Raw genomic sequence first — 144179 nt, forward strand, 5'->3', positions numbered from 1 at the left:
GTATGGCAATTACATCTCAATAAAAAAACAATGGCATTCAGTAATTGGGATTCTTAATCATTTTTATCTGAAAGGGGGAATTAAATGCTGATAGAATTATCATTGGTAAAGAAATAGCAACCCTTAAAGAAAGGAAATATTAATCAGATGAGGGGAAACAGCTATTTTGTGGTCAAGTAGCTTAGCCTATGCCTTGCACTCAACATGGTGATAGACTGACATGAGAGTTTTTCATTTCTGTTGTGAACATTGCAGTCTGTTTCTAATTGTGTTAATATCCATTTATTTCCCTTCTTTGCCTCACTTTCATCCCCAACTGAACATAGTCCCTCATGTCTGGACAACAAGAGTGGTCATCTCACTTTTTACTCTGCATTTCTTACTCTACATACTCCATTCTGTCCTTCACACCATTGCTGAATCAGTGAACAATGCTTTGACCTCCTTGTTCCACTGCTCAAATTAAGTTTCCCATGTTTACAAAAAGAAGTCCATGCTCTTTTTCCAATCAACCCTTTCAAGCCACTTCCCCAGGCCTCCTTGACTTTTTTCTATATTAGTCTTTAATTTGAGTATATTATTTGCATTTTATTCTTGTTGTTAGTGATTGCTTGACATGCTATATAAAAATGTATAGGGAAGGTGTGGGGGGTGGATAGGTGAAATAAGTGATGGGGATTAAGTGGTGCACTTGTGATGCATCCTGGGTTATGTATGGAATTGTAAATCACTATGTTGTGCAGCTAAAAAAATATAACACTGTATGTTAACCAAAGTGGAATTAAAATAAAATAGTATATTCTTCAACTTTAAAATGACTTAATCCAGAAGGGATATGACTACTAGTTTCTTAAAGGGGTTGTGATGTAGGTTGTTAATGGACCCATTTTGAAGAACATCGTTTTGTGAATTTGTTCATATCATTCCCTTTCTCTGGAAGACACTTCAGTTATCTAAGTTGATCACTCTATAAAGTCTATTTAAAAAACCTGTCTCTAACTGCCTAACTTCAGAGCTACTCAGAGTCAGAAGTGTTAAAGTATTCATTGCATGTATCACATTATTTCTTTGGTATTCACCCATTAAAACGTGTAAGTACTTTGAAGGTAAAGGCCTTGCTTAGGCATCTTTCTATCTCCTATAACATCAAGGACAGAGTGTTATAAATAGTAGGTATTCATTGAACATTTTGTTAATGAAGAGTAATATGATCCATTGATATTACTAAATCTGGACTTAAAAAATAATTTTGAAAGTTTTTTTTTACATGTATATTTACTTACTTTGATAAAGAGATGGAGAAGTTGAGTGGGGAGGGGCAGAGAGAGGAGGAGAGAGAGTCTCAAGCAATCTTTGCTCTGTCAACACAGAGCCCAATGCAGGGCTCCCACCCATGAACTGTGAGATCATGACCTGAGCCAAAATCAAGAGTTGGGCGCTAAACTGCCTGAGCCATTCAGGTCCTCCTAAAAAATTATTTTATTTTTTATTTTTTTTAAGTTTATTTTTGAGAGAGTGCACATGAACAGGGGAGGAGCAGAGAAAGGGAAACAGAATCTGAAACAGGCTCCAGGTGCCCCATAAAAAATAATTTTAAATCAATGGAGTAGACATTCCTCAATACTGATCCCCATTGCAAATTAATAATACCTGTATAAAAACTTAGTCAACTGCAATTATAAGTTTATAATTACAAATTTAAAAACCTACTGGACAATATTGGAGTTTTTTTAAATTTATTTATTTTGAGAGAGGGCACTCAACAGAGTACAAGCAGGGAGAGGAGAAGGAGAGAGAGAATCTCAAGTAGGTTCCAAGCTCAGTGTGGAGCCCACTGCAGGGGCTTTATCTCATGACTGCGAGATCTTGACCTGAGCCAAAATCAACAGTTGGTCCAACTGACTGAGCCACCCAGGCACGCCAAAATACTTAAGTTTTTTATGTTTGCTTTGGAATACATATATTTTGAGAGACAATGAGAGAAAGGGAGAAAGAGAATTTTCCCTTATTTAATATATGTTCTTAGATTCACGAATTAAATATACCCATCTAACCATTACCTAATTGAGAAACCGAACATTCCTATCTATTGTGCATTTTTGTGATAAATTTCAAAACATTTTGGAGAGATTTTCATTTTATTGGTTGAAGGGGTTGTTAGAATGAGAGTGTTGTTAACAAAAGTGTATGCAAAGTTTACATAATTTTTAGACAATTTCTCCAGGAAACCATATGTTTTGGGACTTGAACATAGTTGATTTAAAAAATGTGTTTTTTTTAAGGTTTTTATCACACCTCTTACTGCTTTGAGTTCAACCTTAGCAGCTTGAGTATATAAACATGGTATTCCTTTCCTCTTGAGGAGCATGGGACTCTAAACAGACTCTAAACATTCTAGTTGCCTTTAAGGCAATCCCCTTTTCTTTAAAGTGTAAATGCCACCTCTGCTACCAAAGTGTAAAATGTAATCAGCCACAAGCCTCATTTCTTATTTCCATGCCTTTGAATTCACAAGAAAATTACCTTAAATTTGCGATTAGTGTGCCACAATAGATATACTTTTATTAATATTCTTTTTTTCTGAGAAAAATCCCTAAAACTTTCATTGTGGTCATGACATGTTCATGTTGTCCTGGGTTTTTGGATCTCAGTGAGGCTATAGAACCCCTTTGAGACAGCAATGTAGCTGAGTACCCTGCAGTTCTGAGTGCTATCCAGCAAGTGGAGGCTTTGTGTTTATGATCCTATTCATGCAAATCTCTTGGATTCTGTTTTCTAAGGAGCAAAAGGCTGAAAGGGTCTGATGCCAGCAGTGCAGCCATTACCTGACTTGCACGTTTAGACTGGGTGCTCAGAGCTATAGAACATGCAAGCAGCACTATTGATCTTTATTGATAAATTCATCCCTAAGTTCTCCTAGGTGTTTTGTTGGTTTTTAGAATAGATTTCTCCAACATGTTCTTCATCAGCAGAGAGCAAGTGGACTGCCTGTTATCTGTTTCTATGAGTTGCTGAGGAGACAGGCAATCTCCAGGGTAACTGGACAAAATGAAGCACACTTACTCTGCTGTCCTCAGGACAGTGTTTGCATAAGCCTGGTGCATGTAGCGGTACCAGGTTATTGCACCAAGACCTTCTTCCTTCTCTTTATTGATTATCTGTGGAATGTATAATGAACAAATGAGTAACTAAACACTTTGATATAAAGAGATAATTGTTTCTGTGATCAAACAGTTTGTGCATGATTGAATCACTGACCTTTTAACTATCATATTAAAAAACTTACAGAACCAGCACATGGAGGGACCTGTTTGTAGTGAAGGTGAACATGTGAGAATTGAGTGAAAAGAAACAAGTACCAGTGAAACATGAGGCGCATTATTACTGTTAATCTTAAAAGAGATAAAGATCTGAGAATAGTGTAAGAAAAATGCTCAGTGTTGTAAGGAACATTGTAGATGTCTAGTCTTGTAATTCTCAACCTTGGGCTGCATGTTAAAATTATGCAGGTATTTTTAATATTAACTTATCATTGAAATATAACATGTACAAACCATGAGTGTTTAGCTCTATTAAGTTTCATAAAATGAATATATACCCATGTAACCATTACCAAATTCAGAAACACAACATTCCTATTTATTAGAAGCCCTCTTACTCCTCCTAGTCATTACTGCCCTATAAAAGTAACTCCTGTCCTGATGTTGAATCCTGTAAAATATTTTTGCATATTTTTGAAATTTATATCCATGAAATAAATAATACTGTTTTAGGTTCTTTTGTGTCTTTTTTTTCTTTTTCCTGCTCAACACTAGGTTTGTGAGAGTCTGCAAGTAGCAGTAATGCCTTCATTCTCATTATTGTCGTATGCTTCATAGATGAATATGCCACCATTTATTTACATTTTTTATTGATGGACATTTGGGTTGATTGCAGTTTTTAGATATTGCAAATAGTGCTCCCATAAATATTGCTGTAAATATTTTGTTGGGCATATATCCAAAGTGGAATTCCTGAACCATGGTATATGTGTGTGTTCAGTGTATACAACGACTCATTTTCAAGTAGTTATACCAAAATATACTCAGCTTCTAGTTGCTCCACATTATTAACCCATCTAGGATCTTTAAAAAATGCCAATACCCAAAGTTTACTCAGACTTTACCTCAGAACAATGAAATTACAGACTTTCTGAGGGTAAGATGCAAGAACTGGTTTGTGTGTGTGTGTGTGTGTGTGTGTGTACAATTTTTTTTAAATCTTCCCAGATGGCACTATGCCACTAACGTCACCAGAGAAGAGAAACAAAAAAAAATCATCATTCAGGTGAACTCTTGAGGGTATGAAGAGATAGATGCTTTGTGCAAGCCACCAAGACAGTGACAAGTCCAGGGCTGGATGCCAAGTTTCCAGGCTTTTTTTTTCCCACTGCTAGTTTCATTTGGAGGTACTTCTTCATTATTTCATTCGCATACTGTGAAAGTGAACTTTGACTTATCCTATACAGTTAGAGCTCTTTAGTTTACCAAGCAGTTTTTCAGGCTTTGTGAAGCAGGTATAACAGGTATGAAGGACTGGCTACAGAACTTGTGGGATCCAGTGCAAAATGAAACGGTGAGCTTCCTTGTTCAAAAGAATGATGATGAATTTCAAAAACAATGTCAGCAGAGCATTAAACCAAACATGAGGCCCTTTTAAGACTGGGTCCCTATGTTATTGCACACCCATGAAATTGGCCCTGGAGGCGCTATTACTTGCAAGTTTCAGATGAAAAAACAAGGCTCAATGACTTGGTTAGTGGTTAAGAGTAGAAACAGGTCTGATGATGCCTACTTTGTCTTTCTGGTCTAGAAGGTGGCTCTGTCCCTTTTCTCAAGGATTTTCAAGATAAAATGAATAAAAATGATACAGACTAAATGTAAAATGCTCACAGAAAGGGAACATTTGTTTTTAAACTAGGTGGATAGGGGGTCATTTTGGACAAGTAGTAAAGAATGAATTTTGAGAAAATGCGATCCAGCTCACTGCTGTTAAACCTGCCATACCTCAACACTCCGTGCCTTAATACTCTTTGGACATTTCTTTTGCATTTTCTGAAACATTTGGTTGATAAACTTTATCCAGATGTTTGGACCCTCTCAGTAGGTGCCTCCTTACGTCTTGTGTTGAGGTGGTGGAAGAAACAGATGGAAATAACTACTCTTTTGGGGGGAATAAAATCTTATATATGGAAATATGATGGAACTATCAAATGGGCATAGAGTTGGAAAAGTATTTTAAGGAGTAACTGCAAATTCTACGTGTCGTATGATTAAGTAGGAATAATGATAACCTGCCCCTGCCATCTCCAAGAAATCCCTCCCTGCCATCCTCCCAAGTTATTTTTATAAGCCTATGACTAGCCTATTTAGGAATACTTTTGAATGACAAGAAATAATATTTGACTATGCTTGTTTCCCTTTAAAATGGTATAGATATATTTTTTTAATTAATGGCTTCAGCTGAATTAGTTTGTCTCCTGAAGGCATGCAAAGCCATTTCTGACTTCTGAGAATGGCTTCTCTCCCACACAAAGACCCTTATAGCCCTGCCATCCCACAAGAGTGAGGACTCAGGAGTCAGAATTCAAGACTCAAGACTGGAGCCATCAGATAATTGATTTAAGGGGTCTAAAGCTCTTAAAGAAATCACTTATCCTCTTTATGTTAATTTCTCTATTGTAAAATGGGATGTTATGGGCTGAATTGTGTTCTCCTCAACCCTAAATTTATATATTGAGGTCCTAACTCCTGATACCTAAGACTGACTGTATTTGAAGATACAGCCTTTAAAGAGTTGTCAGATGAAATAAAGATATTAAGGTAGCCCTAATATCTTGATATCTGACTTCTGGCCTCTAGAATTGTTGAGAAAATAAGTTTGTTTTTTAAGCCACTCAGTCTGTGGTTAGTCCTAGCAAACTGATGCAGAGGTTAATATAATAACAGGGACTTCAAAGATGGTATTATGGAATGAATGAATTTAATATGTTAGTTAACTGTGAAGTATAAAGCGAATGTTATTCCTATAGCTGCCAACTTGTATTTGTCTCTCCCTAGCACATGGTCTACTGGTCTTCGTTTATCTCCTTCTTCATTACACTCTCCAGTTTTTGTCATCAACATGGAACATGACTCCTAAAGAAAATATTATTTAATTCAAAAATGAAAGAGCTATACCATCAGGTATTTCTCCAATTGTGTTTGCTTACTTAGCAACTTCTATTTTAAATCTAAATAAGAAGCGTCAAGTGTCTCTTTCCTTGCTGAGAGGTCAAATCTAAAGTAGGCACCCAGTGTTAGATGTGCTCCGGGGTCTAGTGAGTCTTAACTGAGTTGGACCTATTCCTACCTACTCCCCACTTGTCATTCATACTAAAACAGGAATTTGAGAAAGAGGATAAATTAATGTTTTTAAGGGTAATCCCCCCGATAGCTTTTGCTGAAGAACCATTTTTCTTGTTTGCTATCCTTAATAAAAGTCCTCATTTTACTCAGTAGATTATGCTAATAGTACCTTGAGAATAGCTAGTATTTATATAGCAGAGTTTCCCTAGAAGCTCAAAGCACTATATAAATATTGTCTCATTAAAAACTCATACATCCCCATGAATTAGGTTGGTGGCTGCTGCAGTTTCCCTGATGTGCAGATGGAGAAACAGAGGGTGAGAGAGTTTTGCAAAATAAGCAAAGCTGGGAGGGAAATACAGAAAAGCATTGCCTTCTCACATTTGGTGAAAAAACATCAAGCCAATTCCCCAGATTTTCACAAACTGAGAGGCATTAAGCATAAAGTCACAAGCCTGTGTTTTGATGAGTAACTAAAACATTATAAAGGGTCATTGCTTTTCTTTGGGGACTGGAGCCATGTTTTAGTGGGTGGAGGGAGGCACTGAGAAGTACTTATAAAGTCTTACAAGTAGAACGTGACTTGTCTGGCTTTTTCTTGGTTGCTCATATTGCTACAGAGCACTGCTGGTTTATTCAGGTCACTTTTGATACTCTCATTTCTGAATTAATGTCTTCAGTAATCCTTTCACAGCATTGCTTATGACAAGGTCTCATCACAACCATTCTATTTTCTGGGGCTCTGTTCTGATGTAGTCAGCAATCTCCTGATTGAAGGGTGTAATCCTGCATCTATTTCCCATTCTTGTAGTGCATTGGTCTTCCTTTGTCTTTATCTCCCCCTCTGCAAATCTTGCATGGGTTAGTTACAGGCCTACAAAAACTAACAAACAAGCTTTTCAAATTAATAGCTAATAAAAATTGGTTAATAAAGTCTACAAATTAACAGCACAGAATACCATTATAGCTGTACCATCGAGCAATTGAAAACAGATTAAGCACGAAAGAGTTGCTGGTTTAAGGTTTCTTCTGCCCCAGGAAATAATTGGTTAATGGAAATAACAGTGGAGATGGTAATGCAAAAGCAGTCCAAAGCTGAGAAAGAAGCCAGAGGGGAACCAGGACCCTGCAAGTGGATTTCCCGCTTGCTAGTCAAAGCTGAGTAGAAATTGTGACTGCAGGACTGACTGGTTTTTATTGTAATATTTAGCTCCTAAAATCTGGTGAACAGCTTCTCTACTGGCTCAGATAATGCCTACTGCCACACATCTGCAGTTAGAGAAAGGACTCTTACTTTTGGCTGAAAGCTTTCTGATGGAAGATACTTCATTAGAAAAGCAGCAGCAGCCCTCACCTGCAGTGAAGTGGGGATACACCACAGATTTTTCATTCAGCATTTTCACAACACAGCACATTCAGATGTGCTTCACTTAATTGTTTCTTGAAAGGTTTTGAGATTTGTGCCATGGATGGAATGTTTCTGAGGTTTTGTTCTCGACAACATAAAAATACATCTCTCTCTGTCTTTTCTTATAAATTACGAAAGACTAATTTTTTTTTGTTCTGTCTTCAGACTCATTTTAAAAGTATCATTTCCTTTTAAGTTTTTTTTCAAAAAACAAGATTATTAACTCCCTATATTGATTTTTTAAAAAAGAATAAAATAAGAAGTTTTATTTCCTAACACCTACTACTGAATTTTCTTGAGAAATTAATAAAGGAATTTGTTAGAGATCGCAAAGAATATACTCTCTTTAATTGAGCAAATGCTAACCTTTTGCATGAGAGCAAAATCTTATCTGCAACTAGCTTTTAAAAGACAAAATCAGAAACTGTATATTGTTAGAATTCCAAGAAAATTTTCACAGGAAAAATAGTATGCATAAATCTCAAAATTTATTCAACAGATTACATGTTAAAAATAAAATTACAGCTAATTCTTGTTAACATATATTAAAGTACTTAAAAATCCCTAATTACTTCATTCTAAGGTTCTTACCCAATTTGTTCAGAGACATTATCTCTTTTCACACAATGGCATTTCTATCAATGATCTTTTTCTTTTTGCATAAAAAATAATTTTGCACTGTTGAAAAAAGTAGGACAATGACAGATTTGAGAAAAATGTAGAGAAGAAATCCAGTGTGGTCAGTATTACTGGCCATTTGAAGGACCCCAAAATAGGAAAGTGAGATGCTTTGACCTAACTTGTTCATATGTCCACCCTGTGTTCCAGAAGAGTAAGCCCATCCATTGAGTTTCTGCTAGGTAGATATGCCCAGAGAGAGGGGCAGGAGAATTAAGGCTTGGGAGTATGATGCAGCTCAGTCATCACTTGCTTTCACCAGTGCACTGGACTTTGTCAGCATCAGAAGGTTCCCATAACCTAATAGCTCATCCTTTGGTGGTCCATACTATATGCCAGGAATTGTTCAAAGCACTTCATATAAATGAAATATTTTAATCTAATGATGAGAATGGGTCCTCATGTCTTTTCATTCTCACTCACCTTGTATACATACACCTATAAACATACATGTGCATATTTATTACACACATACATGTATGTATTAGCTCTGGATTTTTAATAAAATGCATATTATATGTATGTATAATAATATATGTATATATTATGGTGTATGTATATATTAGCTTTTGATTTTCAAAAAAATCAAGGACACTTAGATCCCGTCTCCTTTGGCAGCCCTTTTCTGTGTAACCGCACAGTGGCTGCTCCTGTGATGCCACTGATACAGGGACTCAGCAAGCCATGGCCTTTTATAGACCTGCTGGGGTTTTGTGCCTGTCACACTCCTGCATTTTAAAATGCTTGAAGGTGAGGATAATTTTTGACACATTTTGGTGTGCCAGGGAGCTCTCCCAGACCTGGCACAGAGCACATGCTCATCTGTTTGCTGTGGAGTTAGAACCTGACTGGCGCTTTGAAAAAAGAGTGGAATTGTGGTTGGCAGTGTTCAATGGAATTATTTATTTCCAAGATCACATGTTATATTTGCTCTGTCAAATCAAGATCTCTCCTCAAGACTCAAATTCCAATCAACCGAACGTATAAATATGGCTAGAAACTGGAAAATGAGATTATACAGATAACTGGACATTTATTCAAAGACTAAATGGCTGTACTCTTTTCCTCATGCAACTGGCTTTACTCATCTTTATTTATAATTTAAAACTAACTTCTATGGCTTTTATAAAAATATTACTTCCTTTAACTTTAAAAAGTGAATTTCACTGAGTTCAGTATAATCATTGATGCCTCAGATCAATTGAACAAAAAGGACTTTGAGTATTCCAGATTTGAAACCCAGATATGTTAAATGGTTGGGTTAGAGTCACACATTAAGTTGCCAGCAGAGCCAGACATATTCAGGCCTAGTGACCATCATGCTCAAATTAAAAATTCAGTAAATATTTGTTGGGTGAATGGATTATTCTGATGGGGCACTGACTGATGACAACAGAAACTGGTTTAAATACCTGGTGTGTCCACAGTTGTGCCTATTGACTAAATATCAGCTCTTAGAGCCATGAAGCTAACCACTGTGATGGCATCAAGTAGGGCAGATACCCAGGGCCTAGGGTTCATTTAGTTCAATGCTCTTTTTTTCTAGATGGGTCCCAAGCCATACATTGAAATTAAGAAATGGAAATTAGGTTGTTGGTTCCTGGTGGTCCGTGCTTTCCAGTATATCATGTCTCAATGCAGATAGAAATGAAGTGAGATTATAGTAGAAAGTCAGACTAACTTGGTTTATTATCACTAAATGGCTGAAAAATGAGACTGAGGAAAGTGAGTCCTATAGGTAGAATAATTAAAGTGTAACCTAAAACATGGCAGACACATGAATGAGGCTGAAACTCAAATGAGAAAGAAGTCAGGAAGTTCTAGAAATCATGGATGTCTATAAATAAAGTTATCATTTAATAGATAAGGGAATCCCTAAAACATTTCCTAGAATGATTTGCTTAGCGTTCAAACTAAGAAGGGACTAAGGAAGAAGTTAATAGTTGTAGTTGATTTGCTAGGGAATATCTTTAATGACATTTTTTGGTTTCAGCATTCAACTGCCTCTGTAGAATCCCAATTCACTGATGGCTAGAATAGCAGAGTCCTTAGCAATGAGATGAAAGACATTCTCTAAAGTAAAGCATGATACATGAACATTTTTCCTCTTAGTTTTGAAATGTTATCATGCAAAGTAGAGTGGATTGATCACTCTACTCAATTATGAGCCAGCGTAATCCTGCTAGGACATCAGTTTTTTCCTCCTTTATCACTGCAAAAAGTCAATAAATGATGTATAAAGGTTAATACACCTAGAAGTAATGATACAAGATTTTCTAAGATTACCAGTATTACAACAGAAACAGAAACAATTAGCAAAATTAAAATGGTTTTCCCTTTGCCAGCAGGAATAGGAGATGTAAAAAGCATGACAATTACTTACTGTCCTTTAAAATAAGGCTTTTCTACTAGTTTTTGTTTGAGCCTTATGCACACATTACTTTAATAAATATTTTTAATATCAAGAAATATATTTTTCCCCAGAGTGAATGCTGTGCTAGGAGTCAGAAATTTGAATGAAATGGGGGTGGGGTGGGTTAAAAAGACATGCCAATAGACCCCAGTCTCATTTTTAATGAATGGAAGTTGTTCAGTCAAATGAAGATATGTTTCACTTTCCCAATGCCTCCCATTTCTCTCTAGAGCTATTTAGTGATTCATCCTTACAATAACGGGTTTAGTAGAGGTAAATGCAAGGAGTGAAAAACTATAATGTACCAAAAGCCAAATCCAAATGCTTTTTTAGTCACTGTTTTATACTGACGATATTACTGTTCCCTCAGTTGGTGTAAATAATGACTCAAAGGCATTTCAAACTTCTTAATATTCTACTAAATAAACACAGCTATATAATGCACATCTAAACATTGATTGAATTTCCCTGAAAAGGAAAAGCAGCTGATACATTTCTTACCTTGTTTAATCTTCCACCTGAGGCATTCTAGACATGTCTCTTGGTCAGTTTGCCTGAATTGTAAATAATATGAACGTGTATACCTATTGACTACCCAGGACACAATAATGTTATTGATCATCCACACATTGACACCTAGATAATTATCACTGAAATTATCAGACCTTCTGAAATCTGAGCCATATGCTACCAACTCATAAATCAAAGCTGGAGCTCAGTGAAAGGTAGAGGGTCTCTGTGCACAGAGATGGGATGCTGGGTTGCTTTTGCCCCACTACTCCTTGTGAACTCTAGGGAGGAATACCTTTACTGTGAATCCCTTAATTGGCTGGATTCCAAGAAGCTGCAGCTATGGTTTGACATTCACTCACTGTTAGTGGAAGGCAGTGTGATTTAGACAAAGGATAAAGCTGACAGCCTCACTCTGAAGTGTATGGATATTGAAAACAATGTTAGTGTTTGCACATGACTGGTAAATAGTGATTTGTCATTCTTAGACTGAATGAATTTTGTATATACTTTGCTTTTGTCTTTTGAATCACTAAATAAAGGGTAGAAAGAGTCCTTTAATCTCATAAGCATATCATTTCCACTATAAAACTAGCTGTACCTTGTTTTAGTCAATTGACACAAATTAATAATTTATACTTAAAAAGGATTGCATGTGAATCTTTAATCTCTAATTTCATATTGTACTTTCCAGGTGCATGAGCTGAGGTTATAATAACCAAATCTTCTGTTTCCTAGTTACAGGGCCTTTTACAGATAATCTACCCATATTGGCTCTTGATTTCCTCAGCTCTAGAGGAAGGCTTGGGTCAAAATAGAGTGAATGTTTTATTCTAACAGCACCTTGTAATGGAGGCAGGCCTTAAAAACTTAAAATAATTAGTTATTCAATGTTTAGAGTTCAGATGGGGGGGTTCCTAATAATAATTTATGGTTTTGGTGTATTTTGAAAAAATTCTCAATATCTAGCAACACTGGGACCAATAAGCACTTGTGGGCAAGCAGCTACTGAGCCATTTAGATGCATCATGTGCTCTCCAGTGTGCCACATTCCTGCTGCCCCTTGCTTGATTCCAAACACTGAGGCATAATGATAGTTGCCATTTATGCAGCCCTTGCACCGCTAGGTTTTCCTACAGCTGACTTGGTTTGCTCATTTATATTCCTTGTCTTGTCCTGTGAGCATGTATTTGCAACCTTTGGAGACTAAGCTCTAAAAACTCTATGATTCATGACTTTATTTCTCAGAAAGGGTCAGGAATAATTTAACAACACAACAAGAAATTTTGTTAAGTCATAAGGTTTTTTTCTTAAATTCTAAAAAGATTGGTTTGGGTGGTTTCCCATTAACCGTACATGAAAGAGGCTGGTATTTTGCTGGCATCGGCTGGAGTCTGCCTAAGTCCTAGAGACTGCCTATAGTTTATTGCTACATGGATTTTTCTGATATAAGGACTCACCTCAACAATCCAGCAGGAAGAGTATATTTCTCCAGTTGCTAAAATTGGTGTCTTATAAAATTTAACCTAATCATGGGAGTGACCAGCTATCACCTTTGCATATTCTATTGATTCGAAGCAAGTCACAGGTTCCACTTGCACTAAGGAGATTGCACAAAGGTATAAACATCAGTAGGTGGAAATCACTCACTGGAGTTCCCTCTAAGTTATCTGCCACAAAAATATTTTCTACTTCAGTAAACATGTATTCAGCACTTAACACATGCAGACTTCATTCAATTAATGAAAAAAGAAAGAACATTAAAGTGATTAAGTGTTTTTATAAGTGGAAAGTTGAATAAGATACGGTCCTTTCTTTCTAGAAACTTACAGTCTAACATGAAAGCTAACAAGTTTATAATCCCATTTGTGCTCTAAAAAGTATTTAAAATATCTTTAGAATGTGTTTTTGAATCTTTTGAATCAAAATTTGTGTATTAGACCATATTTTCTTAAGACAGTGGACTAAAAATTTCAACAAATTATTTAAAATGCATTAGGTTCTTTTGCTTACCTCTCACCAGCAAAATGAATTTGATGATTATTGTAGATTGTGGCTTCATTCTTCACCTCATCTTTTATATCATAAGTATGATAAAAATTGATAAGGTAAAACAGTCCATGCCAGGCAAGGAAGAGGTGTTCAATACATGTTTTAAAAAAATATGTGCTTATCTTCTTTCTCATGGAATAGGAAGCTATCAATGAAGAAATGATGTTAGAAATCCTGAGAAAATTATTTGTAAATACTTAAACATCACACTGAGTTCCTCAAGGTAGATTGTCTATGGAAAAGATACTAAACCATGTATCAAAATAGGACCTGTATTTCTGTTTTACTTAAGCTCTCTAGTGCCTAACACATCTTAATCTGTCTGCACCTACTCTATAGTTCTCAGGGAAAAAAAGAAAAAACAGATTTCATATTTCAACTACTGACACAAATTTCTACAAATTATACCTCAGTCAAGGAATTTAATTGCAGCAACTCCTATAAGATGCAAATATGTGGAATACATAGACATATATATATATATATATATATATATATATATACACACCCACACACACACATATATATATACATATATATGTATGTATATATGTGTGTGTGTGTGTATATATATATATATATATATATATATGTATATGTATATATATGTATGTAGTCTCTACCTAATGTGATCATACCAAAATTTCCCTGGGACTAATGAGACCTTTGATTACTACAGAGTCAGCATGTGGCCCTTAATTAAGAGAAGACAAAAGTGCTTTTCACATTTTTACCAAGGAGAAAAGTAGATTATTGTTCACACTGTGCTTAAAATTTATACACTAGAATTTGCCCTGTATGTTTTTCTCTCAGAGACAAACATATATATATTCTAGGTTCTTGTCAATAGCAAAATTAAGAATGTTAATGGATGAGCCACTGTTCCCTATTGAAAATAAGGCTGTATAGTATGTGCCCAGGTGTTTGCTATTTCTTAGAGGAAAATGTGACTGCGTTGGTCTTATTTTTTTTTTATACTTATCTTGTGGATCAGACATTCCAATCTAAATTATTTGGTTAAATCAGCTTTCAACATGCATTCTTGCCAGCCTGTTCTCTTTGGTTTGAAGGTTCTATTCATTTTTACTGAGTTTAAAGGAAAAAAAATGCTCAATTTAGCATATTTTTTTCTTTATTGCTGAGCTGCAGGATATTTAGATTAGATGACTAAATAAGCTTTATCCCCATTTTATGGAGGAAAACAAGACTTGGGATGTTAAAAGTCCTGCCTAGTGCCTCCTGATGGCTCTGGTGTTTGGGATGAATAAATAGGAGAGACATGAATATAAATGTGTTGATTATGACAGTGAAGGAATCAGAATCTCTTTTATTACATCAGATATGCTATTTGCACGCACATGTGAATATAGTAGATGAATATTATAGATTCACATTTTACATTTGCAGCTGGAGAAAATGCTGTATGTAAATAAGGCCATGCATATGCACTCCATTCCGAATCACCTAGTAGCTGATTGAATTTTCTGAGTTCAGGCTTCTCTTCCAGTCATTTCATCAGATACAGAATTCCATCAGTCAGTTGCTTCATTTGCAAATATCTCCTTATTTAAAATTCCCCACTGGGGTGCCTGGGTGGCTTAGTTGGTTAAGTGTCCCACTCTTCATTTTGGCTCAGGTCAAGATCTCATCCTTTGTGAGTTCAAGCCTCTTGTAGGCAGAGCCTACTAGGGATTCTCTATTTCCGTCTCTCTCTGTCTCTCTTGAAAAAAAATCCCCATTAATCTTTGTTGGGCCTATGTTGTGAAATAATGAGGTGTCAGTTGCCTATTTCAAAATTATCCTCTGAATATTTTTCTCTCTGTTGGGCAGTAGTGCCAAATGAATTGTGTTGAGTGTCAGGATATTGTAGATAATACTATTTTTAAGGTAAATTTCAAGGATACAGTGACATTCTTGGGAGTGTTTTTCATTCTGGGAGTATTTTCATAATGTCAAAGGATTTTTAATGGTTAGTTTCTTGCCTGATTTGTTTCTCAGCATGCTATGACATCAAGGATCTTAGAGTCTGTTATAAAGATGTATAAGAATGAGGCAGAAAATCCTGAAAGGCAGCATTAGTGAAGTTGGTGTGTAAGCAAACAGATCAGCCAGCAACGTGGAATAGAAAAAGTGTCATTTGGGCTAGGCTGGGTTAATCTCCAAAGTGAAAGTGCTCTCGTGTTGTTTATTTGCGTGGGAGATTCACTTCTGACAATAATGTAATGATGTGCATGTTGCACAACCTCATGCTTTTATAATCAAGTAGATCAAGTTAATTGCCTAGTTCTTATTAATGTGAGACCTTGTGCTGTGTCTTGTGGACTAAAAGCTGGATAATGTACAACTTTTGCTCTTCTGAAGTTCACAGGCTAGGGCAGTTTATTGTTAAAGACGTAAGCCGATAAATGTACAATAATAGAAACCTGTAAAAGGCATTAACTGGGCACTAAGTGTGAAACTGTTAGATAACAAAGACCTATTTTTTTTTTTTTTTTGGAAGTGAGCTGAACTGAGCTCTTAGTTTGCAAAAATGAATGTGAAGTCTCAAAGAGTAGCAGAAAAGAGAAGCAGAGCCGGAGAGGGGTGATATACTGAGAGTGTTCTCTGAAGAAAGCTGAAAGACAGGTGAGGGAAGCAGGATAAGGCAGGGGAAGTAGTCAGGTAAAGATAAAGTCTCAGCCTGATCCTGCAGGGAGTTCTGGGGCATAACTAACACCACAGAGTTGTCACACTTTGGGGTGGGGCAGGACTTTATACCTCCTCTCAGTCAAAATTAGCTGAAGGATGTAGCATTTTTGTGCAAGCTGGCTCCTGTCCCCTGAAGGCACTTTTCAGGAGAGGCACAGCCGTGAGCTATTTGCCAGTCACCGTGACAGCACCAGGGGGATGGATGGCTGCATGGGCCTGCTGTAGCAATGATCGGTGTTTATTGCATGTTTAAGGGTCCAACAATCTTAGAAGAATTTTCCGTATCTGACATGTATTCTATGGGGCATATAATAACATTTCTCCATTTGAAATTTAAGAAACCTAAAGCACAAATGAGGTGAACTAATCGAGATCATGCAGCAGCGAAGTGGTAGAAGGACAATTTGGAAACAGTCTGATTTTGAAGTAGAGAGAAACTACCCTAGTTTTCTGCTACATGGCTGTAGTGAGAAATGTTTTTTCAAACATAAACAAGTAGCAACAAAATTGGTTGTAATTTCTTTCTCATTTCTTCATAGAAATAATTGCCTATGTTGTGATTAAATTGGCAGCTATTCTACAGGAATTGAAGTTGTTTTTTTTTTTTTTTTTTTTTTTTTTCAACGTTTATTTATTTTTGGGACAGAGAGAGACAGAGCATGAACGGGGGAGGGGCAGAGAGAGAGGGAGACACAGAATTGGAAACAGGCTCCAGGCTCTGAGCCATCAGCCCAGAGCCTGATGCGGGGCTCGAACTCACGGGCCGCGAGATCGTGACCTGGCTGAAGTCGGACGCTTAACCGACTGCGCCACCCAGGCGCCCCCAGGAATTGAAGTTTTACTGAGCCTTCCAGGAAAACACCTTCCCATATCCCAGTAGCAATAGCAGCTCCTGAATGTTGACTCTTTGCATTTTCTGGGAAAGATCATGTTCACATCTTCTGACAGTTTCTTTTTTTAGGCTGGCCATAGTTCCTCTCATTTTCTGTATTCTAGTTTCATGTTTGTTTTGTGAGTGCATAATGCTGCCTCCTGTCATGGGATCTTTGCACATGCTGTTCCCTGGAACTGGGATGTGATTTCTGACAATCCCTTCCTGCCCCCAGCTGTGTGCTTAGTTATCTCCTCATGATCCTCCAGATCTGATGGATTAGGCTTTGTTTACTTCCTGCCTTCTTGTCTGGGCCAGCTTCTATCTCATTTCATGTTTATACATATATTGGTGGGATTATTTAATATCTATCTCCTCTCTGTACTGCACCATAGATTCCATGAGGGCAGGAACTGTGTTTGCTTCCCTTGGTGTTAGACCCAGCACAGTGCCTGGCACACTGTGGATCCTCAATAGACGTAAGTTAGTAAATGAATAAGTGAGGGTAAGAATGTATATTTCTCCCTACTGACCAGTGACAGGCTTGTCTCTCTGCCCAGAGCTTTCTGTGCTCTAAATTTGGGTTTACCTCAAGGACCTTTATCCAAAAAGCAGGCATATTTTTCTCCATGTCTGGAAACTCTGGGTGTGATACAGCTAGCTAGTAGCACCCAAGCTCTGAGTAGCTGTAGGGACACTCCCTCCCCACCTTTTATCAATGGTGCAATTAAATTTTGAACTAGACCTATTGGGGGAATAAGGACCCAGTGAAGGATACTAACATATTCTCTGACTGTAAGAGTCTAATGTGAAAGCATTTGGGTTTTCTCAAGCCTTCTCTGTTTCAAGGTCCTTCTTTGACAGTAGTCAGATCCACTAAAAACATGTCCATTTAGGAGTATATTACACTGATATTTTAGTAAAATACCTTAAAATAAAGAAGATAGGTGTTTTGTCACTTTTTAATAATGTATCCTATTATTGATAAATAATTTTTTTCTGTTTCATTAGCAACAACTTAAAAAAAAGCTAAGACAGTATTTGCAATGAGTAACTCTCACTAGCATTTGAAAAAGGAAGCAAGAATGTATTCACACCCATGTTTTTCTTCTTTTCCTGTTTTTCAATTGTATTCTCAAATTGACTTTTCTGTTGTACACACTAATTTAAATGTAGAAAAGTTAAGATGATTAATACTTAAATCCTCTACATTTTCCATGTTATTTTACTGACATAAAGAAATAAGGTGCATTTATGATTTGAAATGATAATTTGGAGGCGGGTTTATTATAAAAAGGGACTATGCATTTATTAGTTTATTCATTTTCTGAAAATTTACCATACATAAAATAAAATTTGTTACTATCTTATCTATTATTTGAACAACTGAGTATTCTTTTGGAATTGTATCCAGGTTTTGCCAAAGAAAACACAAAGGTGTTCGTTATTATTAGAATACTCTTTTGTGGTTTGGACTTTATGGCCCAGCAGGTCATTTACATCTCTTCCCTGAGCGACTTAACTGAATATTGAATTGGGGCCAGCTCTGGTAGAGAACAACTTCTAAAGTATAAAGAAGAACTGAATATAATAGTGGGGTAAAAAAATAAAGCTTGGCCTGTCAGATTGCAATTGGTAAACTTCACATAATGAAATAGCCTACATTGGAATTTATTTAACACGGAATGCCCCACATTTGGTATTTATCTGATAATTCTCTAAGCTCAACAATATCCAAAATATTTTTATATTTTAATAGACTATCATTATACTTACACTTTACATATATATCTAGAGAGAAAGCAAATATCTAAAATTGGAACCTTGGAGGGGCGCCCAGGTGGCTCAGTCGGTTGAGCATCTGACTTCCGCTCAGGTCATGATCTCATGGTTCATGAGTTCGAGCCCCGCGTCGGGCTCTGTGCTGACAGCTCGGAGCCTGGAGCCTGCTTCATATTCTGGGTCTCCCTCTGTCTCTCTGCCCTCTCCCGCTCATGCTGTCTCTCTCTGTCTCTCAAAAATAAATAAACATTAAAAAAATTTTTTTTAAATAAAAAAATAATAAAATTGGAACCTTGGAATATATCTCTCTTATGGTAAAGCACATATTTCACAAAGAGTTCCAAGAATTGCCTTTATGACAAGTAAGATGACCATTTAATTCGCTGGTCAAATTGAAACAATTTTGAAAGCAGAGGATGGTGTTCAGCAAAATTATGCCGGTACAAAAATTAGAACCATTTCATATAAATTTGGATGTAATACCACCTTGAGAGTGAATAAATTCAGATCTTTAGCCACTTCTGTTTCCATGCTTGTGAAAGCACGTCCATCAGACACTATTATTTTTTATTTAAGTTTGTATTAAAGTAATAATTTAAAATAAGTTTGTTAATATGAATCTTTGGATATATTTATGAACAAAAACTATATAAACCCATAAACATAGACTAATTTATTCATTCAATGATTCATTTATCCATGTAATATTAATTGAGTATCTTCTATGTGCTAGGTTTGGGGATACTGTGAGGGGAAAACATGAGGCAATGTCCTTGCCTTTGTGCATGTTGTTTTCTAGTGTATGCAGTGGACACTAAGCACAATTACACAACTTACTGTAAGTTTAAATTGTGTTACAAAGGAGATATACATGGGACTACAGGGAAATATGAAATAGGGACACCTGGATGGTTCAGTCGATTAAGTGTTGGACTTGATTTCAGCTCAGGTTGTGATCTCATGGTTCATGAGATTGAGCCCCAAGTTGGGCTCTGTGCTGACATCACAGAGCCTGCTTGAGATTCTCTCTTCTTCTCTCTCTGACCCTTCCCTGATTGTGCTCTCTCGCTTTCTGTCAAAATAAATAAACTTTTAAAAAATACATGAAACAGGGATTTGACCATGTCAAAGAATCCAAATAACCATTTCTAAGCAAGTGACAGTTATGCTGAGATTTAAAGAGTGAGAAAAGCTAAATAGTTATAATGATTGTATAGACCAGAAGGGGCAGTATACTTAAGACTGGATTAATGCTAGCTCTCATCTAGTGTAGATATGTCCAAGCAATATGGTGGATACATCTTTGTGACGGAGTGGGCTTTTAATTTTTTTAGTTGATAGCTTTAGCTTTGTGAGTATAGAGGGTAATATTTTGGCTTTTGACTGAATGGTGGAATGGAGATGGTTGGAGAGGCTGAAAAACTAAATTTGAAATGGAGAGGGAAGAGATAGGAAGCTTTCATAGGGACACTGGATGGATCAAGCATAAATGCTTAGGCAATGTGTGGCAGATATGGAAATGCTAGGTAACTCTCTCTCCAGAAATCTGGCAGCAAATGACCTGGTTTTTGAAGGTGGATGTGCAGTTGAGGGGCTAATCCACTTCAATTGGTACGTGTATGTTAAAGGCCATTTATCATTCTCCTGATGCTTTTGTATTCCTGATCTCTTCTAATTCTTAGAATAATTTTTTTTTCAGTTTCCAGAAAAAAAGCCACAGCAATGATAAAGTGAGTCAGTTATTTGCCTTACTAGAGTTGTCCAAATATGCTTCCCAGTTTTAAGCACTTGTATTTTATATACCAGATGATGTATTCCCTCCCCAATCAGAGTTTTTGAACCAGTTTTGGAATAGTTCGAGATACAGACAACTACCATGTGATCTGTTCTTATCTAGAAGTAAATATTTTTGAGGATGTGGATTCAAGTGTTACCAATGTAGATGATGTGTGTATTGATGTCTGTGTATGAGACCTGTGTGTGTGTGCACAAGAAAGACAGGCTAGTTTGATGTCGTCCCAGCTCTTAAGCTTGTTAAAATTTACATAGGACACTACCACTAACATGGAAAAGGTAACATTTGAACAATACAGAATTTACCTAAATGTTGAAGTAAAGATTGGTGAGAGGATTTTATTAAGGATGTATGCTTATAATTAAGCATAAAATCAAGAAAGATGTCATCTTAAATTTAGACCTGAAAATTTCTTTGAGTTCATAGTTGTATTTTAGTTTTTGTTCAGTTGATCTACGTCTCTTTAAAGTTTTATTTGCTTTCTGTTTCAGTGGCTTCCATGACTTCAAAATGTCCTGTATAGAATTCAGCTCAGTGCTGAATGATACAACAGAAAAAAGCTGTAGTGACTTCCATCAGATTAAGCCTTGGACAATAGTTCCTAAACAGAAAGCATAACCCCGTATCTGCAAGGGTAAAGCAAATGGCTGTGAATAATGCAGCTGAATGCAAGAAGAGAATAGAGAAGTAAAAGAAGTTTCCAGGCTTATTTCTGGTTCACTTCCATGACTCTCTTTTTATGTATCTGTAGTGAATACAGGATTTTCTCAGGCTACCCTAAAGTGCTACAAAGTTCAGATTTTCATGCTCTTCCTTTTCATGGAGCATTTTATTGCATTCTTCTATTTTCTAGGATAATAAAACTCTTTATATCCTAATTGCTCAGTGGAGGATCCACATGGTTAGGATAATAATGAGCTGGCACAAAGCCTCGATTTCTGGAAGGCTCTGTGGATTCAGAGAAGTCACAAGGTTTGCTAAAATGAATTCCTTTTTGCTTGCAATTGGTCCCCCAGGTAATGGAGACCAAAGAAGAAAGATGCAGCTTCAGACATTAGTGAAAAAGCCCCATGATCTGGAAAGAAACTTTGTTCAAGCGAGGGCATGTCAACCACAGAGCTTTTAAAAAATGAATCACAAAGTCCGTATGTTTTAGCGAAGTGCCACTGAAATAACTTGACATGAGCTTGTTGTATAACATAAAATCACCTTTCATTGACTCTGTGCCAAACCATTCACATTAGAGATTCATCTGGAAGCCTGCTAATGTTTGAGGGATTATTTCTACATAACCAAGATAGATGGTGTGAATACTAATTGACTAATGAAAGGAAAAGATGTACAATAATGAAGGTCACTGTTGATATCCAAAAATTAGCACTCACCATGATGTGGGGCTAGTGACTCCAGTCCTCATAATGCAGGGTCAGCATTTTGAAAAGCACCATTTCCTCAGGTGTGGATGATGGACTCCCTTCTCCTGATTCTTCCCCATGATGTGGACCATGAAATACTCTTAAGGGTATTGCTGCAATGTTTATCCTCAGTCATATTATTATTATTTTTTAAATTCATTGAGCTCTCAGTTGAAAAGTTCCAGGCTCATTAAGTGCAGAGGAGTTAAGAGATCAAGACTGATGATCAAGTTAGTATTCTGTTGTACATTTTAGGGATGATCATGATGTCACACTGAAATGCTAAGTATGTGTATACATATAGTGACTTTGCTGGTGTTATTTTTATCTCTAGAAAACAGTCTATGGTCTGTGGAGGGTTTTTTTTTGTTTGTTTTTGTTTTTTATTATTGAGTAATCTCTATGCCCAATGTGAGACTCAGACTCATGATACCCAGATCAAAAATTGCTCTACTGACTGAGCCAGTGAGGTGCCCTTGGTCTTTGGAAGTTGAATGTTGATAATTTTTTTTTCAGCTTGGTGGTTTCCTCTTTATTGATGTGACTCTTAACTTCCTCCACAATTTCAGTCCCTTCCATCTACTTCCAAAAAATAACATAGTGAAAGGATGACAATGTTGGGGTTCTGAGCCCCTTGGGCGGTTAGGGAACAGAAACCAAAAGAATCACTGGATATGACAGAGATTGACCATCAAGAAGTCTAAAACAGAGTGGGAAAGGTGGTAAGAGAAAGGAGAGAAAGGGGGCCACCTCCCCTCTTAACCCTCCTGCTAAAAGGGGCTGGAAGAGAGCTTCAAGCATTAGAAAGTACAGGTCCTGAAGAAGGGAGGCAGGGGCTGGCCTTAAAGAAGGAGTAGGTCAAGGAAGGGGAGGCCACCTCTTTCTTTGTAGAATCGGACTCACACCTCAAGGGCAATGATAATAATTTTTTTTTTAAAGTTTAGAAAAGCAAAATAGGGGGCATCTGAGTGGCTTTGTTTGATAAGCATCCAACTCTTGACTTCTGGTCAGGTCATGATCTCATAATCATGAGATTGAGTTCCTCATCAGTCTCTGTGCTGGGTGTGGAGCCCACTTGAAATTCTCTATTTCCCTTTGTCTCTCTACTCCCCCCTCTCAACATAAATAAACATTAAAACAAAACAATAGTAAAATAGTATTTGTAGGTAAAAGATTGTGTCACATGGTATAGTATATATATCTTTCCTCGAATGCACTTTTCAGTAAACTGTGACTTTTTACTGTAATTTACCATACTAGATAGATATTAGATTATTTTATACTTAGGATGCTATTGCAAAACAGGCTCAGTTATTTATCTATTTGTTTTGAATGAGTGCCTATATTGCAAAGAAGCCTGGGCTTAGAACAAGAGAGGAAATAGTTCTTCCTACTACCATAACCTGGCTGTTTCCTAGTATCCTTCTGGTTGTGTTGGCTAGAAGAATACATGTCACAGAAGAATGATAAAAAAAAAAAGATAATGAGAATATTTACTTGGGTGAAGAGAAGATTGAGAGGAAATGTGCAAATTGTCCTTAAATATTTTCAGTCTTCATTGATTTATTGAATGGATGGATAGAGGGATGAGTGAATGAATGAAAAAAGAATGAATGAATGAAGCATTAACTGGAAGGCATAGGAGAGCAGCATACAGTGGTTGCAATGATACACTTTTTCTTCATCCTTAGCTTAATTTCTAATGGGGATAAACACAGATGAAAAGGCAATTACTCTGTAGTGCATTAAGTAAAACAGTTAAAGAAACTGGCTTTGAGTAGCTCTACAGGGAAGAACCCAACAAGTGTCAGTATTTGTTAAAGGTTTCTGTTGTTTTTTGTTTTGTTTTTCGATAGAGAGCATGCATGTGGGGGAAAGGGGCATGGGGGGGGGGCGGAGAGAGAGAGAGAGAGAGAGAGAGAGAGAGAGAGAGAGAATCTTAAGCAGGTTCCACTCTCAGCACAGAGCCTGATGCAGGGCTTAATCCCATGAGCCTGGGATCATGACCTGAGCCGAAATCAAGAGTTGGACACTTTACTGATTGAGCCACCCAGCTGTCCCATGTTGCTGTTTTTAAGGAATTGTATATCAAATGATTTTTCACTTCTAATACTAAATCCAATTCAATATAACACATATTAATTGAAAACCAACTGTGTTTATTCTACCCAGAGAGATATGGAGTATGTATCTGGAATATAATGTTGAAAGGGGCAGTATCTGCAATCTGTATCTGCAATGCATTTTAAGTGTCTCCAGTGTGTCATAGTCTAGGTGTTTAGCCAGTATGTTGAATTTATCCAACTGGAATAGGTTAAATATTTTTTATCTAGTTTGTAATAAATCTGATTTATATACATACTTTTCACTATATATCAACTTTTTCTGACAGTAAATGGTTTTGTGAGATGTAAACTGGTGTTTATTTCTGACCAGAGAGGAAACGTGTCTTTTCCATATTCATATTTAGTAAAGTCATTGATTCACGTATTTCTATACAGAAATTTAAGATAGCATTGAGGACCAACCAGCTCCAAGCAAGGTCTGAGGTGTTGGCTGTGTTATAACTATCCTTAAAGTAATAACATAGCATGAAGGACCCTACTCTTGGCAGGATTATTCTAGGGCTATTTTTAGAAATTGGACTTAGCACTGGGTATTTTTATATTGTGGGATTCTGGGTTAATTTTTACAGAGGCTAAATTACTTCATGAAGATTAACAATTTTATATGTTGAGCTAGTTAGAAATCTCATAGAGGCTTTCAGGAGAGTTAAAAGTTCTGAGGGTGTCAAAGAGAACAAAATTAAAGCAATTAAGGAACTATTAAATAGTATCATTGTTGTTCTTTCCAAAGTTACTCTCCCCTAATCCAAACATTATTACTCTTTTTAATTTATTTAAAACAAGGACGTCTATTATTTACTCTATATTACAGAATTAAGCTACGTTCCTGGAAGGTAACATTTTGTGTTAGTTTCCTTTAAAAATATTTTTATAATTGCTATTGTTTATGTTTATGGTAGAAAAATTGGAAACTATGAAAATATAAAGACAATAAGAAATATGAAAACCAGTATTATCAGCCTATTTCCATCTGTTTTCATTGCCTATTACTAGTTTACTATCCATCCCATTTGGACGTTTCTGTTGAAAAACAGGAAGAGAGAGAGGAGGAGAAAGAAGAAAGAGAAAGAAAAATGGGGATGGAGAGGAAGAGAGAGAAATCCATGTGGATTTGCTCTTCTGCTCCAGCCCTCAAGGTGGCGATGGTGGCCCCAGCTAGATGCCATTCAGTACATACTGGCTGTACTGCCTACCACTCTTAAAGACTGTAAACTAATAGACAGCAGTTTAAACACGTATTTGACAATTTACATTTATCTTAGGAGGACATAGTCTTGAGGATTTCTCCTCAACTCAATGGTAAGCTTTTGAAATTTTATGAACAGTGTTTTAATCCTTTGAATCCACATTGTTTAGAACTTCATTCCAGAAGAGGGTATTTACTCTGTATTTGTAAAACTAACAGCACTGGGATGTTCTTCACGCCGAAAGGAAAAATCTTCCTCTAATGTAAATTTCCTTTAATTACTCTTGAAGATAGCAGAAAAACTACTTGGAAATTAAATTTAAAAATTTAATGTTTATTTATTTTTGAGAAAGAGTGAGACAAAGAGTGTGAACAGGGGAGGGGCAGAGAGAGATGGAGACACAGAATCCAAAGCAGGCTTCAGGTCCCGAGCTGTCAGCACAGAGCCCGGCACAGGGTTCCAACCCATGAACCATGAGATCATGACCTGAGCTGAAGTCAGACACGTAACTGACTGACCCACCCAGGTTCCCTACTACTTGGAAGTTTTAAATAGCTACTATTATTCTTTGTCTCTAAAAGAGAGTTAAAAATGACTTAAAGTCCAGATTCTTTGAGGTAGTTTCATATATTTCTGATAGAACTATAAGTATCTAGTTTCTGATGAGAACATTCCAAACATTCCCATTTCTCCTCTAAGTTAAAAATGTTGACAGCAGGCATATTCCCATGATGACTCCAGAATAGTTAAATCTTATTCTTACCTTGGTTATATGCACATAGGAAAAATGTAAAGGGATAGATGATTAACTTTGTAGTGGCCCCTTTAGATCACCCAGCTCAGTCCCCATTTTGCAGATGAAAGAACTGAGATCTTTAAAGCTTAGGTGACTGTCTTCATGACGAAAAGTAAATTAATTGGAGAATCAGATCTTACCTGCTTTTTTTCCTACAAAACTGTCTCTACAGAATATTAGATCTATGGCCCAGAAGAAAACTTAGGTACTTAGGTCTTAGTTCTAATTCCTCTTATATGTAGTTTGTACATCATATATATATATATATATATATATATATATATATATACACACACACACAATATATATATACATACAATATCATACAATATACATATAATATCATAATATATGATATATATGTATATACATGTATATATATATGTATATATCATATATATGTGTGTGTGTATAATTACTTTTAAAATTAGGATATCTAAACAGATCATGTGTAAGCCTTCTCCACACTTCTAACTTCTATGATATATAATTTTTAAAATAATATGCTGGATTTATAATTAAAATTCCAATAAATGCTATGAGTAAATATTCTCATTCATATTGCATTTATTTTTCACTTTTGAATTTATTTAATGAAAACAGAATTGTTAAGATGGGACTTTGAAATTACTAAAAAAGGCACAAAGAACTAGGAAATGTGAATCATTCTTGCCCTGTATTTGTTTTTCACCAAAATTCTACACTGAATTCTTCTGTCCTGTTTAAATGAAAATTAACACTCTGAAGTGTCACACGTGACCTACTTGAGTTTGCCTAACTTGACATGGAACCCATGGTTATCAAGGATTTTAGAAAATCTTCAAATGGTTTCTTGTCAAAGAGAAAGAGTGAATGAGAGAAGGGGGGGTCGAGCAAAGGTATTTTGTCCATGCAATTCTTTTTTTCTAATTGAAGTTTAGTTGTCAAACAATATTACATTACTTTCAGATGTACAACATAGTGTTTTGATGTTTATATACATTATACAATGCCTATCACCATAAGTGTAGTTACTTATATGTATGTCACTATGCAAAGGCATTAAAGTACTATTGACTACATTCCCTATGTTGTACTTTCATCCCCATGACTTACTATATTACTGACAGTTTGTACCTCTTAATCCCTTCACCTATTTTGCCTGTCCCCCCACTCAACTCCCCTCTAGCAACCACTAGTTTGTTCTATTTGTGAGTCTGTTTCTATTTTGTTTGTTCTTTTTTTTTTTTTACACTTACATATAAGTGAAATGATATGGTATTTGTCTTTTTTTGTTTGACTTATTTCATTTAACATGATACCCTCTAAGTCTGCCCATGATGTCATAAATGGCAAGATCTCATTCTTTTTTATGACTAATATTCCATTATATATATGTGTACACACACACACACACACACACACACACACACACACACCCCACATCTTTACCTATTCATGTATTGATGGACACTGGTTATTTCAATATCTCGCCTATTGTTAGTAGTGCTGCAATAAACATAAGGGTTCATATATCTTTTTGAATTAATGTTTTTGTTTTCTTTGGATAAATATGTAGTAGTGGAATTAAGGGATCACAAAGTATTTGTATTTTTAATTATTTGAGGAACCTCCGTAGTGTTTTCCACAGTGCCTATTATCAGTGTACATCTCCACCAATAGTGCATGAGGTTTCTTTTTTCTCCCTATCTTTGCCAACACTTGTTATTTCTTGTCTTTTTTATTTTAGCCATTCTGACAGATGTAAGATGAGATCTCATTGTTGTTTTGATTGCGTTTACCTGAAGATGAGTGACATCGAGCATCTTTCCTGTGTCTATTGGCCGTCTGTATGTCTTCTTTGAAAACAAATGTCTATTAGGATCCTCTATTTTTAACTGGATTATTTGTGTGGTTTTTTGATGTTGAGTTGTATAAGTTCTTTGAATATTTTGGATAAGAACCACTTATCAGATATATTACTTGCAAATATCTTCTACTTCTTCCAAATATCTTGTATTCATTAGGTTGCCTGTTTATTTCGTTGATGGTTTCCTTCACTGTGCAAAAGACAAAAAAAATTGTATACATACAATGTTGGTGTAGTCCCAATATTTTTTTTTTTTTTTGCTTTTGTCTCCCTTGCCTTAGGAGACTTATCTAGAAAAATGTTGATACTGCCAGTGTCAAAGAAATTACTGTCTCTATTTTCTTCTAAGAGTATTATGGTTTTAGGTTTCACATTTAGGTCTTTAATCCATTTGGAGTTAATTTTTGTATATAGTGTAAAAAAGTGGTCCAGTTTCATTTTTTTGCATGTAGCTTTCCAGTTTTCCCATCACCATTTATTGAAGAGACTATCTTTCTCATGCCCCCATTTATTCTTGCCTACTTTGTCATAGATCAATTGATGAGATAAGTGAGAGTTTATTTATGGGCTTTCTATTCTGTTCCATTGATCTAAGTGTCTATTTTTGTGCCAGTACCTACTGTTTTGATTACTATAGCTTTGTAGCATATCTTGAAATCTGGAATTGTAATAGCTCAGGCTTTGTAATTTTTTCTCAAGATTACTTTGGATATTCAGGGTCTTTTGTAGTTACAGGAAATTTTAATATTATTTGTTCTAGTTGTTTGAAGAATGCTGTTGGTATTTTGATAAGGATTGCATTAAATCTGTAGATTGCATTGGGTAGTAAGGACATTTTGACAATATTCTTTGTCTAGTGAGATTCTTGATTGAATTAGTAAAGAGCAAAAATTCTTATTCTAAAAGTAGATGTACAAATACTAAAAATATAGAGCATATCTTTTCGTATCTCTTAAAACAAGCATGTTATAAAACAAATAGAACATTATTAGATTTCTTACTGCTTTGGATTTTGAGGCATATAATTTTTTTCTTTTCTATATTTCTTCATACTATTATACATTTTTGATATTTCTACTTTTATAACAATGCTAATATGTGCTGATACCTCTTTTTTTCCAAAACCTATACCTTGATTTCTTCATTACAGCCACTCATGTCCCATCTCCTTACCTTCACTTCCTTAGTCCTAGGCTTATATGCCACTGCCAAAATTTTGTCAAGATTTCTTTATATGTAGAGGATTCAAATCTCACATTCCTCCCCTATCATTGCTAAGTTTAGACCATTCTGTGATTTCCTGTTGCTTGCCAAATTATATTTTAAGATTTTAAAATATAAAATTTAGATTGGATTTTATTGGATTATTATATCCTTGCTGTGCTTTATCCTTTATTTCAGCCTAACATCAGTATTTTTGAAATTATGAAGCACAACTGGACGAGGTGGCCCAGGGATCTGTGTTATAAATAAGTGAATCTGATATTACCAGTCCACAGACAAATGTTGGAAAATAGTGATGGAGAATACCTGCTTAGGCAAAGCTTATTCTTGACCTTATTGAAACCTACTTAATTTTGATCCCTAAAGGCCATCACTCATTAAAATTGAGAACGAAGAAAAATTCCTCTAGAAAAGTCAAATGCTCCTATATCCTTTTTCTGTCCTCCAAAGTCCTTTAGGTGCCTTATGATATAACACTGTTTCCTGGTCATACAAGATTCCCTAAATCACATCCCTTCTGGGGTTACCCCATTTTATCTGTTCTGTTCCTTTTAGTATTCTTATGTCTTTTATCCAGTTCAAAGTTCTGTGTCCTTTGCTTCAAAAGCAACCAAATTTGAGGACATTACATACTCTCATGTACTTTGTATGGTAGACGCTGAACATGTATCGGTCTCTCTTGTCTGAGTGTTTGTTCCATGAGTGTTGCTAGTCAGAAAGCCTACTGGCCAGAAACTACATAATTCACATTATGTCAGTACAATTTGGGTGCTCCACGAGTAGTTTTGAAATACCAAATTAAGAGTACTAGTAGTGAGTGAACCAAGGACTTGTTTCCAAAAGAAAGTATCCGTCAATCTCAGCTATTTATTTTATTCACTTTTTTAAAAGTTTATTTATTTTGAGAGAGACTGAGAATGAGTAGGGGAAGGTCAGAGAGAGGAGACAGAGAATCCCAAGGAGGCTCTGTGCTGCCAGCCCAGAGACCCACCGAGGCCCCTACTCATGAAACTATGAGATCATGCCCTGAGCTGAAACCAAGATTCGGATGTTTAACAGACTGAGCCATCTAGGTGCCTTATTTTACTCATTTCTTGAAGAACCTCTTTGTTTTTTGGTTTTTTTTTCTTAAAAAGATCAAATATGATTTTAAGGTTTGTTTTGTTTTTAACTGAATGGAATATTTTACCTATTATTTTAAGTAAAGAAATCTATAGTTCAGGATTTAGATATGAGATCAACATTTGTAATGATTTTTTTTTAATTTTTTTTTCAACGTTCATTTATTTTTGGGACAGAGAGAGACAGAGCATGAACAGGGGAGGGGCAGAGAGAGAGGGAGACACAGAATCGGAAACAGGCTCCAGGCTCTGAGCCATCAGCCCAGAGCCCGACGCGGGGTTCGAACTCACGGACCGCAAGATCATGACCTGGCTGAAGTCGGACGCTTAACCGACTGCGCCACCCAGGCGCCCCTGTAATGATTTTTTTTTAACAAGCCTGTGAAGCCCAAACTGTCTATATCCTGATTCCCCAGGTACCCTCACATCCTTTATGCAATATTCTAATAAGAATTGGCTGTGAAACATTAATTGGAGCCACCCTTGAGGTTGATTTTTCATGGAGATTCTGAAAAAAAAAAATATGGTAATACAGCAATGCTGCCTAATGACCTGCCCTTGAATTTTGATTCTTTCAAGACGTTGCAGATAAAATAGATGTCCAAAGAAAAATTCCAGAATTAGAATGACTATTAAAATTATTGGCTAAATACTATCAGTACTGAAGAGTGGATACTTTAACCTTTAGCAGGAAGGCAAATATTCATCCTATGCACATGTAGAAAGTGGTTTTTTGACTCTGTCTGCCTTTTAATGGAGGATGCTTCGAGTAATTTTCAAGGATGCTACTTTGTTCTTCTGACTGCACATGCAGTTCATTAGTATGTAAATTGTTCATTCTTCGATTTGGAACTGAGTAGAGGTCAACATGTAACATATCTATCTTGCTTTGCATTTAATGGGCTTTTCTATTAAAGGCTTAAGGAAATATGCTTAATAGAATAACCCATGGGGAAGATAAGTATGTTTTTTAATGTTGAACATTTTTATTACAATAAAACAAAAATACTGGTGGGTGAACATTCTGGTTCATTAATACATGGATAATGTCTAAATCCCTCAAAATATAAAAACGTTCAATTGAACTTGATATAGAAAAACAGGGCAGAAGAGAGGAATGATTAAAAGTGTAAGCCAAAATTAGGTAAAGAGACCAAATGTCCATCAACTGATGAATGGATTAAGAAGATGTGATATAAATGCACAATGGAATACTACTCAGCAATGAAAAAGAATGAAATTTTGCCATTTGCAACAACATGCATGGAACTGGAAGGAATAAGTCAGTCAGAGAAATTAGAGAAGGGCATATCATATGATTTCACGCATATGTGGGATTTGAGAAACTCAACAGATGCACATAGGGGAAGGGATGGGAAGATAAGATAAAAACAGAGAGGAAGGCAAACCATAAGGACTCTTAAATACACAGAACAAACTGAGGGTTGATGGAGATGAGGTGGGATAGAGAAAATGGGTGATGGGCATTAAGGAGAGCACTTGTTGGGATGAGCACTGGGTGTTATATGTAAGTGATGAATCACTGGATTCTACTCCTGAAGCCAAGATTACACTGTATGTTAACAAATGAAAAAAATAATAAAAGTGATATAAGCAAACAAATAAACAAAAGAGTTCAGGCCAGAGGTGCTTGGGTGACTCAGTTGATTAATCATCCAACTCTTGATTTCGGTTCAGGTCATGATCTCACGATTAATGAGATTGAGCCCCACATCGGGGCTGTACACTGATAGCACAACAGCCTGTTTGGGATTCTTTCTCTGCCCTTCCCCTGTGTGTGCACATGTATGTGCACACATGATCTCTGTCTCTGTCTCAAAATAAACAAAGGAACATTAAAAAAATGCAGGCCAAATCAGGTAACAGCCATTTGGATCATGACTGTTATTTATAGGTTGTTTGAAGTTGGGAAAACCCCTTGATCTCTCTGTGCATTGTTTTGTCATTAAATAAAGGATAATTAATATTACCTGTTTCATAAGACTCTTTGAGGGTTAAACTGCTTAGAACAGCTTCTGGTATGTAGTAGACAGTGGTGTGCTGGTAAATGGTTAACAAGTGGCTCTCCAAACAGAAGTTCTGATTTACAATGTTTGACAATTTCTGCGGAGTAAATACTCCCACCCTGGAGCAAATACCCTCAATATAATATCACTGGAGGCTCATTTGGAAAGCGATATGCACAACTGGCACTCATTACCCTATGTAAGCCATCTCCAGCACATCACTGATAGTAAACTTTAAATGAATCTTACTTATTGTGTTCATATTAAAATAATAGAAGACACTTAAGGACTTTTAACCCAATCAGATGTGCCCTATATTATGACTTTTTATTTTGATGGCATATTTAGCTTGTGATTTACTACATAAAAGTGCAATATGCAATACACATTTGCTCTAGTTTCTCTGGTAGGATTATTATCCTAAATTTAAATTCTGTATTTTGATTTATTAGTTTGCAAGCCACCTCTTAATTTACATTACTGTGTTTACCTAACATTTGCATCTTCCAAGTTCAGTGTATTTACATTTTTCATGGTGATGTCTCCCCACTGGAGTTTTACTTTTTATTTATGTTCTCATTGTCAGTCATCATCAACTTTGAAATGAAAGAGATAAAGGAACAGCTTGTTAAGTTAATGCCTTCCAAATGAGGCAGCAACTACCCATTTATTGGACTGTGAGTTCTCAGTAGGCTTCCCAGGGTAAGCCTCTATGCAAGCATCTCTACCAGTTTCAAGCAATATATAGCTCACTCCTCCTCCTTTCTAGGACAACCCTTTTTTTTTCCAATGGTTAAATATGCTTATAATTAATTTGTTTTCTTTTTTTAAATATGAAATTATTGTCAAATTGGTTTCCATACAACACCCTGTGCTCCTCCCAACAGGTGCCCTCCTCAATGCCCATCACCCACCCTCCCCTCCCTCCCACTCCTCATAGGACAGCTTTTTGAGAGTGAAGAATCCGCATCTCTGAGAGCCTCATCTTGCAGAGTGGCAGTAATGTTTTTTTTTTGGTCTAAAAATGCAGGCTAATTAACATACCAGGTCAGAACAGGTAACTACAAAAAGAGGGTTCAAAATGTGCACATCAAAACTTAGCTTAGGTATTAACAAAAGAAATTCCCTTTATGCTGAGATTAGACAAAATACTATACAAATTAATAGCAAAACTCTCATGCTAGAACTGTACCAAGTTTTCTTCAGAACAGTGAGAACAAATAATTTATTTGGAGACTGATATTGTAAATATGAAAGTATATAACTGACACTTCTTTGGAGTTTAGATATACACAGCTGTCTATGACACTGCTATCTTGGCCTGATTCCCAGCTGGAACCAGGAGGTGTGTATCATTCAAGCTGGATTTTCATGATTTTAAAAAGAAATTTATAGTTCCCTTAAGTAAAGAGAGTCTCACTGTAGATTTTGGAGAACGGTTCAGAGGAGTTTGGGAGAGGCAGGCCATTTTGCTTTCCGAGTCACTCGCACTTTATCTTCAGAAACTTACAGGGTTGCTTTAGAGATATCTCTACCCAGCTAAGGTGACAAGGGCCAAGGCAGAGCTATCTTAAGTTTTATTTTTCAGCTGTTGCTAATAGTATTAGTGGCAATTATGGAGCCTCTATTATGTGTCAGGCATTTGTCAAAACTACTTATCTCCACAGCAACTCTGTCAGGTAGATTGCTATTATTATATCAAATTTACCAGCGGGTAAAATGAGGTTAAAAAAAAACAAAACAAAACATTTGTTAATTTGCCAAAGGTTATGGTTACTAGTGAGGAAACCTACTTTTCCAATTTCAATCTATGTTTCCACAGACATCTTTCTTCTCGATGTCACAATGTCTCCAGTAAGACTTTGAAAAACAAGACTTATTTTAGAATTTATCTTCAAATACTTGTGAGTTGTAATTTTTTTTCTTAAAAACATCTCAACAATTTTAGGAAGCAATGTCTATTTTTCAAATTCTGTCATTCTTTTCTGTTACACTGTACCAAATAAATACATACATACATACATACATACATACATACCAAGAGTGAAGATGGCAGATTTGAAGTGTAAGAACAGAAAAGATGAACTTAGAAATGTACAATATGAGGAAATGCCTATGTTATCACAGAAACAACAAAGCATAGGTCTGCAGCTGTGATTCTGCATGGAAAAATAACTATTCATAAACACTTGCATTCTAGAAACACAACTTATAAAGCCAAGATGTTGCTTATTCTTTAAATTAGTTACAATTTCAAGGGTATTTGAAAGAAAAACTGTATTTGGTGAGTATTGGAGTTATTTGGGGGATTATTTCAATATTATTTGGAAAAACAAATGATTTTGAAAGCAAATAGTCACCAGTCAGAATCAACTTTTCTATTTCAGAGGAAAGTAACTTTAGAAAGTTCATATTGCTAAAACACACAATGATCCCTATTGTGTCAAAATTGTGTCACTTGGAGTCAATCAGTTCAAACAGCCAACCCAAGGTAGCTACCCTATTTCATAGAATCTAAGTAAGTACAACACAGCAATAGAATACTTGGCACACTTTGATGAGAAACTCATTAATTTAACTCTCCTTTTGTCTGTTAAGAACTGATGGCTTCCTATCTTTGCCCGAACGATTTAAAATATAAATGGAAAAGCTAAATCTGTTGTGGCATGTGTTGCATAACAGAACCAGGGACAATTGCTTCTCTGGGGCCACTGTATCCGGAGGATGAAAAGAAAATCCTGGTAAAGCATCTGAAAGAAGTAAGTCAACAAGTATCTTGGCAAGACCATTCAGAGGCTATTGTGAGCCAATGGGTGAGTGAATGGTGGCATACAAGTTAGCATTGGGCAAATGGCAAAGGTCACTTCGACATGAAGACCACTTTTACAAGTTATCCTCAGATGATTATTTAAATTATTCAAAGCTCTGCTGCTTTAAAAATACTTTTTTTTAAACCTATGAATGGTCTAGCTTTAATTCCAATTCTCATTTTAGGAAAGCAAATTCAAAAGCATTTTTTGCAGGAGATAGGATAGATTATGCGTAATAAGCACTATGTAACAATTAAGTTTCAAAGCTGAAAATGTAGAACAGAATACTATAGGCTTTTTTCCCCCTGTTTTCAGATATCATACCTTGTCCTTCAGAGCAAGGGTTTGACAGGTCTTAGTCAAAAATCTCTGGCAGCAATACTTCTCCTGAGATGTGGATTTAAACGTTCTTCATAATTAGGGAATTTTATATCAAAGACAATAGTTTAAAAACCCCAAAACTTTGGACACATTATTGGAGAGGCTTAAAAACCCCAAAGTATCTAAAATTTTCCTTGCTAATTAACAATAAAACTGGTGGGAGGCTAAATGAATATATCCTCAGATTTCTTTTTCTTCTTTATTTATTTAATTTTTCTCTCTCTCTCTCTGTCTCTTTTTTTCTTTTTCTTTTTCTTTTTCTTTTTCTTTTCTTCCCTCCTGGGCTTAGGTCTCTGAACTCTAGCTAATTTGCAAGGATAAATTACACGTTTCAGAGAAGTTGATAGGAATTTCTGAAGTGTGAATATTAAAAAGGTGAAAAATCTTTTTCGGACAGTTTCAAAATACAATTTTAAAGTCAGTTTCATGTGGGTTGGATCCATAGAATACATATCAATGAAAAAAATTTCTGTGGTAATATGTCAAGAATGTAGATACATAGAATAATAGGTAATTCTGGATATTAAATTAACTGATAAAGTGTCAACTTTTTTAGGAATAATAGCATTATTTACTCTTAATTTGTTTAATTGAAATGTATTAAATGTATACCCCAAGTAGAGTCCTGAAAGACCTGAGCTTAATTTAAGCCTATCTATTTAATCCTTGATTACATAATGTCTAGTATTGCTGCCAATTTATTCTGTTCCACTCTTGGCTCCCTGGGAAAATCATGCGCTTCCTGAGGGTAAGAATTTGTTCTTAGGTTACTGTTGTACTTTCATGGCATCTCACACTGAATCTTGGATATGGAATGATGGGGTTTTGGGGTGATGGTGGGGTGGCCTGGAGCCAACGGTCAGGAAAGAATGCTTGAAGACACCTTTGGTGCAAAATGGTGATTTTATTAAAGCATGGAGACAGGACCCATGGCCAGAAGAGCTGCACTTGGGTTGTGATGGGTAACTGATTATATACCCTTAGGTTTGGAGGGTATTAGGGATAGAGTTAAGTCTCTAAGGTATTTTGGAAACAATGTTTCCAGGACCTTGAGGGGCTAACTGCTGTTAGGAAAACACCATTTATTACCATTTAGTAAAAACTCAGTCAAGAGACCCTTCAGATGTATATCAGGGGGCCATAAACTTGGAGTATGATTGCCAGCATATATCTTGAGGGAGTTGAGATAAAGTTTCCAAAGGAAATTTTATATGTTAAAAATGACTTCTAGGTCTTGGGGGATCACAATAATGTTAATCCAGGATTCCTTTTTGTGCCTAGCAAAGTGTGATCAGTGAGGCAGCTGAGCCTCTAGAGGGAGGTCACTGCCTCTTTCAAGGACTTGTCAATGGGTTGTAGGCAGTAGGGAATTTAATTTTTCATTTGCCTTTGTTTCCCATATCACCATAACAAGCACCTAAACCCCTTTCCTTTGTTCTTGGGTAGCCAGGAGTGTCAGAGGAATATCCCACATATTCCACCTAGTTGGGGAGTGCTATTAGCCTGTACTTTGCCCTCAGATTGCCCCATGCACCCTCATCATGGAATATGCTTAGTAGTAACTGATTGCCTATTTTGATTAAATCTTCAATTCCACACAGTGTGTATTCTGTACAGTGAATTTTTTTATATATATATTTTAATTATGATACATTTTCTACATCACAGCCCAAGCCTAGGTCACCCATTTTTTGTAAATAAAATTTGACTGGAGCACCGTCCTACCCATTCATTTGTGTATTGTCTATAGCTTCTTTCACATTGCTATGGCAGAGTTCAGTAGATGGGACAGAAAACTTACAGCCCACCAAGCCAAAGTATTTGCTATCTGGCATTTGTAGGATTAGAGAATTGCCAACCTCTATTTTAGATTCTTATCTTTAGTGGAAAATACAAATACAATCTAAATCATTAATTTTTTTTACCTTCCCCAGAAGTAAATTAGATAATAATACTTCCTGATGCTAAATATTTTAACCAAGATTTTCCAGTAAGCATAAGTACCAAAAAGAAAAAAAAATATGGAATGGAATATGTATCCTTTTACTTGCCACAACTATGATATTTCTGATTGACAACAGAGAATACACACATTAAAACACACCCTAAAAATGCAGTTTGGTTTCCTGCCAGGATAATCCTTCATTAAAGCCAAGACTGGGTTTTAATTAAAAGGTTGAAACAGTCGCATTGTATTAGAGAAAATATATAGCTCCCTTTAAAAAGGATTGAATTGGCTGGTTGTGCTAAGCTGCTCTTGGAGGCTGCCAGTCTACCTAAAGTATGTTCATAAAACACATTTAGCATTGGTTGAAATGATGATTTACTTAGAGATCTTAGGAACACAATTATTTCATTGTTATAATGGTTTTGCATGATAATGTTCATCTTGAAAAGGTGAAAAGCAACCCATTATATTACTTCCTACATTAGGATGATCTCATCATGCTGTAGAAAGTTGCCAATCTTCTTTATTATTGTTACAGATGGAAATGATGCACAGCACTGTATTAAATGCTGTCTTAACCACCCCCCCCCCAAATACTATCAAGCACTTAACATAAAACATTATTTATTTGAATATTTTTAAAAGCACTCCAGGGGCGCCTGGGTGGCGCAGTCGGTTAAGCGTCCGACTTCAGCCAGGTCACGATCTTGCAGTCCATGAGTTTGAGCCCCGCGTCGGGCTCTGGGCTGATGGCTCAGAGCCTGGAGCCTGCTTCCAATTCTGTGTCTCCCTCTTTCTCTGCCCCTCCCCCGTTCATGCTCTGTCTCTCTCTGTCCCAAAAATAAATAAAACGTTGAAAAAAAATTAAAAAAAAAAAAAGCACTCCAGGTGATCTTCAGTGAGGATTAACTTATATCAATTATTTAGTGTCTCATATTTTGTTGGTTTTTAGACTTTTTGTTAATACTTTTTGGTAGGTATTTAGATGAGAAATGTATTTCCTTTGCATAATTGAGAAAACACAAAAGGATGTTTCTTTAATAGATAGATAATTTAGAAAGAAAAATGCTATTGTCTGAGAATTAGAAGAGAGCAAGGTTTCATATTGCTCACCAAGAAATAACTGTCACATGTAATACATTTTCTATATGTTTGTACTGTACTAAGCATTATTTTCGATTAATTCTAGTATAACAACCTTTGAATACAGGGGTTAATAATCACATTTTGCTTATAAATTTCAAAGATGTGGAATAATTTGCTCAAATTCATACCCCTGGCCAGTTACAGAGCTGAACCATGTCTGTCTGACCAGGCAGTACTAATTACTTATTTCAGGGGTTTCCTGCAGAGATAGAGTACAAAAGGACCTTTGCTATTATTTAGAAAAGATCACATCCTGGTAACAGGTAGCAGAATAATAATAGAATAAAGTTGGTAGGATCAGATGGTTGTAGTACTTTGAGTTCTCATGCTAGTAGCTGACTTTTATGGGAAATCTATTATCTGCTTAGTGTTTTACGTTTACTTTATGCACCAATTTTCATAATCATTTGGATAATGCACTAGTATTTACTTTTTTTCATAGATGAGGATCCTGACTTAAAAGATAACTACCTTGCGCAAAGACACACAACTATTATAATCATTAGATAGCATTAATACCTACATCTGTCACCATTTTTTTTTTTTTTGGTCTGTAATCCTTGTGTTCTGTGACATCCAGAATTCAATAATATGAATTGGAGATTGATAAAGACCCTGTGGATGAGGTTTTAGTTGAGGGAGATTCCAAATAATCTCAGTAGCTTCCAGAATCTGGGTATTGATTTTTAGATGGATGTAGGAGAAGAGTGGGCTAAATTGTTCTTTGGTACACAGGAAGTAGATAGAAAAAGAATGTTATTTTTGAGAGGTATTTACATCAGTACTTGAACTGGTGGCATCACACAGCTTGACATCCTGGCTTCATAAAAGAGTTCTGAATATTACTTAACAACCAGCTTCTCATCCTTAACACCCAGGCTCTCTGCTTATCTGAAAGAGAAAATTTTATGAAGGATCAATCTATAAAAAATTATAACAAATTAAATGTACTCAATACATAAATTTAGGCTATAGAAAGAAACCTAAGAAATGAAAAAGTCGGGGCGCCTGGGTGGCTCAGTCGGTTAAGCGGCCGACTTTGGCTCAGGTCATGATCTCGCGGTCCGTGAGTTCGAGTCCCGCGTCGGGCTCTGTGCTGACAGCTCAGAGCCTGGAGCCTGTTTCGGGTTCTGTGTCTCCCTCTCTCTGACCCTCCCCCATTCATGCTCTGTCTCTCTCTGTCTCAAAAATAAATAAACGTTTAAAAAACAAAAAGAAATGAAAAAGTCAACTAAATTCCCAACCCCCCAGTGATACCAAGAATAGCATTTTGTATTCCTTATGGACATTGTCTCATGTATATATACACGAGGGTGTATATATGTGAGAGAGAGACAGAGGAAAAACCAGTTGGATGGCTTTTGTAAGACAAGATGCTTTTTCATTTACAAAATGTGGAATTTGTGAGAGGAAAAGATTTTTCACTGTAGAAGTTAGATATTGAATGTAAAGAAATAAGCCTACCAATTGAGAAAAGAATCTGATAATCTTGTAGGAGATAAAAGCATCAGCTATAGGAATAAGCAGATTTAAGTTGATGGTAGTTCCCTGAGCAGAGACCCAACAACCTATCCACTCACAGCTGAGTACTGTGAGGAAGATGTTGAAGATGACAGGAGTGAAGGGAGACCCCACAACAAAGAAACTAGTGCTAGCTTCCCTTCATGAAACTAGTGGAACCTGTAGTTTTTTGAAAAATCTCTGCATTCAACCTGATAACTACTAGCAATGACTAAACGAGGTATCTTGTCAGTGGGCTTAAGAAGTACCTTGAGAGCCCTCTACTCTTCCCTGTTAATATAGAAGGGATTCCAAGAACATCATTTGTCCCCAAGAGGGCTGTGGAAATGATGGGTATCCCACAAACAGTCCTGAAGAGGTTTCTTGGTAAGAATGAGGAGGGAGCAGAGTGAACTATATGGGCAAGGTGCCTAGAAGGCAGAGGGTGATGAAGCAGGAGTATTTGTGGAATGGGGGACTGGTGTGGTCAGTACACAACAGCCTGGACAGAAGCCTGTCAACGTGGCCCAGTCAACTCCCTCTAATGTCAGGTTGATAGAAGTTCTCTAAGGGCTTATATCACCTAAGGACAGAAGGGAAGGTAAAGATGAAGTAGTGGGTGGGAAAGGGGAAGGAGGAATGTTTGCATTTTAGAATACTGATGTAATTGAATATGTACCAAACAAAATAATTTTAAATTGAAAGTATCCAAGTTTAACATGAATTGGCAAATTTAAATTTTCTACTATTAAAAGGAAATGAGGGGGCGCCTGGGTGGTGCAGTGGGTTAAGCGTCCGACTTCAGCCAGGTCACGATCTCGCGGTCCGTGAGTTCGAGCCCCACGTCGGGCTCTGGGCTGATGGCTCGGAGCCTGGAGCCTGCTTCCGATTCTGTGTCTCCCTCTCTCTCTGCCCCTCGCCCGTTCATGCTCTGTCTCTCTCTGTCCCAAAAATAAATAAACGTTGAAAAAAAAATTTTTTTTTAAAAATTATAATAAAAAAATAAAAGGAAATGAGGCTTCAAAAACTAAGTTAGAAACAAAAAAAAAGTGTCATGTGTGTATAATTTGACTTTTTGACTGTGAAATTTGAACCTACTACATGATTAATTTCACATCCATGCTATGTAAGTTGTTTTTTAATTGGTTTTTGTTGTTGTTGTTTTAGGGGTGTGTTTTGTTGTTGTTTACTCAACATTATATAGTAGGTGTTTCTCCATGTCAGGACACACAGATACTTAACATCCTTTTTAATGAGTATGTATTGTCCATTGTATATTTTCTAACCAGTCTCCAATGTTGGACATTTAACCTGTTTTTATGCATTATTTACTTTAATTTTTAAAATGTTTATTTACTTTTGAGAGAGCTAAAGTGTGTGTGTGAGTGGGGTAGGAGCTAATCGAGAGGGAGACACAGGATCCAAAGCGATCTCCACAGTGACGTCAGTGAGCCCCATGCCGAGCTGGAACCCACAAACTGCGGGGTCATAACCCAGGCTGCTTAACCAACTGAGCCGCCCAGGCCCTCCTATGTATTATTTACTTTATTTTTTTTTCACTCTATGAAATTTATTGTCAAATTGGTTTCCATGCAACACCCAGTGCTCATCCCAAAAGGTGCCCTCCTCAATACCCATCACTCACCCTCCCCTCCCTCCCACCCCCCATCAACCCTCAGTTTGTTCTCAGTTTTTAAGAGTCTCTTATGCTTTGGCTCTCTCTCCCACTCTAACCTCTTTTTTTTTTCTTTTTTTTCCCTTCCCTTCCCCCATGGGTTTCTGTTAAGTTTCTCAGGATCCACCTAAGAGTGAAAACATATGGTATCTGTCTTTCTCTGTATGGCTTATTTCACTTAGCATCATACTCTCCAGTTCCATCCACGTTGCTACAAAGGGCCATATTTCATTCTTTCTCATTGCCACATAGTCCTGCATTGTGTATATAAACCACAATTTCTTTATCCATTCATCGGTTGATGGGCATTTAGGCTCTTTCCATAATTTGGCTATTGTTGAGAGTGCTGCTATAAACATTAGGGTACAAGTGACCCTATGCATCAGTACTCCTGTATCCCTTGGGTAAATTCCTAGCAGTGTTATTGCTGGGTCATAGGGTAGGTCTATTTTTAATTTTCTGAGGAACCTCCACACTGTTTTCCAGAGTGGCTGCATCACTTTGCATTCTCACCAACGGTGCGAGAGGGTTCCCATTTCTCCACATCCTCTCCAGCATCTATAGTCTCCTGATTTGTTCATTTTGGGCACTCTGACTGGCGTGAGGTGATATCTGAGTGTGGTTGTGATTTGTATTTCCCTGATAAGGAGCGACGTTGACCATCTTTTCATGTGCCTATTGGCCATCCGGATGTCTTCTTTAGAGAAATGTCTATTCATGTTTTCTGCCCATTTCTTCACTGGGTTATTTGTTTTTCGGGTGTGGAGTTTGGTGAGCTCTTTATAGATTTTGGATATTAGCCCTTTGTCCGATATGTCATTTGCGAATATCTTTTCCCATTCCTTTGGTTGCCTTTTAGTTTTGTTGGTTGTTTCCTTTGCTGTGCAGAAGCTTTTTATCTTCATAAGGTCCCAGTAGTTCATTTTTGCTTTTAATTCTTTTGCCTTTGGGGATGTGTCGAGTAAGAAATTGCTGTGGCTGAGGTCAGAGAGGTCTTTTCCTGCTTTCTCCTCTAGGGTTTTGATGGTTTCCTGTCTCACATTCAGGTCCTTTATCCATTTTGAGTTTATTTTTGTGAATGGTGTGAGAAAGTGGTCTAGTTTCCACCTTCTGCATGTTGCTGTCCAGTTCTCCCAGCACCATTTGTTAAAGAGACTGTCTTTTTTCCATTGGATGTTCTTTCCTGCTTTGTCAAAGATGAGTTGGCCATACGTTTGTGGGTCTAGTTCTAGGGTTTCTATTCTATTCCATTGGTCTATGTGTCTGTTTTTGTGCCAATACCATGCTGTCTTGATGATTACAGCTTTGTAGTAGAGGCTAAAGTCTGGGATTGTGATGCCTCCTGCTTTGGTCTTCTTCTTCAAAATTCCTTTGGCTATTCGGGGCCTTTTGTGGTTCCACATGAATTTTAGGATTGCTTGTTCTAGCTTCAAGAAGAATGCTGGTGCAATTTTGATTGGGATTGCATTGAATGTGTAGATAGCTTTGGGTAGTATTGACATTTTGACAATATTTATTCTTCCAATCCATGAGCAGGGAATGTCTTTCCATTTCTTTATATCTTTTTCAATTTCCTTCATAAGCTTTCTATAGTTTTCAGCATACATATCTTTTACATCTTTGGTTAGATTTATTCCTAGGTATTTTATGCTTCTTGGTGCAATTGTGAATGGGATCAGTTTCTTTGTCTTTCTGTTGCTTCATTGTTAGTGTATAAGAATGCAACTGATTTCTGTACATTGATTTTGTATCCTGCAACTTTGCTGAATTCATGTATCAGTTCTAGCAGACTTTTGGTGGAGTCTATCGGATTTTCCATGTATAATATCATGTCATCTGCAAAAAGTGAAAGCTTGACTTCATCTTTGGCAGTTTTGGTTTCCTTTGATTTCCTTTTGTTGTCTGATTGCTGATGCTAGAACTTCCAACACTATGTTAAACAACAGCGGTGAGAGAGGACATCCCTGTTGTATTCCTGATCTCAGGGAAAAACCTCTCAGTTTTTCCCCGTTGAGGATGATGTTAGCTGTGGGCTTTTCATAAATGGCTTTTATGATCTTTAAGTATGTTCCTTCTATCCCGACTTACTCGAGGGTTTTTATTTTTTTTTTTCAACTTTTTATTTATTTATTTATTTTTATTTATTTTTGGGACAGAGAGAGACAGAGCATGAACGGGGGAGGGGCAGAGAGAGAGAGGGAGACAACAGAATCGGAAACAGGCTCCAGGCTCCGAGCCATCAGCCCAGAGCCTGACGCGGGGCTCGAACTCACGGACCGCGAGATCGTGACCTGGCTGAAGTCGGATGCTCAACCGACTGCGCCACCCAGGCGCCCCTCGAGGGTTTTTATTAAGAAAGGTTGCTGAATTTTGTCAAATGCCTTTTCTGCATCGATTGACAGGATCATATGGTTCTTATCTTTTCTTTTATTAATGTGATGTATCACGTTGATTGATTTGCGAATGTTGAACCAGCCCTGCATCCCAGGAATGAATCCCACTTGATCATGGTGAATAATTCTTTTTATATGCTGTTGAATTCGATTTGCTAGTATCTTGTTGAGAATTTTTGCATCCCTATTCATCAGGGATATTGGCCTGTAGTTCTCTTTTTTTGCTGGGTCTCTGTCTGGTTTTGGAATCAAAGTCATGTTGGCTTCATAGAATGAGTCTGGAAGTTTTCCTTCCCTTTCTATTTCTTGGAATAGCTTGAGAAGGATAGGTATTATCTCTGCTTTAAACGTCTGGTAGAACTCCCCTGGGAAGCCATCTGGTCCTGGACTCTTATTTGTTGGGAGATTTTTGATAACCGATTCAATTTCTTCGCTGGTTATGGGTCTGTTCAAGCTTTCTATTTCCTCCTGATTGAGTTTTGGAAGAGTGTGGGTGTTCAGGAATTTGTCCATTTCTTCCAGGTTGTCCAGTTTGTTGGCATATAATTTTTCATAGTATTCCCTGATAATTGCTTGTATCTCTGAGGGATTGGTTGTAATAATTCCATTTTCATTCATGATTTTATCTATTTGGGTCATCTCCCTTTTCTTTTTAAGAAGCCTAGCTAGAGGTTTGTCAATTTTGTTCATTTTTTCAAAAAACCAACTTTTGGTTTCGTTGATCTGCTCTACAGTTTTTTTAGATTCTATATTGTTTATTTCTGCTCTGATCTTTATTATTTCTCTTCTTCTGCTGGGTTTAGGCTGTCTTTTCTGTTCTGCTTCTAGTTCCTTTAGGTGTGCTGTTAGATTTTGTATTTGGGATTTTTCTTGTTTCTTGAGATAGGCCTGGATTGCAATGTATTTTCCTCTCAGGACTGCCTTTGCTGCATCCCAAAGCATTTGGATTGTTGTATTTTCATTTTCGTTTGTTTCCATATATGTTTTAATTTCTTCTCTAATTGCCTGGCTGACCCACTCATTCTTTAGTAGGGTGTTCTTTAACCTCCATGCTTTTGGAGGTTTTCCAGACTTTTTCCTGTGGTTGATTCAAGCTTCATAATATTGTGGTCTGAAAGTATGCATGGTGTGATCTCAATTCTTGTATACTTATGAAGTGCTGTTTTGTGACCCAGTATGTGATCTATCTTGGAGAATGTTCCATGTGCCCTCGTATTAGCTGGGGTAGATAGCCAAGGTGCACGGGGGTGAGAGGGGCAGGCTCAGCTTGCTTCTCCTTCAGTGATCTGCTTCGGGAGGGGCCCTGTGGCAGAGGGAGGGAGTCAGACCCGCTGCCGGAGGTGTGGCTCCGCAGAAGCACAGCATTGGGTGTTTGTGCGGTAAAAGCAAGTTCCCTGAGGAACTGGTTCCCCTTGGGATTTTAGCTGGGGGATGGGCAAAGGAGATGGTGCTGGTGAGCACCTTTGTTCCCCGCCAAACTGAGCTCTGTCGTCTGGGGCTCAGCAACTCTCCCTCCCATTGTCCTCCAGCCTTCCCGCTCTCTGAGCAGAGCTGTTAACTTACAACCTTCCAGATGTTAAGTCCTGCTCTCTGTCCGAACACGCTCTGTCCAGCCCCTCTGCTTTGCAAGCCAGACTCGGGGGCTCTGCTTGGCCTGTGGGCCACCCCTGCGCCCTGGCTCCCTCCCACCAGTCTGTGTAGTGCGCACTGCCTCTCCGCTCTTCCTACCCTATTCCGTGGGCCTCTCGTCTGCGCTTGGCTCCAGAGACTCCCTTCTGCTAGTCTTCTGGAGGTTTTCTGGGTCATTTAGGCAGGTGTAGGTGGAATCTAAGTGACCAGCAGGATGTGGTGAGCCCAGCGTCCTCCTAAGCCACCATCTTCCCCCTCTCTCTCCAAGTATTATTTATTTTAAATACAATCCCAGGCAGGACTCTTCTTGCAATCATTGCAAAAAAAGTTTTTATTTTTATCTAGTTTGCTTCTAATTCCCTACGTTTGTTTTACCTTAAATTATGTTTTTATACTTGGAGAAGTCTTTCACAGTTTGGAAAGTGTGACTAGCAGTTTCCTTATTTTAACATAATCCTAGTCTTTGCATATATTTAATTTTAATGGATCTTCATTTGATTTCTGGTATGTGATCATCTATGTTATATTCCTCATAGTTTGATACTTTCTAAGAGAAAACATAATGAGAAATGAAATTTTGTTATATAACTATGTTACAAACTGTAAAAGAAAATATTTCTATTTGGTTTCTATTGTTTTATTTTGGTATTGCATTCCATTAGTGTACACAGATAAAACTTAACTAGAATTAAAGCCTGTAAGGAAAATGGACAATATTTTATACTGTTGTATAGACAGAGTATGTGCTACTTTATGGGGAAAAGGCTTTAGGGTATATATCAACAAGTCACATTGATTTTATAAAAGAGGATGTGACTATTTAATATGAAACACATTTGTCATAAGATGCCTATTTTCTGCATTTTTGTTTCTTCAAGCAGAGTTATGGTTCAACTGTTAAAAAAAATAATCAGGCATGCTCTTTTAGTCTTTAGAAAAAAACCCCTTTTTGTTTTTTTAATTTCACTTAACATACAGTGGTATATTAGTTTCAGGTACAATATAGTAATTCAACAGTTCTATACATCACCTTGTGCTCATCCTGACAAGGTAGTTTTTAATCTCAATCACCTATTTAACCCATCACCCACCCACCTCCACTCTAGTAACCATCAGAAATATACTTGACACCCAATATTATATTAGTTTCACTTGTACAACAGAGTGATTCAATGTTTATAAAGATTATATGCAATGTTCACCATGATAGGTGTAGTTACCATCTGTTACCAGGCTAAGTTATTATAGTATCACTGACTATATACCCTATGCTGTACTTTTCATCCCTGTGACTTATTTTATGAGTGTAAGTTTGTATCACTTAATCCCCTCACCTATTTTGCCCATCCCTCCACCCACCTCTCCTCTAGCAACTGCCAGTTTGTTCTATTTATGAGTCAGTTCTGTCTTGTTTATTCATTTGTAGATGTTTATTCATATGTAGATTCCACATATAAGTGACATCATATGGTATTTCTCTTTCTCAGTCTGACTTGCTTCATTTAGCATATCCTCTAAATTGATTCATGTTACCATAAATGACAAGATCCCATTCTTTTTTATGAATGAGTAATATTCCATTGTATGTATGTATGTGTGTACACATATTTTCTATCCATTCATGTATCAATGGACACTTAGATTGTTTCCATATCTTGTCTATTGTAAGCAATGCCGCAGTAAACATACGGGTGCATGTATCTTTTCAAATTAGCGGTTTCACTTCAGGTAAATAATAAGACATGAAACTACTGAATTGTATGGTATTTTTATTTTTAATATCTTGAGGAACCTCCCTACTGCTTTTCACAATGGCTGCACCAATTTACCTTCCCACCAGCAATGCATGACAGTTCCCTTTTACTCTACATATTGCTCACATTTGTTATTTCTTTTGTCTTTCTTCTTCTTCTTCTTCTTCTTCTTCTTCTTCTTCTTCTTCTTCTTTTTTTTTTTTTGATAATAGACATTCTGACAGTTGTAAGATGATATCTCATTGCAGTTTAGGTTTGCCCTTCCCTCAGGATTAGTGAGGAGCATCTTTTCATGTGTCTATTGTCCTCTGTATGTCTTCTTTGGAGAAATGTCTCTTCAGGCCCATTTTTAAATTGGATTATTATTATTATTTATTATTATTGTTATTTTTGGTGTTCAGTTGTAGGAGTTCTTTATATAGTTTGGATACTACCCCCTTATCAGATAGATCATTTGCTCATATCTTTTACAGTTCAGTAGGTTGTCTTTTTGTTTTATTGATGGTTTCTTTTTGCTGTGCAAAGCTTTTTAGTCTGATGTATCCTAATTTTTTTTTTTTTTAGTTTTGTTTTTTGTTTAGTTTTGTTTTTGCTTTTGTTGCCCTTTGAGGAGACAGATGCAAAGAAATACTAAGATCAATGTTGGACCATAGCTTTAATTAACAACTTTCTAGGATAAGTCATGTACCTGATACCTTAAAATAGAATGTTACTTTAGATGAGGAACTGATTTTTCAGTATTGACTGATGCTGGTTAGAAATACATGAGCTAAGTATGTCTTGTTGCTTTAAGAAACCATGATTCCACATTAAATCAACCAGTAAATTGAATATTTGAAGTCACAGAATATTTATCTATGGATACGTGTTATTCATGAAAGTCAAAATATAAATACACAAAATATCTACATGAAAGTTTTAGTCTTGTTTTCTGTGTTTATTATTTAAACCTTATAATGCTCCAGAGGTTTACTGATTATTAGTCCACAACTGTGTTGTGGATTATAACAAACATAATAAATTTCCTATCACTGATACCTATATTGTGTGATTTTATTCACTATTACCCAATGTGATGGGATGCTATTATGGAATATTAACTAATATGCACCCCCATTTTTCTGCATTGACACATTTGTAGTAGTCTCTGAGACTTATCCCTATTTGACTCCTAGATACAAAGCCTTGGTAGTACAAGGAACTGCTATCACAGTCAGAAGACATCAATTTCAGACATAAATTAGAAGATTTTAGAAGAATTCTTGAGGACTCATTGCCATGTTATTGCTGCTGTAACAAATTACCACAAACTTGGTGGCTTAAAACAAAACAAACTGGGGCACCTGAGTGGCTCAGTCGGTTAAGCGTCCGACTTCGGCTCAGGTCACAACCTCAGGGTTTGTGGGTTTGAGCCCTGCACCGGGCTCTGTGCTGACAGCTCAGAGCCTGGAGCCTGCTTCAGATTGTATCTTTCTCGCTGCCTCTCCCCACTCGTGCTGTCTCTCTCTCTCTTAAAAATAAATAAACATTAAAAAATTAAAAACAAAAACAAAACAAACTTATTATTTTATAGTCCTGGGGGTCAGAAGTCCAAAAATGGGTCTTCAGGGCTGCATTTCATCTTGAGTCTGTATGGGAAAATCTGTTTCCTTGACATTTAAATTATCTAGAAGCTGGTTCCTTGTCTCATGACCCCTTTTTCTGTCTTCAAAGTCAGTAACATAGCATCTTTAGATGGATAATCTCTTCCTCTCATAATCCTTAATCACAATTTAAAATACCCTGTCCATGTAAGGTAGCATATTAGTAGGTTCCAGGGACTAGGATATGAACATCTTTGGGAAGCCATCATCCTATCTACTCATCTACCATTGATAAAACCTTTCAGCTGGTAAAGGAGAGTCAGTAGGAACTCAAGAGAGTTTGGTATTGGAGTGTCGTCAAGAAAACTCTACTCTTTGCCCCTTTCAAGTTAATATACCTGGGCAAATGAGGATAGAGGATATTTGTTCTCAGATCTTGAGAAGAACCCAAGAAAGCAAACAAGATTTTCTGCATTAGCTTATTGCAATAGTAAAGAATGAATTGGTATTTTAGGCTTAGATGTATAAACTGCACTATCACTCTTGATTCTCCAGTGTCCTTAGGGTGGAGAGGAGAGCACCTGTGAGTTCTCTCTGATACACAGAGGTACTTAGATGTGGCTGAGAGAATGTGAACTAATTCATATGGGTCTCATGAGTAGAGCATACAGAGTAACTGAAACAATGATCTGACACCAGTGTGCCAATTGAGAGGTATGACCACTGTGAGGACAGATAGGATGGTGTTCATGCAATGGTTGTCAACCTGGAAAAGTGATGACCAGGAATCCAATGCCCTCCATCAATACCATGTAAGCTTTCCAGGAATTCGGTGCCTCTTTAAAAGGAATAGGAAGGAAAAACTTGAATTGACTTGAATAGGTATTTGAAATGGCTAACTTTAGCTGGGATTAAGTTTTCTGACATTGGGCAGAATGGAGGCTCAAAATAGAGATTAAACTGTATTACTTTATAATCTTTGGTGTTCATACAGTTATGGTCTAACCATATTGTACATCTTTAATTGTGAGAAATCATTGAAGTTTTAAGTATAGCATCATGGAGGTCCTAGGAAAAATTAGTTTATCAGGAAAGCTTCTTTAGCTCTTAATTTATTCTTCACATGTAAGTAAATAATATTTTGGGGGCGCCTGGGTGGGTTGGTCAATTAAGCATCTGACCTCAGCTAAGGTCATGATCTCATGGTTTGTGAGTTTGAGCCTGGCATCTGGCTCTGGACTGACAGGTCAGATTCTGGAGCCGGCTTGGAATTCTGCCTGTCTTCCTCTCTCTCTCTCTCTCTCTATCTCTCTCTCTCTCTCTGCCCCTCCCCCACTCGTGCTCTGTCTCTCTCTCCCTCTCAAAAATAAACATTAAAAACAAAGCCAATATTTTGTATACTTTTTGTTCCATTTCTTAAGCCCCTGTCTAGATATCCCATTGACTGGTGCTTATTAAAAATTTAGTACTTTAAAACTTGGCTCAATATATAAGGTATTAGTCACTTATATAACTCGAAAATCTTGTGAGAATGCGAGTTTTAGGGTTGATTGGATCCAAATATTTATGACTTGGATCATGTCATTGAGGTGGCAGGTCCTTGTCTCTATGGTCTCTAAGTGCTGCCCTCTACATTTTCAACTTGTTCTGGCTTACCTCATTGTTGCCACAGGATTGTCAGCTATAGCATCCATGACTACCAGTGTTTGCATAGATCTAGGGGAGGAAAGGGGATTTTCCTCTTCTAAGCCTAAAATAAACATCCTGAGCCTTTCTTTGACAGGAGTGATTTGGTTCCATGCCCACTTGTGAACCATTAAGTATTACCAGTGGAATCCTTTGTTCTGATTTGCTTAGGCCTTAGTTATATTATCATACCTAATTCTAAAAATGACCCTAATGGTTCAGATATTTCAGAGTCCATCCCTGAAGCTGTGGTGGGTCAGTCTTTGTCATACCACATATTGATGAGGGATGGATAAAAAAGATAAATTTTCCTACAGTTGGCTTTATCAGTAAAAACCCTCTCTTTCATTATCATATTCTTCTATACAATCTTCTCAAGATTTCTAAGGCATCAATTTTGTTTAGTTGATAAACTAAGTTGTCTCATTGAGGGTAGTACCGAGAAAATACATAACTCTTTTGAGCCAACTGGCTGCTTTTATTGTACTAGAAACTTGGAGCAATTTGAGGCATAGTAGATAAAGCCAGAGAACATCTTTAGGGTGCCACAAATAAAATAGTTCTTGACAAATGACTGAACATAAAATTTTGCATTTTTAAAGGCTGGAGGGACAGTGGCTGTATAAATCAACGATGGACTGTTCCTGGTGCTGATTAAGGTACTTTTGGACAAGATGAGTCATTGATAAACTATAATAAAATGACTCATCTTTGTGTATTGAGAGACTCTTAACATACATACTATGGATCCTAGAGTTGATTTCACTCTACATTTGAAAGTCAAATTGAGGACCTCTTCTCTTGCAAGTCTGTTTGACACAATAGGCTGTAATGGCCTTTTAGACTTCTTTGGGTCCAACCTACTCCTAAAATTATTCATTATAATGGCTCCTTTGGAGCAGTGACAGGACTTGATATAAATGTTTGTTAAGAACAGTCATTTCTGCTGATTACATCTTCAATTATGGCAAATAGAAGCTTAAGGGATGGCAAGGATTTTGGAGACAAAGCACTGTTTTTATCAGATTGCAAGACTACAAGTCAGGAAAGAAACAGAGTTACTGATTCAGGGTACATAATATTCTTAGAGCCTGAGGGATTTAATACATATGGATTTTTTTTTTCTTGGCACAATGTGTTTTGCACAGATTAGACTATACATATAAAAGAACATTGAGAATAGAGTGCACAAAGTTATGAATATTTTTATTTTATGTACATGGTATAAAAATATTGCACAGGGGTGCCTGGGTGGCGCAGTTGGTTAAGCGTCCGACTTCAGCCAGGTCAGGATCTCGCGGTCCGTGAGTTCGAGCCCCGCGTCAGGCTCTGGGCTGATGGCTCGGAGCCTGGAGCCTGTTTCCGATTCTGTGTCTCCCTCTCTCTCTGCCCCTCCCCCGTTCATGCTCTGTCTCTCTGTGTCTCAAAAATAAATAAAAATGTTGAAAAAAAATATTGCACAAATATTTATTGGATGGATAAATAATATGGATATTCTCTTATTTTCAATTTTTCATAAATTTTTAGAGCTAATTAGTGGTTCTGAAATATGTTCTAATTTCTTCATAGAAGAAATGGAGGCACAGAAGAAATGGAGGCACAGTTTACCAACTTTAGTCCTATGATAATTAAGCCAGTTTGTATTTGTTTTCTGAATAGTAATGAGAAATAAACGTTATCAAGAAAATTTAGTTTGCATTTCAGAACTTAAAATTTTATTAATTTGTTTGGTACCTTGTATCCTTGGAATGAACATAGTTAAGAGTTTCTGAACATAAGAAGATGCAATGTTACATTTGGGAGTGAGATACACCAACAACGCTATGTATGTTTCGAGAGCTAACCTATCATCTGCCCTCCCTGATGAAAAGCTTTATGAAACAGGGTTGCCTACAGGTGCAACTCTAAAAAAAAAAAAAAATTGATATCCTATTGTGACTAATCTTTACCTTCTAAAGGAACAGACATATGCACAACTAAAAGTACAAGAAATGTATTAATAGCAACCCAGACTGCTTTTGCTCTTCAAAGGATGTTAGAGCTGTTAATGTTAATCAAGTTAACTTTTTAATCATACATAAGGTAGCTCAGACAAGTTAGAGAATTCATTCTTGGACTCATAGTTGCTAAATAGGAAAATTGATCTCTTTGGCAAATTTTATACTACTATTCTATATACTATTATATTTATATGCATTTGCATTTATTCTAAGTGCAATTGGAAGCCTCTGGAGAAATTTCATTATTATTACTATTTTAAATGTAATTTATTTTGAGGGGGAGGAGGGGCAGAGAGAGAGAAGGGAGAGAATCCCAAGCAAGCTCTGCGCTGTCAGTGCAGAGCCTAAATGTGGGGCTAAGCCCCATAAACCATGAAATGATGACCTGAGCCGAAATCAGTAGTTGAATGATTAACATACCGAGCCACCCAGGCACCCATCTGGAGAAATTTTAAATAACAAAGTGACATGATTTGGTTTATATTTTTAAAAGAGACCATTATTACTACCGTGTGAGCAGAGGATGGATTGGTCAGGAGCAAGAGTGGAAGTAGCAGGCAAATTAGGATGCTCCTATTAAAAGTTGAGAGTTGTGGGATGACTCTGGAATAGAGAAATTGTCAAATTGATAATATCTAAAAGTAGAATAATAAAGTGGCTTTTAGGAGAGTGACAGGGGCAGTTAACAATGATTCCTAGATTTCTGACTTTGTTAATGGAAGGGATGGTGGGATTGCAGGGCTATTGACAGGTATGAGGATCTCTAGATAAAGTAGTAAGTTTTTTGGGTATTTTTGATGAGGAGTTAAGGTCCACACCTATTAACATACTATCACATGATGGTTTAGGTGCCCTTCGTTAATACTTCCATGGTAAGCATAATTTTTCTTCTGTTGTGAAATAAATTTGTAATTGCCTGTCCTGTTATTTTTTTCCCCTTTACAACAGAATCCTAATTTTGTTGATGGCAGCAGTGTGTTCAGATAAAACTTGGTTTCCTTGCCTCCCATGAGTAGAGGTGACCATAGAAGAGGTGACAAATCTGGTCAATGAGATAAGAGCACTCTTGGATGGGGTTTCTAGGAAAACTTAAAAAGGACACAGATTCAGATGACTTTTTTTTTTTTTTTTTTTGGCCTACTTACTGCCTGAAATGAAAAGCAATCACTAGAACTATAGCCACCATATTACCACCAACCATGAAAGATCAAAAACAATCACATAGATTTGACCTTGATCTTGTTGTGGTGTTACTCCACTAGCCCTGAGTTGATTTCCTCTATATTCTTTGTTATGTAAAAATACGAAGCTCATTCTGTTAAGCCACTGTTATCTGAGTTTCCTGTTTTCACAGTCAAATCACTGATAGCATTCACCACACTCTGTGTTGTAAATTGTAGTGGTTTCCTGTCTTCCCCACTAGATGAATTCCTTGAGTTTAGAGTCCTTGCCTTATCTATTTTTGTATTTGTGGCACTCAGCACAGGATTAACACATGATAGGCATCATAAAAGTTAGTCAAAGTAACTTAATAATTACATCTTCAACATAGGTAAGATAAATAAAACAAGGAATAGAGATAAGCCTGGAATGCTTAGATTTATCTGTCATGTGTAGCCTAGTCTTGTGAGGAGAAACTTCTTCATATGTTGTTTCTTTCTTTCTTTTTTTTTTAATCCACAGTTAATGTCAAAAGAAATCTCAGTGTACCACAGCATTTTTCCCCATAAATATGATTCCACAAAATATTTGTAGTCATCGCAAAGGTCTAAAGCTTCTATATATTTATAATATGCAAAGTGCTTTCATGTTGGTATCATATTTGACACTAATTTGTAAACATTTCCATTTTACTGATAAGGAAAATAAGATCTAAACACCTAAGTTACATAATCACAATGATAATAAATGTTGGCAGAATTGCAACAAACAATCCAGAAGTTCTTGAAACTGTATCAGTATCAGTGTCACTTTCAAAACATCAAGTACTTTTTTTTTTTAATTTTTTTTAACGTTTATTTATTTTTGAGACACAGAGAGACAGAGCATGAACGGGGGAAGGGCAGAGAGAGAGGGAGACACAGAATCAGAAGCAGGCTCCAGGCTCTGAGCCATCAGCCCAGAGCCTGACGCGGGGCTCGAACTCACGGGCTGTGAGATCATGACCTGAGCCGAAGTCGGATGCTTAGCCAACTGAGCCACCCAGGCGCCCCATAAACATCAAGTACTTTTTAAATAAAGATTAAATTTAGATGTATTTAATAAGAGACACAAAATGTAAAGGTTATACAAAATACAATTAATATGATATAATAAAAATGTGTAAAATATTGAGATATGAAAATTACAAGTATCTTTTCTTATTTGATATATTAATAACTGAATAATGCTCAGTTAAACAGTTTTCAATTATAATCAGACACTGAAAAATTGGAGGCTTAAGTATAATTTTATGGGTTGTTTACAGGTAACTCTTATCTAGTTTGAATTCTTACAAAATTGGCATGTGTTATGTCTTAAAAATACTGTGAATTGTGGCGCCTGGGTGGCTCAGTCACTTGAGTGTCTGACTTCGGCTCAGGTCATGCTCTCACAGTTGAGGAGTTTGAGCCCCAGTTCAGGCTCTGTGCTGAGAGGTCAGAGCCTGGAGCCTGCTTCAAATCCGGTGTCCCCCTCTCTCTCTGCCCCTTCCCTGCTGATGCTCTGTCTCTCTCTATCTCAAAAATAAACATTAAAAAAAATTAAAAATAATACTGTGAATTAAATATATTTTATTTGTAGTAAAGACTACATAAATCTTCTCTGATAACAGTTAACTATTGCAACTGTACACAATGCCAGACTAATGAATACCCTCTTGGCCAAATATAAGACACCTTAAGCATCAAAATAAATAATAATACTATTGGATTATATCTCATTATATTAAAATACAATTTGACTTTATACTAATAAAGGTGAATTAATAAAATAACAAGAAAAGGAATGACCTTTACAGTGGAATGCCAATTAATATATATAAAAAAAAAAGCAAGTAGAAAATCACATTTTAATCCTTCATAGTTTTGAGGATAGACTGAGGCAGAAATCCTTGATGGACACTAAAATGATTTGGTGAAAGTTTGTGGGGGGAGCAGACAGTTTAAATAATGCCAAAGCCTCCTCCCATATTATTACTTGTTAATTATAAAGGGGAATAAGGTACCTTTACAATGGAGCAATACTGTAGGCAAATAGTGATCAAAGTTAACATTACCACTAAATGGATGCAGTGGATACTGGAGTGTGCCACTCCAATCTCCCTTCAGGACTGAAGGATGCATTCCCACAGCTAGAGTATTTCTGTCAGATAGCTGTCAGCTCTCTTTGGAGTTGCTTGGGTGAGGAGGTCATTTCACCCACAGGCACATCCTCTTCCCAATGTGGCCCTCATCCAATGAATGGTTGAGGCAGGTACCTACAGGCCTGGTCCCCTTGCTCTATCAGTTTGACATCTCCCCATAGGGTTGGCTGAGACTTTTGTTCAGATTGCAACACAGCCTAACCTCTCTGTGCTGAATCCATCTTTCTTTCCTTCGTTTCCCCAGTGGTGATCCCAAGAGGACTTCTTGATAAAATTTCTTCATATAGCCTCCCTATCAGAGCCTGCTTCTTAGGGAATCAAACCTGTTACATCAAACAAATTGAACTCATGTACCTCTAGATCTGCTGTACTTAGAAGGACACATATCAGTCATGTAATATTCTTGGGAAGAATGCAAAAATTGAATCTAATTATGAGGGAGTATTTTAAAAATTTCAAAGTGATGTATTCTACAGAACAACTTGTCTGTACTCTTCAAATATTATTTCATTTATATTTTCACTTTTCCTATACTGATTATTAAATTACTATGCCAACAAAATGGAGAAAATGCCAGTCCTGTTAGTAGTGTGAATAGTAGATAAAGTGAAGATAGGTAAATTACATGTTGATGGCAAATTGCAAATTGCATATGTATGTTGTGTACTACGGGATTCTCTGTCCTAAAGAATAGGTTCTTTTAGAAAATAAATATACAGGTAGTTTACATAAATGGTAAATTTTAAAGTATTACTTGGGCACCTAAGTAAACAGAAATTTTCTCTCCCAGAAACTTTAGATTTAAAAGAAAAATTACATATTTTTCCATAATTTAAGAATAAAGTGGGGGCACTTTGGTAAGTTACTCTCTAAGCATTTGACTGCAGCTCAGGTCATGATCCCATAATTAGTGAGTTGGAGTTCCACATCAGGTAAGCTTGAGCCCTGTTTCTGGTGAGCCCTGTTTATCTCTCTATCTCTCCCTCCACTCTCTCTTCCCCTCCTCGGATTCTCTTTCTTTCTCTGTCCCTTGCTCACTTGTGATCTCTCTCTTTCTCTCTCAAAAACAAATCAATTAAATCAATCAATAAATAAATAAAGTAGGGAATTACATTCTTTTTTTTACTGAATGGGGAGAAGTAACAGGTACAAAATAAATGTTGGAATAGAAAAGTATGCTAATAAAGTAGAAAGGCATAATGGTAATAAAGACCTGAAAAAATGAAGAATAAATGGTAAAATTAGAAAGTAGTGTTGTTCTTTCTGTAATAAAATGATAGCTCAAAGCATGGTGAATTTTCAGATACTGCCTTGATTATGGATTAAGACAGTGCTTGATGTTGGCCCCAGAAAGTCTCATTATGTTCATGTTTCTATCTGATAAGGGGGAAATTTCTCTGAACTCAGATTCTATTCAGGGTTTAAAAACACACCCTTTTCTTTGCTGTAAGCGGAAAAGAATGTACTGTATGGAAAGTGACAAGAGACCAGGTGTTCAAACTAGAGAGGTGTGTGTGTGTGTGCGTGCGTGTGTATCTGAGATGGGGAGAGAGGGTATTCTTGTTAATAAGTAGAATAGTCAGCTGACCAATATTCCAGAATCTGGAGGGGGAAAAAAAACCTTAACAATTTTGTGACACAGAGTAGTTGCTTAAAGCATAATATGATTAAAGAAATAAAAGTAGCAGTTTGAGAGTAAGAGTCCTTAAACATGAAAGTGACATAGCAACAGACTCATGTGTCAGGAGAACAAGGTGAAACATTAGGGAAGAATCAGCACTTTGGTGATAATGGAGGAGAATTACAATAAAGAATAGAAAATAAATTTCTCCTAGCTCCTTAGAGTCCCACTTTCCCATGACATTATCTACCGTTTGGTGGTCCCACTTAGACTACAAAATGTAATATAGATATTTCTTTAATTTTTCTTTTCCAAAATTACAAATGAATAATGATTATTTGAACAAATCAGAACTGTTTAGAAATGATTTTTGAGAAAGTGAATCCCATAAAACATGGAGATAAGTAAAGGTCAGAGGCTAAGAGACAAAGCAGAAGCCATGAGGCACTAAAAAGAGATATATGAGGAAACTGGGCCATGAAAACAGAGGTGTATCAGTGTTTCCACTGGTTCTCTAGAGTTTCAAAAGCATTCACAGTGCTGCTCCATGAGGTCTGATGGTCCCCCTGTTCAGGCTATTTGCTGAGACTTATTACCTTCTCAGTTGCATGTAATTAAAATCCATCACTTGAGGAAACGAGAGCATGATTTTGTACAGGTAACTGAAAAAAACAAAACAAAACAAAACCCAACAAACCTATAGATTTCACTCATCTTTGAAATTCCCTCAGTTTTTGGCAGACAGCATGAAGATGATGTGAGTCATTAATCATTTTCTTTTACAAAAGTAGAGCTAAACATTTTGACTATTCACTAAATCTTACTGTTTCTTCCAAGCTAAACACACGTACAAACAAGAGTCTGTGTGTAGGAAGGGAAGAGGATGGTGGTGCTAGATTTACCTTTGTGTTGCATATGGAAGTTCCTTACTGACTTTTATGATCAACTTCCTAGAAGTAGGCTGTGGTTTAATGATTATAAAATGCCCAGTATGTCCTTTTCAGATTATGACAACTTCGAGACCTCCCCTTTTTAAACTCTTTGTCAACTAACCTACAAATTTAACAGGATTATTGACTTTATTGAGGGCCCAAATTGATGCAGGACAAATGTGTGTAATGAAATGATTTATGTAATTCTTAACATAGCCTACCTGGAAACTAGTTATTTATTTTCTAATCTACAAAACAAAAATGATAAATAAACCATAACATTAAACCAAAGAAAAAGTAACTCCCAAACAAAAATCTGTTAAAATTGACTCCACAAATGTATTAATCTTGGAAACACTTCTGCTCTGTGGGCATCTTATGGAGATGTTTCTCTTGATTTTTCACAGCCTTCTTATTGTTTGTATTAGTATTTTATTTGAGATTGACCCATGATAGCTCTTCTGAGGTTAAGCAATGAAGGAACAGTAGTAACAGTGGAGCATTTATAGGGCAGTGGGGGCCATTTTCAATCAGTGTTACAATTTGAAAGCTTTTCATTTTGCTGATTTAAAAACAAAGAGGATAAAGCCAGGTGGAACACCAACGTTTTCTCTCTGTCTCTCTCTTCATTCAATACTTTGGAGGGAAGGACAAAATAGTGCTTAGAATCACTGGGTTAAGGGCAACCTTGCTTAAGTTGAGAAATTCTTTATGTTTAATATTGCCAGTAAATTGAATTATATTGATTTTCTATAAAGCTGACTACCACAAATAGTTTTTTTTTTTTTTTTTTTTTTTAGCCAAGGGCCCATCTACTATTGTATACTTAAGGATTTTAGAACACCCAAGATCTTAAAGGCTTTAAACCAAGTGAGGTAATTTGGGTACAGGTAGTAAAGGTCAATTAATCTTCATTTAGTTGACAGACTTGTTTCAAGTCAGTTATGGGAAGTAGCTGTTGGGCATTTGGGTGAATTCATTGACACTGTTTAGTGTTTTCCATACTTGGTATACAGCGTGATTCCTCTACATTAGCAATGTTTTATTCTGTATTTTATTCCTGAATTAGAAAATATGGTTTTAAAGATGAAGTAATCCTTTGATTAGTTTAAAGATAAAAACATACCACATTGGAGAAAATGGGACTAAGACTCTTTACAGAGATTTATTTGATACCATTAAAAAGAGTGTCTTTAGAATACCCAGGAGTATTCCTCCAAATGGGAGGATACTGCCTTCTTACAGTCCTGTTAATAATGCTCACATAGGTAAAAGTAATGTAAAAAAGAAGCAGTCAAATAAAAACAAACCTTATAACATGCTTTTTCTTTAAAAACAAATGACTTTATTTATAGATAGTGCCAAACAGGACTTTTCCTCTGTTCCAACAAGAGCAAAACTCACAGAGCTAATAGAATATTCCTAAGAATTGTAAAATAAGGACCCTAGGACCTCCATACTGAAGAGGAGATATTATATAAATCTAAAAGGAGCTCAACTTATTTTTAAAGGCAAATAGATTGATTAGGGCATGACCTCAGTCCTCAGGAGCTGAGACTCCATGACCAGCCATGGAAGAGAGGGAAAACTTAAAATCTTTAGGTTATTTACTGGTCGTTATTTCATGACTCTTAGAGATTGTTACAAATGTCAAAGGCTTTTAAAATAAGGGTGGCTGATATTTTGGAAATATCAGGAGAAGATAGAAATATTTATAAATTTGAAAATGCAAACAGCCTTTTTAGTCTGAAAGATGAGAAAGGAATTGCTTTTTAAACTTTGATTCTTACTTTCTTCAAGAAAAGAATGCCACAGAGAAAACCAGCATGTGTTTTAAGCGACTAAGGTGTTAATATTCAGGAATATTTGAGAAGTAATTACATGGAAACAGTTAACTGGTCTTCAATTCTTCATGTTCACATGACACTTTTGACTAAACAATGTGCATTTACACATATTATTTCATTCTTGAAACTTCATCATTTAGTGATTTACTTGAATTTACATTTGGGGACACTGAGGCTTGGAGAGCTAAAGTGACTTGCCCAGTTAAGCCATTGTTGGGACTCCTCTTCTGTACTAGTTTCCATATAATGGAGATAACAGGCATGATTCACATACAGGACTTTCCCCACAGGAACTTTCTTCCCAGCTTGGGGTTCTTTTGTGCTATAATGGCTTGGATACAAATGCATATGCATACATAAATTGAGGTAAGAACAAAATTCTGTTAAGAGGAAGAGAGGTACTGTCTGAGAAAAATCGGGAATATTCTAGAAGTACAAATTTCCTTCCCATTGGAGCAGAAGGAGGCTGCAATTCAGAGCAGAGGAATTAACATACACAAAAGACCCTGTTAAATGAAAGAAGAGTAGAAGTTTGCTGGGCTGGAACAAAGGGCCCAAGGGGATGAGGAAAGAGGCTGAGAAGACCTGAGGTTATGAAGGTGTAAATCTGGAAAGGTGTGTGGGACAAATACTGAAGGTCCTTATATGCCAAACTCAGGTTTTATAACCTAAATCACAAAGTCTTTGGGAGCATAGTTAAAGATGAATACAAACTTAATTCTTGGAGAGTTCAAATAGAATCCACACTTTAACTTGATGTGTACATTCTGTAAAAATTAATTGTATTTAGGGTGCCTGGGTGGCTCAGTCACTTAAGTGTCAGACTTCAGCTCAAGTCATGATCTGGCTTGTGGGTTTGAGCCCCACATCAGGCTCTGTGCTGACAGCTCAGAGTCTGGAGCCTGCTTCGGATTCTGTGTCTCCCTCCCTTTCTCTGCCCCTCCCCTGCTCACACTCTGTCTCTCTCAAAAATAATCATTAGAAAAAAAATTTTTTTTAAGTAAATTTATTTATTTTTTATATCAATTTTATTGTCAAATTGGTTTCCATACAACACCCAGTGCTCATCCCAAAAGGTGCCCTCCTAATACCCATCACACACCCTCACCTCCCTCTCACCCGCATAAGTAATTTTATTTAATAGAAGCTCTTTTACTTTAGCTATTGCCTTTAAATTTCAGATTAAGAGAGAACTTACTACTTTTCAGTCTAAGTTGTTCGACTAAAAGATGAGTTTGTCAATGCCCAAGAGTTACATGCTTATTGGACTGGAAGATATTTATACTTTATTTTACTCAACATCAGGAAGTATCTACGAAAATATTTACTTCCAGTTGATCAAAAATCAGAGAGACAACATAAAGCAAAGTCAGTTGAAAGAACTCATTATAGAACTGTGCATTTTGGAGTGCTCTTTGTAATCCTGTTAAGTGAATATCCAAATGTCCTATCAGACAAGAGTCTGCAACACTTACTCATCTGGCAGATATCTGAATGACAGCCAGTAGATTGCTGCCACATTACCCATGTCTCAGATGTCCTCCTTTCTGGATGTTGTCTCTTGCCACTTATTTTATAGGAAGAAAGAATGTCAGAAGAAAAAAGAAAAAGAAAAATTTAAGCAATTGCTTCTGCTCACTAAATTAATTCTACTATCCTGCTGCTATTGGTTAAATCATTTGGATCCTGATCCTCCTATATCTGCACGCCTCATAGCACTATTTGTCTTCACTTCTTCCTATGCCAAATTATCATGTTGCCTGGGTTCCACCCACACCATGATTATTTAAAACTTTATTTTTTGGGCCCCAAGAGTTCACAGTGTTAAAGAGACAATAAAGTACTATACAGTGTGTGAAGTGTAACTCTTTGCCCTATGTATTCTATAATGTGCAGCTGGCTAGGGGAAGATATGAAGTTTGTCCTAAGTGAAATTGAGACTAGGATATTCATGAATGCAGCACAAAAGGGATTAATAAATCTCAAAATTACAATGAGAAAGCACATACTTTGATTTTAAGTAAAGAGATCCCAGATCTCGTGCTGGAGGTGTGTATAATTACAGGTTATTAAATCTCCAAGCTAGCTCCGTCCTCAATTTCTTTGGGGATTGAGACCAACTATACAGAAAAGTTTTCTGTTTGGTCATGAGATATTCAGCAGGGAGGCAACACCAGCTACTTTATCTCTCCTGAAAATATATTCAGAGAAAACATGGTCTTGGGACTTTGTTCCACAAGCAGATTAAGAATTTAATACAGTTTCCTAAATGAGAAGTTCTCTGATATCCTCTCACTACCCTCTGTATTTCTGGTTCAAGCTGAACAAGATGTGCATCTTATGAGTGAAGAAAAACTTCAAACGGCCTACAATATAAGTTGGGAAATAAAAAATTAGACAAAAACAATAGTAGTGCAGTTATTCAAGAGAAGTTTTGCTGCTAACCTGACACTTGACTTGCCTTTTAAAAGTTGATCGACATCAGATCACATGTCAAGAAGATAATTTATTTGTAGTTTTAAAAAGTAGCCCTTCCTTACTTGTTACAGTCTGATTTAATGCTTTCCAAATTTTTCGCTTCATGAATTGTGCCTATTTTCTTCCCGCCTCCACTTTCTGGCATGGCAGACAGATTTCAGTTTTTTTCTCACTGGAAATGCCAGATCATAGTGCTATGGCAACTGGTGCTGTCTCGGTATCCTTCCAAGGATGCCACCCCCACAAATTCTTCTAACCCATGACTATTTCTCATAATTTCCTGCTCTGAAGGGCAGGGCAGGGCAGGTGGCCCAGGCCCCACAGCACATAATGTTGACAGAGGCTCCAACTCTGATGCTGTCACAAGGACCCACTCCAAGGGCCCACAGACATTTTGGATTTAAGTGTTAACATTAATTCCATACTTAAGAATGAAAGCTTGCAAACTTGTGCCATGTTTTCTTTTATTCTTCAGTTAGTCATGTGTATGGTTTTTACAAGTGATACTTGGGAAAAACATTTCCAAAGTAATTACATTACTAGTCTTGCCTTTTATACATAAGCTCATCTTGAGTCCTTGAGATACAAATTTCTTAGGGTTAATTGATCTCAAGTTCTTTGTTCTATGACAGCAAAATTACGCATACATACACACACACACACACACACACACACACACACACACCAAAATAAGAAGTAAAATAGTGTTTGAACAGAAAAGAAATTAATCTTTAAATATAGCTGAGGCTTAACTGACACCTTGCAGTTGGAATTGTAGTGTTACCTCTGCATTCTCATTATTTTTTTTTTTTAATTTGGACATAGCTTGAAGGTCTACTAGATACAACATTTATGTTTATTCATCTAGGAAGTAAATATTTATGGATTGCCTGTATGTATCTTCTAGGCACTGAAGGTACATCCATTAACCAAATTCACAAAAGTCTTTCATATACTGACACCTGGAGGGAAGTTGTAGAGAAGTCTAAGAGTCTGATTACAGTTAGTGATTAGGAGACTAGGTTCCAGTGTTGATATTTATACTGCATTATTAAGTGGCTTTGGTCTATTCCCAGATTGCTGTGGACTTCTTTCTTGTTGTTTGTAAAATGAAAGAATCAAAATAGATACTGTTGTTCTGTAGGCTGCTTGTAAATATTTTTTGTTTTTTTCTTTGTTTTTGGTTTACACCAGTATCCTGGTAATGCATCTGGTAGTCCTAGGCACCTTTAGCATAAAGGAAAATGGCTTTAATACTGTAGTAATTTTGTCTGTGGTTATTTATTAATTCCTATGTTGAATTGAGTGTGTAATGCATGTCTTCTATGTGTGCAGAAACTGTACTTAGGGGTACACAGATGAATGAGGCAAATCTTTCTCCTCATGGTTTGGCTGAGGACATCTTCATTAAAGTAACTAATGGAACTGTAGTGGAATAAATGCTATATTTCCTAGCAATCTGAAGAAGGTGTACTGGGAGACAAGCCAGATTCTGGCTTGTGGGATTTAGTTAAGCTTTGCAATGGAGGAGACATTTATCCTGGGTCACTAGGGACTAAAAAGGCAGAGCAGGTTAGAGAGGGACTTCTAAGAGCAGAGAAAGGTGAACACACAAATTCAGAGATATATAAAGATAGTCTGTTGTGAATGGCAAAGAAAATAACAAGTTCTTTTAAGATCAGACATAAGGGGTCAGCCTCCAAGGTAAGTGAGGATAGATAGGAAGGGAGAGTAAACTGAGATGAGATAGTGAAGAACCTTCTGTCTTTTATGGCTTATTAGGAAATTTTTTCACTTTTATCATTAAGATAAGGAGATTGAAGTCAAGTTTTTTCTGGGTCCAGCTCAATGGTATTAATTTGTCTGATAAGTTTGTTTTCAGTGCTAGCCTCAGTGTGGAATACTTGAGTATTCTAAATAGATTGCATATTTTGTTCATACAGAATATCCCATGAAGGACTAGAGGGACAGGCAAGTTTGTTTATATGTATAATAAGTTAACTAGTTAAGATGAGTTAGATGGGCTATATGCAGTGAATTTACTTTTCTTTAGTCTCTCAACCTTTTTTAAAAAAAATTAATGTTTATTCATTTTTGAGAGAGAGAGCATGAGCGGGGAAGGGGCAGACAGAGGGAGACACAGAATGTGAAGCAGGCTCCAGGCTCTGAGCTGTCAGCACAGAGCCCAACGCGTGGCTCGAACTCACGAACTGTGAGATCATGACCTGAGCCTGTTGGCTCAGGTCATGATCCCAGGATTGTGGGCTCGAGCCCTGCATAGGGCTCTGTGCTAGCATGTAGTCTGCTTAAGATTCTCTCTATATCCCTCTGCCCCTCTCCCTGGCTCTCTCTTTCTCTCTTTCTCCAAACAATAAAAATATTCTCTTAAATTTCCCTTTCTCTTCCCTTGAAAACCTGGGTTCCATACAGATGTCAAAGCTTTCAGTCACATTCAACTATAAGGACAGTCTGGTTTTGATAAATAAGGCCGTTTCCAAAGTGATAAACGTCCATGCCAATCTTAATGAAAATTTTAAACCCCATTCCAACCTCAAAACATCTTCGCTTATCCTCAATAAACCTGACCCATGTATTGGGAAACTTCCATGGAGAAAAGGAATGTGGACTGTGGTTTAACTTCTCTTCTTCCTCCTCCTGTGTTCTTAGATTCTCAAGGGTTTTAGCACTGGCAGGAGGACTTAGAAGAAAAGTACAATCATTCACTAAGCTGTTCTTATGTATTTTTCTTTACTCAATTTCCTCTGTGAGGATAATACTAAATCTCTGGGTCTCTTATGGATTCAGATGTACATTCCTCAGAGCCCTTGCACAGACCACCGCAATTCAATCTTGTAACATAGGTGACCTTCTCTCAGGGGGACAATCTGTGAAGTTTTCTCAGTCTCCCACTGGGAGCTACCTTCATTTAGCAGATTCCCTTCTTGGCTGGGATACCTTCAAAATGGCTCAGATTTGTTGTCTTCTGTGGCATCTGCTTTGTCATTAGGAAACTTGGGTATCTTTATTACACCAAGGAGACTTATCCTACTGCTGCCCTTTGTCCCTTCTCTGTAATGATGGGGCGATCCAGGTATTCTCCAACATTCAGAATTATTCATGCAAGAAATATAATATGGTCTCTTGATTCAAATATACCCCCCACACTCTGGAGGAAACATGACAGTTGTTTCTACACTACTCTGGAAAAGGCACCATATTAAGCCTAGAGATTGTCACACTTGAGCAAAGGTTTACCATCTGTGGTGGTTTTCCTTGGAGGCTCTCCTTTCACCAGGTGGAAGTATGGGTGTAATAAGCAACAAGTCCATAGCAAGCTGAGGGAGAAAGGCATAGCATTTGTTTTAAAAGGATCCCCTGGGTGACAATGGAGGTAGAAGGACCAGTTCTCCTACCTCATAGCATGTTTGGTTGAAGAGATGGGGAGTCTGTGGTAGCTTTATAGAGTCTTTCAGAGTCTTCATAACCCTCAGTTATGAAGCTTTGGCTAAAACTGTGACAAACAAGGACAAAGTCTTATTTTACATTTACATTTTGTGATAAATGCTTTTTATATTTTCCTAGTATATTTTTTTCTTAGTATTACCTAATAATCACCTTGACAATTCTAGCCTATCTTGCTGGGATAATGGTAGCTAATGAATGGCTAGATTTATAAAAAGTAGGGCAACATCTCACTGGGAGCCAACAGTGATAAAAGCAATATTAATCAAAGTGAAAACTCAAAAGGAATGGGGCACTTGAGGGTGTTGGATTGAGCTACACTTGTAAACATCCTTTCTCATTTAGAAAGTTGTGCTCAGGGCTTTTCTATTGAAGGACCGAACCCTGTTTTAACAAAGGAGGTTCTCACCTGGCAAACACTCCCTTATAGTGGCCAGTCAAGTAATTTCCATACTGTGTATCCTCAAACCTTTTGCTCTAATAAAAGCCAGTTATGTCTACTCTAATCTTAGGATTCACGTGAAATCCAAATAGTGAAAACCTTCTTTATTCTATTTTATAAGTTAATAACTTCTAATAATGACTTTGCACATTCTGGTATTAATTAAGAGATAGGCCAGCAATTTGACCACTTAGTAATCTGTAAGTTTGCTGGTGGGAAAGGGATGATCTGCAGCTGTGTTGTCTTCATCAACTGACAATTCTAATTTGGATGGCTCTGTTTCATTGTCTTCCTGATTTATTTATTAAGCCACTGATGACACTCTCTCTCTTTAGTTTGAGTCTCTGTGAGGTAGAACAACATCTGGGCATGTGATAAGTGCAGTAGGAGATAATGGAAAAGACACGGTGAGGGCTGAGAGAGTAAGTGTAGTTGAATTTAAGTTCAAATAGAATTTTAATTTTATAAATGATTTTTGGAAACAATTTGACATATCATGTGTTAAATTCACATACAAAAAGACAAAAGATTAGGGGATAAGGTTGGGTAAGGTCCTGCTGCAACCACACTTCTCCATTTAGAGAGCCATGCTCAGGAGTTCTTCTTTTGAAGGCTTCACTATTGTAATGGATTATAAATGACCACATTTAGATATCCTCTCTATTATCCCCTGTGGTGGCCTATGCTTGAAGGATTAGGGGTTTTGCTGACAAACAGGGCTGGATTGTAATTCTGCCATTGCCCTTCAATAATTTTTTTTTTTTTTTTATCAAATAAGTTACTGAACCTCTCTGAGTCCCCATATCTTCATTGGTACATTTAAACCTCACAGAAAATTTGAGGCCAGTACTATTATTATCTCCATTTTATGAAGGAGAAAGCTGGGGCTAAGGGAATTTAAGTAACTTGTCATGCAACTTGTAAATAAAGAACTCAGATTTGAATTTTGTCTCTCTGTAAAGCTCTTGCCTCAAGTATGCTTTACAGGCTAAGTAACTTTTTAAGAAAAAAGATAACTTTATGTAAGTGCATTCTTTTTAATTAAAATTTTTAAATGTTTGGAGTCAGTGAGAGAGAGGGAGAGCCTGGGTGGGGTAGAGGCAGAGAGAGAGGAAGACACAATCACAAGGAAGCTCTGGGTTCTGAGCTGTCACCACAGAGCTGGACGTGGGGCTTGAACTCAGGAGCCGAGCCATGAGATCATGACCTGAGTGTAAGTCGGATGCTGAACCAACTGAGCCACCCAGGCACCCCTATGTAATGCATTCTTGATGAAAATATTTAAAAGGTAATATATTAGTTAGGCCTTCTTTTGTGGAAAGAGATTGAAGCCCAATTCAAGCCAGTTAAAACAAATAGGAAGAATTATCAGATGGTAAATGCAGTAGTTGTATGGCCAGATACCTGTAGATCTTTGGTCAAGGTTGAGGAACAAAGACTTGGATAAATTAGCACTATCATTTACTTATCTAGACTGGTCTCTAGGCAGAGGCTTTGTTTTTATAATTCTCCATGTAGTGAGGAACAAGGCTGCTGGTATCTTTGGGGACACATCCTTATAGCCTCTGATAGAGAAGAATGTCTTACATGAAGGTTTGCCACATAAACCTTAGGGAAGGACTCTAATCGGCCTGCTTTAGATCACATGACAGATCTGTCCAATTGCTAGGGTCAGGATACTGTGATAATCAAGGTTTACCAAGGCTGGGCCATTTGCTTACTCTCTGGCCAGGCAAATAGACTCTTCTTTTAAAAGGAGGAAGAAGCAGTAATGAATAATCACAGTAGCAATCACAGAATACTTAAATAAATCCCAGTAATATTGTATACAGTTATAAGTGATTTAATTAAACTTTTCAGTAAACATAAATAATTTGTCAGTTTTCTTATCCTAGAGTATATTTTTTAGGTGAGTAAATCACAGGAGCACCTGGGTAGCTCAGTTGGTTAAGCGTTAACTCTTGCTCAGGCCATGATCTCACAGTTGGTGAGTTCGAACTCCCCCTGAGCTCGCTGCTGTCAGCAGAGAACCTGCTTCGGTTCCCCTGTCTGCCACTCTGCCCTTCCCCTGACCATACTATCTCTCTTACTGTCTCAAAAATAAATAAAAATTAAAAAAATAAAAAGAGTAAATCACGGAGGAGGAAAAAACCTTACTTTGTAACTAATAATCTTAAAATATTTTATTCACTTTACATTGAATAATGCATCTGTTAATTTTTGTACCTGGAAATATCCATGAGAAATGTCTTTTTTATTTTGGACTGAGTGAAAAGAGAACTTACACACATGGTGTAGTCATTCTGGAAGGCAGCTATGTTCACCACTATACCACCAACACCATGGTGCAGTCATTCTGAATGTTAAAAACAGAAGGACATTATGGGGGCTGGTGCTGTTTGCTTCCTGTTGTAATATCATGTATTTAATGAGAAGAGAGTGGACAAAGCTGGCAAGCTTTTCAAACAGTTCCATTTTGTGGTACCTGGGAGAGTTAATCAAAAGTCATATAATTTATTGAAGTAGATATATTTACAATAGTACAAAATACATCTAGCAAATGACTTTGGTATGCCTGACTAGCAAGATGAACAAAAGTCAATATTTAAAATGAGAAAATGTAAGCATTCTATCTTCATATTAACAACCTTGAAGAAGAAACAGCTGTTACATTATTTATTGCTTTCTAGATCCAACACAGTATTGCCATTTAATCTCTTGGACCCATATTTGCTTGGCTGCAGCATCACCACATGATTTAAACTCTGCAAAGTTTGGCTTTATAACCAACTCCAGGTGCAGAATTTTACACCAAGTCTCTATTCCCTTTTGAATTGAGATTCTTCCCAACTAACGGTTATTTTTAAGCAATTTAAGACTTGAAGACACAGACCTTCTTAGTGAATGCCACTTGTTTTTTGGACTCACAAGTTTAGGGATTGGAAATGTACTGAGTATCTTGGACCAAGATGCTAGCATATGTCCAGAGTTTCCATTTTTATTATCAGTCTGTATTATCCTTTAATATGTTTGTTTACCCTTCCAAGCATTAATAGTCCAGCACTTTGGAACCAAGATGATTTTCAGTTATGCACAGGAACCAATAAGATCTTAGGAAACATTGGCAAGTAGACAAAGTACATATTCATGCACTGATAATTCTATGTTAATCTTTGTCAGCATAAAACTGTACAAAACAGATTTCTAGTTTATTCATGTCATTCACCTTTATATTCGGTCAACTTAATAGATGACTAACTTTCTGCACACTAGAATCATAGAGTCCAATGGAGTAACCACCAGCACTCTTGCCTGCCATTACCCCTATCACTATGAACAGTAGTATCAACTCTCTAATCCAAGGATGGCCTTGGATTAAGACTTTGAGATGAAGATGTGAGCTGAGATCAAGAGTCTGATGCTTAACCGACTGAGCTGCTCAAGCACCCCAGTGTATTCTATTCTTTCAGGTCAACTCTTAACCCTCATCCCTCTTTATTAATACCAAGGATTTATATAAGAATCTAAAAGTCACTCCTTAAAATACAAAATAGAAGAATTCATTCAGTTACTCGAAAAATATGTATTGAATATTTGTACTCTGGATACAGCTGTGAAAAAGACAAATGAAGTTTCTGAATCCTTTGAACTTGAGTTTTAGTAAGGAGAGACAGAAACAAGTTAAATAAGATATTTGAGAGTTGTAAGTTCTATGAAAAATAATATATTTTACAACTCTGAGGGTATTTGCATTTTACTTTTTTTTTTAAAGTTTATTTATTTATTTTGAGACAGCACCAGCAGGGGAGGGGCAGAAAGAGTGGGAGAAAGAGAATTCAAGCAGGCTGCGTGCTGTCAGCACAGAGCCTGACATAGCATTCGAACTTGCAGACTGTGAAATCATGACCTGAGCTGAAATCTAGAGTCAGACGCTTAACCGACTGAACCACCCAGAACTAGGTGTCCCTAGTATTTGCATTTTAAAGTAGCTACGTGCCAAATTAATTGATTGTATGGCACTTGGAATTTACTTCTAGATTATTGCCTAACAACCCTTTCCATCAATTCTTCTACTTTTTATTACATTTATTTTTCAACAGTTGCAATTTTCTGTTTAATATAGGTTAGAAAAGTGTGGGCTGGCCATTTGACTAAAAAGCCAAATAGAGGTAGAACCATGGGTAAAAAGGGAACCAACAACTTCTAGGTATATGTTTTACAGCAATTTTTTATCCCTTATACTCCTGAAATGCAGACAATAGAAACAGAGAAGGGAGAGGAGAGGGGCAGGGAATCAGCACCAGTGGGTGCTGACCTACATGGGCAGAAGTCTCATGTAGGAGTTAAAATATATTCAGCAGCAGAGGCCCAGTTGAATAGTAGGGTAATAGGTTCAGACTTTACAAAACTTCATGTTGAAGTCATTTGTGCAGATACCTATCTTGGCACTTTGTTGTAAGTTTCACCCACTCAACTAGGTAGAGCTAAGATGAAGGAAACTTTTTGTTAGAAATCATGGATATTAGCTCTGAACTAGGCAGCCGTCCTGTCCTACAAAGTTCACCTATGCTTTTCTGTACTCTAAGGTCCTGTATTGAAAGATGAATTTTATTGAATGGTACACACAGTTTTATTCTGTGTATAATTTAATTTCCTAACAAATATTTTAATTTGGAGGGAGGGAGGGACAGAGGGAAAGAAGATATGGAAACACAAGTGAATGGTATCAAAGAAAACACTGAAGAGAGTTTCAAGAAAGAAGGTGTGATCAATAGTTAAAGGCATCTAAGAAATAAAAAAAGCTAAGTGTTTATTTGGTTAAGCAAGGTTGTTGGTATCTTGGGCAAGAGCAATTTCAGTAGAATGATAGCAGAGAAAGCTGGATTACTGTATGTTGATTGGTCTCTGAGGGAGTAGAATAAGCAAATACAGTCTAACCCTCTGTGAAGTTTGGATACTTTAGGAAGGAGAAAGACAGTATCAATAGAAGCTCCTTATAGAATGAGAGAGGCTTGAGTATGTTTTTAGGCTGAAGGGAAAGAGCCAATGAGGAGATGAATTCAGAGATTAGGATTTTGAGGAAAAATGAATAAAAGCAAGAGGAGTACAGTTCAAGACATAGATGGTTGGCCTTGTACAAGAGGATGATCTTTATTTTTTTTAATTTTTAATGTTTATTTATTTTTTGAGAGACAGAGACAGAGCATGAGTGGGGGAGGGACAGAGAGAAAGAGGAAGACACATAATCTGCAGCAGGCTCCAGGCTCTGTGCTGATAGCACCAGGCACTCCAAGAGGAAGAGCTTTCTCTTTGAGGTTATAGGAAAGCTGGTAAGAATAGCTGTGACTATGGACATATAGGCAGTAAGAGTGACTTAACAGAGATCTTACTAAATGTTTTTTTTTTCAAAGTTTATTTATTTATTTTGAGAGAGCGAGTGAGCAGGGGAGGGGCAGATAGAGGTTGAGAGAGAGAATCCCAAGCAGTCTCTGCCCTGTCAGAAGATAGGACTGTCCGTGCAGAGCCTGATTAGGGGATCACATTTATGAACTGTGAGGTTATAACCTGAACTGAAAGCCAGAGTTGGACGCTTAACCGACTTAGCCACCCAGGTGCCCCTTACTGGATGGTTTTAATAAGATGCAAGATAATCTTTTGTAAATGTATGTAGCAAATATTGATTATGGAGCTTAATAAGAATGAAAGCAGTTTGGGATAATGAGTGAAAATATTAGAGGAGGGAATTAATCTTAGTAAAATTGCAGACTGTGAATTTGTAGTGGTACCAATCTGCACTATCACATGATTCTCCCCATAGGTGTTCAGCCTCTTTAGTCCAAGAGGAGAAAGAGATATTTACAGCATTGATCCAGGGTTAGGGTTTTACTAGTTAGGGAAATAGAATGAAAAGAGAGGTTATAAATTTAATGAGACTAGAAATATTGTGGTGTGTCTCAGATGGTTTACCTTTCTGTCCATGCTGACAAGGAAAGGGATAAGAAAGCAAATGGTCTAGAGTCTTTTGAGAAAATGTTGAGTAAAAAAACTTCATTATGATATAATCCCTGGTGTATTTCTGGGAAGGAGTAGCTAAAGTGGATTTGAAGAGATCAAGAATTTATGAGGAGGAATGGGTATAGAAGACAGTTTTAGATAAAGATAGAAGGTAGAGCATTCAGAAGATAGGACTGTAACAATGGAAAGAAATTCCACAGGTATATTAGAAAGAGTTGAAAGTAGTATCTATAGTAGAAGCACAGGATGTCTAGCACAGTAGAGACAGAAGTGTGGACTTAAACTGAAGACTAGCTATAAGAATAAACTATATTTCAGTCCTGGACTTAGAATCTCTAAAACTGATGTCAACCTATTTTTTTTTAACTTTTAAAAAACATTTTTTAAGGTTTATTTATTTGTGACGCGGGGGGCAGAGAGAAAGAGACAGATATAGAATCCCAAGGAGGCTCCACACTTAGCACAGAGCCAGATGCAGAGCTCAATCCCATGACCATGAGATCATGACCTGAGCTGAAATCAAGAGTCAGACACATAACCCCCTGAGCCACCCAGGCACCCCTTTATGTTGGTATACAGGGTTATATTAGTTTCAGGTGTATGATATAGTGATTCAACACTTCCAAACAACACCTGGTGCTCATCATGACAAGTGTACTCCTCAATCCCTATTACCTACTTAACCCACCCTTCCACCCACTTCTCCTCTGGTAAACATCATCAGTTTGTTCTCTATTACTAAGAGTCTATTTTTTCATTTGTCACTCTCTTTTTTCCCTTTGCCCATTTGTTTTGTTTCTTTTTATTTATTTATTTATTTATTTTTAAATTTTTTTTTCAACGTCTTTTATTTATTTTTGGGACAGAGAGAGACAGAGCATGAACGGGGGAGGGGCAGAGAGAGAGGGAGACACACAGAATCGGAAACAGGCTCCAGGCTCTGAGCCATCAGCCCAGAGCCTGACGCGGGGCTCGAACTCACAGACCGCGAGATCGTGACCTGGCTGAAGTCGGCCGCTTAACCGACTGCACCACCCAGGCGCCCCTGTTTTGTTTCTTAAATGCCACATAAGAGTGAAATCATATGTTACTTGTCTTTCTCTGAATTATTTCATTTAACATTATATTCTCTAACTATAACTGTGTTGTGGTAAATGGCAAGATTGCATTCTTTTTTATGGGTGAATAATATTCCATGTGTATATATACCACATCTTTATCTATTCATCAGTTAATGGATTTGGGATCATAGGGTAATTCTATTTTTAACTTTTTGAAGAACCCTCCATACTGCTTTCCACAGTGACTGCACCAGTTTGCATTCCCACTAACAGTGTGGAAGGGTTGCCCTTTCTCCACATCCTTGCCATCACCTGTTGTTTCCTGTGTTGTTGATTTTAGCCATTCTGACAGATGTGATGTGATATTTCATTGTAGTTTTGATTTGTATTTCCCTAATGGTAAGTGATGATGAGCATCTTTTCATGTGTCTGTTGGCATCTGGATGTCTTCCATGGAGAAATGTTGTTGATGTCTTCTGTCCCTTCTTAAATCAGGTTATTTGTGTTTTGGGTGCTGAGTTTTATAATTTCTTTATATATTCTGGATACTAACCCTTTATTGGATATGTTATTTTCCAATATCTTCTCCCATTCTGTAGGTTGCCTAACGCATTGGTTTTAATTAAGTATAATTTTGGGAGGAAGGAAACATCCATTTTCCATTTCCTGTTGTGTCTTGATTCCATTTATTCTTGGGCAGAGACTTGTTGTGAATTAGTTTTGAAATTCCTCTTTCTACTTATATTAAATTAGATGGAGAAGATAGATTACAGTGGAAAAATATAACTTGTTTAAAAATTGTTATTGTTTATTTATTTTTGAGAGAGAGAGAAAGCACACACACACACACATACGCATGCGTGAGCAGGGGAGGAGTATAGAGAATGGGAAACAAAAGATCCTAAGTGGGCTCTGCACTGACCGCAGAGAGCCTGATGCAGGGCTTGAACTCATGAATTGTCAGATCATGACCTGAACTGACGTTGGATGCTTAACTGACTAAGCCACTCAGGCGCCCTGAAAAATATAACTTTTAAAAGTTTTTGACAGAGATTGTTAATTGGTATTAGACATCTTTCTTTTCAAGAAGTTGCTTGCTGCTGTTTCATTTGGAAACCATGCCATGGTTAATATGGAAGTGATTTTGTCTGCAATTACTGACTTACACAATGTTTGATGTCTACAGAGAATCACTCATGTCACTCCCTTCATGTTTACACAACAATTTCAGAGTCTTCTGCTCTGACCTGGAGTAAATCACTTAATTACCATTCATTTCCATTTTGCCACCTGTATGTGTGAGGCTGCATTGCTTAGAAAATAGAATACCAAAGGAGAATGAAGAGAAGTGCTTGAAAGTTAGCTTATCATTGATGTTAATGACTTTGAACAAGTCAATTATACTCATAAAGACTCAGTTTCTTTTTGAGAAAACAGCATCCATTCTTTTGCAAGAAAATGGTAAAGTTTTTAAGTATGTAATAATAGGTATAAAGCATTTGAACTGCATCTATATGGATGGCCAACATATTTCCAAGAAATAATTTGATGAATAAGGCAGTGAACAAGAAGTGTCAATGTGGAAACTGAATTCATCATTCTCATTTCTTGTAATTTTACTATCCAGCATATACCTTTGTTTCAAGTATTTGATTATATGATGATTAAAATCTATGATGAATCAATTGCAAATAAATAATTTTTTTTTGTTTACACACTTGTTTTCAGAGAAATTTGCTTATGTTAAAGAGTTTGTCTCAACTAGAATATTATATTTGGCGTAATAACTACTAGGTATAAACCATATGCCAGGGAATGTGCTAGGCCCTGAGAAATCAAACATAATTGGATAATATGGTTCCTGATCTCCAAAAGTTCATCATCTAGTGACATCACTTACTGATACCATATATTTTGATATGAATATTATAAAATGTTAATGAAATATATTTTACATGTTCTAACAAGGTAGAGATCTTTTGGATTTTTTTTTTGAGTTTTCCAATTTTTTTTTAATGTTTATTGATTTTTAAGAGAGAAAAGGATCTGAAGAGGGCTCTTCACTGACAGCAGAGAGTCAGATGCTGGGCTCAAACTCATGAACTGTGAGATCATGATCCAAGCCACAGATGGATGCTTAACCAACTGAGCTACTCAGGTGCTCCTTGGAATGGGTTTTTTTTTTTTTTTTTAGTATATAACAAAATAGGCTTTTTGATTCTCTATCTCCCTCTTTCTCTTTCTCTTTCTCTCAAAATAAATAAACTTAAGAGATAGGCTTTATTTTTTAGAGAAGTTTTAGGTTCCTAGCAAAATTGAATGGAACATAGAGTTCCCATATACTTCCTGCACCCACACATATGTAGCCTTCCCCACCATTAACATCTTGTACAAGATTAGTACCTTTGTTGCAATCCATGAACCAACATTGAAACATCATCATCCAAAGTCCATAATTTACATTAGGGTTCACTCATGGTATGGTACCTTCTGTGGTTTTTCACAGATGTATGGACATGTATCTACCATTACAGTATCACAGAATAATCTTACTGCCCTAATAACCCCCTGTGTATGACCTATTTATCCCTTTCTGCCTCTGAACTTGTGGCATCCACTAATATTTTTACTCTCTTCATAGTTTGCCTTGGTCATAATTTTATGTATTTGGAATTGTACAGTAAGTAGCCTTTTCATATTGGTTTATTTCTATTAATAATATGCATTTAAAATTCCTTTATGTCTTTTCATGGCTTGATAGCTCACTTATTTTTATTGCTAAGTAATATTCCCTTGTCTGGATGTACCGTAGTTTATCCATTCACCTACTGAAGGTTATCTTTGTTGGCTCCAAGTTTTGGCAGTTGTGAAGAAAGCTGTTGTAAATATCCATTATAGGTTTTTGCATGGATGTAAGTTTTCTTTTTTTTAATTTTTTAAATATTTACTTTTATTTATTTTTGAGAGAGAGAAAGCACATGCACCAGCGCAAGTGGAGGAGGGGCAGACAGAGAGGGAGAGAGAGAGAATCCCAAGCAGGTGCTGCACTGTCAGTGCAGAGCCCAAGGCAGGGCTCAAACCCATGAACTGTGAGATCATGACCTGAGCCAAAATCAAGAGTTGGACACTTAATTAAGCCTTCCAGGTGCCCCTGAATATAAGTATTCAACTCACTTAGTTGATTGCTCAAGTGTATGGTGAAAGTATGTTTAGTTTTCTAAGAGATAGACAAACTGTCTTAAAGGTGACTGCACCACTTTGCATTTCTCACCGACAATGAATCAAAGTTCCTGTAGCTTCACATTCTTGTCTGCATTTAGTGTTACCAGTTCTAGTTTTTTGGATTTTAGCCATTCTAATAAGTGTACGGTGGTATCTCATTGTTTTAATCCATTTGTTTTTGACTGGTATCTCCTAAATGTTATGGTCTGATGTGTTATAATAAAGGGATACCTTGAAGAGGCCAGATTTTGAGAATATTTATGATTTATGTTGAAATTTATTTTTTAAAAAGATGAGAGGACTTAAATAATTTTAAATTGAGTCATCAGATAATTTCAACTAGACAAACTTGATTCAATCCATTTGGACATGCATTTTACAAAATCACATTAAGTAACCCCAAATATATGAGGGAATGTTCTTTTATTTTTACAAAATACATATTGGAGTTCCTAGGAATTTGTTTAAGAGTACTTAAGCAGTAAGATTTTTTTTTAAAAAAAGGCTATATAAAGTGTAACAAAATGTTGATAATTACAGAATTGTAATGGGCACATGAAGATTTGTCATACTATTTGCTCTACTTTTGTGTATGTTTGAGAATTTTTTAAAACAAAAAAAATCACAAATACAAGAATATCTAGCATTGGCAACATTTATAAACAATGAAGTGACATAATTAGACTTACATATAAGTAAGGTCATTCAGTGGCAGAATTGGCACTGAGTAGGAAGGTGGCCATGACTAGTTAGGAATATGCTGTATATGTTGTAATACTACAAATCTGCAATTATCTGGACTTTAACTGATAAATCATAAGTATGGGGATCATATTTAACACTATGACATTTATGACATCTCCCAATATGACTGAGTAGAGAAAAATAAAAGACAACTAAGGACCAAATGCTAGAAAACACAGTATTTGAATGTTGCAGGAAGCCGTTAAAGGACTTGAGGTGGAATGGGTAAAGAGGTGGGGAAGAATCAGGAAGTTTTGAGGCTGTTAGGGGATGAAAATACATAGTGTGTTTTAAGTATGATTGGATTTCACAAATTATGTACCATCTTGCTCTAGGCTCGAAGTGTTTTGTTACATGTTTTAGACAGTCCTCTATTTAAATAGTGTTTTTCAGAGTTAAGAGTTCTTTCATGTTTAGGATTATATTCTAGCTGTCATAGCAATATTATTTCAAATAAAAGTTTCTAATTTATTTATAGAATAAGAATCAGTTTTTAGAATTCAGACTCAATATTAAGAAAATAAACTTCAGATCAACCTTCATGTCACAATCATAATCCTTATTATTTAGTTATAAGAAACCCATAGTTAAAACATGGTTTTGAATCACAGTTAATTATACCAGACACATAAGATTATCTACCTAGTACTTTGATTATTAGGTCAATCAAATTTGTTTTCCCAGTGTTGATAACAAAATATAATTTGATCAAGCTAAAAACTAGAAAATTAATAACCAGTCATGTTGCAGTTAATCTCAGGTCAAAGTCCCCTTTAGTAATAATATTGACAGTTAATATTTATAAATGCATGCTCGGTTTGTTATCAGACCAAGCACCATACATGATTCATCTTTTTAATCCTTAAAACTTTTCAGTGAGGTTTGTGATATTCATGCAAATATTTTTTTTGATAGAATATAAATTGATAGATGAAGATGTTGAAATAGAGTGAGATTAAATAAATTTGCCCAGTTACACAGCTAGCAAGTGGATGAGCAGGAATTTGTTCCCATGAGGCATGACCATGAAGCTTGCACACAATGCACTAAATGTAGTACGCTTGTACTATACTGTATTTCCCTCTTTGTGCCAGGCACTCAGAACATCCCATCGCAGGGACCTGTATCTGGATCCTAGGAGACTCAATCATATAGCATTTAACCAGGCGGCATGAGAAGAGAGAGATTTCACCGGGTGCCATTAAGGCTACATTTCTTCTTAGAACCTCTATAGACAGATACTGTAAGTTTGCCCTAGCATTCACTGACTGAAAATAAATCATTCACAAAAACCTGTGGGTTTTATTTCAAATTTCATATTTTATGGGACAATATGGATAATTACAGGTATATTATAAAATAAATAATTTGAAAGTAGAAATTGAAGTGGCCAGTATTAGAGGTTCTAACTTTTTAATAACATAGAAAATATTAATAAGTTGGGTGTTTATATATCTTTGTGACAGGTTGGCATTCTCCCAAGAGTTTTAAGGGAATCCAAGGATGAAATTATGGAAATAATAGTTAAAATACAACAGTTCATTGTCGTGATCAGCCCTGGGTGATATATGGAATTGTTGAATCACTATGTGGTACACCTGAAACTAATATAACACTTAAATGGAATTAAAATAAAAACTCAAAATATATAGTAATTTACTCTTCCTGAATATTGGTAAGCTGTTAACATACTTTTTTTTTTTTCTGTAGCAACAACTAAAGGAATTACCCAGGACACCTGGACATGCAACCATTGAATCTCATCTTTATGATGATAATGATGTAGATCAGTATGTGATAGTCCAGGTCAAGTGCCTGTCAGGTTCACTGCTCCCTTCTGGGAAGTCTCAAAATGAGGTAGGCTCAAACCTACCTCAGAGAAGAGAGGGTCTCCTAAGGCATAAGTCATAGTGCTCTGAGTCAGGTGACACTGTTAGGTTAATTACAACTGACTCCTTCAGGAACAGGTCCTGAGGATACAGACACTAGGAGCAAGCTACAGGAAGAGGAAAGAGGAGATCAGTGAGCACTAGCAGTAAACTATATCAAACCTGTTCCTAATTTTTCCCCAATATGGACTCAGACTTTTTCTACACAGACTATACATATTCATCAATAATTCCTTCATTCAATATGAGAGAGAGAAAGAGCACGCATGCATGGGAGCAAGAGAGCAAACAAGAACAAGATAGTACAAGTTTTGTCATTCTCATATCCCTTCTAAACGTAAATATTGTCTTTTCATTTTTTCAAGTCCTCCTCATTTTTTTCGGGCCAACTCTGTTCTTCTTATATATAAAGTTTGCAGCAATGGCTTTGATTCTTAGATGTACTAAAGTCACCTCAAAGTTGACAATGATCCACATGTCCTAATCTCCTCTCCAATAGTTTTTTTTAATAGTTTTTCCATCTATGTTGACAACAACTCCCATTGTTCTATTTTCCAAGGTCCTAAACCTTGAGGATCATCCTTGATGGCTCTTTTACTCTTATATTTTGTATTCAACCAACTGTGATCACTTTTTTCAAAGTATATTTGGGATAGAAGAATTTTTTTTACCACCTTCACTGCCACTACTCTGCTGAAAGGCTCTACTATCGCTTACCTACATTACTGCCATAATTTCCTAATTCTTCCTTTTCTTCTCACCGCCTTCAGCAGACAGTGTGTTTTAGTTAAAATGTGAGTCAAGGTGTGTCAGGTTCTGTCACTCTTCTGCTCAGCACCATCTAATGGTTTCCTAATCAGAGGAAAGTTTAAAGTCCTTTAATGGCCTATATGGCCCTACACAATCTGTGTCTTGCCCCCTGCCTCTTAATTTCTCTTATATTAACACTTTGTCCATTCCTTAATTCTTTGCTCCAGTCATACTGGTTTTTGTTAGGTTTGTTTGTTTGTTTGTTTGTTTTATTCTGTGAATGTGCATGGCAGATGGTCTCCACCTGAAACTTTTTTTCAAGAAGAAGAGTTTGTTATTTCCCAAGTCACTCCCTAGGGAAATCTTTCCCTGGCATTATTTTTCTACATAGCACTTTGACCATCATACTATATATTTTACTTAGTATTTCAAATTTTCTTTAATGTTTATTTATTTTTGAGACAGAGAGAGACAGAGCATGAATGGGGAAGGGGCAGAGAGAGAGGAAGACACAGAATCTGAAGCAGTTCCAGGCTCTGAGCTGTCAGCACAGAGCCCGACGAGGGGCTCGAACTCACAGATGGTGAGATCATGACCTGAGCCGAAGTTGGAAGTTCAACCAACTGAGCCACCCAGGCACCCCAATTTTACTTAGTATTTCTAAGTAATAGAATCAAGGGTGATTTATATTTTTTATAACTTCTACATTTTCTCAATATTAAACACTGAGCATATTCAAAGGAACAAAGAATTGCCATGGGCTGAATCAGGAAAAGGCTCATGAGGGAGGAAAGACTTAAGCTGTATCCTGTACGCTTAGTAGGGTGGACTGGAAGATGGGGAGAGAGCATGCTAGGTCATAATAAAACATGCACAAAAGGTGGAGGGTACTTTGTACATATTTTGGAGGTGTGAGGAAAACAACCAGGCTAGTCTCTTTTGTCACCAAACTGTTGAGTGTGTAATTGGGAACAGATTATACAGGATTTAGGAGTGTGATTTTAGTCATGTGTGTCTTTTAGATAGAAGAATGCCTTGCAGAAAGCCATAACAATTATTTTCCTAAATTCTTCTAGCCTTTTCTTTCTAATATTCCCATGTAATTCTTTGTCTTCTTAGAAAGAATTTATGTACATCTCTCAGTACTTTAAATCTCCGAAATAACTTATTTTATGCTATGGTAGAAAAATGTATGTTTCAACAAAGTGACAAAAATATCTTTTTAAGTTTATTTCTTTTGAGAGAGAGATGGAGAGAGTGAGTGGGAAGGTGCATAGAGAGAGGAAAAGAGAAAATCCCAAGTAGGCTCTGGCACTGTCCGCTCAGAGCCCAATGTAGGGCTCGAACTCACGAACTGTGAGATCATGACTTGAGCTGAAATCCAGAATCAGAGGTTTAACTGACTGAGCCACCAGGTACCCCATCACAATTATCTGTTTCTATCAAGCCCTAATTTTCTAGCAATTTCAAGTGGATTTTTCTTTAAATATTTTTAAATAGAATGAGAGAACATTGATATAAAAATATCAATCTGGAAATAAAACTTTGCAGACTTATAAATACAAAGAATAGTAATATTTTACTTTTTCTGAAGAAGTGTTAAATGATTTCTATTGTAAATGATTATGTTAATTTTTCTTAGCCTAATTTGTATCACTTATGTAATTGTGGGCAGAAGATACCACCTTCAAAACATATCTGTCATCCTATATAAATGTGCCTTTCCCGTGTGTAACATGCTTATAATTTCAGCACTTGGCTAGGTCAGTTAAGGTCAGGTCAGCTCTTCATATTGAAATGAGGGAGGATGAAACAGAAATTCCTCCATGCTATTAAAATCTGCTCTGCCAACTCTGATCTGAAACCTTTCAAGGAAGAGGGCACCAGACATGATATAAAACTTATTTAAATTGGTTAATTTTTTTATCAGAAGACAAATAATATGGCTGGAGAAAAGACCATTTCAAAAAATTTTACATGGTAAAATGAGCATAGAATTTTCAAAGACAGATTTGAAGTTTTTTTGAGAGGTGAACAGAGTATTATAGGCTTAAAAAAAGAGGATATTAGCACAAATTCAAATACACAGAATATCACTGAGCAAGATATGATTTGAGATCTTTATTCTCTTACTGAAAATTCAGCCTATTCATAATATTTCTAATGATTTTCTGAGAGTGCCTTCATGCAGAGAACTCAGTTATTTTTCATGCAAGATGTACACTTCTGCCCTTTGGATTTACGGAATGGAATAACAACTAAATGTTAATTTAATGGATTCACTTGGGTTTCTGGGAGATTCTTCCTTTTTAACATAACAGAGAGTACAAACATGGGTATAGCAAGCCCAGCACTTTAATGTAGGGTGGTGTAGTCTCAAATTAAAACACTCAGTGGAATATAAACTTAAAAAAAAAGAAAAAAATAATTTAGAAGAATGGTTGTTTTATAACATTTCTCAATCATGAGGAACTGTAATGGAACTGGGTTTGAGGGTATGGTAGTGAGGAATCACGGTGGGACTCACCTTAGAATCAGGGTCCAGTGGATCAGAGAAATGGGCCAGGTGTAGTCACATAACTTAAAATTTTTCTAAGTTATTTTACAATTACCGGAGAAACTGCTTCTGGAAATCACAGTAGCTTCAGTAAGATCTATTGTTCCAGATGTGCACATTCCATTTTGTGAATATAAAGTATAGAATTTTTGTCAACTGCACTGTCCCCTCCCTTTCCTTTCTTCTTTTTCAGTACCTCATCCTTTACCTTACACCCTCTTTCAACTGCACTGGTATCCATTCTTTCAAAGTCTATCTTTTGTCTCCCTCTACCCTATTTTGTACATCCTCAACTCTCTTGATCCCATGTCCTCACTTTAATTTAGCAACTGTGTTTATCTTCTGTCTCCAGCTTAGACTGAACATCCAGATTCTGATGTGCAATGTTTTTAAAACTTCTAAACCTTGCCTCCTGCATTGGTGCTCTGGTAAGAGCTGTTAAACTGCCTTCGGTTTGTACCGTAGCTCAGCAAGACCCTGACAGCATGTCAGCAGCAGTTGCTAGTGTCCCCTTCCTAATAGAAACTTCTTCCTTTACCATAGAAAACACCCAGTGGATGGACAAAAGCAGCAACCAAGGGTCCATACGCAACAGATAAATAACACACACAAGTTTACTCTCTCGAAAAATCAGTTATAAGAATGAAGTTTTTAAATACGTTGGGGTAGTATTTTCATGTATGGGTTACATTTTTTTCTTTGAATTTCCTGTTACTTGATGATAATTTCTGCATTTAGGAAGGTAGACTCACAGAAGCATTACTCATGAAAGTGTAGAGCTGCAGGAAGAAAAGAGTCAATTTTGGCTTTTGAGTTTCAAAATTTATATTTTGTGTCTCATGGCAAGATAAATATTTGAATTTCAAAAGCCTAGGAAACAGCAGCTAAGCTTTCCATTCTGAAGAACAAAGAACCCATTGCCCTACCTTCAGATTAGATAAAGGCTCTATGGACTAGGGATTAGTGAAAAAAACAAAAGGAAATATTTGATGCAAGAGGGCTTCTGAGCCCTGACCTATCACATACTTCTCATCACTGTTGTATTTGGGGGGATTGAAGCCTTAGGGAATTATGGATGGTTGAGACCTGAAAGGATCTGTGGCTTTGCCTACCTGGGTAGAATCCACTAGCTGAACAGAACCCATAGTCTCCTAGTAATATGACCATATAATTTAATCATCAAAACCAGGACCTTTGTGGAAGTGAAAGTGATCTGAGCAAATGCTAAGTATGATGGAATACCTGGACAATAGGTATTCAATACCTATAGAACAATAGGACAATCAACCAGGACTTATGGTAACCTATTAATAATATGAAGTAGCATAAAAATTGTCTTTACTGTAGACCAAAAGTGCAGTTGTGGTTACCAGGGACCAGAGGAAGGTGGAAATGGGTAGTTATAACTTACTGGACACAGTTTCAATTTGGAATGATGAAAGCTCTGGAGAGGGATAGTGTTGATGGTTGCCAAAGAATGTGAATGTGTTTAATGCCACTAATTTATACATTTACAAATGGTTTAAATGGCAAAGGTAAATTTTATGTTATGTATATTTTTGCCACAATAAGAAAATATTGCTGAAAAACAGTCTCATAATGGTTATTTAGGTTGATGGGCCTGAAGAAGACACACCATATTTTTGTGTAGCTAAAAGGATGAAGAATGTTCTCACGTACCTGAGAATGGCAAAAATGTGGCATTGAGAACTGGAGAACCCCAAGACAGATGGAGGAGGAAGCCTTTGAGCAGCACAGCCCACAGGCTAAAGACCTGATGGGAATAAGAATTTAAGTCCCAAGTTAGAAAAATATATACCAACTCTGTCCATACTGCTATCAGTGGTATATATTTGTTGAACAAACATATATACTAATTTTAGGCAGCATTTTGAAATTGTGAGTGTTTTCTGGAACCCACATGCTAGACATAACACATCTGTCCTGTCATCTCACTTTATTTTGGGGTCGTGGCAACTTCCTAAGCAAGTGCTGTTGCTTGCAAAGAAGTGTGCTCACCCTTCAGTCCAGCTACAGTATTCAACAAGAGGAAAGATTGATCTGCAGGTTTCTGATAAGGTATAAATTCCACATTTCTTTCCCCATCGATACATTCTTTCTCCAAAACCATGATGTTCTGAACTTTCCAGAACTATGACGGAGCTAGAGCTAAAAAGAGTATGTTGTTCTAATTAAATTCAAGTGGCCTGGCAAGCAGAGGATTTTCTTTCAAACTAAATTTGCTACTAGGTGGTCTTTAAAGATATTGCGAATATATTAGAGATTTCAAATTAGTTCCATATTCTCAAGTTGGTTGTGTGAAATGAAAATGATTTCCAATATTTTTTTTCAGCTCTTTTCAGTGAAAGATTTGGTAAAAAGCTGTGTCTTTCATGAAGCTGGGGAATAGTTTACATCCAATTAAAGAAATAGCATAGTTACTGTTATCAATACATGATTAGATTTTGCATATACATAAAATTGACATTTATTTCTTCTGTGCTTTCTTTTTAGACAATGAACTTCGGATTTCAGTTTTTATTCTATTCCTTATTGTTACATATTTATTTTCATAGCAATTTCTGTCCTGTAGAAACTTACATTTTCATTCATTGTTCAAGTTATTTGCAAGCATTAGGTAAATCATGTAAAATACAACAGGGTGAACATTTTCTTTTCAGCTGTGCTTTCTTCTCTTTACAGAATTAAGTTTGCTTTTTTTAATGTAACAAAAAACTGACAATATGTCAGATTTAGAAAGGATCTTCAAAGTCATCTAGTTCTGTTCACCTCACATGCAAATCCTCCTTAAAACAGAACCCAGGCCATAAGAATTTGGAACTTTGGTACTCAGGGGCTATCTAACTTTGGGCCCTCATGGCTTATGGAAATGTTTTCTCATCTGTAGAATGTGGATGATTACAGTGACCTCACAGAGTAGATGTGGTAAAGTTATTTGCTTTGCAATCCTTTTCATTTATATATAATTAGCAAAATTTCTGCAAGAGGGTTTACGTTTGGAAATTTTATCTAACAAGTATGATTGTATCCATTTAAGAGTTGTACATGATGATTTGATATACATATATATTGTGGAATGATTATCAAGATGAAGATAATTAATATAACCATCATTGCACAGCTAACCCGTGTGTGTGTGTGTGTGGGGGGGGGGGTAAGAATGCTTAGGATCTTCTCTTTGCAAATGACTCAGGGAGAGGGAAATGAGAAGATACAGATCAAAAAGTATAAACTTTAGTTCTAAAAAGAATAAAATGTAAGCATACAATAAACAGCAAGGTGACTGTAGTTAATAATATGGTATTGTATAATTAGCAAATTTGATAATTCTATTTTTAATATTATTTAAATAAGCGATCTATTAAAATAAAGTTAGAAAAGAAAAAGCTTGTGCAACATATAACTAAAATATTTTCTCCAGTTTGATATTGACACACATCATTTTCTTAATTTTTTCTCTCTTCTACTTATAAAACAAACGTTTAGTAGAAAATATAGAGAACATAGGATAATAAAGAAAATTTATGTTACTATTTGTTGAAATCTAGGGCAGCCTATACAGATAGATGATCCTCTCAAGCTCAGATAAAAAAATACCCAATCATTTATAATCATAAATAGGAGACCCTCTCAGTAATAAATGTGTCCAGTATAGTGTAATAATAAGAAATTACACATTTCTTTGTAGGTGGCTTCTGGCTAAGGGCAAGAAAAAGAGGTTGGTTGTTTTGTCCTTTGTTCCTTCCCTGCCATACAATCCATCTGCCCTCTCCATTCTCAGCCACTCTTCTTAGAGATATGATTTCAGACATGAGTAGAAAATAGTCTGCCCTACCTATGCTCCCGTGCCCAAGATCTTCAAATGGTCATTTTGAGGCCTTTGTACTTGACTGATGATGGAAGGGATTGTCTTAACCCCTCCCATTACTATGGCAGCATGGAAGGAAAAGGCCATAACCCACTGACAACCTGTTTCAGATAAATTCTTTTGCCAGTGTCCCTCTCCACTCTAAGCCTTTCTAACCTATTTTGTAGGTAAGAATCACAAAACCAATTCTCCCACATTCTATTTGCCATCATCACTTGGGTGCCTTAGCCCTTTTCATTGTAAGGTGGGAATGGTGAGCACCTGTTGCCTTTGGACTTCAAAAACTGACACAGAAGGAGTCCTGCTTTTACATCCCATTATGATCACTCCCTTAGGATATGTTATATGAAGTGGATTTCTGCATCTACAAATATTACCATTTTAAGACTCTTGACACATGGTAGTAAAGCTCCATCTCCCCAAATAAAAACATTATATCAGTTAATACTCTCACTCTTACCACATAATATTGAGAAAAGAGAAGCTGGGCAAATGAGAACAGGTGGAGAGAAAAAAGCAGGGGCTTGAGAAGAGAGAAACAGTACAGGGACATGGGAAGGAATGAGTGCAGTTTGACAGAGGATGAGGTAGAAGCTTTTGTAAATCAGATAAATGCATTTTGAGCCTCCAGCATAAATATGATTCATCCCTGCCCAAATCTTTCAATGAGCAATACATTTGATAACTAGTTACTCTCAGATGCTAGCTCTGAAATGATTATTGGGAGCTAGATTTATGTAATCATTTTTAGAACTCTTTCCACATATAGCAATCTTAATTCAGGGAGGAAAAGTTTTTTGCAAAGGTAGTATGGAGTGGTAGAAAGGAGATATTTTCTGTCTCCAGTTTCTGCCACTTACTAGTGGGTTGATCCTGACACTGTCACTCAATACCAATGGGTTTTAGAATCCTCATCTCTATAACTGGAAAAATAATATCTTTCCTGCTCAGCTCGTATGGTAATTAATGATATGAGATAGGGTGGGATTTGGAATTTGTAAGTTTTAAAGATCTTAGATCAGATATATTGCCTTGTCAGTCACCTGTCTGCCCTGAGGAAGAGCTGGAAGTTTTTAATTAATCTCCCCTGACCTATTTTCTGTTTTGTGGACAGTGTCCATGCTATATTTTTTCCCAAATGAGATTTCATATGTCAAGTGTAACTTGCATTTTTCTGGATGCATATTAACTACTCAGAAAATACTAGTTCTTGCTTTTGTCTTTTTTCCTAGTCCCTCAACTGTGTACTCTTTGGAAGTATGTGGTTATGCAATATTGACAAGGCTCTTTCTTTCAAAATAGGCAGCAGAGGGTATGTGTATTCAGAATCCATGCTACTGGTCATTCTCATACTTAATGCATTTAGTTTTGTTTGCATAAAAAAGCATTTTCCTCCTAGTCTAATTCAGTGAAAGTGATGTCAATTGTTCCCATATTGCCTGTCTGAGATCAGCTCCTAGATTAATTAAATTACAAATCTTGACTTTATTTCTTATTTAATTTTATTGATGTAAAAACAATAAGAATAGCAAAATGGTTCTAGTGTCAATGGTATTTAAAAAAAATGAGCAGAAAGGTGATAAAATGCATTATTACTTTAGATTTACCCTTTCCTCATTATTCACTTGGGGTAAAAATCCAATCTTGAGAGAAAATATAGAATGTGATTTTGTGCCAGCAGTAATTAGCAAGAGCAGCTTGATGAGAAACAGTGATGGAAGAATCAATGATAAACATCAATAAAGTAAAGCCCAAATGAGGCTTCTGTTTTTCATACTAGGTCTTTACACATTGACTTAACCAAATGATTGAGAAATGACATTCTTAATCCCAAACAGTGTGCCATAAGTAGGTTGTAAACTATGTTGACCTTTTAAAACTATGTCAAGTTTTCAATTTCCCTAGAGTATACTACAAGGTTTTGTTACCAATAATGTCTTTCCATTAACTACTATAGTTGTTTCATCAAATAGAATTTTTAAATGAAGCAGAAAAGTTTTCAGAAAACTAGGAACCAAAGGAAACATTAAAAATGTTTACTAGTATTGCACACTCAGATCTTGGTACAAACAGAATCATGAGAAAGGTAACATATTTTTATTGTTTGGTTGTTTTAAATTACCAACTTGGGTTTGGCTTGATCCAAATTTCTTCTCCCTTTCGCCGACATAAATCAAAAGACCTAGGATTGCTTCTATTAGAGTTTGCTGATGCCTTATATATTGCTAAATAGATACCTTTCCAGTGAAAGTTTGGGACCTCATCCTCCATGCTTAGACCACGATTTTTCAGCTTTGGCATTATTGGTATTTTGGACTGGGTAAGTCTTTGTTGTGGGGAACTTTTCATCATTGTAGTGTCTTTAGCAGCATCATCGGCCTGCAATTACTAGATGGCAGTAGAACTACTGAATTGTGATTATCAGAAATACCTCAAGACATTGACAAAATATCATTGGATGGGGCTCCCAAAATCCCCTGCTTCAGAACCACTGCTTTAATTTCACATTTTCTATGCATTTGGGGTGACATGCACAAAGGGAATTTGATACACTAATATGGCTAAAAAGGAGTAAGTCTAAAAGCATAGGATATCAGACCATACCAGTTGCAGTGGCTCTCCATCATGGATGTGCATTCAAATCACCTGGGAGAGATTTAAAAAAATATATCTAGGGGTGCCTGGGTGGCTAGGTTGGTTAGCATCCAACTTCAGCTCAGGTCATGATCTCACAGTTTTTGAGTCTGAGCCCTGCATTGGGCTCTGTGCTGGCAGCTCAGAGCCTGGAGCCTGCTTTGGATTCTGTGTCTCCCCCTCTCTCTGCACTCCCCCATTTGCACATTCTCTCTCTCTCTCTCTCTCTCTCTCTCTCTCTCCCTCCCTCCCTCCCTCCCTCCCTCCCTCCCTCTCCTTCCCTCTCTCAAAAATAAACATTAAAAAAGTTAAAATACCCAGACCCATCTCATATCAGTTGAATGAAGATCCATGGATGCTCCACTGCTAAAGTTGACTGCAATAGGTTGCCCTCTGAATTTGATAGGCTTCTTTTGGAGATAAGCGTACAAGGTCTTCTTTTTTAAGGTTCTTTGTTTTTTTTAATTTAATGCTTTTCAGAGTCCAGAGTTGCTTCTTTTGATTATGAATTTCATTTGGTGAAGTGGGACTTCAAGGATGACACAGATTAAGCTCTATAGGAAGTCTCTGATGGACAAGAATAAGTTGAGGTGAAGTCAAGACATTTCATTTGCAGCTACTTTACGGCATGTAAACTAAAATAGGAGTTCAGAGTTTTTTTTTTTTTAAAGCTTATTTATTTATTTAATTTATTTATTTTAAATACAATTTATTGTCAAGTTAGCTAACATAAAGTGTATACAGTGTGCTCTTGTCTTTGGGAGTAGATTTCCATGATTCATCACTTACATACAACATCCAGTGCTCATCCCAACAAGTGCCCACCTCAATACCCATCACCCATTTTCCCCTTTCCCCCACCCCCCACCCATCAACCAGTTTGTTTGTTTTCTGTAGTTTGTTTTCTGTAGTTAAGAGTCTCTTATGGTTTGCCTCCCTCTCTGTTTGAAACTATTTTTTTCCCTTTCCCTTCCCCCATGGTCTTCTGTTAAGTTTCTCAAATTCCACATATGAGTGAAAACATACGATATCTGGCTTTCTCTGACTGACTTATTTCACTTGGCATAATACCCTCCAGTTCTAACCATGTTGTTGCAAAGAGCAAGATTTTATTATTTCTCATTGCCAAGTACTATTCCATTGTATATATAAAACTTCTTTACCATTCATCACTTGATGGACATTTGGGCTCTTTCCATACTTTGGGGTACATGTGCCCCTATGAATCAGCACTCCTGTATCCTTTGGAAAAATCCATACTAATGTTGTTGCTGGGTCATAAGGTAATTCTATTTTTAATTTTTTGAGGAACTTCCACATTGTTGACTGCACCAGTTTGCATTCCCACCAATAGTGCAAGAGGGTTCCCATTTCTCCACATCCTCACCAACATCATTGTTTCCTGAGTTGTTAATTTTAGTCACTCTGACCGGTGTGAGATGGTATCTCAGTGTAGCTTTGATTTGTATTTCCCTGATGATGAGTGATGTTGAACATCTTTTCATGTATCTCTTGGCCATCTGGATGTCTTCTTTGGAAAAGTGTCTATTCATGTATTCTGCCCATTTCTTCACCATATTATTTGTTTTTTAGGTGTTGAGTTGGGTAAATTCTTCAGAGATTTTGGATACTATCCTTTAATCTGGTATATAATTTGCAAATATGTTCTCCCATTCCATCGATTGCCTTTTAGTTTTGTTGATTGTTTCCTTTGCAGTGCAGAAGCTTTTTATGTTTATGAGGTCCCAGTAGTTTATTTTTTGCTTTTATTTCTCTTGCCTGTTGAGTGAGGAATTGTGTGGCTGAGGTCAAAGAGGTTGTTGCCTAGAAGAGGAGTTCTTATGTGACATTTCTGAGCATCAGCATCACCTGGGACCTTGTTACAAATGCAAAATTTTGGGCTCCCTAACCCCCGATCTTTTGACTTACAAACTCTGGGATAGGGTTCCAGAAATTTGTGTCTTAGGCCTCCAGGTGAATCTAAACCATACTCAAATTTGAAAAATACGTACTAGAGACAATTTCTATACTTGTTTATGTGTTTTCAATGTTCTTCCAATTAGCCCTGACAATCCCATCCTTCACAAGATTAAATAACTGATAAAAATTTTCATTTAGCCTTTTGAATACTTTCCTTTATGATTCCACTTTATCAGAAATGTTCATTATTGAACAATGTCTTGTATACATGGATTACATAATTCTGTAGTGGAGGAGTCGTAGAGATAGAGGAGAGGTGAGAGGAAGTTTGGGGAGCTGAACACGGATCAAACTCATGTGAGGGATCCAGATGCATTTCCCAGATATACTGGCTGCCCTGTGGTCCATTAAGGTCCCCAGAAACAGTTGAATATGATTTCCACAGGTAACATGTAGCAGCTAGTGAGCCAGGGGAGAATGTCATGTAAGAGCCATTCAGAAGAGTAGGCCACATACAGAAAAAGGAGAACATGGGGCACCTGACTGGCTCAGTTGATTACATGATCAACTCTTGGCTTCAGCTCAGGTCATGATCTCAAGGTTTTTTGAGTCTGAGCCCTGCATTGGGCTCTGTGCTGGCAGTGTGAAGCTAGCTTGAGATTCTCTCCCACTCTTTGTGCCCCTGCCCCACTCATGCTGTCTCTGTCTCTCTCAAATAAATGAATAAACTTAAAAAAAGTGAACATGATGCTAGATGTAGACACTGATGACTGGTGAAGAAAGGAGACACAGGTACTTGGTGCTTTTCCATATTACATTAATTTTGGGGCACCTGGGTGGCGTAGTTAAGTGTCTGACTCTTGGTTTTGGCTCAGGTCATGATCTCATGATCTCTTGGTGAGGCCTGCTTGGGATTCTGTCTCTCTTTCTCTCTGTCTCTCTGCTCCTCCCCTGTTCAAACTCATGCTTTCTCTATAAATAAATAAGTAAATAAATAAATAAACAAACATATTAAATAAAATTTCATTAATTTTAAAGTGGTTTGAAGTCTTATGTTCTACACCCTTAAGTTCAGTAGCTTGACTATTTGTTATAGGTCAGTAGTGGAGGTGAGTTCCTATATGACTACCAGGTGTCACTTGCTAGTTGATATAATTATCTCTCAGTGAACAATGTCTTGGAACTTACCCTTTTTTTGGAAAATACTCCCATAAATTTTATGTGGAAACTGGACCATGAGGAGCAGGGTGGAAAATGGGTTCTAGTTCGAAGCACATTAAAGGGATTTAGAAGAAAGGTGCTGTTTCAGCAGACTAGGATAGTAGCCATACATAAGATGCAATATTAGCTTTGAGATCTATTTTGAAGGTGGAATTCTTAGAATTTCCTGTTGTATTCATGTAAAAGAGAGAAATCAAGAAATGCTTTTGTTTTTTTTTTTCTCATTCAGGTGGATATAAAATAATCAAAAATGGGAAAATTGGGGAGAAGCAGTATTGGAAAAATTGAGGAATTAAGTTATCTGTTTGGGACATATTAAAACTCTAGGATTCCCATTATACACAAAAATGAAGATGCCAAGAAAGCAGAATGATAAACAAGTCTGGAGCTCATGGGGAAGAGATTAGGCTTGAGATTTAAATTTGGGCACAATCTGCATTAAGGTGTACAAAGTGCTGGGAGTGGATAAGATCACCTAAATGAGAGAAGAAGAGAGGAGATGCCTGAATTCACATTTTTCAACTTGACATTCCTTTAAGCTTGGTAGGAGTCTGTTAATTTTATCATGTTAAATTCCATGTTTCTTGAATTCAATGTTACTCTTTACTCTTTATCATTGTCGTATATAAGACTTAAAAAAATATTTTCACAATTTTTACCGAGCAATTGACCCTATATGTAGCTCTCTGACAGTAGCTTCTCCATCATAATTATGGTATCACAGCTTCCCATGGGGGCTGACAGACACTAGTGCTGAGGTAATCAATAGCTTACTAAGCCTATGAGAAAGTATTTGGGGCAGCTTAATAACATGAGCCAAAAAGATTGCTTTTTTTATTCAAGTCATTAACATTTCCTGCTATGTTCTTTGTTTTCACTGCCTTTTGCTTAATTGTCTTGTCAGGTGTTCTAAGCCTAACAGCCATATGAGATCAACCAGAAGAACTAAACTGGGAAAATAATCTCATGTATCTAATAAAATATTTTTGAAAACTGGAGAGGAAGGATGAACATTCATGGTATAAGATAACATCCATTTTTCAGTTAAAGGAAATCTTACCCCCCAAAAGATGGTAGTTTGTAGAATTATGAGTTGGGTGTTTGTGTGTATGCATGAGGTCCTACACACATATAACTGTGTAGAGGGGACATTTTTTTCTACCAGTAAATTTTAAGACTTTTATATCAAGTAAATATATTTTGCTAATATGATCCCTACAGTTGATAATATAACCCTTTGTGGGCTAGACTAACCACATGGCTTCCCAATTGGGCCGTAAAAAAATCAACAGCTACTTTAGAGTTCCTGGGGGCAGCATTAGTAAGATTTAACTTGTCCAGTTTAGGCCAATTATATGGCTTCTCTGTCTTTGCAATTCCATGGGGTCTCCTCCTTAGCCTTGGTCCTTGAAAAAGCTTTGATGGAAGGCATTCTGCAAATAACTCACTTAGCTCTGACAGGCCAAGAAATCCAGTCAGGGATCATTTTTGCATTCATTTATTAACACAGTGAATATGGTTATTCTTTAGAGATTATTGAAAAAGCAGTTTCAGATAATAGATTTGAATTTGTACCCTGATGCCAGGTATGTGTTCATTTGTATTTTCTTTTGTTTCTTGGTAAAAGCTCAGAAAACAACTGGGTAGAAATGTTGTCTTTTTGCATCTCTGAATTCATCCTTAATGAAAGAGCAGTTTTCCTTCCAAAGGAGAAAAGTAAGGAAACAAAACCACATGATTCCATGATATTGACTTTCTATTTAACTAACAAGCAAATTGGCAAGCTGGAAATGCAAGAGGTCATGTGTAGCTTAACCTTCTGTTGAAGGCTCAATGTGAAACTTACTTTGTTCTGAACATATCTAAATAGGTGCTATAAGAAAAAAAAAGATTGGAGAATTGCTGGTATTTGAGTTCCTTTTGTATAGAATTTCATATAGAAAATCATCCATCTGCTGTAGATGCTGGATTTTGGAGAGCTACAGAGGTAATAGAAGATAACATAGATGTTACCTTGTTAAAATAATGTAATTGAATGCTCACTTGAACTTCACACAGCACAGAGACATTAATTCAACATTTTCTGGGTACCTACTTTGTGCCAGGAACTATTCTGTGTATTGTGGATATTAAGATTAGTGAGATATGGACACCCTTCTTAAGGAATGCACAGTCTCTAGCGTCTAAGACTAGATTCTGACTAGGTCAATGCTCCTCTAGCTCCTATATTTTCTTGAAATTCAGAGACAGACACTATATAATTTGATGGTTACTTTTATGTGTTAACTTGATTGGGACATGGGGTGCTTAAAATATGCTTAAAGTGTATTCTGGGCGTGTCTGTGTTTAGGGATAAAATTAACATTTGAGTGAATAGACTAAAGTAGATTGGGGGGAGCATCATACAATCCATTAGAGGCCTAAAGAGAATAAAGGGTGTGATAAAGGAGAATTTGCCTTCCCTGCCTAAGTGTTTTCAAGTGGGGACCTCAGTCTTGTTCTGCATGTGGATTAGAACTTGCACCATCACTTCCTCTTGTTCTCAGACTTCCAGACTTGGGGTGAAGCTGTACCACTGACTCTTCAAGGTCTCCAGTTTGCAGATAGCAGTTGGTGGGACATCTCAGCCTTCATTATCATGTAGCCAATTATAGCAATCTCTCTTCATGACTATCTCTCTCTGTCTCTGTATCATCTCTATGTATCTGTTTATATCCTATTGGTTCTGTTTTCCTTAAAGAATCCTGACTCTAATATACAAGCGAACTATAGGAGCAGCTGTAGAGAGACAAAACAGGCCAACTAGCGCAATTTCCTAAGGGGGCACCCTATACAATCCAGGACTTTAATTGTCTTTGTGAAATAGATTCCAATATTCCAGTGCTACTGACTCTGAAAATAGCAGTTTAAGTTCATCTTTGGGTTTGTACTTATGAAAATTAGGAATTTTTCAAATTAAAGCTAAAGATTGGAACTCAGACAACCTAAGATAGGTCTATCTCTGCTTAGAAACATACATATATTCCAGTCACAACTGAATTTTTGACCTATGGGAAAGATAAATAAAAAAATAATTTGGAGGGCGCCTGGGTGGCTCAGTTTGTTGAGGGTCCAACTCTTAATTTTGGCACAGGTCATGATCCCAGGATTGTGGGATTGAGCCTGGTGTTTGTCTCTGTGCTGAGCTTGGAGCCTACCTAAGATTCTCTTTTCTCTTCTGCCCCTCTCCCTGTAGGGCACACCCACTTTCCTCTCTTGCTTTCCCTCAAAAAAAAAAAAAAAAGTTCAAGGGGATTTGCTGAATTTACAGTAGGAAAGGAATTGGGGCTTGATGTCCAAGTAGCAAAGAATGTAGCTTGGACACTCAAAACTACTTCCCTTAGCTTAAGTAAAAAATTTTAGCCTTTCTATATGCCTCACTGCAGTAAGCCAGAGTTGGTCAAAGGTCACCAACAAAGCAGATACTTGGATTTTTATTTAATGACACATAAAGTATTTGATTGACTAAATTTCATGTAATATATAGCCATCATACAATAACCTTAAAAGGATTAAGTGGAGAAAAACAACAGAGGAGTATTGTGGGTTTTTTTTAAGTTTATTTGTAATGAGAGAGAGAGCACAGCAGGGGAGGGGCAGCGAGGGAGAGAGAGAATCTCAAGCAGGCCCTGTGCTGTTAGCATGGACTCCGATTCAGGGCTTGATCACATGAACTGTGAGATCATGACCTGAGCCAAAACCAAGAATTGGATGCTTAACCAACTGAACCACCCAGGTGCCCCTATTGTGGTATTAAAAGCAATATTCAACTAGAATAACTAAACCAGGTGTGCTCAATTGCTCTGCTTTGTGAGGGCTCACTTTATTTTTTTGAGGTTGTGTTCTTAAATTCTCAAATGAGATGTTGAAAGGAAATAACGTGGAACCATTTGAATCCATAGTCCCTGTGTGTACTTGTGCCGTGTTAAGGAATCATTGGCAGTAAAAGTTGAGCAGTATTTGACCATAGTGGTTTCCTGGTCAGCACAAAAACATCACAGAAAGTTCTAGAAAATTTTGGAATGGAACATTATTATGGTCAGTTTTTTTTTCACTGACTGGTTAAAAGTTAGAGATTTTGTTCCAGAATATGTATGAACTAAATTTCTCACTTTAGCTTAATGTATGAATCTTTTTATTACTACTACAAATGCAACATGGAACTACAACCATTACCTTTTGTTCACTAGCTATTTAAAAAAGAAAAGAGGAAAAAAGAATCCAGTGTGAAAGAACTAGAACAATTCCTCACCCTTTGAGTAACTTGGTACCTGAATGCTATTGTGCCCACCCATTCCTCTGGTTTACTGGGGGTGAATGCTTACCATTACTGGCCACCTGGTAGAGTTTCTTATGAGCAGCATTGTCTAAGTAGTTAAATTTAGCTGGTCTGAAACTGCAACATATTAACTCTGTGAAGGTTTATCCCTATGCATCTAGTTTCCTAAACTGTAATATTGCAGTAATTTTTTCTTGGTGACATTATTCTATGGACTGAAATAATACAATAAACATATAATACTGTGTCTGGCACAGAGAAAATAATACATACTTTTTAGGGTTTATTTTATGAATATTTGCAAGTAACTTCTGTATTTTTATCACTTGTCTAATTTCTGTCAATACAGAGGTGAAGAAGAAATGGTTTCTTGCTAAGGTTAAGTTATATCTTCAATGGTTTATTAGCTTATTCTACAAATTTTCATTGACTTCCAATTGCATGTGAAGTAATAGAGAAGGAACAAAGTGCTTTACAAGCTGGGCTGATGTTCATTAGCACACTCTAATTTGGACATACTGATTGCCACTGGCATTTGGTTGAGCTGGTCAGTGCCTCTGATGTAACAGTTGTTAACTATCTGGATGTTACTTTTGAAGATAAAATATTTAATGAAATAATCTACAAAAAGGAGGTAGCATGGTATCTGGCCCAAAGGAAGGGTTCAATAAGCATTAATTTTTGTTATTATCATGATTATATAAAGATGAATTGTATTCATACAAAGGAGTATATAGTCTACTGTTAGAAAACATATTTTCTAAATGATAATATAAAGCAAATGATGATGAGTACCATTTAAAATTATAGCTCAGTTTAAGAGATAGATCTTGTCCCTAATACAGTAGTAGAGAAATGCAAAATAGTGGGAGGCTAGAAGTAGAGATGGAGAATTGAGCTGGTTTAGGCATCTGAATATAGAGAGGAGAGGTTACAAGTCCAGCAAATGACAACACAACAGTTCAAGGCAGGAGAATTAGGAAAGGATAGAAAATGTAGGAGGGCAGGTGGAAGAAACAAAAATGCATTCCATTTAACTGCAGCACAGGTTAGGCATACTCTGACAGGATGAATTATAGGCATATTTTAAAGGGTTCTTTATGGCAGCTTGGAATTTGTATTTGGCTCAGCCAGTAGATAAAGCATAAGTGAGTACAACTGCAGCTGCAACCTCTCACCTAGTCTTAGAACCATGTAGGTCAGTAGGTCAGTGTAGGTTAGGGTTTTCATCACTGGCACTATCAACCTTTGGGTTGGATAATTTTTTATTGAAAAGGGACCATTTTGTGCATTATACAGTGTTTATCAGTGTCTCTGACTTCTGTGCACTAGGTAACAGAATACCCTTGATGTGTAACAAACAAAAATATCTCAGACACTGACAGATGTTCACTTGGAGGAAAAATTGCCCCTGGTTGAGAAATGCTGACATAGATGATGGTATGGAAAGGCCAATTTTTAGCAATTTTTGAAGTTATTTTTCCGTACTCTTCCACACATGGATCGTTTTCTGGGCTCTGTTACCTCACAGGGAAGTTTTGTAAATGTAGGAAACTACATGACAAGTTTTCTTTCTCAATTTTATTTTCAAAATTGAATTGTTGAGGAGATTCTGCTGTGTGTTCTTGAGACAGAGAAGAGAAGGACTTTACTGTAAAGGATTTATCCTAAGAAAAGTTTTCTAAAATCAGTCAGGACAGAGGTCCATGGGATTATGGAGCAGTGATTTTGTGTCTTGCTATTCAGCAGATACTTGGTAAAATGAGAAACTTCAAAGGGGAATAACTACATGAATCTCTAAACTACAGAGAGTTTCTGACTACAGCTTCTCTAAAACATATGGCTTACTCAAAAGGAGTGATTAAAAAGAGGTTTATGAGAGATCATTGACACCCAAGTAAGATTAAGAAAGACTAAGATGGAATAATGAAGTATTCTGGGGGAAGGAAGCTGTGACGTGACAAGTGGAGAAAATGGTTATTAGGACCTGTCTGTATCTGTAACCCTTGGTAAGGGTCACCCAACAAGAACTGTGCTGTTGTTAGAGAAATGCATTCTCAACACAAAATACCCCAGGAAGGTATCCAGGGACTTATTCCAACTTCTCTTCCCTGCCCGCCCCCCCCCCCCCCCCCCGACTCCATCCTTGATTCTTTTATCTGTATCTCCCATTGGATAAACCTAAAAGAAACTAGAGGGCAAGAGAATTGGAGAGATGTTATATGTAGAAACTGAGGCAATATGTTTTGACTGACATTTTCCAAATAACTGATGATGTTGAAGACTTTTTTTTTTGTTTTTATTAGCCATCCATATAATTTTTTGGATAACTCCCTATTCAAATACTTTGCCCATTTTAAAATTGGGTTGTCTTTTATTAATGAGTTGCAAGAGTTCTTTATATATTTTGGATACAAACTATCAGATACATAATTTGAAAATTGTTTCCCAGTCTTGGTTTGTCTCTTCACTCTCTCTCTTTTTTAAGTTTATTTATTTATTTAGAAAGCGTAAGAAAGCACACATAGGGGAGGGGCAGAGAGAGAGGCTCCACACCTCCATGGTGGAGCCAGATGAGGGACTTAAACTCATAAACTGCCAGACATGAGCTGAGCAGAAGTCAGATTGTCAATCTACTGAGCCACCTAGGCATGTCTGTCTCTTCACTCTCTTGATGGTAATTTTACACACAAGTTTTTAATTTTGTTGAAATCTAATTTTTCAAACTTTTATCTCATGTGGCTTTTCATGTCATATCCAGGAACTCTTTCTCAGACCCTGGTTGCAATGATTTGGTCCTATGTTTACTCTGAAGAGTTTTGTAGTTTTAGCTCTTATTTTTAAATCTATGATATACTTAAGTTAATTAAAGTAATAATGTGAGCTGGGATCCAAATTCATAATTTTGCATGTAGGTTTCCAGCTATCTGAGTACTAATTGTTGAAAATACATTCTTTCCTTACTGGATTGCCTTGCCCTTGACTATAAATGTTAGGATTTCCTTCTGAACTCTCAATTCTATTCCATTTATCTATAGGTCTATCCTTACATTACTTTCACACTGTCTTAATTACTGAGCTTTGTGTAAAGTTTTGAAATGAGAAAACATGTGTGCTGCAACTTTATTGTTTTTCAAGACTGTTTTAGCTATTCATATAAAATTTCATATAAATTTTAGTATCATCTTGTCCATTTGCATAAAAGCCATTTTGGATTTTGATAGAGGTTGGATTGAATCTGTAAGTTAGTTTGGGGAATATTGCCATTTTTTTTACAATAATAATTCTTTCAATTCATGAGCATGGGATTTCTTTTCATTCATTGAAGTCATCTTTAATGTTTTCAATAATAGTTTGTGCTTTCAGTATAAACATCTTATGCTTATTTTGTTAAATTTATTCCTAACTTTTATTCCTTTTGATATTATTATGAATGGAATTACATTTAATTTTGGGGTTGTTTATGTAGCTAGTATATACAAATATAATTGATTTTTACTTCTTGATCTTATATCCTAAAATCTTACTTGAATTCATTTATTATATTCAGTAGGTATTGGTGCATTCTTTGGCGTTTTCTGTTTGCTAGATCATGTCATCTATAGATGAAGATATTTTTACTTCTTCCTTTTTAATCCAGATAAGTTTTATTTCTCCTTATTGCCTAATTTCCCTGTATAGATCCCCCACCACAATGTTGAATGGAAATGGCAAGGGGGGTTATCGTTGTTGTAACTTGGAAGGAAAGCAGTCAGTGTCTCACTATTGACTTTAATGTTAGATGCCGATTTATTTATTTATTTGTTGGTAGATATTTATTTGTTGGCCTGTTTTTAGGTTGAAGGAGTTTCATTCTAGTCTTAGTTTGATAAGTGTTTTTATCAAGAAAGTGTGTTAGATTTTGTCAATGCTTTTTTTTTTGCATCTATTGAAATGACCATATGACTTGGGTTTATTATTTTATTAAAAGTGTGTATTACAAAATGTGATTTTCATATGGTAAAACAACCTTGTATTTCTTGGATAAATCTAACTTGGTCATGATGTATATATTTTATATGTTGGACTTGCTTTCTAGTTCTTTACTGAGGATTTTTTGCATCTGTATTCATAAGGGATATTGGCCTACAGTTTTCTTACATTATCTTTGTCTCATTTTGGTTTCAGGGCAATATTGGTTCCATAGAATGAGTTGGGAAGTATTCTTTTTCTCTTCTATTTTTTGGAAGAGTTTGTCAATAGTTGGTATTTATTTTTCTTTAAGTGTTTGGTAGGGTTTACCAATGAAGTCAGCTTGGCCTGGACCTTTTTTTTTTTGAGTTTTAAAATGACCAATTCAGTCTCTTTACTTACATATCCCTTCAAGTTTTTCAATTTATTTTTGAGTAAGTTTTGGCAATTTTGACTCCTAGGAATGTTTCCATTTCATGGAAGTTAGTCTAATTTTTCCCTTCTTTTTTTTTAACGTTTTTTTTTATTATTTATTTTTGAGACAGTGAGAGAGCATGAACAGGGGAGGGTCAGAGAGAGGGAGGCACAGAATCTGAAACAGGCTCCAGGCTCTGAGCTGTCAGCACAGAGCCCGACGCGGGGCTCGAACTCATGGACCGAGAGATCATGACCTAAGCCGAAGTCGGCCGCTTAACCGACTGAGCCACCCAGGCGCCCTGATTTTTTCCCTTTTTTTTTTTTTTTTTTTTTTTTATTTATTTTTGGGACAGAGCGAGACAGAGCATGAACGGGGGAGGGGCAGAGAGAAAGGGAGACACAGAATCGGAAACAGGCTCCAGGCTCTGAGCCATCAGCCCAGAGCCTGACGCGGGGCTCGAACTCACGGACCGCGAGATGGTGACCTGGCTGAAGTCGGATGCTTAACCGACTGCGCCACCCAGGCGCCCCTTTCCTTCTTTTAAAAGCATAATATGTACTTGCTGTGTCTCTTGTAATACCCTCAATTCAAGAACCTCAAGTCTAGTAGAGGGAGAAAGATGAGCACAAGTGAGTACAGTACGGTGAAAGTGTTGTGCTTAAAAATAATATAAGGAAGATATTATTTACATTCAGACGAGAAAGATATTAGAGTACTTGAGTTTAACTGGCTTGTGTTTGGAGGATGGCAGAATCACATAAGACTTTGAGAAACGTGATTTTTTTTTTTTTTCTGCTTCTGGAGGGATGTTCAGAACTAGCAGTGTTGGAAGACCATTCTTTTTGAGTCTCTTGTGTTTCTGCATATATTTTCAGTAAAGGCACTGGTTACTGTTTTTGAAGACTCTCTTTTCAAGAATGTTTATATAGCAAATAGCTTTCATAAATAGAAACACTGACTCTGTATGAAGCAAAGAGCTGACATAGCTACGGTCCAGTATAAAAGATCCAGTTTGCCTAAACTCAAGGTTTTTTCTATTAGGCAACTAATAGAATTGGGAAATTGTGCTTGGGGAACAATCCAGTGGTTAGGCTAAAGGGAATTACACAAATGGAGAAAGAGCATTGGCAGAGACTTGTATGGGGTAAATGGTAGAATTGTGCATAATGTTTTCTTGGATCCATCGTGTTTGTGGACAGCAAGAAATAAGCTCTGAAAAGGTGCACAGGGTGATAGAGCTTGGTATGCCATGCTAATGTTATTTAAACTCATTTTGTGGATGGGGGAATATTTGTTGGCTCGTGTTGAGGTTTATTTTCTGTTCTTTTTTTACCCAAGTTTCATTTGAGAGAGAAAAAAAGCATGAGTAGGGGAGGGGCAGAGACAGGAGAGAGAGAGAGAATCCCAAGGAGGCTCTGCACTGTCAGCGTGGAGCCTTATGTGGGGCTTGGACTCAAGAACCATGAGATTATGTCCTGAGTTGAAGTCAGACACTCAACTGTCTGGGCCATCCATGCATTCCTCTGTTCTTTACAAGTTTAATATTACAATCATGTCAATGAGGGATTAAACAAAGAAGAAACCGAGAAAAAATCAGGTAAGAGGCTATCACAATAATAGGTGTAAAAAATATATATATATATTTTTTTTCCTGAGTTGCTTTAGTCGCAGTTGGAACTCAGAAGACAAATATGAAGGGTTTATATAAGTACAGAAACAGTAAAATGGGTGCTGTGCATTGGACAGAGATCCTATCTCTTGTGGGTACCACTGTGTTTGTAATGAATAGCAACATGGTGCCTGCATAGGATAGATGCACAGCAAATATTGTAGAATGAGAAGCTGAATGAAAGAATCAGCCAAAAATTTTAACAGACCTCTCAAGAGAAGAGAGAATTGTTGCTCTTAATTCTTTTAAGTTGGAATAACAAGGAAAATAATGATATAATAAAGAGCACAATAATGAATTTATTCTTGAACGCATTGAATTTGATGCTCGTATGGATCAGCTCATATGGTGCTGAACAGCAGGCAGTTAGGAATGAGAATCATGAGTGTGGGAAGTTCTGAGGCTGACAACCACCAGAATAAAAGGAGAGATGAAATGAAGGGGGGAAAAAAAGAGAAAGGGAAGAGAAAAAGAAAGGCCAGAGCTAAGAAAGAAATTGGACAATATCCAGCCTGGGGTCAAAGGAGGAAGACATTTAAGAAGAGAGTAGTCACAGAGATAAAACAAGACACACGGAGCTCAGAGTTTCAGAAACTAAGATGGTGGAATGGTTCAAAAATGAAATGATGGTCACCTTCACTGAGTTTTTAGCAGAACTGAGATGAAGAAGTATACATGGAAAATGGTTGTTAGGAGATCAGAGGTCTAATTTTGAATATAAATCCAATAGAGTGGTGAAAGTAGAAGACAGGTTGTAGAGGGTAGGGAACTGAGTGGCAGTGAGAATATGTGGAGAACATGAAGGCTTTATTGTAGTGGGCAAATTACACTTTAGGTTAACTAGGTACTTGGTTTTGGAAGCAACTGGGATATGAGTCTGTTTTGTAGTCAGTGAGCATGCATAACTTTGCTGAGAACCATATTCATAAAATAGATAAAACTGATAACAGAGTGATATTCTATGAATAAGGCTATCTTTGTAATTGACGGGTCTGAGTAATACAAAGATGCCTGGAGAATGTCAGGCTACCTAAACACACATTGTTATGCCTATTTAATCTTGAAACTACTGTTTGGCAGGGAAATCTGAGAAAGAAAAACATACTCCTGCACTGAAACACAATGAATACATTTTTTGTAAGTAGCTTTCTCTTTAGAATAAGTTAACATTTAGCAGAGTCTCCTCACCAAGCAGAAGTGTGGTGTTAGTGTAGGAATCTAGAGGCTAACAAATAGTTAAGACTGAAATGTGGTCTTGGGGACACCTGGGTGGCTCAGTCAATTAAGCCTCCAACTATTGATTTTAGCTTAGGTGATGATCTCACGGTTCATGAGATTGAGCCCTGCATCTCTGGCTTTGTGCTGACAGTGCAGAGCCTGCTTGGGATTCTCTCTTACCTTCTCTCTCTGTCCCTCCTGTGTACATGTGCAATCTCTCTCTCTCAAAAAAATACTGAAATGTGGCCTTTCACCCTAAGATGACAAAGACCTCTTCTTAGAGAACATAATATCTCAGCTTTTGCTATTTTTACCCCAAACCACTAGGTGCCCAGACAAAAAGCCAAAAGCAGTTAGCTGCCACCTCATCATTTATAGTACATCCTGTAAATAAATAAAAAGTAGTCCTGGATATAGAGGGAAGTGCTGGGGCACAGGGATTCTTCTTTTAGGAAAAAAAAATTTCTTGTCAGGATTTAGTGAAATGTCAACTGATGAAGATAATGTATTTTTAAGAGATTTAATTAAAAACTTAAAAATCAGAGAAAAATAAATCCATTATTTGGATGTTTCAGCTTAAAAATAAAATAGAGTCTTTCTCATACAACTCAATAACAACAACAACAAAGGCAATTTGATTAAAAAATGGGAAGAGGACCTGAATAAACATTTTTCCAAAGAATACATACAGATGGCTAGCAAACAGGAAAAGATGCTCCACATTACTGATCATCAGGGAAATGCAAGTCAAAGTCACAGTGATATAGCACCTCATATCTATTATAATGGCTAATATCAAAAAGACAAGAAACTAGTGTTGTCAAGGATGTGGAGAAAAGGGAACACTCACATACTATACATGGGAATGTAAATTAGCATAGCTACCATGAAAAACAATATGGAGGTCCCTCAAAAAATTAAAAATAGAAATACCATATGATTCAGCAATTCTACCTATCTATACAAAGAAAATAAAAACATTAATTCCAAAAGACACATGCACACCCTATGTGCAGCATTATTTATATTAGCCAAGTGGTAGAAGCAAACTATGTGCCCACTGATGGATAAATGGATAAAGAAGATGTGATACACACACACACACACACACACACACACACACACACACACACACACTGGAATACTGATAAGTCATAAAAAGGAATGAAATATTGACATTTCCATGATATGCATCAACCTTGATGCTATTATGCTAAGTGAAATAAGTCAGAGGAAGACAGATACCATATGACTTCACTTATATATGGAATCTACAAAACCAGACAAATGAAAAAACCGAATTCATAGATACAGAGAACAGATCAGTTGTTGTCAGAGGGGAATGGTGTTGGAGAGTAGGCAGAATGGGTGAAGGGGGAGCAAGAAGTGCAAACTTCCAGTTATAAGATAGTAGCATAAATCATGGTAATGTGTACAGTATGGTCACTGTGGTCAGTAATATTGTATTGCATATTTGAAAGCTATTAAAAGTTATTAAAAGTCTTAAAAGTTCTCACCACGAGAAAAGTGTATAATTTTGTATGGTTAGTAGACTTACTGTGTGGTGATTATTTCACATTATTTCATGATGAACACATATATATATCAATATGTTGTGCCTCTGAAACTAATATAATGTTATATGTTAATTTTACTTCGATTTAACATTTTAAAAATAAACACATAAAGAGAAGCCTATTGCCTCAGTGCAAATGGAATTATAGTTAGGTTTGTTTACATGAAGTAAATTTTAGATGTGTACTGGGAATTAGAAGCTTGTTTTTGTTGCATTGTTTTACTTGGCTTTTTTTTTTTCTGTGTCTAAGCTCTAACACTAATTAGCTATATGACTTTGGGTAAATCACGTGAAGCTTATAGGCCATGAGATGATGGACTAGGAGATGAATTCCATCCTTTCTTATAGCCTGACCATGAGAGAATAATTGGAATCTCCATTTGCTTCTTTGGCATACTGGTGGTAACATAATACATGTGCAAAATTTGATACATTTGGTTCCAAATTAGTGTCTTCTTGTACATTACCTACATTATCTATATTCTGTGTTTAAAATGTTTGCATCAATAATTTAAAAAAAATTTAACATTTATTTATTATTGAGAGACAGAGAGCATGAGCAGTGGTGGGTGGGGGTCAGAGAGAGGACGAGACACAGAATGTGAAGGAGGCTCCAGGCTCCAAGCCATCAGCACAGAGCCAAACTTGGGGCTTGAACTAAGAAACCCTGAGATCATGACCTGAGCCAAAGTCAGAGGCTCAACTGAGTGAGCCACCCAGGCACCCCTAGTGTCAATAATTTTTTAATTAAATAGAATCCTTAATCTGATTTTAGCATTGGTAGAATTAAAATGCTCACCTCACAGAAATTGTTTCTGTTGGTAGGTGACTGTAACTATAAAGAAATACATACAAAAAAAGTAGCTGAGGAATTGCAACGAGGTGACATGGGCTAACAGCTAAGTGACTGCTTTTCAGGGATTGCTGGGCACAACCAAGAGAAAAGATTAATAGATTTAAAAACTGGTTACAACCTTGTTTCATAAACTACTAAATGTCCACTCATGTTAATCATGTTATATTTCTGGGAGGCTGAAAAGTTAAAGTTTTTTGTCTACTTGCCAAGCTTGTAATGAGACCCACCAATCCTGCAGACAAGTTTCAATGTGTCAAGCATTTTGGGGGGTGAAGAGTAACCCATGGACATGAAAACTATAGGAGGACCTTGTCTGTAGGTCCAAGTGGGTTTTACCAAACACTCCATAAATGGTAAGTAGAAGTTAAACATAGTAAAAAGCTATTAGCAGCTCTGTTTGGCAGATACAAAGAAAAAAATGTGTTTTTTTTAATGTAGTTAAGTATCATATTTCTTTCCTAGCCTGAGCAAGATTGACTTTTTTAGCACATGATCTTGCAAGAAGTTGTATGTGAATGTGTTGATGTGCCATGTATATACAAGGCTAAGGTTATAGTTGCAGTTGAGGCCTTACTTTCTGCGTTTGGTTAGAGTGACGGGGGTACTCAGGGACTCAGAGGCATATCTCTGACAACGAGTTTATCTGAGTACCTGTCAGCAGGCCAATTGTAAGCCCTTTTATTTACTCTGGTGTTAGGAAACAAGCCTAAGAGTTAATACCAGCAGAACAGAGAAATAAAATATTTTGCAATATTTTATTAAAATATTTTATCAAAATATATATTTTTTAAATTTACAACCAAGCTAATTGGTGTATAGTGCAATAATGATTTCAGGAGTAGAATCCAGTGATTCATCCCCTGTATCGAACACTTAGTGTTCATCCCAACAAGTGCCCTCCTTAATAATGCCCCTTGCCTATTTAGCCCATACCTTCACCCGCAATCCCTCCAGCAACCCTCAGTTTTCTATATTTAAGTCTCTTTTGTTTTGTCCCCCTCCCTGTTTTTGTATTATTTTTGCTTCAATATTTTGCAATCATTTTAAGTATTTTTTTGGGGTGGGGGGAGGGAAGCATATGGGTAACACTGATGGATTTTCTGAGGCTTTTGGAATTTTAAAGCTATGGAGACTATGCTTTGTGATTTCTTTGGATTGCTTTATATTATCACCATGATGCAGAAAGAAGATAAAACTTATCAATCATTGGCTAAATGACCATCTGGAAAAGGATAAAACTGGGAGATAGTTCTAGAGGTTTTTGAGGTTCCTTTGTCTTCTCATTCATTCAGTCAAGAAATATTTATCAAGCACCGACTATATGACAGGCTCTGTGGTGGGTCTACATTCACAAGAGGTCTGCCTCCTGGGAGCTGCCTGGCTGGGAGAGTGGCAGGAATAGGAGAGTAAATTACCTCATGACAACTGAATAGTGCAATGTGGGCTAGAAGAGGAATACAGCTAGGATGCTCATCCTAGATGAAGGAGATAATTGAGAAGTTGGCATCTAAATTAAATTCTAAGGGACATGAATAACTAGACAGATGTAAGGAAGGAGAAGAATATGCCAGGTAGGACAGATTATGCAGAGTCTTGGAAGCAACCAAGAGCCTGGTGTGCTTAAGGAACTCTTAAGTGGTTAGTCCACCTGAGCCTTGGTGCTGAGGGAATGCAAGTGTAGAGAGAGCCGTGAAGATGTAACAATGAGTCAGATGAGGCTTTGCAAGCATGTTAAAAAATTTAGACCTTGTCTTCATCTGAAGACAGTCAGGAGCCATTTTAGAGTTTTGAACAGGCAATGACATGGTAAATGATTCTGATGGCAGCGGGGAAGTGTTTAGAAGAAGAGAACCTGGATTTAGCGAGATCAGTTAACAGGCAGTGTAGGTGAGTGATGACAGTAGCTTCAGCTCAATTAAGATAGTGGCAATGGAGAAAAGTGGATTCATTACAGGATTATAAGAAACTACATTTCTCACTCTTGGGTAGGGTCTCTTTATCATTTTAAATCACAGATTTCTGCAGAACCCACCTTCACTACAGAAGGAGTGCTGCCCATGCAACTCCACTTCCCCAGGGGGTCCCAGTCTGTAGGTAGAGAGTTAGAAAAGATTGGCCAGGCCAGTGAGATTCTCCTCTCATTTTTTAGGGTTATGGGAATTGAGACACCAAAAAGTTGAGTCAGTCAGAATTGGGAATTTGACCAGAAAAGTCACATAATTGCTGATGAGTAAGGAGAAAAAACAACAATAAAACTTATCAGAAGGAGGGAAATGAAACAGAGGGTGGCACAGACAAGAATCAGTGTGTCATTTGAGAGACTGAGAGTATTACCTGGTTACATTTCATATCCTGGTCTTAAATTATCAAACAGTAATACCTGTGTAACAACCACACCTTTTTGTACTTGAGAGCTAGTTCGAGTGAGACTTTACTTGAGTTATCTTTATTACATCTCCTGCACTTCCCCTTAACATTATTTTGAGATTTCTACTACATAATTTGGGATTCATGTGATGCTAACTGGGTTGCATGATGAATGGGTTTCAGGCCTCTGAGCCTTTGAACATTCTATTCTCTTGTTTACATCTGTCTCAATTTACGCGTTTGAAAGTAAAATAGTAGCTTTCCCTTTCCATGATCATAGATTCATCATTCATTTATAGATATTCGAGGTTTCTAGCTTTGAGCCAGTGAGTTTGTTGTCTCCCTGGAAATCTTTATTTCCTTCCATTTACAAAAAGTTTATGAGACTGACCAAAGCAGATTCACCCAGCCTTTTGGAAGCCTTGTGAAAGGACAAGATGATGTGTTTTAATTTGATGTGTTATTAAAAACACATTAATACTGATAATATTTTCCCAGGGCATGTTGCTTTGGGTGGAATGAACCACAGAAGAGATTGTTCAATGTAAGAGGAACATTGTTCTCTTGTTCCACAGTAAGAGAAAAAGCATGGGGTCTGCTCAGGTTTAATGTTCAAACTCCAGTCTTTTCAGAACAAATAGGCTCCTACAGTTTGAAGACTCCAAAGCTAGTAAATGGAACTGAAAGCATCTTAGAGCTCGTTGTTGACACCACATGGTCATAAACCCTTCAGACTCTGCAGAGAGGTCGTAAACCAAATTGCTCCTTCACAAGTAAACCGATTAAAGGGAGACAGGGCTTAGACATCTTGGAGCCTAATGAGGGCATTTCAGGGAAATGATGCTCCTTTTCTAGAACAAATGATAAATTTTTCTTATGTGTGAGAAACAGAATTGTTCATAGGAATAAAGTCAAGAGACAGAATAGGCAGTATACAGTTTTCAGTAACACTGAGCTTGGGAATCAGAAGACTTGGAGTTCCTAGTCTTATATTAATTGGATGACCTTAGGGAACTAAACTAACCACTGTACTTGTCTTATTTGTGAATGAGAATGTTTGTTCATTCAGTAGACATTTACTGAGTGAATATTTTTGGCCATTTACTTTGACATTTGTAGTCTCACTTCATCCTCAAAAGAATCCGATGAAGAAGCCATTATTATTCATTCATACTGATAAGGAACCTGATGTTAAGAGGGTTTAAGTAATTTGTCTAAGTCATGTTGGTGAGTGGTAAAGTTATAGTTGGTAAATTGTAGGGCAGAATTCAACCCCCAAGTTCCAAGTTTAGTATTATTCCTGCTACAGGAAGCTACTTTCCTTATGTTTCAATTGCATTTATTAACACATGTAATTATATTTACTAATGTTTGCTATGTCATAGGGCTATCGTCCAATTTCCTGTGTGTATCTTTATTGTCACAAGTAAATCATAAGCTCTTTAAAGGCAAAGATCTCAATGATTATATCTTTGGTACCTGCCTCCTTTCCTCCCATAATATAGAACACTGATCTTCACTTATTTATTCATTCATTCTTGATTCACCGTTTAATGAAATATTAATCAAGTGACTATTATGTGGTAGTCATGTTCTAAATTCTTAGAATACATTAATGCACAGAATAGATGATATCCCTGACCTAATTTAATTATATTCTACTGGAAAGAGAAGCAAATAAATAACAAATGGCATAAGCTGTGAAATATGTCAGGAGGTATTAAGGGCAATATAAAAAAGTAGATCAGGTTAAGGGGGACTGAGAATGCGACTGATGGGGTCAGTTTGCAATTTTTAACACAGCCATTAGGGTAGGCTTCATTGGACAACTGCATATTTGTTACCTAAATTCAGTTGGGAGTGTCCTCTGATAACTGTAAGCTTCGGCTTTGCTTATGTACAAGAGAGAGATGGCACCAGGCTTTGGCCTTAACACAAAATTCACTGACACACATTTATTTCCCAGCAGAGAACTTTAGATCAATATCTTCCATATTCATCTACAGGAACACTGGGGGTATAAGGTGGAGGAGGCCAAGGCATAGGTTGAATTTATGTCATGCCCTCTAAAACAGACAGCTCGGCATCAGGATGAAGGGCTTAAGGTAATGCTGACCTTAGCTGGAAAAAAACATGAATCTATGGGCCTCACAGATGTGTAATCAATAGCAAGGTAACTGGTTACAAGGGGTTTTACACATCTGTCAGCTAAATCAGAACCCTAAAGGGCAAATGCTGTTCTAAAGAACATTAGCCAGATTTGTGTTGCTGACTCAAGGAGTTTGGGTCCATAAACCAGTGCATGCATTACAAGGAGACATCAGTATGACAATTTTTCATTGGTGACATTCATAGTCTTGTTTCAGTCTAGTATTCTAGTTGATATTCATGGAAAAATGTTGTATTGGCTGAACTGTCTCAGAGATCATTTTGTTTTAATTGTGTTTTCTTTTTATTTTTGTTCCCAACAGCTTACCATACTTTTTTCTTCATCCATACCATTTTCTGCTTGCTCTTTTCTCATAGTTACCCTCTCTTAAAAACTTATCTGCTTTCTTTATAGCTTTATTTTTCTTCAGTTTTCATCATTTTTCTTCCTCTCTCCTTCTCCCTTTCCTTAAATATTTATTGTGCATCTACAGTGTAGTGGGCCAAGCATTGTGTTGTCTGATGCACAACAGTGGTAAAAAAGAGCGGCCCTCCCTTATGGACCACGTCGTCTATTGTAAAGATGACATGATACATGTAAACCCACAAACATCTCTGTACTGAATAACTCTGGTAAATAATGAAAAAAGAGGATGCTGTAAGGGAGAATAATGGGGTACCTGCCATACAGATGGTGGTAGGAAGGGCATCCTTCACAAAGAGATGCTTTGCTGAGTCTTAAAGGAAGGGAAGGAGCTATCCAGGCCCAATGATAGCAATTTCCCAAAGAGAGGAAAGAGTATGAAAAAAAACAAAACAAACAAACAAACAAAAAACAAACGCTTGGAGATAGCCAGAGCCTGGCAGATGAGAAATTGTTCAAAGGCTATTGTGGCACAGAGAGATGGGAGAGTCCAGGGCTCTCTCTTCTTATTTTTCTTCCTTTCCCCATGCCCATTTAGCTTGACATGAGTAAAATATTTACCTGAACATGTCCTTTCATTTTTTTAGATTATTATGTGGGAAAGATGAGTACAAAACAAAACATGATAAGAATGAGGGAATAAATGGAACAAAAAGCTTTTAATGAAGGAACTGAAAGTTCAAATGGGCACTGAGTTACCAAGAGTGGGTATCATGGTTTTTGGTGGCATATGAATTAAACTGCTCGCTAAGATACACAGTGTGCTTGTGATACACAGTTATAAAGGGAAAGATTTGAACAGGCTTTGTATGTCTGTGTAGTGCATGTCTATGTGCACGTCAGTGCATGTGTGTCGTTTATGCTGAAAGGGAGGATTTATGCCTATTTGTAACCAAATCTTTCCCGAGACATTAAAAAATATTTTATTTCAATACTTTAAGTTGTTATGTGAGTGAAATCCTCCTTCATACCTTTTCTCTGCAAGTACTTTTTCTTCATTATTTTAAGAATCATAGAATATTTTATATGTATAGATACACATATGTATATGTTTATTTATAGATGAGACAACTAGGTAATGTTTTAGTAGTTTTATTTTGACTAGCTCGTTGTCGATGAGTAATAGAGTAGCAAAATGCATTCAAGTAGTTCTGAGAAGTAAAAATGTCACATATCACGAACTAGTTCATAACAGAATTCTCTGTAGGTACCAGCAACAAAATAGGTATGCAACCTCAGAAATAAATATATATTATTTCTAGATGTAACACTTAAGTTAAATAGTTTTGCTCAACTTATGAAGACTTATCAATGTGTATTTTAAGCAGAATATTTTAGAAAACAGCTTTACCCTACAGTCTTTGCTAGAGGCTGAATTTAATTTAGTGAAAGTTAATGAGAAAATAAATAATGCTCTATTAATTCATTTTTTAAAAAACTATTCAAAAACAATAACAAAAATGATTTTTTAGCAAATGTAACATTAAAATGTAATACAAAGTAGATAATTTGAATGCCAATTACTTTCTATGTTTGTGTTTTCTAACAAAGAAGAGATTATCAAAGTGTTTACATAGTCAAGGGACATAGGATGGGTTTGAGGGTCCCTTATGCTTATCATAATAGATTATTATCTCTTAATAGTAAAAGAAAATGCAGGTCAGAACCAAGATGTTAGCACCAGGAATGGAGAAAATATTAAGGAATGAAAGTTCAGTGACTGATTACATATGATAGATTAAGAAGAAGGAAAAGTTAATGTATATATACATAATGTATATGGTTCTGTTTTATATGATTCCTTATAAAACAGATAAGAAAAGGTCGAGTATATTCAGAAGACAGTGAGTTATGTGGTGCACTCGGTGGGCTTTAACTGTCTGTTGGGCATCTATAGGGATGTCTTTACCCAGGAGCTAAATGTATAAGACAGGTGATTGGAGAAAAGGTCTAGATTTCATTAAGAGGTTTGGAAATCATTGGAATATATGTGGATGTGTCCCTACAAAGTCATAGAGATGCAGTTTGGTATAATGGGGAAAAAATGGGCAAAAGGTAGAGTATAGACTTGATCCTGTCATTAAGCAATGGACCTTTTTCCCCCTTTTTTAATGTTTATTTAATTTGAGAGAGAGTGCATGAGCATGTGCATGAGGGGAGGAAAGGGGCGGGGCAGAGAGAGAATCCCAAGCAGGCTCTTTGCTAAAAATAGGGATCAAGCGATACAAGCTTGATCTCATGAACCATGAGATTATAACCTGAGCCTGAATCAAGAGTTAGACACTTAACTCTTAAGAGTTAGAGCCAACCAGGTGCCGTTTTTAATGTTTGTTTGTTTGCAACCAACCATTGATAGCATGGAACCTTCTTGAGATTCTCTCTTTCTGTCTCCTTCTGCCCCTCCCCTGCTTGCACCTATGTTCTCTCTCTCTCTCTCTCTCTCTCTCAAAATAAATAAATAAATAAATAAATAAATAAATAAATAAATAAAATTTAGAGAAGTATCTCTCTCTCTCACTCTATAGATAGAGAGATGTGGATCGACCTAGATATATCTATCTATATCGATATATAGGAAGTTTCTTTCCTTTCTTCCCTTCTTTCCTTCTTTCTTTCCTTCCTTATTTCCACTTATCACATATCCCTCTCTCTAATATTCACCATGAGCAAGGGATCTTTGGGACTAAGAGCAGGGAATGAGACTATCCCGAAGATGACCTTTGAAATGTACACAGGCTGGGTGCCTAGGTTTATCTTGAGAGCCTAGGAGTTCCTTTTTCATATAACTTGGGTCATGGAAAATGAATTTTGGAGATGTCTCTAGCTACTGAGAGAGAACCTTTTTTTCGGAAACATCTTCCATATATCCAACCAAGAAAGAGCTAACTATGTTACTCCTGTGAAATTTTAGAATCTTCCTTTCAAATTGTTACAATTTCTCCAACTGGGTGTTTAATGATCTCTTTACGTTCTATATGTCCTATAAGTTTCTATGCCTATCTATAACTATACTTTTCCTAAACAGAAATCATTATTAGGAAGTCATGGAGGGACACCTGGGTGGTTCAGTTGGTTAAACAACTGACTTTGGCTCAGGTCATGATCTCAGCGTTAGTGAGTTCAAGCCCCGTGTCGGGCTCTGTGCTGACAGCTCAGAGCCTGGAGCCTGCTTTGGATTCTGTGTCTCCCTTTTTCTCTGGCCCTTCCCTGCTTTCTCTCTCTCTCTCTCTCTGCCCCCAAAAATAAATAAAAAATAAAAAAAAAGAAGTCATGGAACTAGAGTATATTAGGTTAAGTGAAAAAAGTCAAAGACAAATATCTTATGATTTTACTCATATGTGGAATTTAAGAAATACAACAGATGAACCTAGGGGAAGGGAAGGCAAAATAAGATGAAAACTGAGAGGGAGGCAAACCATGAGACTCTTAAATACAGAGAACAAACTGAGGGTTGCTGGAGGGGAGGTGGGTAGAGGAATGGGCTAAATGGGTGATGGGCATTAAGGAGCACACTTTTTGGGATGAACCCTGGGTGTTATATGTAAGTGATGAATCACTGGGTTGTATTCCAGAAACCAAAAATACACTGTATGTTAACTAACTTGAATTAAAAAACAAACAAAAAAGACATGCCCTGTTATTTTAAATCTTTTTTTCCCTTTTTTCCTATAGTATTTCGTGTTAAAACACTCCCTAGTTTTTAGAGACCATCTCAAATATTCTTTTCCATGAGTTTTTAATAATGCATCCATCCACTCCTTCTATAAGTATCACTTCACATCTCTCTTATGATTTACTGTAGTCTATCTTTTTGCATACTCATTCTCCTGCTAGTTTTCATGTTCCTTAAGGGTGTGAATTCTATCCTTAACTATTTCATAGCTCCTGACCTACTGGGCTGCACATGATACATCAGGAGATATTTGCTTCCTTGATTAGCCAAAGCAAATCCTATAAAAGTGACAAACTATCACATCTAATCAGAATAAAAGCACATCCTACATCTGTACATTTATATTCTAGTCTTTTTTACCAAAAAACAAAGCAAAAAAACCCAAAACAAACAAACAAGAAAAAGATTTCTTTTTAATTTAATAAAAAAGAAAGAAAACCCTTTAAAATAATTTGAAGCGCATACAGGGTAGCATCCTGGGTTATACAGAATACTAAAAAAGAGCAGGTGATCTTCTGGGAGCTACTAAAATTTTTGCTTTTTCCTAAAGCTCTCTGACAATTTTGCAATGAAAAATGGTAAGAATTTTCTTGGTAGCCCAGGAGGATTTCACTTGTAACTATTTCTTTTTCTCTAAATTGGGTTCTGAATCACATTTGCCTGCATTCCTAGATATTTTGTTCACTATGTAGTGATGTGTTGAAGTGACTTGGCAAACTAAAAGTATATTTGAGCTTGGGGTATCTATGTCCCTTTGGTCATTTTTTGTTTTCTAAAGGTTTTCATTGCTTGTTCTAAGGACTTCATGGGCATGATCTGGCAAGAGACTGGTTGGTGCTGACAAAGGTATAATTTCAGTTTGAACTGATAATATTCTATACTAGGATGGTCATGTAAGGCAGCAGTATTAGTTATGACCTGCCACATCAGTAGATTCACTTCAGTGGTACTTATAGCCAATATTTTCCTGCTATGTACCCTATTATCTTTTTCTTGGAATTTCTTGAGTCTGTGAGTCAGTCAATAAATACTGAATTTATTCAATGGCATCTGGGTACAGAATATGAGGCACTGTATCAGGAGCTGTAAAACTGTTCAGAGAATGAGGGGACTGTGCACATACCATGTATCATGGGTTACATAAGGAAGAAAAATTATCAACCTCTGTGGTTAGAATACTCAATCCAGATACTTACCAGTTCAGAAGCCTTCCCCTGGGAAGCCTCATAATGTCTCTTTCATGCTTTATGCTTAGGTGCTTTATGATGCGTTCCTAATGAAAGGGTTAGCATAATCTGCACCTCCTATCTCCACCACCTTAGACTCAGGGTAGACCCGACTTAAATCCAATAATTTGTTCACTGGTTAATGACCTATTGTTGATGCAAATGACCTAAGGATGAACAGAAGTGTCTTATACGTTATGTCATATAGTTGAATCATTTAAACTCAGAGACTTTAAACAGGTAATTAGGCGGGAAGAAAAGGAGAAATAACATAAAGATGGGGACTAGCTAAATCATAAAGGTAGGGCTTGAGTAGGGAGTGGTCTTTGTCTATGGTTGAAGTCAGTCTATTCTGTGAGTTTCTATTTAGACATCAGAACAACTAGTAGACTCAAGGAAATATTTCTTTGTGCAGAATTCTGAGGCACGTATGCTCAGTCTCAGGATTCCTGAGATTTAGCTGGGACAGGATCAAACCCATTAATGCATGTTTATTGTTTCCTCCTTACTTATTCATTTCCCCACTCCTTCACAGTGCTGGCTGAGATCATTCTCCAAATATACTGCCTTTCTTAGTGCCTGATTTGTGAGGAGTTCAAACCAATATACTCTTGTCTTAGAATTGGGCTATCCTCTTTTGGGAAAGAAGACTTTAGGGACTAGTCTAGGACATGGTAATTCAAATGCATGTTAGTTCTACGACCTTATAGCACTGCCTTTCTGAACAGAAACTTCCTAGGTAGGACACTGAATACTTGAAAACACTTTGAGGTGACTTCCTTGGCTGACTCAGATTAGGCCTCTTGAATTGACCGAGAGAATTATGTGTTAAGATATTGATTAGTTCTTTGAAATTAGTGATCTGATGAGACTAGGTATCAAAGTTATATATATATATATACATATATATATATATATATATATATGTATGTATATGTATATATATTTTTGTTGTTGTTGTTGAAATACAATCTATGTATGCTATCCTATATGAGGAATGCTTGTATATCTTATATGGAATTTACTGTTGTCTAGGTATTCACTTAAAATCTATTTTCTATAGGGAAAAAATCCTTCATTGCTTGGATATAACAAAGCATTTCAAGTCCATTATATTAAAATTTTCCCAAACTAATAAAACCAATAAAATATGAAGCCATTTAGTAAGAATTGTGTTTTTATTGATCACATAACATAAGGCAAAACAATGACAATTGAATTTAGAAGTCTCCACATTTGTTTGAGAAGTAGTTCCTACAACATGCACTAGAAAGAAGGATTCAAAGCGTGTTGGTAAATAAAGGACCCTAGGGAATGTACATTTCTGGTAGTCTGGAGAAGTTCTGCAGAGAAAGTTAAGTGGGAATGGCAACTCTGTTTTCTAAAGGGTAATTTGTATAGCACTTTGGATATTTTTTCCACGTAGTAAATTTCCCTGTGAGATAGACCTTTCCTTTAGAGCTATACACCATCATGTCTGAAGTTGCATAATATGAAAAAAAAGTATAAATAAACATTCTTCGTAACTAACGCGTGGATATCGTGGCAGATTGAATCTCAAGTTCAAATTGCAATTGATTTTTCATTTTGCTTTAATTATTGATAAAGGCTAGGAATCTTACTTTTGCTTCTTCTCACCAATGACAACTAATGGATTTTTGATCAAGTTCAACATTTCATACACTAAGAAATAGGCTTAATAAAAATTTTATATACTTTTTTTTTCTGTGAAGTTATAATCAGATTGGTAATTTTATTCAGATTCCAGAGCGGCTTGTATGTCAAAGATGTGTTCTTCCTGTCTTTCAGAGTCTTTATAATTCTGTCTTCCGTCTGTCCTAGCTCATGCTGCTTTTCATTGTCCTCATCTCAGTGAGGTGTCAGCACTTTTACTTTCAAAGAGAAGATATGGTGCATTTCTTAAGCCCTTTCTCTAACATAGCCAGCTCCTAGCAGCAAGCAACTTGAATAAGGCATACGTGTCTTTATTCATTTGTGGAGTCACAGGATCTGTATATTGAAAGCTCTGGCATTATGGCGGAGGTAGGTCTCATTGTTCTGCCACAATTTTGTTACCAGCTTAATTGATCCTGCTCATGTTAGAAGGCAATTTGTGTCAGCCCAGCACAAATGGAGACATCCAATAAAAGGCTATACTCTTTACAGCCAACTTGTATACTCATAGTTGCTGCCAGGCAGATTTCTGTCCTTTATCATTGTGCAGGGATTAGAAAAGAAGATAAGGTTAAGAGAATTGTTTTCTCATGGGGCCAATTAAATGAGGAGATTGCATGTATGGAGTGAACACATTGAACCTCTTAGGTACGGACTACATAAAATGCAACTTAACACCTATAGCGCATAGAATTATCAATTCATGAGTAATGATTAGTGGAAAATTCTTTTAATGCCTACACAGAATAATGCAGTGTTACAGAGTTTGTATAAAAATGTTTCAAATGTGCAGAGTGAGCCTAATGTATCATTCTTTTTGACAGGGGGGGAAATTGTGATTTTTGCCTTATATGCAGTTTGAGAATTTAAAGGTTGGTTTTTTTTCTTAAAGAAAAATAAGACTCAGGATACTTAATTTTTTGTCTATAGTGGCTAAACCATAATCATAATGTTTCATTATTTTAGATGATTAACATTTGACACTGAAACAAAGCAAAAATAACAACAACAAAACAAAAACAAAAACAAGATACTGAATAACTTGGTGGCCCAGACTTGGGTAGGGGGTAATTTGGGGGAATTCCTGGAGGCTCAACAACCTGATACATACTTTTCTGCAAAACTCTTCTTTAAAGGATGAACACTATTGTTGGAAAAATCATTACATCATATTTTTAAAATATTTACTTCACAAAAAAGAGGTCCATCTTGTTTGAGGACAATTTTCTAGAATATGGGTTTTGCTTGTTTTGGCCTTTCAATGGGTAGCTTTTCATCAGAGAAATTTGTTCAGGTACTTCCCATGAGTTTTTCTTCTCTACACATCTTTATTCTGATTTGATTCCTTGGACTGAGAGGTGACCCTAATTTATTGCTGAATAGAATTAGAAATAGACAATTTTTAGAAGTTGGATGAAGTTTGAAAATTCTCATCTTAAGACTAAAGTAGGATATTATATTCATCTAAAAAGTGTTAATAACTTCTTTTACAAGATGCTGATTAATTTCAAGCATCACACTGATACTCATTTTTCATTTTATAATTTCCCCATATTCTTTGTTCCATTTTAGATAGGCTGAACACTCCTGTGGATACCCTTTTGTGGGCATGGATAAAACATAAACCAAAGCACTGACCATATGTAACTTAAAATCACTTACTTTTTGCCTTTATTCCTGGAAGGAATGTGTATGTCCGTCAAGAATTGGAAATGAAATTGGAGATAATGAAGAACTTTCCTGTCACTTCTTAGTAAAGAAAGATGGTCTTGAAAGACTAAGATTTAAATTAGAAGTATATATTAATGAAAATGAGCACATACATATTCCTGATAAGTGATTCTCAACACATTCTAAAAACTTTTTAGCATACATCAGTTCGTAAGTCGTTCTCTCATACTTATCAAGATAATATCGGCTGATAAATAAAATATACATAAGCTGTGCCTTAATTTCAGTTTTTATGTATTTTTTTTATTGCTCAGGAGGCAGTCGATTCAACCTTACCAGAATGAGTGTATCTGTGTTGAGTAAGTAAGCTCTCCTGAATGGAAAAAGAATTTGTACCAGAAATAGATGCAATTTGTGAAAATTTTCTACTCTGATAATATTTCCTTTTGATTTTATAACACTTTCCAGGAATATCAGTTATGTTTTCAGTAAAAGCCTAAAATATAGAAGTATGAAGATTTATTTCCTAAGATATATACACACATACATTTGGCAGAATGATATTTGCAATAACTTAGGTATTCTACCTCCTCCCCACTGTTTCCAATTTGCTCTGTGACCTGCCCTCATTCCAGCAGCTAGACCATGAGACATCCAATGTGTCAAGGCAGTTTTTTTATAGTAGAATTTAGAGAATAAGTCACTTTTTAAATTTTTGAGTAAAAACACCAAATACAATACAAACACAAGATAAATGAGAACCATGTTTTGCCTGTGTCCCACTAACCACATAAAGAATATCCAGACTGGGGAGTGGACAGAAGAAAAAGGGGAAAAAGAGCTGTCAGTCTCTGATAGATTCCTGGAAATGGGTCAGATACAGTTTTTCCCCCCCTCCCATTTTCCACCTTTAATTGCCAAGTCTTAGACAAGGAAAATATCCCCCACCCCAGGTGGACTTGGTGAACTTTGAGCGTAGAATAATCCTATAGTCTTTTTTGAAACAGATTCTAGGAAATAAAAGGCTCCATGTTTTCTCTTTACCTGAGCATGGTTCAGAAATATCTGTGTGGGTGTCTGGGCAAATGGGCCTGAAGAAGCCCTCTAGAATATTCCTGTGCTCCTGCAGAGCCTAGAGAACAGCAAAAATATTTTTCTGAATGGGAGAAAGTAGTATGGCCATGACACAGCCAATGAAACTGCAAATACCTTGTTTTCAAGACAAGGATGCTATGTGCATGAATGAAAGACCGAAGACTCCCTGCAACACAAACATCTAGTAGTAATTGCAAGGTAGTACGTACACAGATAATGAATGAAAATGCCCAGATTTCTACCCATATTCTTCATAACCTGTCACTGTAAAAGTTCTAAAGAATTTATCTGGTAACCCAGGGAAAAGATGAGAAGAGACACTGAAATGACTGTTGTGGCCATTCAGTGATACAGATGCTTAGAATACAAATTAAGCTTAGTTATAGCAAAGAAAGTTAAATTTCTTGAATATCTTATTTGGTGGAATTAGATCTTCACTCTGTGTATTTTTATTACATTTATTGTCTTGAACATGTTGTTGGTGTTTCCCGCTCTGGTAATACATAGTTCCAGATATTTTAAACATCAAAATAGTCCTGAAGCTATCCTTTCAGAAATATACAACTCATGTTGCCCTTGTACATTATGAATAGTGGTGATGGAAGTTATCTAGTGAAAGATCTCTCACCATAATTTCTGGTAGCCATAGTAGTTTGAATTTAATGCTTCTCAGAATCACAGATTATCAAAAGTTCAAATGTTGTAAGCTTGCAACTGAAGTGCTAGTGAGTGAGATTTTCAACCACTAATTTTCTCACAATTATTTTATACTTTTATCAAAATTTGTCAAGTAGTTAGGATTCTTTTTTCATTCCTGTGAAAAGAGAAATACTTTCAGAAAGCAAGGAAAGCACAATGGAATATTTTATCTTTTCTGTTGATAGTTTCAAAATCCTCAGAGATGAAGAGAGAGCAACAAACATAACACTACACTTATTATGTCCCATTTCTACACATAAAATTATACCAGAAAAAACAATTTTAACATTCCTATTTAATGTCTGCTTTGCTACAACACATCACCTTTCTTAGGGAATATTCCATGAAGGATTGATGGTGGTAGAAATTCTAAGAATGACCATGAAGGTTGTAGAAGGGAAGGGGCCTGCTCTCTCTGTTAATTATCTCTGTCAACCTTTCTGGTATGACTTCTTTCTCTTGGTCATCGCACCATAATGAAATGTTTTAAAATTTCATTTGTTTACTAATAATATTTTTTTTTCACAAAAGAGACAATTACTGTGCTGGAGAAAATTAACTTGACTCTTAAAATTTGATGAAGCAGTTCTTTATTCACATTACAAATTTGAAATGCAATCAAAATTAGGTGAAATTAGTTCTCCTTCCTTAGAAATTCTTAGGCTAAATAAGATGAAATTTGACTAAATTAAGGGTAATAGCCTAATTTGATACATAATTAATAAATAAATTTCTGCTGTTCTAAGTTATAAAACTTTGGTTATCTAATAGGTTAGTACTGAGAGAAATATGTTGTGTCAATCTCTGAGCCATGTTGAAAATTAGCATGATTAATCTGATTACAAATAATTAAATACATAAACCCTAAATTATTTATTCAAGTTTTTCAAAAAGACTTATTTGATCTACTGGTTCTTTGTTATTTGGTCAGATTATTTTTGTTACTTTCACTGAAGTAAGTAAAGGTGCAAAAAATTCTTTTTGCGAATAATACAGCGTGTCTTATTAAACAAAGTTATTCAGACGTTCAGATGATGATTTCTGGGTTCTGCTTTCCACAGTTTTTATTTCAGTAGAGCATGGTGAAGGGTCAATCAGGGAACTTGGTTTATTGGGTTCCTTTGCTAGATTCTCATGCAGGTGTACTAGGACATTTTGAGAAATATTGATAAAGAGTCTCCTCAATAATTATTTGTCTTCTTCTCTTTGTCATCTTAGAGCTCAACAAAAAAAAATGTAGTATATTCACAATTAAGTTACTTTAAAGTAAGCTTTATTTTTTAGAAGTTTTAAATTGACATAAAAATTGAGCAAATAGTACAAATTTGCCATCAACTCTGTACCTAATTTCCCATCATTAACATTTCACATTAATGTGGTACAGGTGTCGTAACTAATGAACCAAAATGGTTCATTATTTCCTAAATCTGTACTTTCTTTTCAGATATTCTTACTCTTTACCTAATGCCTTTTTTCTGTTTCAAGATCTTATCTAGGGTACCACATTATATTTAGTTATCCTGTCTCCCTAGACTCCTCTTGGCTGTCTCAGTTTTCTCAGACTTGCCTAGTTTCCTTTGTTTTCTTGTTTTTGTAGTGTTGGGAAGGGTTTTCCATTTTACAGTTAGTCTTTATTTTCCCCTTTCCATATTCTGTGGATGGAAGTACACACTGAAGGTGTGGGTTGTTCTACCTCCTTAAGACAGGAATATCTACCGAAATTACTTTAATTCTTCTGGACAGGGTATTTATACCTTCTGCCCAATTTATTTAAAGTTTTTATCAGTGTGAGCTTACAAGATATTTATTTTATATTTTGGATTATAACCCAATACTACTTTATTTTGTTGGTAAAATTGTTCCAGCTTTGGCCCTTTGGAACTCTTTCAGTTGGTTCCCATGACCCTTTTAGGTACCCCCATCATTGTTTTGTTTGTTAGTCTTGCTGTTTATTTCATTTAGTATTTCCTTCATTTCTAGCACCACAAGATGGTCCTGGCTCATCTTGCATATTTCCTACCCAAGTTTTACAACTAGCCATTTTTCTAACACATTCTGGATCCTTTAACTGGATGGTGGTATTAAAAACCAATATCTCAGTGCTAGTGCACAATTACCTTTTTAAGAAAAAATAATCTTAAATGATGAAGAAGATTAATAAAATTAATTGATAACATTTAAAAATTGTTTAAAACAGCAAATCTCAAACCTTTTTTTCTCATGATACATTAAAAATTATTAAGGACCTCCAAAAACTCTGGTTTATCTTGGTTACATGTATTCATATTTACTGAATTACAAAGAAAAATTGAGACATTTAAAATATTTAATAGTCATTTTAAATGAAATAATCCCAACACTTGTAGAAACAAAAACAATATCAAGAATAGTGTCATTACTTCACATTTTGAATGTCTTTTTAATGTCTGTCTTAATAGGAAAAAGCTGGATTATCAAACATGCTTCTACATTCAGTCTGTTGCAGTTTGTTGTTTTGTTTAGTCTATGAAGAAAATATAGCCTCACACAGATAAGTAATTAGAAACAACTATTTTAATGACCTTTTCAAATAATTTTGAATATATCATGTAGCTTCTGGAAAGTCTACCATCTCTTCATGAGAGAATGAGGAGATAAATAATATCTTAGTATTACTGTAAATAGAGTTTTGACCTTGTGTACTCTGAAAAGTCTCACATACTCACACGTTTAGAGCTGTTGGTCTTAAATACAGAAGAAGGAAAATAAGGGTCTACAAATTGAGTCTTGTAATCTTATTCACTGTACGTTTATTAATCAGTGATAATTTTCACAGGATGACTTTTAATTTACTTCATTGATAGAGGAGAAATTGGCATAAACCCTGTACAGTTAGTGGTAAAATACTACACTAACTGCCAATGTAAAGTTAGACAAAGCAAGTATAATTAAATAATTTATGATCTGACAATTCATCTTCACTTGGTCTAATTTTCTCTCTTACGCTTTTTCCATTTACTTTCTTCCTATTTGCACATTGTAACTTGTTTTACTGTCACATTCTCAGTTTGGTTTAGGGCAGCTGTGTGACATGTCTGATGAGGGGTCACTTGGAGGCATTTCTTATGCTTTGCATTGACCATCAATCAGCCATGATGAATGCTCGTGTGAGCAATTTCCACCATGAAAACACCTTGTGGGCACTTGAGAGTGAGAGAGGAAAGGCAGGTTTGGCAAGAATGAGGAGACAAGAGAGCCCGCCAATTTTCTAAATTTGTTGCTCTGCTGGAATGATTGTGAGAGATGATGGATGACTGATATCACTCTCAAGTGTCTTTTATCCCTTAGGATAATTTTGCCAATTTTCCGGTGAACTTAAATGTCCACAGATGTTTGAGATGAAACCTGCTGATTTGTAACTCAAAGGCTTTAACTGCCAAATTGTTGGAGAATGTCAATGGAAACTGGCAACTTGACTACAATTTCAGCAAAAGACCACTGAGTGTCCTGAAGATACTCTTGTAATTTGTTACTGGCACAAATGTCAAGTTTAATGATATATATATATACACACACACACACACACACACACACACACACACACACACACACACACACACACATATATATTTTAGTAGATGAAGAGTAAGAATGGAATGTTCAGTATTGTTGTTCAGTGAGTGCTCTCAGCTCACAATTGGTGAATGTGTGCTACACCCTGTGCTTTGCTGTTGATATTCTTTAACTCAAGGAAAAAAATGTTAAGAGGTTAGTTCAAAATTTTGCTGTGTTTTACATTCATAAGAATGTGAATGCTGAAAACTAATTTTAAAGAACATGGAATACTTTTTTAGAAAAGTGGTTATCACTCATGTGAAATATATGAAATGAATATGAGCTATAATGAAAAAGGATGCCTGTGTAGTTAAAATATTGCTCTGAAATTTGTTGAAAAATAAATTGGCCTCTCTGTATCCCTCTGATATGCAGACCTCATCACACTCCTTCTTTCCTTACTGCTCTGTTAGTCCTTTAGGAAGACTGTTAAATGTTTGGTGAAAAGAAGACTTGACTTTGTTTCTCCTTTACATCCTCCATTAAACACATTAAATATTTTAACTATGGGTCAACCCTTTTATGAAGAATACAAATAGGGAAACTTTATATTCAGATTTTAAAATATTTATAGTCTGAATTTCATAGTGAGTTATTCTTTAGTTGTACTTGTTTCTGAAAGATCCATGCTAATTCATTCTTTGTTGTCCTTTTAACATACTAATAAACATATTTACCCATGAGCTTAGCCAGTATTTCTCAATTTGATTGCATACTCAATTTGATTGCATTCAGTTTGATTGAATATCTGGTAACTTAAAAAAAAAAATATATATATATATATATATAAAATCTATTCAGACCCAATGAATCAGAATCCCTCAGAGCAGGGTATTGATATGTTTTAGAAATTGTCCAAGTGATTGTAATACACAACTACAGTTGAAAATCACTGGTTTAGGCTATAGATGACAAATACGTTTTTGCCAATGAATTGTTAATAGATATATAGAGAACTATGTTAAGAATGATTCCAAGGTCGTGTTTAGGCTCAAGGTAAGAATCTGGTGATGCAGTCATGATGTCACCAAGGGTTCTAGAGAAGAGAGTAGTAGCTCATGTATTATGTTCTTATCACCTCATCATGGCTGCCTTTCAATTTCTTTCCTAATGAGTGTTTAGTTCATTCATATTTCTCTGGTCTCTATCCAATTATGGGGTAAACCATGTATATTTCATAATATTGATATGAGAAATTTTATTTTCTATAAATTTTGCTAGTAGTTTTCCAAAAGAATGGATTGTAAGATTAAGGGCACACACACTTCATGTATTTGCCAAAGGGAGCATTTATTATGACCACAGTAAAGTAGATCTTTTTTTTTTTGTCATGACAGTTGCCAATATATATATTGATAGTTAAACATTATGAACTCAGAAGTGAAGGGGAAAAATATTTATATTTCCAGTTGTATTCTACTTTGTGACTTCTGTTTGTTACTTAACAGACATGAACATTCATTTTATTTTATATTACATAGAGCTAACATCATGTATTTCATAGTGAGAATGTTGTGAGAATCCTATGACTCATGTTGTATATTTATAAAGTTTTTTGTACAGAATAGCTCCTCAGAAAACAAATCAACCAATTTTAGTTATTATTATTCGCATATGGATCATCTTATTGTCTATAGAAATTTATCAACTCAGTTTGAGTATCTCAGCTATCATACTTCATATTCCCTACCTACTTCTAAGCAATCACCTTATCCACAAAATATAAAACCTTGAAGGGGGATTATAATATGCTACAGAAAAACCTCACCACTACCAAAACCAGAATTACTGGGTAACTAATTAAAATCATACAGCAAGCCAGTGACAAAATCAAGATTCAGTAGCAGGTTGATCTAGATCTACTTTAAGTTAGCTGATACACAACATTTTACAATTTACAAAGCCTGTTGATAAATATTGTCTCGTTTGATACTTCAAACAATCTGAGGTAGGTATTATTGAGCTCATTTTATAGATGAATAAACAGGGTCAGAAAATTAAAATGTTTTTTCCAGCTGGCTCAGGTAATTTAAATTGAATTATAATTATTAAAAATATAGGTGTAGTGTCACAGATTTCCTGTTTCCACAATGAAATATTTTCCTTAGATAGTATTTTTTCAGATTAAATGAGTTTAAAAAAGCATTATATATAAATTCAAGATGATATATACTTTTAGATTATCATAATCTTAGTGCAAAAAAACTGAAATTGATAGAATTTACTTTTGTACAGATTCTATTTTGAGATATTATTTGTTGTTTTTTATAAACTTATAAACTTGCTTGTAAAAGTTGCAGAATGATGGATGTTATATTTCTGATGGTAATTTAAGTGAGCTATCTTGTCTACTTGGAAAAAAAAAAAGAGAGAAAACTTTGGAATGAACAAATACTCCCATTCCAAACTCAGCTAGTTGAAATTACCTTGTGTGGAGAGAATATTTCTTTCCTTTTTCAAAGGATGACCATTACCACTTATATTTACAGTGAAGATTTGTAGTTTTGTGAGATGTTATCATATCCTGTATACTACAGGTGTTAAACATTTAAAGGTCAACATTTCAAAGAAATGTCTAAATTTCTATGCCCAATAGTGTTTGCATATGTTTTCTCATGCCCTTGAATTAGCCATGCATGCAGAAAACGCATGTGCAAACCATATGGCAAGAGATCTATGTGTCACTTCTAAGAATCTCTTTCTGTAAGGGTCTGGATTTCACACAAGCACAGTCACAGTTGAAGACTATGAGGACTTAGATTCCCAAATGCCTGACCAAACTAAATCATTGAATTTATTTTTAGAATATGAGAGTAGATTCTGTATGCATGAGTGACTCAGAACATCAGGCACAGAAGCAGAATGTTAACTCTTTTGGGAACTATGTATTAAATGATATCTAAATGTATTCCCCACCCCACCCCCCCCAAATATCTTAGGTAATAATAAAAACTCCAACAGAAATGCAGAGACAGGAAGTTAGTTGACTTGCTTCTTTTTTTTTTTAATGGAACTAAATGGGAGATCTATGCTTTGAGGAAACATAGCAAGTATAGCTGAGGGATAATGTATTTGATTTTTCCTTACTAGTTATGTACTTTCTTGTTTGCCATAGGCCCTACCACTTCCTTTCGTGTTACACTCTGTCCAGGACACGTATTTAGGCTGTTAGTCTAGCTCTTCCTGGCATTTGAATTTTAACTCCTGTGGGTGGCCAGGCTCATAGTCCTCCGCAACACTCACCCCACTTTATACCCCATGCATTCTGAAACCAAATTAGTTTGGCTCAAGTTTCTGCACCCAGAATAAGTTTATCATCCTTTTATAGTCTCCTGATCTTCTACAAACAATAGGATGTGGCATTATATATGTCCTAACTAACAAACAGAGTTGACTGAAATTAAGAAACTTTTTCATTTTAATGTTGTGTCATGCCACCATTGTTTATCTATTTTATCAAACACTCTCATTTAAAATACATTAATTGCTTACGTTTATTAAGTGTTTAATCTGGTTAGCCATGTACTTGGCATGAGAGAGAGGGCAAGATTTATATAATGCAGTCATTGGGGCTCCTGGGTAGCTCAGTCGGTTAAGCATCCGACTTTGTCTCAGGTCATGATCTCATGGTTCTTGAGTTCAAGCCCTTCATCTGGCTCTGTGCTGACATCTCAGAGCCTGGAGCCTACTTCAGATTCTGTGTCTCCCTCTCTTTGCCCCTCCCCGACTAGCACTCTGTCTCTCTCTCAAAAATAAAAAAATAAATAAATAAACTTTTTAAAATAGTGCAATCAAGGAGGCCTCATTGAAAAGATGACATTGCAACTGTTACTTGGATCATGTGAGGGACTTAACCATGTGGCTATTTGGGAGGGAATATTCCAGAAAGTAGCAGCCTGACAGAATGTCTTAAGGTGATAGCATCTTTGATGTAACCAGGGAATAGCATAAGTTCCTTGTGTTTCCAGCAGAGTGACTGATGGAGAAGTACATGAAGTCAGAGAGGTAGAAGTGTGTATACAACTAGCAGATTGGGTAGACTCTTAAAGATGATTATTAGAATTATAGTTTTTACTCTAACAAATAAAATGATTACGTTTTGACCACAAGATTGACATACTGTTAATTATGCTATAAAGAGAGCAACTTAAACTTCTTTTGAGAACAGACTATAGTGCTACATTGGTACTACAGGAAGACCAGGTAGGAGACTTTTTCACGAATCCATCATCTCAGCTAAGAGATGATGGTGGCACACTGGGGAGGTATTAATGAAGAAGTAATAATACTTAGGAGTCTGTGATATTTTGACCTGGGACTTCCTTTATCCTCTTATCCTTGCCCTTCTAGCTTGAGTAGGGCATTATTCAGGACATATCCAGTCTTCTAATCTAAATCTCAAGCATAAAACATGAATATGCATGCTTCAGTGATTTTAGACCTGATTTAAACTGTGGAATTCTTAACAAATTTCCCTTATTTCTACATCATAATGTTGAAAAAAAATGGAAGGTAAAAACCAAAAGTCAAAATTACATGTCTGTTTTGGTGGTACCAGAGTGCTGAGGATAACTAACAAAATGCTGATTCTTTAAATACCTTTTTAATATGCTATATGTTTGTGGACATGTAAAGTATTACAAACTAAATTATTCCTGGAATAAAACAATTGATATGGAAGTGTCAGTCAATCAATTAGCCAGTATTCATTGAATGTTTACTATTTCTCAGCTTAAGTTACAGATGATAAGAACTACAGAAAAATTCACATCGTAACCTGTGGCTGGGTAGTTCTTTTGCTGCCTTTACCTGGGCTCACTCATGCAGCTGCACCCTTGCAGCTAGAATACTGTCTGGGGCCTGGTTTCAGCTAAGACAACTCCGATGGCTTGCTCTTTCCACATGTGGTGTTTGAATACTCTTGAAGGCTAGACTCTGCTTCCTCACATAGTGGGAGCAATGTTTACAGAGCTCAAGTCACAAATGCAAGTGCTTATCAAGCCTCTGATTGCATTATATGTGCTGATGTCAGAATGGCAAAAGTGAATATCATGAGGGAGAGGATCTCATGAGATTATTGTTACAGAAATGTATGATTCATTGAGTTCCCTTTTAATAACAATCTGCCATATTCCAACTTCCAGCTGCAGTGAATCTTATCTTTCCCATACACAAAATATACTCATCAGTTTCTAAACACCCATGGCTTCATCCAGTCATAATATCAGTGAAAAAACCCATGATCTGCTAAACAGAATCAGGTCTGGATATGGATGAGGCATTTGGGGTGGAACTCCTTTTGATCCAGATACTCATGACCTAAAAGAACAAGTTATTTGCCCTCACATTCTTCTTCTTCTTTTTTTTTTTTAACATTTATTTATTATTGAGAAAGATCACGAGCATGGGAGGGGCAGAGAGAGGAGGAGACACAGAATACAAAGCAGGCTCCAGGCTCTGAGCTGTGAACACAGAACCCGAAACGGAACTTAAACTCACAAATCAGGAGATCATGACCTGAGCCAAAGTCGGATGCTTAGCTGACTGAGCCACCCAGGCACCCAGCCCTCACATTCTTCACATAGAACAATGAATCAGAAAGAGGGAACAGCAATTGACACTCCCATTCAAAAAGAAGAAGAAAGAGAACATGGCAGTTAATTCAGCATTGCAATTCTAAAATCTGGGTAGGCACTGGTTATCATGGATCCCCACGCTAGGGGTGAGGAATGTTTCTTGCTTAGGGCACAGTTTTCCCTGGGAGTCATTCTCTAAAGCATTTTTCTCTGTTGCTTTTGGATCTTATCTCTGAGAACTTGATTCTGTATGAGACATCTGACTTCTTTTTTTAATGGGAATAACCTGTATTTGTAGGTGAGCAGCTTTCTCAGCTCGTTGCTCTTATTAAACTGGGGAGCCACAGGCTCCTTTTCCTTTTAAACTGTCTCTATCACTTTTAGTCCAAACTGATAAATTTCCTTAAAAATGTTGTGATATTTCTATATGTTAGATGGAAGTTCATTCAATGCTCTTGAAGCCACATCTACAATTACTTTAAACGTAGACCTCTTTTATTATTTTAGACCCTACAGTGACAATGCTTATATGATTCTTAGAAGACTTTTTTGTCTAGATGAGAATGTCTATTAGGCATCCCCTTAACGCTTTTTGAGGTCTTAACAAAGGGTCTTACAGCCGCATTGCTGATTTGATAATTATCTTAAAGTCATATATTTCTTTGAGAATCCTTTGCTGAAAGACTGAATATGTGAAATAGTTTTATTTTCCAGCCAAGCAACTTCTTTGTCCGTTTTCTAAATTTACCTTACAAAGTGAAATTCCTTTTTAGTGCCCCTTTCTCTTCTCTTACTCTATCATATATAGCTAAAAGGACAATTGACACTTTCAACATTCTGCGTAGAATTGTTTGCCAGATCTACAAGTCTATTACTGAATCATTGAGCATATTCTCTGTCTTCCAAATATTCCAGAAAAGTTTTATTATTGCTTCAGAGCTGCATCTTTCTAACCTCTAATAGCAGATTCTTCAGCATTCCTCCAGCATCCACTACCACACAGTCCCAAAGCCAGTACCACAGTTTTTAGGTTTGTGTCACATCAGCTGTCTAATTCTGGTACAAATTTCTAAATCAATTCTCTGTTTCTTCAAGCAATGAAAAAAAAATGATTTCTTACAATTCTGTGTGTTGGCTTGGTGATTTTTCTTTAGTCTTACCTTGTTTTCAATCATGCAGATTCATTCAGTTAGAGTGTCTGTTGGGAGCTCAGCTTGGCTGGATGGCTGCCTTCCTCTCCATGTGGTCTTTGATACTTTAGAAGGGTAGAATGGGCATCTTCACCTGCTGGCAGTAGTACTTCATGAAGGCAAGCCCCTGCGTGTATGTGCTTTTCACACTGGCCTAAGGAAACCAATGATCAAGTCCATGTCAGACAACATTTGGATACTGGGAAATGTGATTCATTGGACTCCATTAGCATAATGGTGGGCTATGTGATCTATCTTTTATTCCTAATAATATAACAAAGCTGGGCTATGTTATTATATAGAATCTTATAATAGATGATAAAAAATCAAATTTCTTAAAAGCCAGGCACTATATTTTGATATTACTTATTCCTATAAGGAAATGACTTCTGTTGTCAAACTGAACATCTTTCCTATCACAAAGATACTACTCCTTGTTTAATACAGATTACTTTTCCTAGAGTACTTTAAAAGGGAAAATAAATCTCAATTCACTTTTTAGATCATTGTTTCTAAAATTTCTCTTTGATTAAAAAAAAATGTTTGTTTTTGAGTGAGAGGAAGAGAGAGTGTGAGCTGGAGAGGAGCAGAGAGAGAGATGGAGACAGAGGAACCAAAGCTGGCTCTGCACTGACAGCAGAAATCCCTAGATGGGGCTTGAACTCACAAACCATGAGATCGTGATCTGAGTGAAGTTGGAAGTTCATCCAACTGAGCCACTCAGGCATCCCTAAATTTTCTCTTTTAATATGGGCACTTATTTCTGTTGAATTAAGAATGTCTAATAGCAGTCAAGCGACCAGTGTACTTTGACTTTGTGCCTCAGATTAAATAAAAGGAATGACAGTTTTTATGATTTTTATTAACATATTTAAATCTCATTTTTCTTCTCCCATAGAATGGAGATGATAATAGTATCTATCTTATGGGATCATTGTAAAAATTAAAGTAGTGCATGTGAGTGCTTTGCAGCACATTGTTGAGAGTAGGTGCTCATTAAATAGAAATTATGTTAAGGATTAGCACAAAGAGACCATCATCCTGACTTGGGGGTACCAACTCTCTTAATCTACAGGATAGTTACAAGGGCTTTAGTTGGCTTCTTAGTAAAAGTAAAATTTGATCACCAGTTTAAATGAAATCTACAAAATAGGGAAAGTGGAGAAGGTATAGTTAGGTGACAGTATAAGAAAAATGTTGGGTCAAAATTTCAATTTTTGATTGAATTGAGATATATAGTCCCAAATTAAACAGTTTTCTGAATTTGGAAACCTTTTAGTATATAGAAAGTTTTTCTATAATGACACTAATAAAAAATGTGTGGATATAGTAGACATCTATGAATTTTCCTGGCCAGTATTGACTCACATTGCTGCTGGTATTGGCAACTTTGTACAGGTTTAGGTACTGTTTCTCTCCTGATTCTATGTAATCTCTATTGGGAATGTCATTCAAGGGTAGGGATGTTCCCAAAACTAGATCAACCTGAATAAGGCAATCTCTTCTTTCTCCTCTCTTCCTCTTCCCTACCCCTGATCCTCTGTCTCTCTCTTCCTCCACTCACCCTTCATCTGTCTCTCACCCTTCCATCCCTCTTTTCACTCATTATTTCTAAGATTTGAATTTGAGTATAATAAAAAAGAATAGACAGTGGACATTAGTTGGAGGTTTTTTTGTGCTTATTTTTGAACTTTACAGAAGTTTAGCAGCACCAAGAAAATCATTTTTGCAAAGTTAGAATTTTGATTACTTCTAGGGAGAAATGATTGGATCTAATGATGAAGAGACACATTCAAGGCTTTTAAGAGTAGTGTTAATGTTCTATATATCTGAGTGTCTATTACATGAGTATTTGCTTTTAATGTGCTGATTGATACATTTATGATATTATTTGGCATGTATTTTGTGTATTCTGATTTTAACACATGATTGGAATTCATTTTTTTTTTCCTGGACAGCAGCATGTTGAAAGACTGTTCCTGAGTTCCTGCTATGTAACTCTCCAGATCCTTTTTGGTTCCCATGCTTTCTAAGTTCTGTCATTCTGATTTCCTTAGGGTTGATATCATTACATCTTTTCAAATTCATTCATTTTATTTTGCCTAATTTATTCTGAGTTAGTTTCTTTTACTTGCAGTTTATTTTTTTTTCTGAAATTTATTGACAAATTGGTTTCCATACAACACCCAGTGCTCATCCCAAAAGGTGCCCTCCTCAATACCCATCACCCACCCTCTCCTCCCTCCCACCCCCCATCAACCCTCAGTTTGTTCTCAGTTTTTAAGTCTCTTATGCTTTGGCTCTCTCCCATTCTAACCCCCTTTTTTTTTCCTTCCCCTCCCCCATGGGTTCCTGTTAAGTTTCTCAGGATCCACATAAGAGTGAAACCATATGGTATCTGTCTTTCTCTGTATGGCTTATTTCACTTAGCATCACACTCTCCAGTTCCATCCACGTTGCTACAAAAGGCCATATTTCATTTTTTCTCATTGCCACGTAAAATTCCATTGTGTATATAAACCACAATTTCTTTATCCATTCATCAGTTGATGGACATTTAGGCTCTTTCCATAATTTGGCTATTGTTGAGAGTGCTGCTATGAACATTGGGGTACAAGTGGCCCTATGCATCAGTGCTCCTGTATCCCTTGGATAAATTCCTAGCAGTGCTATTGCTGGGTCATAGGGTAGGTCTATTTTTAATTTTCTGAGGAACCTCCACACTGCTTTCCAGAGCGGCTGCACCAATTTGCATTCCCACCAACAGTGCAAGAGGGTTCCCGTTTCTCCACATCCTCTCCAGCATCTATAGTCTCCTGATTTGTTCATTTTGGCCACTCTGACTGGCGTGAGGTGATACCTGAGTGTGGTTTTGATTTGTATTTCCCTGATAAGGAGCGACGCTGAACATCTTTTCATGTCCCTGTTGGCCATCCGGATGTCTTCTTTAGAGAAGTGTCTATTCATGTTTTCTGCCCATTTCTTCACTGGGTTATTTGTTTTTCGGGTGTGGAGTTTGGTGAGCTCTTTATAGATTTTGGATACTAGCCCTTTGTCCGATATGTCATTTGCGAATATCTTTTCCCATTCCGTTGGTTGCCTTTTAGTTTTGTTGGTTGTTTCCTTTGCTGTGCAGAAGCTTTTGATCTTCATAAGGTCCCAGTAATTCACTTTTGCTTTTAATTCCCTTGCCTTTGGGGATGTGTCGAGTAAGAGATTGCTACGGCTGAGGTCAGAGAGGTCTTTTCCTGCTTTCTCCTCTAAGGTTTTGATGGTTTCCTGTCTCACATTTAGGTTCTTTATCCATTTTGAGTTTATTTTTGTGAATGGTGTGAGAAAGTGGTCTAGTTTCAACCTTCTGCAAGTTGCTGTCCAGTTCTCCCAGCACCATTTGTTAAAGAGGCTGTCTTTTTTCCATTGGATGTTCTTTCCTGCTTTGTCAAAGATGAGTTGGCCATACGTTTGTGGGTCTAGTTCTGGGGTTTCTATTCTATTCCATTGGTCTATGTGTCTGTTTTTGTGCCAATACCATGCTGTCTTGATGATTACAGCTTTGTAGTAGAGGCTAAAGTCTGGGATTGTGATGCCTCCTGCTTTGGTCTTCTTCTTCAAAATTCCTTTGGCTATTCGGGGCCTTTTGTGGTTCCATATGATTTTTAGCATTGCTTGTTCTAGTTTCGAGAAGAATGCTGGTGCAGTTTTGATTGGGATTGCATTGAATGTGTAGATAGCTTTGGGTAGTGTTGACATTTTAACAATATTTATTTTTCCAATCCATGAGCAGGGAATGTCTTTCCATTTCTTTAAATCTTCTTCAATTTCCTTCATAAGCTTTCTATAGTTTTCAGCATACAGATCCTTTACATCTTTGGTTAGATTTATTCCTAGGTATTTTATGCTTCTTGGTGCAATTGTGAATGGGATCAGTTTCTTTATTTGTCTTTCTGTTGCTTCATTGTTAGTGTATAAGAATGCAACTGATTTCTGTACATTGATTTTGTATCCTGCAACTTTGCTGAATTCCTGTATCAGTTCTAGCAGACTTTTGGTGGAGTCTATCGGATTTTCCATGTATAGTATCATGTCATCTGCAAAAAGCGAAAGCTTGACTTCATCTTTGCCAATTTGGATGCCTTTGATTTCCTTTTGTTGTCTGATTGCTGATGCTAGAACTTCCAGCACTATGTTAAACAGCAGCGGTGAGAGTGGGCATCCTTGTCGTGTTCCTGATCTCAGGGAAAAAGCTCTCAGTTTTTCCCCCTTGAGGATGATGTTAGCTGTGGGCTTTTCATAAATGGCTTTTATGATCTTTAAGTATGTTCCTTCTATCCCGACTTTCTCAAGGGTTTTTATTAAGAAAGGGTGCTGGATTTTGTCAAAGGCTTTTTCTGCATCGATTGACAGGATCATATGGTTCTTCTCTTTTTTTTTTGTTAATGTGATGTATCACGTTGATTGATTTGCGAATGTTGAACCAGCCCTGCATCCCAGGAATGAATCCCACTTGATCATGGTGAATAATTCTTTTTATATGCCGTTGAATTCGATTTGCTAGTACCTTATTGAGAATTTTTGCATCCATATTCATCAGGGATATTGGCCTGTAGTTCTCTTTTTTTACTGGGTCTCTGTCTGGTTTAGGAATCAAAGTAATACTGGCTTCATAGAATGAGTCTGGCAGTTTTCCTTCCCTTTCTATTTCTTGGAATAGCTTGAGAAGGATAGGTATTATCTCTGCTTTAAACGTCTGGTAGAACTCCCCTGGGAAGCCATCTGGTCCTGGACTCTTATTTGTTGGGAGATTTTTGATAACCGATTCAATTTCTTCGCTGGTTATGGGTCTGTTCAAGCTTTCTATTTCCTCCTGATTGAGTTTTGGAAGAGTGTGGGTGTTTAGGAATTTGTCCATTTCTTCCAGGTTGTCCAATTTGTTGGCATATAATTTTTCATAGTATTCCCTGATAATTGTTTGTATCTCTGAGGGATTGGTTGTAATAATTCCATTTTCATTCATGATTTTATCTATTTGGGTCATCTCCCTTTTCTTTTTGAGAAGCCTGGCTAGAGGTTTGTCAATTTTGTTTATTTTTTCAAAAAACCAACTCTTGGTTTCGTTGATCTGCTCTACAGTTTTTTTAGTTTCTATATTGTTTATTTCTGCTCTGATCTTTATTATTTCTCTTCTTCTGCTGGGCTTAGGCTGCCTTTGCTGTTCTGCTTCTAGTTCCTTTAGGTGTGCTGTTAGATTTTGTATTTGGGATTTTTCTTGTTTCTTGAGATAGGCCTGGATTGCAATGTATTTTCCTCTCAGGACTGCCTTTGCTGCGTCCCAAAGCGTTTGGATTGTTGTATTTTCATTTTCGTTTGTTTCCATATATTTTTTAATTTCTTCTCTAATTGCCTGGTTGACCCACTCATTCGTTAGTAGGGTGTTCTTTAACCTCCATGCTTTTGGAGGTTTTCCAGACTTTTTTCTGTGGTTGATTTCAAGCTTCATAGCATTGTGGTCTGAAAGTAAGCATGGTATAATTTCAATTCTTGTAAACTTATGAAGGGCTGTTTTGTGACCCAGTATATGATCTATCTTGGAGAATGTTCCATGTGCACTCGAGAAGAAAGTATATTCTGTTGCTTTGGGATGCAGAGTTCTAAATATATCAGTCAAGTCCATCTGATCCAGTGTCTCATTCAGGGCCCTTGTTTCTTTATTGCCCGTGTGTCTAGATGATCTATCCATTTCTGTAAGTGGTGTATTAAAGTCCCCTGCAATTACCACATTCTTATCAATAAGGTTGCTTATGTTTATGAGTAATTGTTTTATATATTTGGGGGCTCCGGTATTCGGTGCATAGACATTTATAATTGTTAGCTCTTCCTGATGGATAGACCCTGTAACTATTATATAATGTCCTTCTTCATCTCTTGTTACAGCCTTTAATTTAAAGTCTAGTTTGTCTGATATAAGTATGGCTACTCCAGCTTTCTTTTGGCTTCCAGTCGCATGATAAATAGTTCTCCATCCCCTCACTCTCAATCTAAAGGTGTCCTCAGGTCTAAAATGAGTCTCTTGTAGACAGCAAATCGATGGGTCTTGTTTTTTTATCCATTCTGATACCCTATGTCTTTTGGTTGGCGCATTTAATCCATTTACATTCAGTGTTATTATAGAAAGATACGGGTTTAGAGTCATTGTGATGTCTGTATGTTTTATGCTTGTAGTGATATCTCTGGGACTTTGTCTCACAGGGTCCCCCTTAGGATCTCTTGTAGGGCTGGTTTAGTGGTGACAAATTCCTTCAGTTTTTGTTTGTTTGGGAAGACCTTTATCTCTCCTTCTATTCTAAATGACAGACTTGCTGGATAAAGGATTCTCGGCTGCATATTTTTTCTGTCTAGCACCCTGAAAATCTCGTGCCAATTCTTTCTGGCCTGCCAAGTTTCAAAAGAGAGATCAGTCACGAGTCTTATAGGTCTCCCTTTATATGTGAGGGCACGTTTACCCCTTGCTGCTTTCAGAATTTTCTCTTTATCCTTGTATTTTGCCAGTTTCACTATGATATGTCGTGCAGAAGATCGATTCAAGTTACGTCTGAAGGGAGTTCTCTGTGCCTCTTGGATTTCAATGCCTTTTTCCTTCCCCAGTTCAGGGAAGTTCTCAGCTATGATTTCTTCAAGTACCCCTTCAGCACCTTTCCCTCTCTCTTCCTCCTCTGGGATACCAATTATGCGTATATTATTTCTTTTTAGTGTATCACTTAGTTCTCTAATTTTCCCCTCATACTCCTGGATTTTTTTATCTCTCTTTTTCTCAGCTTCCTCTTTTTCCATAACTTTATCTTCTAGTTCACCTATTCTCTCCTCTGCCTCTTCAAGCCGAGCTGTGGTAGTTTCCATTTTGTTATGCATTTCGTTTAAAGCGTTTTTCAGCTCCTCGTGACTGTTCCTTAGTCCCTTGATCTCTGTAGCAAGAGATTCTCTGCTGTCCTGTATACTGTTTTCAAGCCCAGCGATTAATTTTATGACTATTATTCTAAATTCACTTTCTGTTATATTATTTAAATCCTTTTTGATCAGCTACTTGCAGTTTAAAACCCAAAGTTACTTAATGGGCAAATAGAACTAAAATAATTTGTTAAAAACCACAAATATATAGGTTTTAAGTTGATTGTGGGAGCTAACATGAAATTTAGGAGTTAGTTAAAAATTAAAATTTCTTTAAAACAACTTCCCTGACTTCCCACACTCCAATGTAGAATTAATCATTACCTCATCTGTGTCCTCTGAAAGCATGAGCCATTGCAGAACTGTGGGTTGCATGAAGATATAGATACTATATTTAAAGAACACAGGTAAAAATGCATGTATATTATCTTATAATTATTTGGTTTCCTGTGTTTTCTCCTTCCTTGATTTTTAGCCAGTTAAAGGCAAGGAGCTTCATCTCATACTGAATTTTGTATTGGTAGTACCTTTTTCAGCGTCGGGTACTATTCACGGATCAATAAATATTTGTTGAATTGATTTTTTCCCCCAGAATTCCTTGTGAGGGATCAATAGTATGTAGAGATTTTGCTTTATAAATCTTTGTAAAAATAATGCAGTAATAGCCTTCATAGCCACTAAAGAAATAGTTTATGGCTGATTGATATATATATTTTAAAGAGGGCAGCTCAAATTTGGAGGGCTTGAATTCCCACGTTCTCACTTATCAGATTTATTTTTATTCCTCACATAGAATAAAAACATGGGTGGTTGAAATAGACTAATGTTGTAAAAAGCTCCCTTACATATGTTTCAAGTCATGATGTCAATATTAAGCACCCAGAGTTTGGATAGTAAAGTACTGGGATCCAGAAATCTTAAGCATTGTATTCCTAGCCAAATAGAATTTTCATTACCTATGTCAATGTTTTTTTTTGTTAATATCCTAATGGCAACTAACCTGCAGCCCTAGAGTTTCTAAGGAAATCTGCCTTTCTGAAATTACTTAAACCTTGTAAGGATTGTTAGTTGATGACAAACAAAATAGTCATTCCATTCCTTTTATTACCTTAATCGTCTTTGGTTGCTTAGTGATCTTTGATGAGTTTGAAAGCAGAAGGAAAGATTTCAGAAGTTCCCTTATGTTTTGCAGGTTCCTAGTTTAATGAACACAGTTAGAATATTAAGTTAATGAGGTTAAACCCCTGGGTTTAATTACCAAATATGGCTGGACTATGCTCCAAATCCAGAAAAATCAGTGCTTTAAGATGACTAACAAAACCACTAGACACAGAAAAATAACACTTAAGTCTGAATTTTAATTCTTACACTAATTTAGTATGCAAACCTTAGCCAAGTTAATTAATCCTCTTAGGTTAAATAGTGAAAAGAAAATAGTATTAAATGCACCTGAATCATTTCTTAGAGATGTTGGAAGGATCTAATGTAATAATATCTGTGAAGTTAATTTTAAAACTACAAAACATTCTGAACACATTTAATATTAACTTTATTGTCATAATTGGGATATAAATGGGTGATTTGGATAGATTATCATAAAATCTGTCACTTTTATTATAAAAGCAGTTAGTCACAAAATCTCTGCCTGGTATCATCTATCTATCATGTATCCTTTATTATTGAGTGATAATACATTCCTAATATTTTAGTATCAATTTTATTGAGAAATTCCAGAATTTTGAAAGAGCAATATTTCTATATATACTATTTTGTGTATATTATTTTATTATTTAAGATCATATATGATATAGCTATCAAAGAAACCCAGAGACTATTCTAGATGCTAGGCTTAGGGAAATAGATGACAAATGGATTTTCTGGCTTACAACTTGGTCCTTGAGGAAAACATATATGCCAGTTTCTTGATTACCACCTTTTATTGTATTCTTTAGAGAAATTTTCATGCAACAGAAAAGGAGAAAAGTGCGAAGAACAATATGACAGTACTACCTTCCAGCTATTCATACACAGCAGCAATGAATAGTTTTTGGAAGTCAAATACCACCCAAGTCAAGAAGTAGAACCTTGTTTGCCACCCCAGAAACTCCTACAGACCACAGTGCCCTCCCTCTTGCCTTAAGTAATCAGTATCCTGGCATTTAAAGTAATCACGTTCTTGTGATTTTCTTTTTTATAGTTTTATCACTCAGATATGCCACCAGATACTATCACTTTGGTCTCGCACATAATTATACTACCATGGAGATCATTTGGTATTTGGCAGTTCTTCCACACCTTCTCATATTTGGAGGGTTTGTGGACATACCTTGTCACTTAATTTTGTTGTAAATGGTTTCTATTGTTTTTTGGGTTTGTTATTTAGTTTTTTGTCTGTTTTCATGTAGGGATTCTAAAGATTGAAAGACTTGCTGTTGCTGTCACTGCCATCTTTCCATATAGCTGTTGTCATTTTGTCATCTTTCCTGCTAGTGCTTTTTTCTCTTCTGCTTAAAATGTATTACAGACGTAGCCAATCTCACCTTCATCCAGTATTATCTCTGTGTGCATAGGTCTGTTTAAAGCTTTATATTAGGTTATCTTGATTTACCCATCTGTTCTTAAACCTGTGCCATATTATTTTTTATGCTGTTGTTTCAAAGTTTGTTTAGTATCTGGTTCATTTTATTAATTTTTTTTCCTAGAGTGTATACTTAGATATTCACAGATTTTTATTTTTTCATGGAAATTTTAGAACACATCTATTCTTTTCAAAGCCAATTTGGATTATTATTGGAGTAAATTTATTTATGAATTAGTGGAAAATTCTGTTTTCAGTATTAGGTATTCCTATCCAACAGCAGACTCTCTCCACTGAGCTTCCTTGGTATCATTTAGAATGGTCTTAGTATTTTTGATGAGATGATTGTTAGATAGTTTTAGCTTTTGTTAATATTATAACTTATTTTTTGTTACTAATAACAAAACACTGTTTGTGTTTTTGTAGTATTTTATATTTGATTATTTTTTATAGAAATTCAGTTATTTTTTAACATTTATCTTGATTTCAACAAGTATGCTAAAATTGATGTGCCCAAAGGCAAGAGAAATAAAAACAAAAATGAACTATTGGGACCTCATCAAGATAAAAAGTTTGTGCACTGCAAAGGAAACAATCAATAAAACTAAAAGGCAACCAACAGAATGAGAGGAGATATTTGCAAATGACATATCAGATAAAGGGTTGGTATCCAAAATCTATAAAGAACTTACCAAACTTAACACCTGAAAAACAAATAATCCAGTGAAGAAATCAGCAGAAGACATGAATAGACACTTTTCCAAAGAAGGCATACAGATGGCCAACAGACACATGAAAAGGTGCTCAACACACTCATCATCAGGGAAATCAAATCAAAACCACACTGAGATACTACCTCACACCAGTCAGAGTGGCTAAAATTAACAACTCGGGAAACAACAGATGTTGGCGAGGATGTAGAGAAAGGAAACCCTCTGGCACTGTTGGTGGGAATGCAAAGTGATGTAGCCACTCTGGAAAACGGTATGGAGGTTCCTCAAAAAACTAATAAAAAATTACCCTTTGACCCAGCAATAGCACTACTAGAATTTATCCACAGGATACAAGAGTGCTGATTCACAGGGGAACATGTACCCCATTGTTTACAGTAGTGCTTTCAACAAGAGCCAAATTATGGAAAGAGCCTAAATGTCCATCAACTGATGAATGGATAAAGAAGATGTGGTTTATATATACAATGGAATACTACTTGGCAATGAGAATGAAACTTTCCATTCGCATCAACGTGGATGGAACTGGAGGGTATTCTGCTAAGTGAAATAAGTCAGAGAAAGACAGATATCATGTGTTTTCACTCATATGTGGAACTTGAGAAACTTAACAGAAGACCATGTGGGAAGGGTAGGGGAAAAAATAGTTTCAAACAAAGAGGGAGACAAGCCATAAAGACTCTTAAATACAGAGAACAAACTGAGGGTTTATGGGGGAAGGCAGGGGAGAAGAGAAAATGAGTGATGGGCATTCAGGAGGGCCCTTGTTGGGATGAGCACTAGGTGCTGTATTTAAGTGATGAATCATGGGAAACTACCCCCGAAACCAACAGCACACTGTATACACTGTATGTTAACTAAATTGACAATAAATTATATTTTTAAAAAATTAAAATAGTTTAAAAAAATTTTAAAAATGAAAAAAATAAAATTGATGTGCATTTTTTAATTCATTCTCTTGATTTTTCTATGTAGATGAACTTCTCCTTAATACTCCTTATACCTTTTATTTTACTGTGCTTATTGTGTTGGTCAGACACTAATAAGATCAGTGAAGGTTTCTGATCTTAAAGGGCTTTCATATATATCTTCTCCATTAAATACCATTTTTACTGTACTTCTCTGAATTACAGCCTTTTCCATGTTAAAGAAATTCCGTTCCATTTCTAGTTTACTAAAAGTTTTTGACCTAAAGCAACTTTGACAGTTGCTTTTGTGTATGTATTGGGGAATAATATGATTTTTATCTTTAAGTCTGTTAATATGGTGAATATCATTGGTAAATTTTCTGATGTTGACTTAAACTCTAAATATTATACTTTATACATTTAATTCTTGATTCTGTGTTCATAAGTGATTGGACCTTTGGTTTCTTTTGTATTATTCTTACCTGGTTTTGAATAATTGCACTGTCTCATTAAATCAAATTGGCTTGTTAATCTTTCTACACTCTGGAACAACTTTTATTGGATAGGAATTAATTGTCCATTGAAAATTTACAATATCAATAACAGTAGCAAATATTTATATCTATTCTTCTGATTTATATTTATGTTTTTAATTTGTTTCTTTGAATAATATGGCATAGTATGTTCTGCTATCATTTCCATTTTATAAATAAGGAAACTGGGATACAAAAGAGTAAGTAATTTGCCTTTTGAGTTTCTTTACTTGGGGTTTATGAACTAAGAGTTTTATGGGTAAAATTCAGGATGTCCAAATATT

The sequence above is a fragment of the Prionailurus viverrinus genome, chromosome A1 (assembly GCF_022837055.1).
Source record: "Prionailurus viverrinus isolate Anna chromosome A1, UM_Priviv_1.0, whole genome shotgun sequence".
Taxonomy (NCBI): Eukaryota; Metazoa; Chordata; class Mammalia; order Carnivora; family Felidae; genus Prionailurus; species Prionailurus viverrinus.